This window comes from Emys orbicularis, chromosome 14 (assembly GCF_028017835.1).
Source record: "Emys orbicularis isolate rEmyOrb1 chromosome 14, rEmyOrb1.hap1, whole genome shotgun sequence".
Lineage (NCBI taxonomy): Eukaryota > Metazoa > Chordata > Testudines > Emydidae > Emys > Emys orbicularis.
In genome coordinates this window covers 27,692,306-27,813,953 of record NC_088696.1, presented here as the reverse complement: position 1 = coordinate 27,813,953, position 121,648 = coordinate 27,692,306, and the positions used below count along the sequence as shown (strand labels likewise).

The 121,648-nt window shown below is 41.6% G+C and overlaps 1 protein-coding gene across 1 annotated transcript; it reads right to left on the bottom strand.

The window, feature by feature from the left end:
- Positions 1 to 2,032: 2,032 nt before the first annotated feature.
- On the bottom strand, positions 2,033 to 117,239 carry ADCY7 (adenylate cyclase 7). The gene is made up of 28 exons (XM_065416347.1): positions 117,197 to 117,239; positions 60,913 to 61,463; positions 59,519 to 59,728; positions 57,281 to 57,442; positions 47,592 to 47,741; positions 42,342 to 42,490; positions 41,680 to 41,791; positions 37,290 to 37,417; positions 35,361 to 35,519; positions 30,830 to 30,962; positions 25,648 to 25,833; positions 24,455 to 24,498; positions 23,170 to 23,223; positions 22,523 to 22,603; positions 21,210 to 21,282; positions 19,606 to 19,703; positions 17,923 to 18,007; positions 15,718 to 15,855; positions 14,661 to 14,723; positions 13,786 to 13,860; positions 10,970 to 11,142; positions 9,433 to 9,514; positions 6,212 to 6,367; positions 5,314 to 5,460; positions 4,675 to 4,782; positions 3,286 to 3,400; positions 2,299 to 2,423; positions 2,033 to 2,179 (listed from the first exon to the last, which is right to left on the bottom strand). The coding sequence occupies exons 2-28, from the start codon at positions 61,081 to 61,083 to the stop codon at positions 2,033 to 2,035; spliced, it is 3,324 nt and encodes a 1,107-aa protein (XP_065272419.1). The 5' UTR covers positions 61,084 to 61,463; positions 117,197 to 117,239.
- Between the last annotated feature and the right edge of the window lie 4,409 nt (positions 117,240 to 121,648).

The window sequence follows — 121,648 nt, the reverse complement described above, 5'->3', positions numbered from 1 at the left end:
AAATATGTATTGAGAACATTGACAAACTTCTGAAGATATCAGACATGTCAAATGTTTAGAAACATGCACAACTCTGAGAACAGAGGCATAGGTGATTAGTTTGGAAGGGTTGTCAAAGGGGTAAGTGCCATCTAGGTTCATGTTTGCCTCAGGTCACAAATTGGAAAAATAAATAAATTTGGTCTTGTATTTGCCTTTATCACAAAAACACTACACATTGGGCTATCCTGATTATCACTACAAAAGTTGTTTTTTTTTCTCCTGCTGATAATAGCCCCCCTTCATTGATTAGTCTCGTTAGAGTTGGTATGGCAATACCCATTTTTTCATGTTCTCTGTGTATATATATCTTCCTACTGTATTTTCCACTGCATGCATCCGATGAAGTGGGTCTTAGCCCATGAAAGCTTATGCCCAAATAAATTTGTTAGTCTTTAAGGTGCCACAAGTACTCCTCGTTCTTTTTGCTGATACAGACTAACACTGCTACCGCTCTGAAACCGACACAATTTGAGTGGCTGTTTCTTGTCAAGAGAAAGTCCGAGCAGGAGATAGCTGGCAGGTCAGAATTAAGGTGCATTGAAAGATCTGTTAAGGGAAGTTTGCAGATCAGCTGCTGGTATCCTGCCTGACTGGCCAATGCAGTTTATACTTCACCTTCATAAGCACCAATCCTGACTAACATGTTAAATGCAGATTTTGTTAATGACGAGAAAAAAGTTGGGATAGCAATTCTGTATACTTCAGAAACAAGTCAGCAGTTTGAGGGACTGGCTGGCCTCATCCAGGCAATGGAAACCAAACAAGAGAACCTCACAAAACACAGTATAAATACACACAGTCAAAGGGCATGATTGCAGTGAATGCAATACTCACGTTTCTGTGGTGCTAACATTTACTGTCTCACTACAACATGCACATCCCTAAATGGGCTTTCACTCTCTGGAAATAGTCTGGATTTCTTCAAAGTCAAAAGACTAATTCTGAAGGTCAAAGTGGCTTACTTCCAATACGTACTAAAACAGTTGTTTTCATCTCATCTAAGAAATGAAATATGGTTTGTCCCTTGGTATAGTGAAAAGCAGGGTAAAGAGAGCAACATGGGTTGTATCTATAATGTAGGTATTTTGAACCAACTTCAGACAAAAATCATTTCCTGTACAACTGCTGATCAAGAAAGGCTTTACATAATGTAAGTTATAGGTATGGGGGAGGCATGAGTTTGTAGAAAAGTCATCAAGGGACAGGGGAACGTGAATTATTGCGCAATTACTCTTTCCAAAAGGAACTAGAGTATAATCACCATATAATAAACTGTAGTTCATTTGTGTATTCCCCCCCTCTCTGCATACAGCAGTCTTTTGTCTTGAAAACAGCTTGGCACTAAAGACCATGCATATATGCAGGGTCCAAATGTACTGTCACTTTTTCTTAAGGTCTCTGACAAGTCCCACACTGCTAGCAGATGTAACAAAGAATGAGGCAGTGGAATCATAAGTACAGGATTGGAAGGGACCTCAAGAGGTCATCAAGTCTAATCCCCTGCACTCAAGGCAGGACTACGTAATACCTAGACCATTCCTGACAGGTGTTTGTCTAACCTGTTCTTAAAAACCTCCAATGACAGAGATTCCACAACCTCCCTAGGCAATTTATTCCAGTGCTTAGCCACCCGACAGTCAGGAAGTTTTTCCTAATATCTGTTTTAACTGGGAAATTAGTTCAATAGTGCATCTGCGTGTGCTATTAAGGCCTTTAGTCTCCCAGATTGCATGTAGGAAAGGAAATATTAGGAAATGCTGCAAGACAATTCCAGAAAAATCCTCAAATTATCCCAGAAACAGGTAGTCCAACAATTGCTTCTAGGCACTTTCAGACTTCTTTTAAAGTCACTCTCCTACCTTGAGATGCAGAGGAACCATTAGTACACATACATTTGGAATAATCTCCTTCACATAAAGAGGGAAATTCTAAGACTTCACAGAAGGGAAGTGGTGGCTCAAAATACATTTTGACAAACTTCGTTACAGACTCAGTTCAGTCCAATACCTTGGGATTTGGCTGTATCTGTGCACACAAAGTAAGTCCTTAGTTCTCCCTTTCCTTTGACATTAATGAGTCCCCTACATTCACATGAATATCCCAGTTCCTGTAATATTTTGCTTGTCTCTTCTGTAACCTGAGTGAAACAGAAATAGTGAAATTCTTGTAAGACACCATGGAAATTAACTTTGAGGATTAAGCAATAAAAATGCTAAAAGTAGTTTTCTAGAAACATCTGAATGCCCATCTTTGTACCTGGATTTTTCCAAGTTCACCAGTACTCTCCATCCTGCTGGCGACATTGACAGTGTTTCCCCAGATATCATACTGGGGTTTACGAGCACCAATCACACCTGCTATTACAGGCCCATGGTTTATCCCTACAGAAATAAAAGTACGTGTCATTAGAGTTAATATAATTTTGCACTTCAGTAACTCCTTCCAGCAGAGGACCACTTTCATAGAATCATAGAATAGCAGGGTTGGAAGGGACCTCAGGAGGTCATCTAGTCCAACCCCCTGCACAAAGCAGGACCAATCCCCAGACAGATTTTTACCCCAGTTCCCTAAATGGCCCCCTCAAGGATTGAACTGACAACCCTGGGTTTAGCAGGCCAATGCTCAAACCACTGAGCTATCCCTCCATTTATAACCAGCAATGAATAAAGCCTCACTGCACCCTTTGAGGATAAGGAAGTGACTTGCCCAGGGGAAGTTTGTGGCAGAGCTGAGCATGTCGTCCAGATCTCCTATCTCACCGACCTGTGCTTTAAGCAGAAGTCCACCCTTCCTGCACTTCATGTAGAACATTAACAGTCTAACAACAATCCTAGAATTGCCATGTAACGAGCCAACAGTAGCACACTACCCAGCGCTCTCATCACCCCCATATCCAACCAGCAAACACACCATGCTCTCCCTCTCCTCCCCGTTTGCAGCTGCAGCATTATTTTCCCTTTTCCCACACCCAGCACCAGAAACATCCCTGAATATTGCAGGAATATCAGGATGATGAGACTACAGCCACACTCCAAGGTTAGAGGTGGAAGCTTGGCGCATTTAAAAGCTAGACTAGACAATGTTCTCTCTCAGTATTTATATTATGCTTATTACCATAATATCAGTGTTCAGTGTCAAGAATAATTCAGCATTGACCAGTGGCTTGACCATCTAATAATCCTTTTCCAGCTCTAGTTTTTGCAAAGCTTGTAGCATTCACATCCTGTATGAAACTGAACTTACCAACACGTAGGCGGAAACTGTTAAAGGAATGTCTGTTGATGCCATCCAGTTTACTCATCAAGGCAATTCCATACTCCACCATGATCCCAATTTGAGCATGCTGTCTCTCCTGGTCCTAGGTAATTTATAATGGATATTAATGCCTTAATATGCAAGATCATGTCAAGCTCTCAGTGTAATGAATGGCAACTGTCCATCCCAAAGAACAATGATGTAAACACCAAAGCAGTTCAGTTATTGTGTGTCATGCTACTGCATCCCGAGTGGTCACAGTAATGCTGGTTTCTGATGAAGTCCAGTACTATCAATTAATTATATATCAATTTATCCATGGCAAGCCCCAGGTGAAATAACATACCATTACACAATCACAGCTCAGTTCAGATGAACATGCACAATAATTAAAATGAATATTAAAGTAAATTGGGTCTGGCTGGCAAACGGAGAGCCTGCTCTGCTTAGTATTCATAAACCTGACCCTTTACATCTCCTTCCAGACTTTAGTGCAGATTTAAAATTAAGTGTCCTGTACGTACAGCACATGTATTCTCACTCCTCACACCAAAACCACCTCCTGGTGATGGGCCTGAACCAAAAGCCTGGTTTTAAACACCTCTTAGCTACAGGGTGTTTGAAATTTAGATCTGATTGTTGCTATCTGAGTTTATTGTTCTACCATGTTCTCTGCATAGATAACAATTATATTAATCAATTTGCCATCAAATCCTGAATCCAAATCAGACATGGCTGAGGTTGTTCATTCTTTGGTATCAATAGCCACTTGGTACTCCCACCATTCAAGCTATTCTGTTGTGTATCCAGGAGCGTTCAAGCTCCTGGAGTCAAAGATTTTTGAGAATTTAAAGAAAAACAACGTTGGTTTTGGATTTAATATCTGCTCTTGAGGAACAGAACTACAGATACATGAAAGTTAGTCAAAATCACAGTTTCCCAGTGCTTTGACTCACAGAATAGTGTAGGAACAGTTGTAAACAAGAAAAGAGCAAATTGATTTTAAAGGAAATAAGCTGACACCAGCTTCACTGGTCTGGTATTAAAGAGTGATGAATTCTCTGCTGTATGTAGGGCTGTAATTCCATTACATGCGACATCTTGGTGACAGTTTAAACCACAGTATTTGTTCTTGACACCAGAACCCAAATATTGCAATTATAGCCTTAATTTTGGAACATTTCAGAAATATATTATTTATAATGTGAAAATACAAAATACAGCCCCAGAATATATTTCCTATCCTCCTCTTCCATACCTGAGACTATGACTGCTGATAACTTCCATCTTCCTTTCCATCCCTCTACACTCTGTCACCTACACAGATATGGACAAGTAGAATTCTAAATGTGTTTATGCTTCCAAAGGGTATCATACCTGGTTGTTCTCTTGGCCTGGTGCGACACTGAGGCCTGCTGCTGCCATGTAAGTGCTTCCAATGGTTTTGATTTTTTCAACACCACTAAATTTAGGTTTTAACAACAGCTGATTGGAAGAAAGAAACTGAATTATAATTTGAGACCTTAATGCCTTATATCCCCATGTGTTCTCACCAATGATCTTGTATTCCCTACCACATACATAAGATTTATCTCCAGATACATTATGTCACTTTATCGCAGAAAACATACATTTTAACAAAGTGTGGAAGTTTTCTTTTGCTGCTGTTTCCCTCCACCCACTCCCTTTTTTGGACACACATTATAGAAATGTAGTAAATCCTGCAATCCAGTAATAAAATCTGTGACAGATCGGTATTTGCATCATGAGGAAAAACACTAGGTCTTGTTTATACTGTACTATTAAAGGGTTAGATGGTCTAACCGCATGAGCGCATCAGATGGAAATTATTAGAATTTCACTTTCCAAGGCTGTAAGGCTGAACTAAGAATCCTGGTTCATCTTACTGAATTTTTTTCACTTTTCATGGTTCCTACATTGAAACACCGCTCTAGAAAGACATTTTATATTGTAATCATGTAAATCCAAGCTAGGTTTGCCTGAAACTTGAAATACCTCATCAAAATCAGCAATGATTTCATTCAGCAGCCGCAAGCACTCCAGTCCCTCTTTATTGACATCACATTCGGTATAAAACACCTTAAAATCAGGTACTGATGCAAACATGACACAGACACAGTCATAAGACTGATGGTACCAATCCTGTTGGAAAGCAATAGACATTTCATAGTTACCCTGTAACCCCACAGTGTATAACCAAAATTGCATTCAGCTTTTAGTACCTTTAAAAAATAACTATGACTAGAAATGAACCAAGCTAAGCCACTGGAATTCAGCAAAATTATCAGGACCACCATATTTTCCTATTTTTATTGAATCAGAATTCTAAGTGCTGAGAATGAAATCCAATCAGATACCTCCAACTGCATTCTACACAGTGACTGCTCGCTCTGCTCCAATAGCCCCCATCCTCCCAGCTCAGTCAATCCAGTGACTCACTATGGAGGTGTTGGCAGAGTGAGGTGCAGGGTCTAAGAAGTGCGGCTATCAGTGCCCTTTTATCATCTGCCATCAGGGTGCTGCCAAGTGGATGCTGTCTGCCCCTCAGCTAGCTCCTTATAGGAATTAAATGAATCAGCTCTGTCAAAAGGGGTCTTTGGAGAGGTGAATCCTAACGTCACTAAACCAATGATCATCTCTGATGTGGATTTCCATGCCCCACTCCTGCCAGTGCTAAAAGCAAGTATTCATTTAAACTGAAGTCCTCTTAATGCCAGGGGGTAGCAGCTCCTTGGGCTTGGGAAGACCATGGGATTCTCATATCGTGGGCCAAGAAGAGGGAGGAACAGAGGAAGCAAGCAGTAACTTGTAACCCATTCATGGGCGGTGACGTGGCATTCTCACAGGAGTCTGATTTACCATCCTTCCTATCAGTAGAGTAGAATAAATATACCTCATTTAATTTGTCACCGATGAAATGAGCAGCAACATGTGCCGGAAGGACATTTTCCAGCAAGAGCCTGTTTACGTTCTCCATGGTTTCAAATTGTTCATGTTCTTTTTTAAATTTATTCTTCCACAAGCAATCTAGTCGACAGTAATACTCAATCTGAAAACAAGAATTCATACAGCAAAATAAATCCCCATAGCTCTGATAAGAGTTTACAGGTTTCAAATCAAGTGAAAAGGGGGGCAGTGACAGCCAAGTTTTGTCAGGACACTTCGGACCCAAATGGCCACTGAAATTGTGACTGAAAACCTGCACAAGCATCTGTTTTTGAAAACAGAAGTCACATCTACACAAGCCAACAGCCACTTGTGCATGCGACTCAACTGGCATCAGATGTACACTAGTCCAATTTGCACACAGAATCATAAGACTGGTAGGGACCTTGAGAGATCATCTAGTCCAGTCCCCTGCACTCATGGCAGCACTAAGTATTATCTAGACCAGTGGTTCTCAAACTTGGGCTGCCGCTTGTTCAGGGAAAGCCTCTGGCGGGGCGGGCTGGTTTGTTTACCTGCCACGTCCGCAGGTTCGGCCGATCGTGGCTCCCACTGGCCGCGGTTCGCCTCTCCAGGCCAAAGGGGGCTGCAGAAAGTGGCACGGGCCGAGGGACGTGCTGGCCGCCCTTTCTGCAGCCCCCATTGGCCTGGAGCGGCGAACTGCGGCCAGTGGGAGCTGCGATCAGCCGAACCTGCGGAAGTGGCAGGTAAACAAACCGGCCCGCCCCGCCAGGGGCTTTCCCTGAACAAGCGGCAGCCCAAGTATGAGAACCACTGATCTAGACCATCCCCGACAGGTGTTTGTCCAACCTGCTCTTAAAAATCCCCAATGATGGAGATTCCACAACCTCCCTAGGCAATTTATTCCAGTGCTTAACCACCCTGACAGTTAGAAAGTTTTTCCCAATGTCCAACCTAACCCTCCCTTGCTGCAATTTAACCCCATTGCTTCTTGTCCTTGTGACATTACACTCCATAGCCTTTATGGAAATATCCTTATGATATGGATATGACATAACTGAGATGTATTTTATGCAAGATGGCTCATGTAAGATATCATTGGAAAAGTTATGATTTACTGAATGTGATTATCCAATTTGTATGCACGTATCATTTCTGTATCTAAAGTTAGGAATATGGACTAGGTAACAATTACAACTGGGTGTGTATTGGGAAGACACCCACCAGATGACAGGCCACCAGATTTGATGGGCCATTGGGAAAGGAACAACAAGACTGTGAAGATACTAATCTCTCCCCCTCCTAGGAGGCATTCTGGGACGTAACTGTGACACTACTAGGTCAGGTGGTCTTGTCACCTGATACTAAACATTATTTTGGACTTCTTGTAACTTTCCATTAAAAAAGGGGTCAAGTTTGGGAAACAAAGGATTCCCGCCTTATGTAAACCTTATTTAAGGGTGGGGAGCAAGGCAAACGGGACTTCTCTCCATGACCTGTCTGCCCAAGAAGAAAGACTGCAAAAGACACCTGAAGGGAAGGCAAGGGTGGAGTCCAGTCTGGAAAGAAATATAACTGGAACTCTAAGCTATAGAAACTTTGCAACCTGCCTAAAATAACATTTAGGGTAAGAAGTTACATTTTGTAACCTGTTCCTTAAATATACTGAGCTTAGCTTGCATATTTTGTTTTGTTTGCTCAGTAATCTGCTTTGTTCTGTCTGTTATCTCTTATATTCACTTAACATTCACCTTTTGTAGTTAATAAACTTATTTCTTGTTTATAATATAACACAATTTGTGCAATTCATAATTGGGGGGGGGGGGGTGGAAGAGGCTGTGCCTACCTTCCTCCACATTGAGGGAGGAGGCGGATTTCATAATATACCTTTGGGTCTGCATTCCAAAGGAGGTGGAGTGCTGGGGCAAGTCCCTTAAACTGATCTCAGTGTCTGTGTTGTTCTGCAGTTGGGTGTGGCCCTGCCTGTGTGTGTGCTGGAGGCGGCTTAATAGCCTGCCTCAGCAAGACAGGTTAAAGGGGGCCCAGGCTGGCAGAGCAGGCAGACTCAGTGGTATCTCAGCACATCAGGTGGCAGCTTAACAGGGGGCAACCCGTTACAGTCCTATCCTCAGAGGTTAAGAAAAACAATGTTTCTCCCTCCTTCTTGTAACAACCTTTTACATACTTGAAAACTGTTATCATGTCCTCTCTCAGTCTTCTCTGTTCCAGACTAAACAAACCCAATTTGTTCAGTCTTCCCTCATAGGTCATGTTTTCTAGACCTTTAATCATTTTTGTTGCTCTTCTCTGGACTCTCTCCGATTTGTTCACATCCTTCCTGAAATGTGGTGCCCAGAACTGGACACAATACTCCAGTTGAGGCCTAATCAGTGCAGAGTAGAGCGGAAGCATTACTTCTCGTGTCTTACAACGCTCCTGCTAATACATCCCAGAATGATGTTCGCTTTTTTTCCAACAGCATTACACTGTTGACTCATATTTAGCTTGTGGTCCACTATGACCCCCAGATCCCTTTCCGCAGTACTCCTTCCTAAGCAGTCATTTCCCATTTTGTATCTGTGCAACCGATTGTTCCTTCCTAAGTGGCGTACTTTGCATTTGTCCTTATTGAATTTCATCCTAGTTACTTCAGAGCATTTCTCCAGTTTGTCCAGATCATTTTGAATTTTAATCCTATCTTCCAAAGCACTTGCAACTCCCTCCCCCCCCCCCAAGCTTGGTATCAGCTGCAAACTTTATAAGCGTACTCTTTATGTCATTATCTAAATCATTGTAAAGCAATCTGTATTTTTATTTAATCATTATAATTCAATTTAATAATTATACTTTAATTAGTTTAATAAGTATATTTATTTTGAATATTGCACTGTCCCAAACCACCCTGCCAGAAGGGTGGAAGATGATTTATACATACAATTGAAAGTGACTAGACAATGTAGATTCTGGGTGCCCAATTTTGTGAGTGCAGTATCAGAAGCCACTTTTAAAAGTTTGTCTTCAGAGTTAGAATCCAAAATACTATTGAAAAATGTGTAAAAATCTTTCCCTTCTTTCCCAAACACTATAAAAATGATTTTTCGGTGTCTAGGACAAACTACAGGGATGGAAAACAGGTGGCTTATATTTAACTCAACTATCACTGAATGACAAGGACTGTGGGGTTTTTGTTTTGTTTTTTATCCATACCTGTCTTGAAAATAGGATCAGAGTTACGTAAAACAGAGCCAGGTATAAGTTAGTCATCGATATTGGATCTTTCATGAAAAACCTGGAATACAGAAAAGCAACATACAATCGTTGTTTTGAATCTTTTGGAATCTCTGGATGTTTAGAAACAGAACCCCCTGGCATTCCGAAGAACTGTTTAACAGAAACAACACAAGTGACAGACCCCCAATTTTAACGTAGTCCCTCTGCTTATGGGTCCTGTCTTCATAGCTGTTCGCCTGCATCTTAATGGGGCTTTTCAATCATACTGAGCTAACACATTTGAAAATCACACCCCTTTTTGCCCAGCAAGACATAACCACAGAGGCTTAAAGTAGGAAACAGCTTCCTTGCTTGTGATGGGCAAAGAGACTAAGAGCTTGTCTACAAGACAACTGGAGCTGAAATAAATAAATCTGCTGTAGTTCACACCTTTAGATATTTCGGTATAAGTCTGAGTAGACGCACTTATTCTGGAAGAAGAGTATTCCATGTCACACTTCCAATCCACTCACTGAAATAACTAAAAGTGGGAATTACAACCGGTTTAGTGATTTTGGTTCAGTTCCTGTGTTAGACCAGCCTCAAGTCTCAGCACGCTCACGCTATCTTTTGGCTTGATCCCACAGCTCAGACAACTGCCACGCTATGAAACAACTGTGAGATTGTACCCAGAAGATTTGCAAATGAGCACACCAAGCTTCCCACATGGTACACACGATTTATTTTATGGCTTCTTTGCCCTGTTCAATTAGACTGGAGGAGTTAAATGTTTGGTTTTTAAAAGTATTTGGAATCAGGAAAGTAATTTCACAGTTAACTGTTGTGCTGATAAAAGTGGTATGATTAGAGTTGCTTTGGCAAACACATGTTCTCCACAAATACTCATTCCCCATCAGCTCTGGACAAATATTGGATATACCATGAATATAAATGTCCTACCATTTTCTAAAGATTTAATGTACAATGTAGACAAAGTGCCCTAGACTTTGCCATGCCATTCTTCCCCTATGGAAAGTGGAATACAAAGTACCACACATCTTAGGGTTATTACATTGTGAAGTTTATTTTAAAATACTATTTTAAAATGTGTGAAATGAGCAGCTAAAGTAAGCTCACTTAAGAACCAGCTAAAGCAGATCTATTGACTGAATAACTCAATATTATGGAGAATACTGGAATTTTATGGAGGAGAACAGCCTCCTTCATAGTTTATAGGTTGAGGCCAGGTTCACATTATAGGCTCAGTTTTCAAATTCCCCTCACTAAAATCCCCAAAATGAAACCAGTCTCCCTGAAATTTCACATCCCACATCTCAACCCATGAATGGTACCATTTTTATGGGAAGTCTGGAAAAAGAATTTTTTTTTCTAAGATTATGATATATAAAAAAATGTCCTAATGGTTTCTGGCTCAAAGTGTTGCAGTACTTCAAAATTCCAATGAAAGTGAAGGGACTCTACCAATCCTTTTCATGGAGAATTATTGTCCATTACTGGGGACTTCATAGCATACCTTAGAGTGGTATTGGTGGTGTTGTTGTAGCCTGCACTCACGTTCTTTGAGGGATTAAAGATGAAGATGTACACAGTAACAGCGATGGACAGAAGGAGAACTTTGAGTTCGAAGCTCATCCGAAGGAATACAGAGCAAGCAATAAACCCTAATATGCAGCAATACGTATAATACTGTAACAGAAGAAGTTAATGAGATGCTGAATAATTCACACTCTTAGGACAAAGTCAATTTTACTGCTTGTAAGGCTAGGAATTTCATGGCTATCATAATTTAGATCAAGTAAAGAATTAAAGCAGTTGTCAGATATAATCTGTTTTTTGGAAAATCTACTAACAGACAAAACTTAGGCTTTCACCAATTTATCCTTGGATTTATCCAACATAAAACATCATTATATAAAAAACAGTTAAGCAACACCTTGTACAAATGAAAGTGAAGAGCTTTTGACAAGAGGCTTTTTTTTCTATAACTTCTTAGTTTTAAAAATGGATTTCTATTAATGTTTTGAAGATCAAGACTAATTTAGAGAGACAACATAGTCTAGTGCAGGGGTAGGCAACCTGCGGCATGCAAGCTGATGTTCAGTGGCGCACACACTGCCCGGGTCCTGGCCACCGGTCCGGGGGACTCTGCATTTTAATTTAATTTAAGTGAAGCTTCTTAAACATTTTAAAAACCTTATTTACTTTACCTACAACAATAGTTTAGTTATATATTATACACTTAGAGAAAGAGACCATCTAAAAACGTTAAAATGTATTACTGGCGCGCGAAACCTTAAATCAGAGTGACTAAATGAAGACTCAGCACACCACTTCTGAAAGGTTGCCGACCCCTGGTCTAGTGACTTAAGCACAAGGCTGGGAACCAGGAACTTCAGGATACAACTACACTATAAAAAATACACCACACAGCAGTGACTCTCAGAGCCTGGGTCAACTGACTGTCTTGTGCTTTGGAGCTAAAAGTACCATTGTAGACACTGCCATTCGGGCAGGAGCCTGGGTCCGAAACTGAGCAAGGCGTTGGGCCTCAGAGCACAGGCTCCAGCCTGAGCAGGTACCTCTCCACTGCTATTTCTAGCCCCATAGCAGGAGCCTCACAAACCTGAGTCAGCTGACCCAGGTTCTGAGACTCATTGTGGTGGTGGTTTTTTACTCTGATTTTTGACAGTGACTCCCTTTGCAACCTTGAGCAAGTCACAGCCTCTTTGTGTCTCAGTTTCCTCATCTGTGAAATAAAGATACTACCACTACTTATTTACCTACCAGTGGGGGAGGGAGGGGGGTTCATTAATGTGGTAAAGAATTTTGATGACTTGATCCAAAACCCAGTGAAGTCAATGGAAAAACTCCCATTCACTTCAGTGGGCTTTAGATCAGACTTTAGGCAAATCCTAAGTATTGTTTCAAAATATTTACCAGTTTTACAATCACATTCTTTGTTTCTTTTGAGTATAAAAGAGAAAAATATATACAAGGCACTGAACAAATTACTAAGCTCTTTGTACCATAACAGTGATAACAGATATAGGGCAGATCAATAGAGCTATCACAATTTACAACAACTGAGGATCTGCTCAATAGCATGTGATATACTGTATTGGGCCAAACTTGTCCTCTTAAAAGACCTTGGGCCTGATTTTCATAGATTCAAAGGCCAGAAGGGACCATTGTGATCATCTTGTCTGACCTTCTGTATAACACAGACCACAGAACTAACTCAAAATAATTCCTAAAGCAGATCCTTTAGATCAACATCCAATCCTGATTTAAAAACGGTCAGTGATGGAGAATCCACCACAACGCTTGGTAAATTGTTACAATGGATAATTACACTCACTGACAAAAATTTACACCTTATTTTCAGTCTGGATTTGTCCAGCTTCAATTTCCAGCCATTGGATTGTGTTACACCTCTCTCTCCTGGATTGAAGACCATTATTAAATTATTTGTTCCCCGGGTAGATACGTACAGACTGTAATCAAATCACCTTTCTTTTTGTTAAGCTAAATAGATTGAGCTCTTTGAGAACACAGTATTCCAACAGCAGTGTCAAATACAGAGGTAAAATAACCTTTCTACTCCTCCTTGAGATTCCCCTGTTTACACATCCCAGGATCACATTTTCAAAGGTGCTGAGCACTCAAAGTTTCCATCAGGACTTTAAGAGTGAAATTCACTATAGGTATGTCAACAATGCAGCAGGGAAGGTACTTCTCAGTGCAGGAAGACAGCCCCATGCTAGCTCTGCTTGAGCCAGCATGCTAAGAGTAGCAGCGTAGCTGGGGGTAACATGGGTGGCAGCTTGAGCTAACTGCCCAGTACCAACTGGGGCGCTTGATGGGTTTGTACTCAGGCAGCACCTTTCCAGCTGCAGTGTAGACACACCATATATGCAAGAGGTCAGTGCATATCCATGTACCATTTAAAACCTTTCCCCCCATGCTACCAGTATACCCAAATACACTTTACAGTACAATAAATCATCAATATTTCAGTCATATCCACCATTTGTTTTCTTACTACTTTTCTCAAATTCCAGCTTTGCTTTTTTTAAATCTGAAAATTCCAAAAAGAGAAGCTATAAAAGCATCTTCTTTAGATTCCACCTAATGCAGAAAAATAGTATGAATGACCATAGACAGGACAGCTGGAATTGCAGAGGTGAAGCTTTGTGCACTCCATAATTAAAAAGCTATATTTTTAAAGAGCAAGGGGAAGATACCAAGCGCCTGCCAGCTGTCAATATTAAACCCAGCATTTGAGATGTGTATGTTTTAATCTTGGAAGAAAACTGGTGTTCTACTCACAGGCAAGAAGACATCCTTAATACAGGATTCAGTATAGTCCACAGCTGTACTTTTTTCAGTAGCCTGATTCACAGGCTAGAAAGAATGGAAAAGTTGATTAGCAGCAGAATGGGATGTGCCCCATACGCAAACAGCACATCATTACAGCGATGAGGGCGTGCACAAAAAGGTAATGTCAGAACTTGCAGCATATGTTTCAAAAACCGACCTAGCTCAGAGCTGTGCAATCAAGTGAGAAAACTTGTTCATGACCATTCTGGTGACTCTTCAATAGAATTTCATTTCTGAATATTAAGTGCCGAAATCTGAGTGCAATTCCCCTGAAATCAATGAACAGACTCCCTTTGGATGTCAATGGGAATTGGGTCCTTAAGTAAGTGCTAATTATTCTTTAATTTTAAAATATTTCCTACCTTTAAAGCACATTCTTGTCTGTCTGGGCTATAAATTGAAAAATCTACAAGACTGAACAAAAGACTAAATTGCCCAATAGGATTCTATATAAAGTTTAACAGATAGATAATAGTATACACTCTATTGTACTGTACCAAACTGGTCCCCTAAGTACACCTGAATTTCAAAAGGTGGTGAATGCCCACAACTAACGACTTCATCTGGCATCAGGAGTGCTCAACACTTCTGGAAAATCCAGAAAGATGAACTACAAAACCATCTCTTGGAGAACCCACATAATGCAGGGAATTACAGCTGGAAATGCTTACTGACAGGAGTTAGCCTTTGGGTTATCAATCATTTAAAAGCTCTATTTTCATAAAGAGAAGGGAAGTTACAGAGAACCTGCCAGCTGTCAATATTACACAGAGCATTCCAGGTCTCTGTTTTCATCTAGGAAATGGAAGTGGTGCTGTACTCACCACGCAGGTGACAGCCTCATCACTTGATCCAGTAACGTTTGTGGATCTACTTTTTTCAGCAGGCTGATTCATTGCCAAGAAAGAATATAAAAGCTGATTAGCAGGCGGGGAGAGGGGGGCGAGTGGGGAGACAGTCATTGGTTACATAAATAATAGCACCAGCACCCTGGGGCCCTGCTCTGATTGCCCTCTGGGCCCTACTGTACCATAAACGTTAAATATCAATGATGATGCCCTGTACGCATGCGGCACATCGGCAAAGTGATCTGGGGTTGCAAGAAAAGGTCATGTCAAAACCTGACACATGTTTTTCAAAAGTGAACCTGTTTTCAGAGCTGGGTGACCAAGCGAGAAGAGTTATTAATGAATATTTTGATGACTTCTAAACAGATTTTTGTTTTTCAGTTTTATGGGCCAAAAGTCCAATACAACATGTACATTGAAGTCAATAAAAAGACTCGCTTTGGATTTCAATGAGAATTGAATCAGACCCTAAATCCTGCAGTCCTTATTCAAGTGAACTCCCATAATGGGACTAACAACTGAGTAAAACACTCCTGAATAGGACCATAAATATACCATCATGGCTCTGTTTTAAAACAGGGGTCCAATTCATACTTTCCTTGGTTTTCCCCCTCAGTGACCTTAGCTAGTGCAATGATGAAGTGCTGTATTGCCTATACATCATAAAACTACTACCCACTCACGCCCCAAATAATTTCGTGTTATAAAAAAGCTGCAGTTCTCTTATAGCAATAGTAATTATAACCAGCGGATACTATAAACGGACAGCCTGAAACAAAGAGAATGTGATATTATATATGGATTTCTGGTTCTACAAATTGGGTGTCTTTCCTCTGCATTCTACTTTGCCCAACATACATCATCATCTTTCTGTACATCAGCTCAATGTTAAAAGCAAGTAGTGAAGAGTTAAACATCAGAAAATAGGGCCAAGAACATGGTACTTGAGATGGGAGAGGAGTGGGGTGGTCAAGTCTGCAAAGGTTATAAAATGAAAGAAATGCACAGAATAAAGATAAATGCAAGTACTTACCAAATTAAAAATGGCAATAATCAGCAACGCACCTATAGTGATGACTGCTAAAGGGAGTCTCACTAGAGGCATGGTTTCTACCTTATCCGAAATAGCACAAAGGTGGCGCATAGAAGGCCATTGTTCTGAGCAGCATTTCTGTAAAGGAAACAAGTTTGTCTTAACAAGATGTATTACATGGAGGCTTTAGTGTGCCAAGAGTCATAATTCTAGATACAAGAAAAAACATTTTGTCCATTGCACACACAAAAGTCTCAATACAGTATTAAACAATCACCAGGGCACAAGAAAATGTTATCTCTGTTTTAAACAGAGAAGTGTTGTTCTCTAATGGTCAGAGCAAGAGACTGAGAGCCAAGACACTCGGGTTGTATTCCCAGCTCCAGAACTGACTCACTGAAAGACACTGGACAAATCACAACTATGCCTCAGTTTCCCCATTAATAAAATGGAGATAAATGCTTCCTTATTCCACAGGGGGTGTTTTCTGAGACTCAGTTAATTTATGTTTTCAAAATAGCTTCATGTCACCTAATGAAACATGCTAGAGAAATTATTATTAAATTGTTCACACTAAAATTTGCTAATTTTTCTTTTATGCTTAAAACAAACAACTTAAAGGAGACCAAATAAAATAAACCAATCATACACCAAAAAAACCCCCAAACCGGCACTTCCTATTATGGAAAAAAAATCTCTTTGCTAACACATACATCTATGCAGAATGCAAACATTATGCCAATGGAACAAAAGCTTCTTATTCTGGGATACTGAATCCAAACTGTCCTTTTGTAGTACCCGGTTGGCAAAATCAAGCCTAATGCATTGTTGGTTATGGATTTCTTCCTTTTTCTTCCCTCCTGTGGCTCAGCAGAATATATAATACAACATGTGCAATTCAAGAAGGGTCTGCTACTTAATCCTGTAACAAAATTACCATTCTTATATCAGGGTGCAGTGAATGCAGTCTTTTGGCCTAAGGGTATGTCTACACTGCAATTAGACACTTGTGGCTGGCCTGTGCTAGCTGAGTGGGCCTCCCAGGGCTCAGCTAAGGGGCTGATTAATTGTCATGTAGACGTTCGGGCTCGGGTAGCAGCCCAAGGTCTGGGACTCTCCCACCTCGCACGGTCCTAGATCTCGGACTCCAGCCCAAGTCCAAACGTCTATACACCGTAACTAAACAGCCCTGTAGCCCGAGACCTGCAAACCTGAGTCAGCTGGCACTGGCCAGCCACAGGTTTTTAATTGCAGTGTAGACATACCCTAAATGGCTTAGGCCCTGGCTACCTAAGAGAACCATCTCTTTCCACATCTTTTTTCATGGTAGCTGAGATCTGCAATGCTGAGGACACCACCGCCATGCTGGGAGTGGCTGATGGCAGGAAATTCTCAACAAAGCTTTAAAATTCACTTCCCTCCTTGGTCCACCAGAGCCAAGTTTAGTGACCTTAAGAACACACAGTAACGCTCCCCTGTTCTCCCAGGCATTTTCAAAACAGAGGGCTGATTTGGGGGTGGGCAATGGGGAGGCTGGACTGGAGGATGTTGTCTCTTTTTGTAGGATTGAACTCTGTTTTTGTGCAGCCTGTTTTAATTTTATTTGCATACATTTGGTAATGTACCTGTGCACCACAGCATAGTCAATTCAAATGCAAGTCATTTTACTTTCTAGAATTCTAGGTTTACTTAGGTCCACCTTTAAGAGCGTTACCCTTCTGCCAGCTATGGAATCGCCACCATTACAACATTCATGGATTTGCATTTTTCTTATTGCTTATGAATTCTTGTAGTCAATCTAGTCCTAAAATCAATATGCACTCAAAACTCCCTTTCACTTGAATGCCAGTTTCAACATAGAAAACTACAGGATCCATAACCAGGATTACCACTATATAGGGTAAAAAACCCCAGAAAATACGACTGCAAGAACTAAAGGACTTTTTAAAAATCCAGTTAAAAGTGTGTTTATAGCTGTATAACAACATGTAGGAATTATGATCAGAATTTTCAAATGCGGGTGCTGGACATTCAGTCCCATAATCTATATTTTAGGCACCTAAATACAAATGTCCTGACTGTGGGAAGTGCTGAGCATCAGCAACTCTTATGAAAGCTCAGCACCTCTGAAAAGCAGGTCATTATATGTAGATGCCAAACTTTAGCCATCCACTTTTGAAAATGTTGGCCTATGTTTTTACTTACCAGGCATTTATCAGCAAAACACACACACAAAATAAGCACAATTATGATTGCTACAATTCCAAATGAAAGTCCTAGTTTTGCGGTTCTAAAACAGAGAGAGGAGAACAAAGTTAAACAGAAGTATTATGCATATTGTCATAGTCAAATTGCAACTGACCAAGCAACACTCACTAATGCAGTTTCCCATAACTAAAATAAGTATCCTTGCTATTCTTTTGGCATTAGATGATCATGAGAAAGGGCCTTCCATGGATGTTTATTGCCCTCTCTTGGCAAAGATTCACTTTCAGGTATTCCACTCTCTCATTCAAATCATGTGTAAACCACACAGCCATCATTAGTGTCACAGCAGAGAAAAACAGATATGGCAGAAAATTTAAAAGACCAGGGAAAGTCAGCTGTCTCCGAGCTGTGACAAAGAGCCATTTAACAAACCTTTTTTCAAGTTCCTCTATCATGTCTCCTTTTCCTCTCAAAGAAAAGGGAGCATGAGGCATATACGCCATGTGCTCTCAGTGAAGATATCATTCTTTTATTAGTAATTGTCCACTTAGCAGTTTCTCATCTTTGTATTTTAGGCTCAAATATTCTTCAGTGATGCTTTTTTGTACTTGAGTAACAACCTAGTCTCTGGCCTTAGAGTCATATTAAGCAACTATATTAATAATGGTATCCATGATCGGATAGCAATACTACTAACCTAATTCATAATCCTGACATCATTACAAGAGATGTTTGTGGTGAGAGAGTTTCCTTAGTGCTCCACAGCCAGGTGTCTTGCCCTTCTCCCCAATCATCCAGACTCTCACCAAATCTGGTCTTCCTCCTCCAAGCATCTCTGAAGGTGTCTCCATCCTGACTGCTTAAATCTTTGTCAAAATTTGGGCCATCTCTACTGATCTACTGTGTCTTCTCTCGCCTCTGCAAATCTTATCACCAGTCTATACAAGATGCCACTGCTGCAACTAATTTCCTCTAATGAATACAACACTAAGAACTTCTAGTAGTTTCCCAATATGAATTTATAGTAGATTACACTGTATCGTTGAGCTAGTCACTCACATATTCAAACCCCTTCACTGATTTTCTCTTTCCTTCCCCATCAAATTCAGGCTTCAAACCCTCCTGAACTGCCTAACCCTACTCTCCTTTGTTCATCTTTGGTCATTAAGGTGATGGTCAGAAAAACAATCTAAAATGCACTTCCTTACTTAATAGATCTTCTCCCTGTGTGTAGTGAGCACAGCTAAAACACACTACTAAGGAAACACTGTCCACTTAGATTAATGCAGCTGTCCTGGCTTAGGTGCAAAACTACCTATGAATGCACCATACTAACAAAAAGTATGTCACAATTAAGAATGAATATGTATGTGTGTATGTAACTTGTTAGGTCAATCCAGCCATGTCATGCAGGGATATGAGAAATCCACATCCTGAGCGACGTAGGTAAACCTATCAAACCCGTGGTGTAGACAGTTCTAGGTTTATGGTAGAACCCCTCCTGTCACAGTAGTGCATGTCTACATTGAAGCACTACTATAGCGGTTTAAGTGTAGACAGCCTTAGCTACAGCCCTTCAGGATGATCTGGAAGAGCTAAAGGCGTCGCTCACATGCAAGCAATGTTTTATCCAGAGAATCCATTTAAAATGTAAAGAAGTGCAAAACACCACACACTTACTTTGGCATGACAAACATCTGTATCACAAATATACAGAGCAACACAATACTGGCACAGGCAAAGTAACTCCTCAGTCTGGGGATGGGGATGGTGCGATACTGAAACAAAGATTGTAATCATTTAATAAGGATAATTCTAGAGTTAGTTTTTGTAATCTACCACTTGTATTTTTTAATTCTACCACAAAGTATCTTTGCACCATACTATTAAGCCAAGAATGTGAAGAGAAAGCCAACCAACCAGAGAAAATGTACATTTAGGCATCGTTGAAGAAAAATATTCCAGTCCAAAAGAATCAGTTTCTAACCAGCTGGGACACCTAACGAGGTGCAGTAACTGCACAACAGATTATTACACAACATGTAAATCAGCACAGCTTCCAAACTAACTCTTACTATAAGGGTTGATTATACGACTATTTATATTATCATAGTGATTGGGGGCCCCGTCCTGTGTGAGTAGATTAATACACACACAGTGAAATCTGTTTTAAACTACCACACGAGACACCAGAAGAAAAAGTTTTAGCAGAAATTCATTTAACTGAACGCTACCCAAAACTGAACTGAAACCTTGATGACACTGATGCAGCCTCAAACTGAGAAGGCCCTTTATGAAAGTTTTACTATATATACACACATGTAATATATACATATTCCTCATTAATGTGTCCATATGCATAAATCACTCTGGGTTTAACGAGGGATCTCCTCAGACTGGAATGGTTCAGTGAAGGCTCTTCTTTTTGGGGGGTACGGGGATGGGTTGTGGGTCCTACTGAGTTTGGGAAAGGGTGAGCAATAGAATGGTGAAACACTGTATACATAAGGAGATTTGAAATTCAATCCTGCCTCCATTTAAGCCATGACTCGGGATGTTTTAGTATCAAGGATAACGTTACCATTCATATAGGGTATGTACTGTACCTACCAAATATCATACGGCTATATAAAGAAATGATCATGGAAAGCAGAGTCCTATTTGCTACAATGTATGTAAAGACACATTTTAAATACCTCTTACTGCTTTTTTATAATAAAGATGTTCAGAATAATGCTGGACCCACTGCCAAAACGTCCATTGACTTTAAAGGGCCAAGGTTTAACCCTAGATTATTAACTGGTCCATATTATTAACATTACCAAGAAGCAGGGAATAAGCCAAGTGAACCAAGAGATCTGCATTACATCACATCACCTAAGATGCATTTGGAGCTGCAGTCACCTCAGGAATCCCAATATAGGAACGAACAAACTTTCAGTTTCAATTGTCCTTTCATGTTTCTATGAAGGTACGTCTACACTGCAGCTGGGGGCGAGCCTCCCAGTCCCAGCAGCCAGAGACGAGTGTGATAAAAATAGCCATGTGGACATGGCAGCTCAGGCTAGCTACTCAAGTTCAGACCCAGAGCTTGGGCTTGGACATGGGCAGCTAGCCCAAGCCATCACCTGTGCTACAATGTCCATACTGCTATTTTTAGCGCGCTCAAGCAGAGCTAATGCATGTCTGTCTACCCCAACTGGAAAGCATGCTCCCAGCTCCCATGTAGACCTAGTCCTTTAACTGTAACTTAGGATAACAAAAAAGATTCATCTCTTACTAACCTCTTTTTCCAATCCTGATTCTACAAAAAACAGTGAGCATCCACAGAAGTCATCTGAGTTACTACACCCTGGTCTGCATTAAAATAGAAATAGGTTTTACAAAATGTATGCAATAAACTAATATAACAGAATGCAAAAATCATATGTTTCAGGTTGGATTCCATGGTTCACATAGCCAGTGGCTCGTTTATCACGGCATAATGTTTTTCTGAACAGCTGGCAAAGCACTCTAAAAGCCTTTACATTTCAGCTATTGGCGGTTTTGCACCAGTTTAGTCATCCCTTTGGTAGTATAGTCATCAATACAAAAGGAATCCAGTCTGAAACCTTCTTGGCTGGGTTAGAGATGTTAGAGATGGATTAGAGATACTAGGTCACCCATGCCTTCACCCTGCAAATACCTGCCATCTATTGGGGATGGTTTGAGTACAATTATATCAGCCTTGCCATAACCCAGTAGAAGGGATGGATGGCTCCCTCCCAATTGAAATGATTCTATGTTTGTATAGATCATAGGAATTTCTATGCTAGAATTCATTTTAAAAGATATAAAATACAGCCTTCATCCGACAGATATACTGTGCCAACTGCTGTGCCTGCTATTAGCACTGATACTCCAGGTACCCTCTGTGAACCAGCCATGGGAGTCATATCTGTAGTGCTCCCAGCAGTTACCCATGTGCTCCTGACCTCTGTCGACATGTATGCCCCAGCTGCCTCACCCTCTGACCTTCCCACATTTCCTGTGACCTGGATTCAGCCCACTACTGTGTAATGTGCTGGGAGATGCCTAGAATATTGAATGTGCTGGGACAGTTGAAATGTAACATTGAACATCTGTATTGGACATTATCTGTTTTCAGTTACAATTTCTTGTTTTCTCACAAATGAACATTTTTCTATAACCTGACTGAGAATTTCACAGTGGAACTACACCTCTACCCCGATATAACGCTGTCCTCGGGAGCCAAAAAAAATCTTACGTGTTGGTGAAACCGCATTATATCGAACTTGCTTTGATCCGCCGGACCGCACAGCCCCGGCCCCCCGGAGCACTGCTTTACCGCGTTATATCCGAATTCATGTTATATCGGGTCACGTTATATCACGGTAGAGGTGTATATTATTAAGCTGTACTTTAACGCAAAAGAATTCCCATTGTACTCAAGTTAAAAACAAGCAAAATGGCACACAAGCAAGCAAACAAATTTTTCAAAGATGACGTTTACTTTAAAATTGAGAATGCAGGTTCTCTCTGGAGAAAAGCAGAGCTGCTTTTAAAATCTAGAAAAACAATAAAAAAAATTACATACTTAGTCGAACTGAGACCCTCAATGGTCGACATCATTTCATCATAAGTATCTTCTTCCATCCTTCCCTTCTGGGATGTATTTCTAAATATATAGAGAAAGACACAGACGCTATTAAGCATCAAATCAATTTCTGGCTTATGAATGTGATGCATCTCTACTCAGACTTCCAAAATGTGCTGTAGAATATATGCACAGTGTAGATGTCACATACTGCTATGGTTATTCATCATTGTCACTTAATTACAAATATCCTCAAAAATATATCAAAACAACAACATGATCTCCAAAATAAACCCAAGAAACTATTTAAACAAATATAAATCATTCCAATACTTTATTACACACTGAAGCCAAACTCAGGTCTTATCAAAGCAAAAATACAATTACCTTATGTCAATTTTCTGAAAAATTTCAAACAAAACTTTAAAAAAAAACTATTGGGAACATTCTCAATTACTGCTAATATGAAAATCAAAAAGGAATGGCACACAAAAGTATAAATTTCTCTAAAGTTACCCTCCCTCCATACACAAACAGCATCTCACTTACTTTCCTATAAAAAGAAGGATATGGAGTCAGTGAGGAAATATGGGGCGTCCAGAGTGACAGAACAAGTACAGAAGTAAAAGTAGAAAGGAGGAACTCACTTATAGTTTACAAGTGAAGAGGGACATAACTGTTCTTGTCTAGATCCATGCAGACTAACACAGAGAGAGACACATTTAATGTAATACAACAGCTCTAGCAGATTAATTAACAACAATCAAATTAATCATTCAAGACAAATTATTTTGAAGGCAGTCTTTTGTCAAGATGAAAAATCTCTTCCTAGAGAAGTTTTCATGAGAAGTCTGAAAGACCAAATTTGGTGTGGCTGGTTATTCGTGAGAGACATTAGCTGCAATATCCATCATTCAGAAAGAGTCGGCTCTAACTTAATAAAGCATAAGCGCAGCTAAGAAGCATCTTGTGATTAAATGCAATATTTAAAAACTGGACTTTACAAATTGTTCTACTGAAGATGAATATGAGACCTGTATATGCAACCATGAGATATTTTAAATGTCTCAGACACCAGTTCATCTTGCAATGATGTACTCTGCAGGCTGGAGAACAATACAATAACCAGGGCCGGCCGGCTCCAGGCACCAGCTAAGGAAGCAGGTGCTTGGGGCGGCCAATGCATAGGGACGGCACTCCATCCGGTATTGGAGCGGTCCGTCCGGGTCTTTGGCGGGAATTCGGCGACGGATCCCTCATTCCCTCTCTTCCTCCTTGAGCTGCCGCCGAAGTGCCGCCGAAGAGGAGGAGAGGGAGTGAAGGAGCCGTCGCTGAAGAAGCGGCGCGATTGAGCTGCCGCTGAAGTGCCGCCGCTCATCTTTTTTTTGGCAGCTTTGGGGCGGCAGAAAGCTGGAGCCGGCCCTGACAATAACTTCATCGAACAGAGTATGTATAAAGAAATGGCCAAAGCTTGCTATTGTGAATGAGAATGAAAAGGGGGTGTAGAATAACTACCAGGAAAAATTCTGTCACTGACAATTTGTGGGATGGCTATGTCACACCAGAACACAAGTAGGGCAACCAGTAGGGAACAAGTAAACCTTGCAGAGCTCAAAACTAGTTTTAAGATTTGCAGGCTCATAGAACCACTGTATTTGACTTCATTAAAAACGTCTAATTTACTACCGAAGGTCTTCTTCAACCAAGACCCAATATTCTTCTTGCTAAACAGAAACAGGTGCAGTGTATCTGAAATTGATCTAGAGTGAAAGCTCTCTGGGGCAGGTACTGTTTTATTACTTCTTTGTACAGTGCCTACCACAATAGGTCTTCCTGCCAATCTAGGGTTTTTTGTTTTAATAAAGTCACATCATTACAGTATGTCAAATTGTAATGGGACCACATGGAACAAAACAACGGTGCTGGACTTACCTATCTGAAGTCTTTTGACGACCTGTAGAATTCAAAGGTATCTCCTAAACAAAAGGATTTGTGAGTGAGTTATACATTTTATAAACTAGAAAAAATATTTTACATGGCTGTTAAGAGAAAGCTACTTAGACACAGTGATACAGTGGGAGGAACTCAACTGACAACTCATACTACAGGTCTTTGTTCCCCAGTAGGCAAGCAGACACAGAGGAGCTGCAGAGGTGTTGTGTAGAGCATTACATGGTATTTGATTAGCATATAAGTTTGGGTTAGCTGAGAGCAAGATGCATCTCTTTCATTTACTTTTCAGCGCCAGAAGATCTAAAATTCAAACACCATACCATAACTTGGTGTTATGTAAGCAGTGAGGGGAAACGGAGGATGCTGCAGAGTTAGAGATGCTATCCGTCAGAGGAGACATTACAGTGAGATCTCTTTTGGATCTAGTGGGTCCTCGGGTGAAAGTTAAGATCCAAAAAGGACAGAGAATAACTGTGATGCACTGGAGACAACATCACCTCTCTCAGTAAGATGAGCTTAATGGCTGATTTATTTACTTACAGTCACTGCACTACCATGGCCCAGATTCAGCAAAGCACTTATTAAAATAAAGCTGAACATCAATAGAATTTACATTTGTGCTAAAGTTAGGCATGGGCTTAATTACTTTGCAGAATCAGAGCCTAAACTGATACCTTTAAAATCCTCTCTGAAATTCCAGGAGTATGAAAAGGAGAAGAATAAATCCTGTTTTATTCTTCACGTTAGCACTGTCAAGCTAATTAAGGTTCCCATTGAGAAAAGCAGTTGTGGCCCCCTCCAGACTGGGGCTACGTTTTAAATGGATCCAGAAACTGAAGCTGGTGCAGGATGCAGCAATCCTCTTGTTATGTGATTAACCTTTCCATTCATCCTGTGCTCTGTTATCTGCACTGGCCTGTTCATGTCTGGGTTGATTCTATGGTCTGGTTATATGATCGCTGGTATGTGTGTTGCCTTCCTGCTTCCTACTCCCTATCCCTGTTTTGTTTTCTGGTGCTCTCTCCTTAAACTCGGTGTTTCTGTTCCTGCTTAAAGCTGTGTGTGTGTGCACAGCACTGGGTGTCACTCTCTCTCTCACACACACACACACAAACACACACACACACACACCCATGCTGGAATAAAAAAAAAAGTGCCAATCCAACCATCACCTTTCTTTGTCTCCCACTTGGAGCTGAAGATTCACTGCTGACACTTTCTCTGTGGTTCAGGTGAGCAAAGGGCCTGGCTGCTCCCCAGGACTCCAAATAACGTGTCATACGGACAGAGGCTCGCATCTTCAGCCCATCGTTCACTCGTGTTTTAGGGAGATGATTATTCAACGTACGCTGTTTAGACTAAAAGTAAGAGAGACACATTTACATATTAAAAAAGTACACTGCACTCTGAAGCTCTGTTGGATTTGTACCTGAGAGCCACACAACTATGTAGGACCTTGGTCTCCAGGGACACGGTACTACATATATCAGCCAGAGTGCCATCCTTGATTCCCCATCCCCTGTCTTGTTCGACTCTAGTTTAAGCAAATCATAAACTGAATTGCCTGAGGTTCCCTGCTTGGAAAACTGCTCTGATTCAACCTTCTGGCTTTCTGGACCATGTGTAGCATCATCAGAGATCACAGAGTCTTGCAGACAGATGAAGGGGTTTCCTCACTGTCAGAGGAAAGTCAAAGCAGGACGAGACCATAAGCATGAGGTCTTGGGTACATGATGCAGAGGGATCCACACACTGGTTGGGAGGAAGCTTGACAGAGTTCAACAAAGCTCAGCCCTGGATTGCAACGGAGATTATGTCCTTCTGCCATGGATGTGTAGTAAAGGAACATATAAGCCTCATAATGCCCCTTCATGTGACCAAAAGCAGCTGACACATTAGGGATAACTGGGGTAATAAAAGCATCAGATCTTAGATAGTGCATTGATGAATAATCATATCCTCACATTTTAGGCATCTCCAGGAGCGCAAGAGCCATTTTAATGGAGATATATCAAATCACGCTGATGAGTATACACACAGCATAGTGTGCCAGTAAAAATCTAATCACAGATTAGTGTAAAGCACCCAATCACCTGCATGTCTTCATAGTACCCAGTCTGTAATTTAAAACAGCTAAAGAAGATAATTTGATTTGTTTGCTGCTAATTCTTTTTCTTTCCAGTCTTTGGATACTTGGATTTAAAGGGAATTACGTGGCCTCATAGTTCCTAATTACAGGGAGATAAAAATTTGCATACTGCTTCAAGCTATTATTAATCAATGAGATTGTACAGGAATCACTTGATGATTGCCCTGTTCTGTTCATTCGCTTTGAAGCATCTGGCATTGGCTGCTGTCAGAAGACAGAATACTAGACTAGATGGACCTTTGGTCTGACTCAGTGTGGCCATTCTTATGTTCGTAGGGGTTCTTGTGATTATTTGGAAATTGTAAAAATAAGTAACGCACAAACAACTTCACCTCTCCATAAAACTGGGGGGGAGGGGAATATTACATTCCCTTAGAAATGTTATGTACCTTTTAAAAAAATAGCACATCTGACAACTGTATTGTATTTGTATACAACATGTGTGTAGGGAGGCATAACTAGGTATGGTAATAAGTACTAGACACCAAGCATGCAAGAGAAAAAGCAGGTTGTTACTTAGAAATTCTATGAAATGTTGAATAACTCTCAGTTGTTTGCTGAACATACATTGATATTTTGTTCTCAGTAAAAAAGCCTGATTATGGTCAGAAACGTGATCCGTGAAAAAGGCACCTTTCTTACCCAATAGAGCAGTGATCCAGCTCTGTATATTCACAGTCCTTCCTATCTGCTTGCCTTACTGACCAAGACAAAATTCTGCTCTCAGTTATACGTGTACCACCTTCATAGAAATCAAAGGCACTTACACAAGCAGAACTAAGGATATAATTTAGAGCTATGGAAGAGGGAATTCAATTCTATTCTGGCTGAGGTATTAACTGTAAATTAAATTTTAACTGCAGGATCTTTACTAATGATGACGCATAAGGGAGAAAGGACCCAGCTTGGTTTTAGATCTCAAGTGGAGTTTTCAGGACTAGCAGTTTAGGGGAAAAAAACCAAAAATATACTTTCACTTGGGACTTGTCTACACTGCAAAGTTGTCAACAAAACTTTCACGGGTACTTAAAAAAGCCCCCCCCCGTGAAAGACAAAAGTTTTGCCAACGCAAGTGGCAGTGTGAACGCGGCTTTGTCGGCAGAAGCGCTCTCCTGCCGACAAAGCTAACGCCACTCACGGGGCTGGAAGTATTTTGTCGGCAAAAGTGCCGACAAAGTACTGAAAAAGAGCGTTTACACACTGCATGATGTAGACAAGCCCTTGTGAACTGAGAAAATTTAACCTTGAACATTCTATGGTGCCATTTTTTTTTTCAAAACACTTTTCAGAATACCAGTTTAACTGCACCAGGGGTGGGAAAGATCATATTCTTTAAATTACAAACCGTTTGAATGGCGATATTGCTGAAGAGAAATTTGAAAAACTGCCTGTGACAGTCCATATCCCTATGTTCACCCTTTTTACAAAACTATTTTGTAAAACGATTTTGTACAAAGCATGCCTTATGAGGTATCATTTGAAAACTCAATCTGTTGATCATTCTTGTCCTGGTAAAATATGTGTGGCAACGTTGTATGTAAAGTTGCATGTCTACTGTATGACATTCCTGAGATGTGTTCCCATTTCAAAAGAGCAGGCACAAACCAGCTCCTCAGAGACAAAAGGCAAACTAACGCCTCAGCCAGGTGTCAACAAAATCAAATGGACTATCATCCGGCTAAGCGGCCATTCTTTGGCAGGAAAAAGGGTGTGAGCGAGAAATGTACAGCTTGGCAAAAGAACAGCTGGAAGTTCCCATGCAATCAGATTTTCTATCGCCTGAACCCCAGCTGGCGATGATTTTCAAAGAAGAGAACTGCTATAAGAAAGGGGCAGGGCCACCCAGAGGATTCAGGGGGCCTGGGGCAAAGCAATTTTGGGGGCCCCTTCCATAAAAAAAAGTTGTAATGTTATAGAATACTATATTCTTGTGGGGCTCGGGGCCTGGGGCAAATTGCCCCACTTGCCCTCCCCCTCCCCCCCCGGGCAGCCCTGGAAAGGGGAGCAAACTCCCCAGATCTCTCCCTTCATCTCTACTCACAGCATCGACAACACTTGAAAGATAAAGGAAGCATCATCGGACTGGGGAGAGATCCTGGCTGAAAGATTCAGCCAGTAAGACTGCTAGAACATATGGTGCAAGAGCTCCACCAAATCCACCCTTCCCACACACTCTGCAAACACATTCTGCAGTGACAGGTAGCTCCTTGAAGCTGCCCACGTTCCCTCCCTGCTCCAGTAATAATGCCTAATGTAGCTAGCCACAGTAGTAGCTAATGGGACCTGGCTGGGGACTCGGGCAGCTGCTTCACTCAACAGCATAAATTTCTTGCTCCCAAGGTACTCAGCTCAACCATGAGATACACCATCTGGTAACTCCACCCCAAGGTGCATATAGATTTCAGCTGAGTTGGAGGAATGATGGGAAGAAAAGAGGGGAAGTAACCAGAGTAGAGGGACCTAAAAACAAACAACAGCCGGGGGGGGGAGGGGGGAAGGTGGCTCCTAGCAGGTTTAGAACATTTCTGATGGATGCTCTAAGTATCTGCCTGCTCTGGCTATTCATTTTTCTTACTTCTATCTGTTAAATGGGAATTTAATAGCAAACTGGAGCACCTCAGTATGATCAGTGTTTGAAGAATGGCTTCCAGGGCTATTGACCCAGAATACAGAAATGAGTGAGTTATACATGGAGGTTATATAAAGCATCCTAGATAGGAATCCTAATCAAAACAACAAAGCAGATAACACAAGCTTTTTCAGAGTCTCTACTACCTGAGCCACAGAACTCCTATCAGGGAACATAAGAACAGCAAGAGTTGGGTTTCAACAGGAACAAAACTTTCATATTTCCGAGGGTGTAACAAAGAAGGATCAGTGGTACCAGTCAACAAGGTCTGTGTACAAGAAAACACTACAGAAGCCGAGCTCTAGGCATATTACTTCCATAAGCAAAATGGCAAATGTTCACTCACAGTCATCCAGTTAATTAACAGTTTTGCTATTAATTAACATTTTGCTACCCTAGATGGATGCCTGTTCTGTCTGCAGCCCTGAGCCAGCCCTGACTGCACTAGCATACCCAGGGAAGCTCAGGAACATATAGGCACATAATCCATGCTCAGGGAAACCAATGAAATACAGGAACTGTTGGACTTCATTGCAATAAACTTCACAAGCCAAGCTCTGGATGTGACATAGCAGAGCCCAGCCTCAGATAGTATTTCAGGAGTGCCCCAGAGTCTTTTCTTTTGATTCTTTATTTGCTTTTCATTATAAAACTCTCAAAACTGTTAAACATCCAAGTGGCTTATTTTGCTTGTTTACAGATAGCCAGAGAAGAGCATGAACTATAGGGAGGAGAATTAGAGGCATCCCTTTGTCTCATTTGTAACGCTAGCACTTCATCCTGAAATAGTGTGTATTGGGGTAATAATGAAAGATAGTGAATAGCGTGAACAATTGAGGAAGGGCTGATGGTGATAAAGCCCCAGCTTGGCGCTAATTCAGAGATTAATCACACTAGAGAACCCTTATAGATGTGGATGTATTTTCCACTTCTGACACACAAGAGGAGGATTGAGGAAGGCTTTAAGGAATAAAGAGGATCTCTGTTGGGCAGACAGTCTCAGTAGTTAACAAGTATTCATGTGTGACCGTCACCCTCGAACATCCATTTCTGGGGACAGCAGTAATAAATGAATGTTTAACATTTGGCTACTGAGGTATCTATGGTGAAGCTACTTGTATATCCTACACTGAACGCTATTTAAAACAAGCTTTCCTTCAGAGAGAGTGGGCAGATCAATTTCATAATTATTAGCTTTAGGAGCTTCAGACATTTTTGAGATGGACTTTACCGCAGAGTTTTTCCTTTGAAATTCAGGATCATTATATAGTTTAGCTTTATGCAAAGCCTTTCTCCATAAAGTGCTTTGCATGACACACACTTCAAATAATAGATAAGCATGCATTTTTGTCCCTCTCTAGTGGCTGGACCATGTAAGACGTCTGTAAGTCTGCTATTGCCTTCAAGCTAATGGACCTTTAACTCAGACAGTACAAGCACATGCTTTCAGATCCAGAGGTCCTACATTCAAACCACACAGACAACCCATATAACTCTCTCACACACACACACACACAAATTATATTCCTGAACTAAAACACACATGCATATATATATTTTAAATGTAGACACATACCCTTGGGTCAATCACCAAGTAGGTTTTGATGTTCATTGCTTCAAGGTATGGGTCTCTCAGGTGTCCATTCCCTTCTTCCACTTCGTAAGCTTTGCCTAGGTGATTTAGCGTTGCTTCTGTGATGTGTACACGACTAGAGAGGGGAAAAGGAACAAAAGGCCTAAACATTTACGGAAAGGTCAGTTTAAGCAACTCATTTACATTTCAATGGCCCCCGTTGACATTTCTGTGCTTTTCAACAGCTTTGGCAGACGACTCCAGGATCCTGCCAGCAGTTCAAACAGCATTGCTTATTTGTGATCCTTCATGGTACATTATACAATACAACTTTATTTGTGTTGCGTCTTTCATACCATGCGTATCCCAAAACACTTCCTAGTACTAAGTAATACATGAAAGTAAATAGCAGAGGGATAGTGAAATTAAGAGGTGCAGGCAAGGGTAGAAGAAATATCGTCAATGAAGATTTGGTGACTGACAAGGCAAAGAGACAGAGGAAGGTTGTTCCAGGTGACAGAAGCTTCAGAGAATGCTCTCTCTCTCTCTCTCTCACCCTCCCCGCCCCCTCCACACACACAAGTTAAATTGTGTGGAGGGATGAGTCCTGTGCTAGACAGGCAGAGGGAATATCAGCAAAGTGGGCTGGAGCAAATCCATGGAAGGTTTAACAACAAGGAGGGCAATTCTGAGCATATATATTTTTCTGGAGAGAGCAATCAGAAGCACAGCAGCAACAGTGCAGGTCTCTGAACAGGATCTGCTAATACTCCCATGCATTCATTCTGATCACATGAGCCTTGTCTTGAATATTTTGTTGCACAAGGTAATCACAAGGAATCAGGTGTTTGTGCAACCCCTTTCTATAGAATTGCTCAATAAAAGACATTCCGAATAATTAAATGTGTTAGTATAATAAAATAACAATAATGATCCTTTCACTTACATGCGTCTCTGTAGCTATAGATTTACCCTATTTTATAGATGGAGTAATTTAGGCAGAGAGAGGTTAAATAATCTGCCCAAGGTCACACACTCAAATCAACTACAGAGCTGGGAAGAGAACCCAGTCACTGACTTTAAAATGGAATTTGTGAGAGGGTTCGGATGGCTCACCTGATTACAGCAAGAAATAGGTTAATGGCAGATCCCCACTCCCTTTCCCTGCACATGTGCTCAATGGAAGGGTCGGAGACTGCTGACCAATCAGATTGCCCAGGAGGAAAGGTAGCTCTTTGGGAGTCAATAGGTGAGGATGCCTTGGAGCAGGGAGGGCTGAACCCCCGTCCTGGCTACACTTAGCCTCACAGCGACTGGAGATGTTTCTGTTTTGTTTACTGGCAACTGGCCTATGAGTCTATTTTGTTGCAATTCTTACGTCAGCTTTAAACAGCCTAAGAGGACTTTCTAAAATGAAATTTTATAAGATGCCCTAAATCATTATTATTTGTGTCCAGTCGCAACTGTAAAATGCTAGGTGACACCCCAAAATTAACCAGGGCTTATTTAGAGGCAGTCTCCCATTCAGCTAATTCTTTAGGGATTTCCAATATACTAGAACCATTCAAATGCAACCTCGGTTAGACAGTATCTTGATTCAAGAGTTTACTCGGCTGCATATTATGATTAACAGCAAAAGATGCTTTTTTTAAGCCTACACAATAAATGCAGCACACTTCGGACCTTGATGCAAGCATGTCTTCTCTCCTTCACTTAAACTCCCATTGTAGAGTAAAGGTCAGTACCATAAAGAATATATTGTTTATAAGATTACAATCATCAGGTCACAACAAGAGCTGGTCATAAAAAAAGTTTTTCTAAATATTTAGAAACAAGAAAGGAAATATTTCGACAATTTCTGAAATGATTAAAGGAGCTTTATTTGCTCATGGACGTTACTTGAGCCTCACTGAAAAAAGGGACAGGTATATAATGCCAACTGCTGCCTCAATGCCATTTTTGGTCATTTCTAGAAGAGGGTAAATATACTGTCCCCTCCTCACTCAGCCTTGAAGGCAGAGGCTACTCGCAGTAAGGTTTGCAGGGCTGGGCATAAAGTAGTAAATGTTGCTTAAGTCAGCCTGTTCTTCAGATGAACAAAAAAAGCTATTAAGTGAAATTACAATAAGAGTGACATTTCAAAGGTCACATGCAGAAATGGCCATCAGTAACCAGCTCAGCAACACCAAATGCTTTTAAAAAATTATTCAGAAGCACAGAAAAGAAGTGAGGTCACATTACTATGGTACAAATAACTCTGCTCTAGGTCAGAAGCTCAGCCATTTTTCTATGGAAAGATATTTGGGTGCACATAAATAAAATTTCACCAGTATACTAAAAACCAGTAAACTAAAAACTGAATACACCTGCAGATTATTTGCAATGTCTATTACACTGTAGTGAGAAAAAAATCAGATGGCAAAACAAAAAAGAAACACCACACCTTACAGTAAAATGAGCAAACATGGTCAGTTTTGCATATAATTCTGTTATAGTGTGGGGTTTTCCACAGTGCTCAGTGTCTGCCTAACTGCTCCCAATGAAATAAAACTTCCATTGACTGCAGTGACAGCAAGCTTAGCCAACACTGTGTGCTTATGGGAATCTCACCCACGCTGTATTTTCTTCACAGGAGCTGTGTAACAAGCAGCCTCCCTGTGAGGCCACACCATAACCCCTGTGACACAAAATGTCCCCTTCAGCCAAGCAGTGTAAATTTTGAACCCGATGACGACCCAGTGCTAGGCAGTGTAGAAAGTTCAGTATTACACGGTGCTGTTTCATCACAAGCAGGCCAACCTAAACCAGTCATAATATTTAACAGAGAGTTAAGCATAAGCATGTAGAAGGGAACAGAGCCATCAAAGCTTTATAATGTGGTTATGGTCCTAAAATTGACTGTAAAAATGCACTTTCTGATTCCCTCACTGTATTCAGAGTCATGCTAGCTTGCGTCACAGGCAAAAAAACAAAAACAAAAAACCACTTTACAATTCTGTACTCCTGTTAGCATTGCAGAGTCAACCCAGCACAAGAGCAGTGTGCTCGATTCTTCTGTGGCTGGCAAGTCACCACCACAACTGGTAACCGATCTGTAGTCACTCAGGCAGGAGGTAACAAGGAACCACCCCTCAAGACCGAGCTGAGCTTTAAGGGTTTAAATGGCAATCGTAGATTTATATAATTGCCACTCCACAAAACATTGTTAGATTTGCACAGGCTATGAAAGCCCCCAGAAAATTACAGAATCATTTGGGGTGGAAGAGGGAACAGATAGAATCAACTTCCTTGGTCCTGTACAGGCTGGAGAAAAAAACCAAGTTTCTTCGCTAAATCCTGTCCATAGAGCGCTCGCTCTCTCTCGCTCTCTGAAAGCAGCATCTATAAAGTATCATGTTGTGAGATAGCGCTGTAAATTACAAAACTAAAACCCCATGAGTGTATCTCTAGATTACACATGAGCATCTGACTCAAGGTAATAAAACTGCTGTTCTAATCCATTTTAGACAAAGTTAGCATCGTTCATTGGCTAGGACACTGGCTGAGAGCCAGGAGACCAGGGTTTCATTTCTAGCCCTGCCACTCACCTGCTGTGTAGTTTGGACAGGTCACTGCACTTCCTCATGCCTTTGTTCCCTCTTCAGTATTGGTTTATCTGGTCTGTTTGGACTTCAAACTCTTTTGGGCAGGGCATGTCTCTTATTACACGTACGTACAGAGCCCAGCACAAAGGGGTCCCGCCCTCAGTTGGGGCATTTAGGTACTACTGTAATTCAAATAGTTAATAATACGAGTGTGTGCAAGCCCAGGACATCTTTATTCGTTTTGTTTTTTTTTATTTTTTAAAACAGAATTTCGGGTATTTTATAATCACAATTTCAAATATTACATATACTGCAACACAGAAAAACACTAAGTTGCTATTCTTTCTCAGTTTTCCCACTATAAAAATATATAAACATGCTTACTACCTTCCTTTGTAAAGTGCTATTATTATTATTATTAATATTGACAAATTACACACAAACCTATTGTTTATACATCATAAGGCTGCATTTTTATCTTGGTTTTCTGGATCTCTCTCTAAATAAATGTATCACTCACACTTGATTTAAATCATCAGTAGAAACACTAAGTAAGCATACAGCCTTGTATTGCCTACAGAAGCTGTGTATGTGTTTTCATCTAAATTTACAAATACAGATACAATATATCTTTATGTACAACTTGAATCAAGTCAGTCAGCATATAATAAAACAGTTTCAGAGATGAAAGGAAGGTCAAGAGCTATATAAGAAGCATTCACTCACATAAGATCAGAGTTCTATGGATCAGGTGAGAAATTTTCAAGAGACAAACATTTTTCACAGTAGAAGTGGACAGACATTTTTACCCATTTCAAACCTTCATTGATTAAAATAAGTGCAGCAGCACAGTTATGGATTCCAGGCCCAACACAATATAAAGAAATATTGAAATAATATAAAAACTATCATTGTGGAACTGAAGAAGCAGCCAAAACAAATGTTCTTACCCAGGTATTCCTGAGGATTCCATACGATTAGCTAAGGAAACATCATGAGACCACACATCATACTGCCATTTCCGGAGTCCAATCACGCCACAAAGCACATTCCCAGAATGGATACCAACTCTCATACTGATGTCCACTCCAGTGGCTTCTTTTACTTGTCTTGGGGGGAAGGGGAAGAGGGGAGAAAAATCAGAAGATAAGCTATCTGCCCCACATATATACATTACTTACTAAGGTTAGATTTCCTCCACTCACTAAAAAGCAGATGTGAAACTTAGAATTGCTGAAGGCAGGAGGGGAAAAAATGTGGTGATTTATTAAAAGTATCCAAAGATTTTATGGAGACTTCCTCTGATTTGTGCATCTGAAGCTTTTCTAATTTTATTGCATCGAATAATACCGTTACTATGATCTCCCAAATAAAGGGTAGACAAACAGATTGATTCTCAGCTCACAGCACAGCGATTCAGAGCAGCAATTAAGATTAGAATACACACAAGGCTCAGTTCATAATGAAAAGAAATATGAACTTAGGATGGGACTGTCAAAGCCATAGGAAGTGGTCTAACTCTGCTCCTACTCAAGTCAATGGGTACAAAGTTAGGCCAACTTTTGGCTATCTCTTGGCACTGTCACAGCTAAAATATACAAGAAAGGAGAATTAAATCCTAGGAACTTAAATGTAATTTACACACAAACAAACCATTTTTGTTTTATTTGGATGTTAGGCTGCTGCTAGAGTTTAAATGTTGTGAAGTGTTCTTAAATACATGTCCTTTCCATTCGTGCTGGGATTAATAGAGGTTGTAGGTGGTCTCATGGCAGTATTTGAAAGAGTTGGCAATAACTTCAGTTGTCCTAGCCAACTTTGTTCTCTTTAATATAAGCAACAACATAGCTTAATTACCTTCACCACTGAAATTTAAGCCTGAACATGAGATGATGCTGGAACGTAATAAGCAGTCAATTCATTCACACTGTGTAACCTTAGAATGAAACATTACAGAATCCCACATTATTGGGAGGATGGAACCATACCTTTGCATTATCACCTTGACACCTGACCTTGCACTCCTTGTGCATCCAAATCTGCATTCCTTCTGCACACAAGGAATGCAAGACCAGGCCTGGTACACTACCCTCTTCTCCTCCTCAATACATTTTGTGTTCTAAGCCATAGAAATAATAAAAGGCGGGGATGACTGCCCCTAGATATGAGGAAACAACTTTTTTAAACAAAAACAAAAGGGGGGGAGGGCTTGTCTACACAGCACTGTCAAAGTGCATTAGATGGGTGTGATTTGTAGAGCACAACACATCAGAGTGCTTTAACTGCCCTGTGTAGATCCTGCTGGCATGCTCTAAAAGGTGTCTAGTTCATGTTAATGTACACCCTCCAGCAGGGTCTATATGGGGCAGTTTAAGCACAACATGTCAGAGTGCTTTATAAATTACACCCCTCTGATGCACTTTACTGCACCAGGCAGGCGAGCCCAAAGAAATACTAACACCATCAAGCAGACTTCGCAATTTTTGATTTTATAGATTTATGATAAATCATGTATAACTAAAAATAATAAATTGGCCTCAAAGTATTTCATTCAGCATTTTATTCTCTTCTGATTTCATCTCCTTCCTACATAAGCCATGGAGACCCATGATGTTCTGCTCTCATAATACATAGTTTGTTCACAGAAAAGAGGCTGGAGCCATTCTGACGTGACACATGCAAAATGAAACAGCTTAAGTGATACAATAGTTAGTGAATGCATTCTAGACTGTCCACACAAAAGACTAAGAATGATCTTATCCAATGGCTTCATGACCTTTTTAAAAAAATAAAAAAAAATACCAGCCCTACATTTTTAAGGTGCTTGTTTATTTTCTGAGTGTCTATAGGTTAAAGGGCCCTTTTTACTCAGTACGTACTTTATAGCTTCACACATGTCGAGTCCCATTTTCACACAGTTCCGGGCATGAACCGGTAAGGACACAGGTAGGCCTGAGACACAGTAATAACAGTCTCCCAAAATTTTTATTCTCATGCATTCATTTTCCTGCAAAATAAGGAGAAAGAAACATAACAGGAAAAAAAGCACTGCTTATATTCATCAGTACGTATCCAGAGTACATACACAGGAGACATCACTTGTTAATGTCATTTTGAGAAAAGTTAGGCCCCATTTAATCCTGGTTGAAGCAACAAAACAATTTCCCTCCTTTTACATTCAAAACTCAAAGAGGTTTGTTAGTGACGTTTCTTGTTACCTGCTTAATTCCTGAGTGTTACCGAAACCAAAAATAAAATTAAAACCAGAAAGAAGTCAGTGAGATGGCTTTATTACTTATGGGGCTACTCCAATTACGTAGTCCTGCATAATTGTCATGGAATTTACCACCAGAGGGACAAAATCTGCTTGTCTGCCATTTTACAATAGTGTTTCATAAATTGGAAGCCAACAATAAATTACTTGCCCTGACTGAAGCATTTTGCAAGGCTGCTCTAGTGGATAAAGCACTGTGTGTTGTCACCGGACCTGCCAAAGCTTGGGGAAGGAACCAGGGGTCTGGATATTCAGCCCAACAGTTTACTGAGGATGTTTTCAGTTGCCTGAAGAGAGAGGCCAGCATGAACCACAATTTTGATACTACTAGCAATAGAGCAGCAATGCAATTTCACAAGAGAATGCCCGCCTGCCAACTACAGGATGGAAACTACTCCCTATTATTGGGCCTGGAAGGGCAAAGGTGATTAAATGTAATGTCTTGCTCTAAGACATTTATTTAGGCTAAATACTTTCAATCAATGTCTTGGGAAAGCGAAGGCAAAGGCTGTCCTGTAAGATTAGAACACCCATCGTGCTCAAACATCTTCTCACTATAGCCATGACAGCTGCTAGGCACCTATGTACCAGCTCTATTTATAGGGGAAGTGTGGTCTTACAGTTAAGGTGCTGGACTGAGACTCAAAAGGCTTCAGTTCAATTCCCAGTTATCCCATTTACTTGCTTACTATAGGACTTTGAGCAAGTCACCTAATCTCTCTCTCTGTTTCACTTCTGTAAAATGAGAGTGTTATTACTTCCTTATCTTTGCCTGGTTTGATTCAACTCCCAGAGTCTTTTCAAACCCCACTTTCAGAGTAATTTCTTTACTCTACCCTATGGGAGCTATGCCTCTCTCAAATAAAATAATCTAAATGTAACCCAAATCTATCACCGTTTTCTTTTGCTCAATCATTTTTCTCAAAGCATAACCTTTGCATAGAAGGGGTGAAATAGTCACAACAAAATTAAGGCAGCTCAAATTTTGTGCATTTTTGCATTTCTTTGTGAAATTAAAATCACTCCTATTTTGCTGACATTTCTGCACCAGTTTGTAAGAAAATTGGTTTTGCTTCAAAAATATCAAAACTTGATTTGGGAATGTTTGTGCAGCCATATTACTGGTCTCACAAAATATCACAAAAACATCAGGGTGATTTACTGTGTTAAATGCAAACAGGCAAAACAACATTGGGGAAAGTTTAATTAAAACATTTCCACAATTTTGTGAAGTCCAAAATATGTATGTATTCAGCTGAGCCTTCATATTGACAGATGCCAATCACAGGACATAAGGTAACCTATAAACTATATTAATAAATCAGATGTAGAGTATTTTGAGATTATTTTTATGAAATATTATACAAAAATAAATAATACTGTTTTATAAAGGCAATTCAGATGTTACTTTTTCTCAACCTAAAGAACCGTTACAAAATGCCCATAGTTATCCTTTTAATTCATTTTCATTAAAAAAATCGATTTTTATTTTACTTATTTTTATCCTGTGGCATAAAAAACCCATGCAACTGAAGTAACAGTTATATCAAGCCACGTGTTCATAAGCCATGTGTCATACAAAAATATAGCTCTTATAAGGAGGTTAGTATGACCCTCTTATTCTCCAGAGCTTGCAAAGCCATAATTACAACTCAACTCCTGGAAATACTATATGAACAATTAGAAGTGTGGGAAAAGATAATTTATTATTTACAAAGCTTTAATGTATGCTATTTTAGCACAAGGGATACAGTACATTCAACAATCTAATTTGCCCACATCCATCAAGATTTAATGTAATAACTTTGTTAAGGATTCGTCTCTTTCAATTATTTAGAGCATAATTACACATTTTAACAGCAGCATAATCCCCTATTCTAGAATTTACAACTTCTCCTGCTTACTTCCCGAAAAGCTTTAGAACTTTACAAACTAAATGAGATTTTTCCAACCCCATTAAATTCTTCTAACTATGCTTCAGTTAGTTACCTGTACCCAAATATACTCAGTTTATAAATCAAACCACAATCTCTAAAAAAAATCAAGGATTGGGAGTTCTGAAAGCCAGGCTTTGTTCTTTCCTTATTCTTCATCAACAATAAATTTCTAGAACCAGAACTTGGCTGGCATTTACTTCTTGTACATTACAGCAGTGTTTTTCAACCTTTTTTGGGGCAAAGGCACACTTGTTTCATGAAAAAAATCACGAGGCACACCACCATTAGAAAATGTTAAAAAATTTAACTCTGTGCCTATATTGACTATATATAAAGTAATTCTCTTGAATAGGAATCAAATAAACACAAAGAAAGTATTTTATAATTACTTTATTATGAAATAGTAAGTAAACAGAAATATGAAAAATTATAAAATACTTTATTCAGTGCGCAACCTGGGCCTGTTTGGCTGAACACAAAGCTGATATTCTGGCTGGAATCGAAGAAAGACACACACGTAGCTCTTTGTCAACAGCTCTCAGTCTCTCTCTGTATTTAGTTTTTATAGCAATCATGCTTGAAAAGCTCATCTCACACAGATATGTAGTGGAAAATGGGAGCAATGTCATTCAAGCATGGTTTAATATTTTTTTCCCACGGCACACCAGGCAACATCTCGCGGCACACTAGTGTGCCGCGGAACAGTGGTTGAAAAACACTGCATTACAGGACAAAATAAAATGCAGCTTTACTCTTTTGAAGCTCTATAACACTGGCAATAGGAAAATCATTAGATAGGACTCAACAGCTTTCCACCCAGTCCAGGACAAGGAGGTGCAAGTGGCCCAGCTTTAAAGGAGTTGCCAGAGTTACCCGAATAGCAGACCAGGGAGATACCAGAGCTAGCCAGGAACACAGCAGTTCCTAGGCACGTCAAGCTCTTTCTATGCTACAGTTTTAAGTTCTGATCATCAGGACGTTTGATAAACACCTCTTTATTTACAGACGTGATTATCAACTATGCAAGTTAGGGCAAGAAGTCATTTGCATACATACTCCCGATTTCTGAGCCTTCAGTTTTAATAGGTGTGTTCTTGATGGACACTGCAATCCACATTTTATAATTTGTTCCATATCTATCATAGGTACAGACAGAAAGTAATTTTGAGAACACTGGCAGACAGCCCATACCATCACAAGCAGTATTTTTACCAACATCGTTTCCCCTTTAGCTATATTAATTTGACGTTTTTGGCACAATATTCAAAGATAGATTGTTCTGAAATTCTTTACCCATTTGCTTCATAAAAGTGTATCAAAAGCAGATGTTACAATGATTCATTCTGCCAGCCTAAGGTCAAATTGTATATACGCAAATGACTAATTACAGAGAAAACAGGACAAAATATTCTATAATGTAACTCAATCACTACATTATACTGCAAATATAATTCCACTCTAAAAAAAATTAATCAAATAGCGCAAACCCCTTTTTCATGCTACATGGTCTCTGGCATGGTTTTATATTGTACAGTTCCCAATGTTTACATTTTATTGCTGTATTACATAACTAAAATATCCCAATAGTTTGCACTTCATACAGTGCTCTTTAGAGGACTTCAAAGCATTTTTAAAATGTTAAGGAATTCAGCATCGCAACACCCTGTGAGGTATTGCAGATAAGTATTACTGCTCCCATTTTCCCGGTGGGTAAACCGAAACACAAAGAGTTAGGGAACTCACCCAGAGACCCACAGTGATTCAGTAGAAGAGCTGAAAGTAAAATCCCAGAGAACCAGCCTGGTTTTATACCACAAACCCTCCTCCTGCCACTCAAATAGCTTTCCTGGTTCTTTTAGAGATTTTTAAATCAATTTTGCCTTTTGCTGGGATTTTTACTAGCAGGTCAGGCAGAATCTCCAGTGGATACTTCCTACCCTGTGTTTTGCATCAGCCAGACTTCCCAAATGCAGGAGAACTGACTCCCAGGAGCTTGGAGCTAGTTGTTTTCTAACAGTGGCATTTACCCACCTTCACATAATGAAGAGCAACACCTACCTTTGCAATTTGATCAAACTTCCCAAAGAGCTCATTCAGCATCACTACCAGCTCCTTCGGAGAGCAGTCGCTAGCCAGACGAGTGAATCCTACAATGTCTGCATACAGGATGCTGGACAAGGACACACTATTTAGTCACATTTTAATTATCTTTGTTTTCTAATACAAATATGGACATTTAATTGCACTGTGGTTCAATACTTAAGATCTCTAACAGAGCACCTCTCTCTCTCTTTGGAAATCAACTACAGAAGTGACCTAACGGCAATGTGTTTGGGTTTGTTTTTATTTAAGTTTAAAATACAACATGCTAGTCTAGGGCCGACAGTCTTCAAACAAGCTCATTTTTGCGTGAAAACACATTAAAAAAACTTGACTTTAAACAGCCCAGTATGTGGATTTGGACAAGTAAAGAGGGTAATCAATTGGGGGCTTTTACCATTGCAATGAAAAAAAGAAATCCCAAATCTGGCAAAATAACTTCAATCCAGTTCTCTTCTCTCCTCTCACCTTGGCAGATGTGCTCAGAGCATCTGAACATAAACTCTTCATTCAGCCTGTCCGATCCCAACCATGACACTTCTTACCATCAGTAAACAGACCAAGTATTAAAAGACAGAAGCATGTCTTAATGTAACCATTTGTCAAGTTTCTTTACTTACCTAACATTCTGATGCCTTTTCACATACAGACTATGGAAGTTGTTATCATGCATTTGCCTATCGTCATTGGTTTCCTTCAGTCGCTCTATGATGGCTAGTTTCATTCCCATTGAGATATGAGCTGGCAGTATAGATAAAAGCAAGTTTTCCTAAGAAGAAAAAAAGATTTAATAATGTAAAGTTATTTGAAATGCCATGTTAGGAATCTCAGTGTTTTAGAAAATGATTGGGGGAAGATAAAAAAGAAGTCTCCTTATTCAGCAGTTTCTGATTGTTGCAGCTCCAGCTTTTGATAAAGGATTCTTTTTTCTGCTCTCAAAATGAGAGTTATGAGTGTATGCATTATTTTTTAAAATATTACATGCACCTCAGTTTACCAGTTTGATATTATCCTGTCCGAAGGCAACAAAGGAGGCTGTTCAGGGGAAGCAAACAGCAACTAAAACAATGACAAAGGTAAAGCCTTAAGGGAAAAATGTGTGCAGCTATTAATTGGAGAATGCCCCTGCTTGGCTCCCTTCAGGTTAGCAAAGTTTACTCTTCCATCAACGGGTATTCTAAAACCTTAAAGATGCTGGCCTACACAGGAAGGAGGGTTGAGTGAGCCATCAACATGCTGACAGAGACACATACTGACAGAAAGAGACACAAACAGCAGCAAGCTGTCTGTTTTTCCTAACTCAGAGATGGAGGTAACTGGACTAAATGGAGCTTACCAAAGCTAGCAAGGAAAAATTCAGGGTAAGTAAGGGGATATGCATGTATAGGTCTTTTTTGTTTTATACATTTGTTCTGTATGCTTTGTACCTTTGGGTGAACAAATGCTTTGTTTTGAGGAAGCTGTTTCTGTGTCACTGCAAACTTATTCTGTCACAGGCTGTAGCGGGGTGGTCACCCACTCCTGCCCTGAGGGGTTTAAAACAGCCCTGGAGGAGGGCTGTGGAAGGACAAGATGCCTGGGCTGATTGGGAGGAAACCGGCTCAGCTGGGGCCACGCCCCAATCAGGGCCCAGCTGGCCCTATAAAGGCTTGAGCCAGGAGCTCAAGCAGACAGAGTCTCTCTCTGACTGGAGAGGGATACAGGCCTGGCTGCTGGGGAACTCACCTGGGGACCTAGAGTGAGGCAGGGCTGGAGAAAGGCCTTAGGAGCTGGGAAGCCCTAGGCCAGCAACTCCACAGGCTGCAGGGCCTAGTCTTAGGCCCACCTAGGTATTGGGCTTGCAGAGGGGCAGCCTGAGGGTGGGTAAAGGCAGCCAGTCCAACCCCTTTGCCTATGATGAGTGGCTGAAACTGCAGTCTGCCCCAGTGAACGGGGGCTAGATGGAGACTGGGCAGTAGCCAAAACTGAGGCGAAGTGGGGATAGTGGGTGGTGAAACCCAGAGAAAGTGGGGTACTGCCAGTGGGGCAGCACCCAAGACAAGGGCACCGGGGTCCTGGGAGGGACATGGGGGCCAACGGCAAGCGGATCACTGGCCTGCAGAGGGCGCTCCTGGGTCAAAGAGCTAATTCCTGAGGACGACCAATAGGAGGCGCCGCAGGGGTGAGTCTGCGCTGTGCTTCACAGGCTTCTGGAGGAAGATGTCTTACAGGTACCGCTCACAGTTGGGCTTGTTTGGTGGCTGACCCAGTAGCGTCCACTGGGCCAGAGTCGAGACTAGTTACCAAGCTGAGTCAGGAAATGGGTACTGACTTTCAAAGCAGTATGGGGTCCAAAGCAGGAGTCCGACTAGTTACCAAGCTGAGTCAGGTGCTAAGGTCAAGCTGGGCCAGGGTAAAAGGCAGGAGTTGGGAGCACAATGGGGCAAAAGGAGAGGTCTTTAGCAGTAGGAAGCCGGAGTCTGCATTGTTGCTCAGATGGTTCCCTAGGGCAGATTTCTTGTTTAAATAGTTGGTGTTGACCAATCAGGCAGCTGCAGGGTTCTGTCGCTCTTGTCTCTTTAGGCAGTACTTCCTGCTGTGCCTAACCTTGCAGTAATTTTTGGATGCTGCTCTGCCTGGCTCTCCAGTGGAGTCATCAGTTGCCCAGGACCCCACAACCCTGGAGTCTAGACCCGCAAATCCTTACAGTGTTGGGTTAATACAGTTGGGAAGTGGGGCATAGGGGCTGCAGCCCAGAGATCCAGTCCCAGAGTGGTGGAACCACATGGCTCCGCCCAGAGTGAGATGCAGGAAGCCAGGCCTATCACATGAGGCATACACTCGAGACAGACTAAATAGGGTCTAAAGCAGAGTCAGTGTGAAACAAACATTCTTCTCTCCATTTCTTTGCAGTCTCCCTCTTCTCAGCAGGCTTCCAGCATCGTTTGATAGAAGGTCAGACTCAAAAGCTCACTCTGTAGAGGTAATAGACTTTAAAATATTCAAACCACCTGAATTCTCAGCGCATGATGTGAAGAATTTAATTGCCTTCCTTGCTAGAGGAAGCATTTGATTAATTCAAATACTGGATAGGAGACTTTAAATAGAAAACTCTATTGCCAAAATGCTAATGTAACTTAAAAGAGCCAAGTTACTCAAGGCTATTGAGGTAGAGCCTTTTAATTTTGGCAAGGATGGAATCCTTTCCTCAGAAATTACTAATGTTGCTCGGCTAATCGGAGATCAATAAAGCTTTGTCTCATGTGCCCAAACAAACACATGGTAATGAAATTACACCTCTGACCAGGGAAGAAGTGTCCATGGACAAGAATAAAAGAAAAGCAGGAGTATCCGTGCTTTCGAGTCATCTGCTGCTCCCCTCAGAGGAATGAAACCAACAATACTCTGAAGAACTTACCTGGAATAAAAAGGATCATAAGATCCTTCAAAGAATGAGCACACTCAGAACTGATCCAACATTCTTCTCCACAGACTGCAGAAATCCCTTTGCTGAAGCAATTAAAGGATGGATTTAAGTTAGCCTCCTTGGCCTGGTAGACTACGGTCGATAGCCAGGAATTCTTACCACACCCCATCACTTTGAAAATATAGTCGAATTTCAATAAAATATTGATTTCCTTTTAAAAATGAGAAAATACAGCAGACGATGGAAAGCCACAGCAGCGTGAGTTTAGGAGGCTGACAAATGGTTCTAGGTACCAATCTGTAGCCTGTGCAGGGAGCAGGATTTTCTCTCTCTCACGTACAACATTGCATAATTAGTTATGTATATGTCGTGAGTATGGGTGGGGGGGAAAGGTCGCCTTATTTCTGAAGCATCAAGAACTCCTCTTCCTCCTGCTGTGCAGGAGGATTAGACAGAAATATGGTTTGATCTTGTTATGGAGAAACCTACATTCCACTGCCTCCCCAAGGAAAAAGAAGTCAGTCTCCCTCCCCTTCCCTGGTATTTTAAGAGCCTTGAGGTTAATGAACAATTAGGGTGACAACAGAGCCCTGCTGAACATGACAGAATAGTTCTTTAGTGTGAGATAATGTGACTTTACTGGTCGGTGTTATTTGTTCAGAAATTAAATTGCCCTTCTCACATCTTCCTGGTTGGTGGGGAAAGGAAAATGGAAAGCTGGGAGTCTGACAAACAATGTAGGTGGCAAGGAAAACTATATGTAGGCTGCAAGACAGCTGGCTTTCAAGTAGGGCGCCAGGACAAAAAAAAAAAGAAGAAAAATGCAAGTTACTATAGGAGGATCAGTCAAGGGGGTTACGGAAAGCTTGATACTAGTGCAAGCTGATTAGATGCTTCCCTAGCGGCTATCTGTGAAAAAAATTAGCATTCATATCAAGATTTTTTTATTTTTTTTTTAGGGCTTTGTTATCTCATCTGGTAAGACAGGCAATAGAGGGCAGACTGGACACTAGTAATGTGGTGTCATCTTCTTTCCAATTCAGCCAACTCAGTCTTTTCAGCCTTCTCCTTTTAGCTCACAATTTATGAGCTGAGATACACATGCAGCATTCTAGATCAGCAGTTCTCAATCTTTTCCATACTGGGACATTCCCTTCCACTTAGCAATATGGGAAAGGCAGGATAGTTGTGACCTCAAGATAACTGTCTGCAACTCCCAGGAGGAAAACCCATGTTTCTAGATCATTTGTTCCCACAAGCATTTAAAGAAATACCCCTACAATCCAACCATTGCTATAAAATTTCAAAGGGTTTTCTTCTTCTTCCCCCATCTGCAATTTCCAAACCCTCATTTTATCATGAAACACTGTTTGCAAAAATACCACTCGGGTGTGTTTTGTTAAAAATGAGACAGCAGTGAGCCCTCTTTGGATCAATGTTTTCAGGATTGGCCTCACTGTATATGCAACAAACACAAAAACATTGTTAAGCAGCCTACAAGAGGGGAAAAGAAAGTGCACTATGTATAAGACTAACAGTCTGGCAATAATGGTCTTTGCTTGGTGAAGCAGCCAGAGGAGACTGCAACAGCTGAATCTGGGTAAGTAAAATGGGCATGCAGAGGTAGGAACAGAAGAGCCTTTATAGCAGCTGATCAAGGTAGAAAAACACCAAACCCAGGTAGAAAAATTTTTCTCTGCCTACCATGAGGGGTTGCTCCTGCTATTAGATCTTTACAGTAACTAGCCATCAATGCTAGCTTACGACTGAACTATACAAAATTACATCTTACATCAGTATGAATGTCAAGGTTTCAGAGTGTTTAACGTTATTCACTTCTAACTATCAATGCCAAACCAAGTAATTATTTGGCACTTACAAAATGTTGTCAGTGTATTTATTTTATATAATACTGCAAACATTTTATTTACTTGGTTGGCTACTTTAAAAATATATTTCTATCTGTCTCTGCATTAGCAGAAGATGAACATCTTGCAAGTGCTCTTCCAGGAAAGAATAAGATTACAGAATTTCAAACATCCAACATGTGCATAAAGAAGGCAGGATTGTTGCTGAATTTAATTAAAAAGATTTCTCATCAATACAAATCTGAAGACTAAGAATTACTTTTTTTCTGAAATTCCTGAGATTATTTTACATTTTACTATTTTAGGAAAATAGGTAAATGATTGATAATCAACTTCTGGTTTCCAATACTATGTCTAGTACTGTACAGATTTGTCATTTTTTCTAAGTTTTTTACTAAGACAAACCACACATAAAGAAGCTTTCTCCCTTTAATTTCTCCTCTCTATTGTCAATAGCACAGTTGTTTTTGACATTAGGTGGTTTTCATAGGAATTAGATCAAGCCTTTCAGTGTGCATTAGTCACAAACTTAGAAAAAAAGACACACATCGCCCAAAAGAAAACACATAACTCATGTAATAGAGGCTTTTACTCACTTGTTGCCTCTTTTCAATCTTCAGTTTCATTCGGACTTGAATGCACTTTAAAGTGTATCTGTACAAATCCCATGAAGCATCTTGCATCCGATGCTTGTGAAATGCACCCATCAGGTTACCACAAAGAAAAATTACAGCATTGGCAAGTAACTGCAAGAGAAGAAAAATATTCAAGTGCTGCAGAAGAGTTTGATTCATATTCTATACTGAAGTCACTTAAAATGTTTTTTGTCCAGAACATAAGAAAAAGCTCAAGTTTTCCCCATCCTTTCACACAAGCAAACCACCACCAAACTTTGGGTTAGCCAACTTGTGTGTGTGTTAAACAGACGCTAACTCAATAACATGCGTGCTTCTATTTAACTCACTCATGTTAGTCCATTAAAACACAAGAGGGATTCAGTCACATAAGTTAAGGCCCATGTTTGCAGACATGTGCCTGCCATTGGGGCACGTGTTCCCAATATGATGAAGCTGTGAAAAGGGCATATCTGATCCTAGGATGTGCCAGGCAAGGCATTTCCAGTAGAGAGAGAGGTATTTAATGCCATTATACAAGGCACTGATAAGACTTCATTTAGAATACTAGAATGTGTACAATTCTGATCACCCATGTTAAAGACTCGACAAATGCAGAGAAGAACTCCTAAGATGGTCAGGGGAATGGAGGGCCTATTTTATCAAAGGAGACTGGAAGACTATAGCTTCTTTAACTTCACAAAAAAGATGGCTAACAGGCGGATATGATTACTCTCTCTAAGTCCATCACAGGGGTAACCACCAGGGAGGGCGAAGAGCTATTTAAGCCAAAGGGCAAAGTTAGCAGAGAAGCAAACAAGTATAAACTGACCAGGAACAAATTCAGGCTGGAAATAGAAGGTTTCTAATCATCAGAGGTGAGAGGTTCTGGAACAGCTTGGGAGCTAACTTCATTAGTTGTGAGAGAGCTGGACAAATTTTTGAGTGCAACTGTAGGGCAGGGTTGCTCAGAATAGTAGGGGTCAGGCAGCCCTAGGGATCACTTCCAGGTTATATCTTATATTCCTAAAAGCTCATGCTTCAAATTTTCAGCTAACCACTGCAAGGATCAGGCACGGATTTCCCTATACCCACAATGCACTCTGGCGGGGGGGGGGGGGGAAGGGTTTGTCTCTTTCCTCTAAAGCATCAACAATGGCCCTGACTGGGGATGGGATATCAGGCAGAGCGAGCCCGGGCTCCAGGGTGGCACTGGGCATTCTCTCTCTCAGCTGCGTGGCTGGCTGGTTCTTGCTCACATGCTCACAGTTCACCACATGTGGGGTTGGGAAGGAATTTCCCCGAGGTCGGACGGGCAGTAGTAACCTTGCAGCATCTTGGTCTTCCCCTGTAGTGTGGGGGTGCAGGTCACTTGCCAGCATGATCTGGGTGTATCTCAATCATTTCCCTGGCATTGCAGGGCTCTCAGTGCACCTCAGTCACTCCTATTCTCTCCCTGTGGCACATACTAGTTTAGTCTCCTGCGGGCTGTAATACTTTGGTCTCATTTCAGTTGCTGGGTTTAGTGTGCAAATGCTGGGTAGTGCTTGTGACCTGTGATATACAAGAGGTCAGACTAGATCGGGGTGGGCAAACTGCGGCCTGCGAGCCATTTTAAGCCGGCCTGTGAGCTCCTGCTGGGTCGGGGGCCGCACCACACGGCTCGGCCCCACTCCGATGCTCCATCCGGGGCGCAGAGTCGAGGCCGCACCACGCGGCTCCTGGAAGCCGCAGCATGGCCCCGCTCCGGCTCCCACGCACTCCAATGGGAGCTGCAGGGGCGGTGCCTGCGGATGGGGCAGCGTGCAGAGCCGCCTGGCCACGTAGGAGCCGGAGAAGGGACATGACACTGCTTCCGGGAGCCGCTTGAGGTAAGCGACGTTCGGAGCCTGCACCCTTGAGCCTCTCCCCACGCCCAACCCCCTGCCCCAGCCCTGATCCCCCTCCTGCTCTCTCCCTTCAGTCCCAGCCCAGAGCACCTTCCTGCACCCCAAACACTCCTCATCCCCAGCCCCACCTCAGAGCCCGCACCCCCAACCAGAGACCTCACCCCCTCCCACATCGCAGCCCCAATTTTGTGAGCATTCATGGCCCACCATAAAATTTCTATTCCCCGATGTGGCCCTCAGGCCAAAAAGTTTGCCCACCCCTGGACTAGATGATCTGATGGTCCCTTCTGGCTGTCAACTATGACTCTACGATTTAGGCATAGAAAACTCCATGGGCACATACCTATGCCAGAAGTACATGCATGTATGCACATGCAAGTTACCACAGTACACATGTATGTATTCATCAGACATGGACACACCTGAAACTGTTCAGAGTAGCTGGGTCCTTCTGTGAATGCACCTGATAAGTGTTCAAACAAGGAGTGACTAATGCTGCTGACTCATTGTGACAGCCGTGGCTCATTAGCTCCACCTTTGATTGACGAGAAGTGGAAGTCGCCCTTTTGAGAGAGGACTCTAGGGTCTGGGTCTGAAAGGAACCCTTGGAAAAACAGCCAAGTTTCGGGGGAGGGATTGGGCTGGAGTTTGTTTTTATATTTTGAGTTACCCCAGAGGTGGCGCCAACCACTTCCTGATGCGGGGCCTCAGGTGGACCAGACACAAAATGGAGTGGGCTTCTCCCCTCCTTGCCATGAGGCCCCTCCCTTCTCCATGGCCCTGCCCCCTGGCCTGGCTGGTTGGGGCACTAGCTGCTCGCAGCCAGCAAGAGCCGCCCAGGCTGGGGGACCAAAGCCCTCAGGGAGCAGCAACCTCTGGGGGCAGGGCCCAGGAGTCCGGGCTGGAGCAGGTCAGTCTGGGCCATTATGGGGAACCCTAGACCCTCCACCTGCCCAGGGCAGAGACATGGGCCGGGGGTGCTTTCAGGTACCCCAGCCCCCCGCCCAGGCTTTCTTCTCCTCTGCTGCTGGAGCTGGGCGCCAGGCCAGCAGCCACCTCTCTCCGCTCTGCCTTCAGAGCTGGGCAGCGGGAGAGCGGGAGCTGCTACAGGGTGGCTACAGGGGATCTAAGCACATTTTGAGGTGGCTATACCCCTCGCAGCCCCCCCCCCCCACCGAGTTACCTGGTTAATAAAGCCAAACCTCAGGAGGTAGGCAAGTTTTGATCCAACACAGCATGTTTGTTCACAGTGTTTAGGAGGGAGAGATATGGGGGGGAAGGGCAAGAAAGTGCTACTGGCTCTCTTGTCAGTCACACTTCGGTGTACATGTCTGAAAATGCGTGCCTTGATTTCTTCATCTCAAATGAATCAGTCTCACAATACCAGGATATGCCTTCACCTACGTCTACACTACAACTTATGTCGGCATAACTTATGTCGCTCAGGGAGGAGAATAAATCACCCCCCTGAGCTACATAAGTTACGCCGACATCACCGCCGATGTGGACAGCGCTATGCCAGTGGGAGAGCGTCTCCCACCAACATAGCTACTGGCGCTTGCGGGGGCTGGAGTAGTTAAGCCGACGGGAAAGCTCTCTCCTGTCAGTTTAGAGCAGCTACATCAGACAGCTTACAACTCTCTAGTGTAGCTGCGCCCTAAGTAACCACAGCTCATGTGACAGGTTATAGCGGGTTTAATCCTTTCAGTATATGTACTCATCTAATTTTGTATCCTACTCCAAACGATAAACGAAGAGCACTTCACAGTCTCCCAGCATGAACTTTATTTGCATGTCAACGAGCCCTTTCTAGGACAGGTGTTACCTGAACTCATTTAGCAATACCAGAGTGGTAGTAATTTAAAATTATGTGTTTACCTGAATGGAGCTACTAGGAAAAAAATAAAGGAAATCATAGGTAAGTTTATTTTGGCAAAACATCTGAAGGTCAAGAGACCCTGTTTGAAAGGGGCAGGATTTAATAACTGATAAAAGAAAATTAACCATGTCAAGTGGATGCATTTTGAAGAAGAATTAATAGGTACCATGACTCAAGAAAACGGCAATTACACCTTTCAATTGTAACATCTAAAGATCAAAGAGGAACTGGCCTATCTAGGAGGATATTGAACTAACAGGAGCTAATAGACGAATCCATTTGATGGCAAGCTATAAGGTTGAAACTGGACCACATTTGCCTCTTGGACAGGTGCAATCCAACTGATCGGGCTTGAAAAAAATCCATTAACCAAGGACAAGTGGGAAATGTTCTCCCCAAACTCCATGCTTGCAATAGAAAGATAGGGCTACAGCAATCATTTTTGCAGAATGCAAGCATCTTTGGTTTTTTTAAAATTGTCTAGCCTTTAAGGTTGTGAAATTAACCAAAGTTTGGTCAATTTCCACTGCTGCTATTCAGAAAAGTGTGAGCAGCAGCCACACTATCAATCATGTCTATTTTATTTTGCTACAACATGGGAAAGCTACAGGCTGCAGCCGATGCTGGCCATGGAATTATTCAAGGGTGGGATCACCCAAAAAACCCAGAGAGGCCTTGTAAGGGCGGTGAAGCAGCAGTAACTTTTTTCCTCATGTCTCCTTGTAGGGGAGAGGTAGAGCAGCAGAGGCCTCCACTTCATAGAAAACAGGGCGCTGGGATAAGTAGCAAAGATCCCAAACATGAGACTTCTCAGGTCTATCCAGTGTCATCCACGCCAGCTAATATTTCTGGAAGAGTACCTTCCAACTTCTGCTTCTTTCTAGCAGGTCTGTTTTTAATACTGATATATCGAGTATGGAGTAGGGCAATACCCACAGGTTATTATGGCAAGATTTTTTTCCTTGGAGCTAATTTTAAAATCTGAACATCCATCTATAAAGCCAAAACCTGAATTAGGTGTTTTTTTGTTTTGGCTTTGGCAGTTGTATCAGGACCATATATATATATTCTCCCTCTTTGCCCCTCCCCCAAATGTTGCAGCTCTGAAGTATTCTCTCTCTCTTTCTCTCAAATCATTTTAAAATCACAAAAAGGCCAAGTTTTATATGCTTTCCAAATAGGATTATACTATGGGGCCTGATCCTGCAAATCTCTGGGAGCAGCCCTTACTCATACAAGCAATCCCATGAAGTCACTTACTTCAATAGGAAGCTCTTCGGGGCAGGGATCGTAATTTTGTACTTTGTACATTGCCTAGCACAACTGGGTTCTGGTCCGTGACTGGGGCTTCCTAGGTGCTACCACAGTGCATATAATAAATACTAACTGTGTAAGAACATGCAGGATCTGGCCCACAGATAGGAACAAAGGAAGAGTAACTTTCAGAGACTATAAGAGAATTGTATTAATAAGGATGCTCTGTACTATGATAACCCAGTATTTCCAATTTATAACAACAATTTTACAAACATTTCAATACTAAAATAGGCTAAAAGCTACAGCCCCAGCCGCCGCCCCCCCCCCCCCCCCCGACACACACACACATACACATAAAGGGGCAATGTTAAGAGAATTAAAGCTCCAGTTGCTGTGAAGTCACTTTGTGGTTACTTGCACTGGAAATGAAAATATTGTATTTGGTGTTTGTTTGCTTTCATCCTAAAACGATTAGAAATGTTGGGTTCAAAATGTTTGATATATCGAGTATGGGTAGGGCATCATGTTAGAAATGTTTTAAACAAGTGCTTGGGTTTTAGTACATCAGTCTCAAAATCTGAAATCTAGCCCAAAGTAAAACACCAATTAAGCTACATTATTTCACTCCCCAGTCCATTATAAGTAGGATTTTCAAAAGCACGCAGCATGACTTAACACTGCTCCCATTAGGCCAACACTGAGCCCACCCTCCATGTATACAACCTCCCCCCTTCCCCAAAGATATTCTTCCTACTTAAAGAAAAAACAAAACATGAACATGTAATTACTGTTCCACTTCAGTGTAAACCTCCTGACCTGCCTGAGAGATCCTCTCTCTCCCTATGAACATTGCCACAGTTGCAGTCTGCAGGGCCACTAAACTCCCCTTGAAATAATAGAGAAGAGGTTGCTGGAAGGCTGTTCTCCATAAGAGTTCTGGGCCTCTCAAATGCCTTTCGATCCCTGCTCTGAAACAGCCTGGATTTACAGAGTTCCGGGCAGCACTGCAGTGCCGCTGTAGCATTTCAAGTGTAGACAAGGCCTGAGACACCTGAAATCACTAGCCACTTCTGAAAACGTATGCCAAGTACAGTTAGTGAAGTCATTTAGATTAGACTCTGATTCCATTCCTATGGGAGCTTTTAATACACAGGAGCTGCCCTGGACTGTGATTAGTGTATTGAAAACAGATCTGCTGCTAACAATGGAATGAGTATCAAATGTTAGAAAGAGCAGTGACCTCACTCTACCACAAGCATTTGTCTGGGAAGGAAAAAAGGTTGTCATGAGTTACCTCATTTACTGAGACATGACATGCATGTATAAAATATGCAGAGAGCCTCAATCACAGCGCTTGCCCTCCTTATTCTAGCTATTTATCTTTTTTTCAAAGTGGAAGGATAGACTGGTGGCGGCGCCTGCAAATGATTGTGGAAACTCACTGACAAGGTGGGGCTGGTACATACCATATGCTGTTAGGAACTGTCAGATTGCTACCTCTCCCCTCCACCACCACCCCCACACCAACCCAGCAGTTTAGGGAACACACATCTTTTCCCTCACCTTCCAAGACACATGCACACCCTCTCTCTTTTATTCTGACACTTAATCAAAAATACACTATAAAAGATTTCTCTTCCTCCTGGTAAGTGAAAGGAGTAGTGCTAAGCGCTTGCTTTCTCCTGAGTAAGTTGAAACAAATTCAGGTTTGTGTTTTGCATTCTCTTTAATTACAGTAGAGTGATCATGTGCAGCTGCAGGGCTACATTTCAGTACCTTTGTTCCAAAACTGTGACAGGACAGTAGATTCATGGCTTTGAAATGGAAAGAAAGTGGCCAGGAAGGAGTGCACTAATAGGTGTTTTCACTGTTTGATAAGGGTGCGCCCAAATTAGTTATATTCACTTCAAGTCCTTGAATGAAGGCCACTAGTATTACTGACATAGTGATTTAACCATACAAAGTACAAATGGAAAGAAATATATTTGTATCATCAATTCAGTTTCATAATGCGTGATGCATGTTCTTGTAAACAAGCTTGATATCTAAAGCACACATCATTCACAAGGCAAATAATTTGAAGGAAACTGTAGTAAGTGTTTTCCCATATTGTTCCCAAAGACATGTAAAATGACTGTTAGCTCTAAGCGAAAAGAGCTCATCAATTTCCAAAATGCCTTTGCCTGACCTACACTCCCCGTCACTCATGCAAAATCCCCACCAGGCTCGCGTGTTTCAGGAGGGGGAGAAAATACAGTAAATACCAATCAAAAAACTTTTCCTTTAGAAGTAACAGACCATCCCTTCCCTTAGTAACTGAAAATATCCTCAATGGCAGCGCCATAAAGACTTAATTTATTTTTCAATAGAGGATGGCCGTGCTGAACTTAAATGGTGATGTCCCTTTGACAATAAAATAGTCAAAAGGCTACAGCATTAGGTCATTCCACCAATAATTAATGTTTCCCCCTGCTGTGAGAGGCAATAGACGATCTAATTATTTTTAAATGCAATAATGAAACAAGGATGATGTGCTTAGAATCCTAACAAAGCTGCTAGTATTGAACTGTGCTAATCAAGTTTAAATTAAATTAAATTAAAAGGGGCAAAAAGAAAATTTGCATAAAGTAGCAATGGAGGGTGGGGGGGGGAGAGACTATAATCTAACAATGTTTGTTTGTGAAAATTAAAACATAATCAAAACACATGATACATGAAAACATATTGCAGCTGTAAGAGACAAGATCACAGGGAAAAACTGATAAGCATAGCCAAGGCAGACTGCAAACAAAAAGATTGTTCTTAAAAGAAGATCTCCAAAAGGACAGCTGCAAATCACAGATGTCCATGGTATAACTACGTTAGATTACCTGAGGATAATTTGATATCTTGTTTATATTTACTACTACATACTTATTTCATCTAGTAATTTACTGCTTCTCATATTAATTTGTTATATGAGTTAGCTCTCTCATGGAAAATATCTCAGGAAATTCTAGAATTTCACGAGTTATCTTTATAAAAAACACAAAAAAGTTATTTGCAGGATGAAACTTACCATAATATTATCAGTTTTTGAAATCACGGTTCTACCTTTTGGCTACAGGTCTATTTTTTGTCTTATAGTCAAATGGGGCCACTTACTATACTATAGTATTCTATACTATACAGCCAATCACATGTAGTCTTGAGTGCTAATATTCTATTCTACTGTTCTTATACTGCATTCATCACCATGGTATCAGAGTGACTTCCAGTAGTTTAAGTATATTAAGTAATGTGACTAATATATGTCACACGTTTATTCAACAAATTGCAATTCCTTTTTGGAGAAGCATGCAACATGAGGACACGAATACAGTGATTCATGAACTCCACATTTTTGCAGAGTGATCTAGACCAGGGGTTCTCAAACTTCATTGCTCCGCGACCCCTTTCTGACAACAAAAATTACTACACGACCTCAGGATGGGGGAATGAAGCCAGAGCCCGCCCATGCCCTGCCACCCGGGGGGCAGCGTCAAAGCCCAAGCCCCACCACCTCGGGCAGGGGGACAAAGCCAACACCCAAGAGCTTCAGCCCCAGGCAGGAGGGCCTGTAACCTGAGCCCCATCACCCAGGGCTGAAGTCCTTGGGCTTCGGCCCTAAGCAGTGGGGCTCAGGCTTCAGCTTCCGCCCCAGCAAGTCTAAAGCCACCCCTGGCGACCCCACTAAAACAGGGTCGTGACCGACTTTGGGGTCTCGACCCACAGTTTGAGAACCACTGACCTAGATACAATTTTATCACAAAAAGGTATAGCATTCAGTTTTAGGGGACGCCAGTGCATTTGTTCCAGTCACTAATAAAAACATTTCATTCATTCAAAAAGGGAATTTCATTTGATAGACTTATTCTGCTACTAAATATGCTCCAGTAACTAGGAGTTTTTTAATGTAAAATCCTCCATGAAGGCTGCAGCATAGTTTCTAAAATCATGGAATGAATGCAACTAAACTGCACATAAAGTTACACTTTTCCTATCTCCGAGGGTCTATGATCAAAGACACCTTAAACATTAAGCTTTTTCTTAATAGTCTGGAAAGCATAATGCTAACAGAAATACCTTTCATTATTTTTTAAAATTATATTCTTAATGTTGTCCCAAGATTTTTTTTTTAAATTTGTTGTCCCTTTCGTTTTCTGTCTCCTCATCTGTGTTGAAAACAGATATGTATCATACATAAAAAGTAAGTAGTTACCAATGGGTGTCATTTGCGTGCAAAGGAAGGCATGTCTACATTTAAAATGATACAGCGCCACTGCTGTAGCTCTACAGTATAGGCACAACCTACCCCATCAGGCGGGCTTCTCCCAGTGCCGAAGGTAATCCACCGCCCTGAGAGGCGACAGCTAGGTAATGGAAGAATTCTTCTGTCAACCTAGCGCTGTCTACACCAGGGGTTACATCAGTATAGCTCTGTCTCTGAGGGGTGTGGATTTTTTCACATAGCTATACCGAAGTTAATTCCTTGTGTACGAGGTGGACCCAAACCCTTGAACTATGTGGAAGCTTGCATCCATATCTGAACTTTGCAGTTTGTTCCCATCTCTAATGGAAATGCTGCCTAAGACATTTGAATATTCTAACAAATAGCATTTCCTTACCTGAAACGTGATTTTTTGGCCTGGTACAGGATATAGTGTCACTGCAATGCTTAGGGCTACAATATGGGACACTGCAGAAAGGATGCTGATGATGACAGCATCTCTCATCCCAAAGGGTAACATGGTATAAACTGTGAAGATTATGAACAGGAAGAATGGCACCTTCAAAAAGAAAAAGGGAAAAATCTGTTATTAGGTGCCAGCCAAAAATCACTGCAGAGCAAGGGGGAAAACAAGCATTCTGACTTTTCTTCAGGCTGCATCCTCTAGCATTGACATTTCAATGGAACAATTAAAATCACAAGGAGTGTAGTGTTCATAAAAGCTTTGAGGAAACTGGATAAAATTATAATACGAATGTAGCCAAACCAGTAGCTTAAAGAGGACATTTGACCCTTAATTTGTCTCATTCTCCTTTGGTAAAGTAGCAGATATACTGCAGACATTATAACCACAGACATGACATGACACAACTTGCATCTGAATTATGTACCAAGAACAGTCCAAAGCAAGGATGGAGCTATGTCCTTTAATTTCAAATTTCGCAAGTGCTTTAAGTTCTTATTATAATGTTAATATCAACAGCTTGCATGTGTTTATTTGCTTGATATTTTATTGACCCTAAAACCAAATAATCCTTCATGGAGTTGATACAACAGAGTAATCACTACTGCATATAAACATACATTTGAAGGCACAGTTAAAGAGTTTACAAATGTCCATTGGCCTGCTAAAGCATAATGGTTCAGGAAGCGCTATTAAAGTCTACCATTAAATCCATATTTATGGACTTCTGTGGTAGCCTATGGTACCCATATATGGGGCCTGATAATACTTGAGTCAAGTACTGTGACAGACACACTGCAAGACTGCCCACTCAGCTCTCCCGCTTCATTTCAACCCCAGCTTCCTGCTGTTTCCAGACATCAGCCTTCTTTGGGGAGATTCTCACTCATGGCAAATTCTAAATACCATATGACGGTTTTGTAACATGGACAAACGGAGACCAGATAAGGAAACACACAAGCTTCACTTGTGACCAAAGTCACATCGGAAGGTTAAAGGCAGAAAAATCCTGTTCCAGCTGACCTCCTATAATATGGTCTTCACATTAAAAAAAAAAAAAAAGTCAAAGGTATCAGCCCACATTATGTCTTGCAACATTTAAAGAAGCAAAGCCAGGGAAAAAACAACCACCCTGAACAACTAACATCATTTTCCCTATGTCTAAGGTGAGATTTCCCCCCCACCCCCACCCCCCATAAATTTTGTATTAAAATGTCACTACTAAGTAGAATGATTTTGAAGGCAAAGTCTCACCAGAGGAAATTGAAGCAATAAACCTGGGGATCTATGGCTTTATAGTATACATGCTGCTACCTTTAACTGTTGTATAGCTGCAATAGCTGAAGTCTGCAGTCAACATATCACTGTGCTGGACAGCATTCATAGTGGAAATCCATTCTGATTGTCTAGTAGATAATTTCTAATTTTCATTATTCAGAAAAGGATGGACAGAATGGGAAGGGTCAGTATAATTAGATAAAAAGTAATTTTTCTTTTCTTAAAAACTGTTCTGCTTATGTTATCAGAGCTTAGGAGGAGTTTCCTACAGGCTTCATAATGACTTTTTGGCTTCATTAAACTGTCAGTTTTCTGGTCAGAGATACCAAGTAATCAACTCCAGCCGTACCCAGCAATGCCAGGATGTGTCATTAGTTCTTATTGTTCACTTCACCCTCTCTACTTGATTTGAAAACACTTTCACTAGGCACACCCAGCTATAGAGTTCTTTAAAAAATTACTTGAACACCACTTTGTAATCAGGATCCTAATCAGCACCTATCAAAACACTGAGAATTATGAAAGAAATAATTTACTTTTAAGGTACATTCATGACAAGTAATACATTTTCATTTGTGTAATTTAAATTAAAAGCATAAGGCCAAGATCTTACAAAGACTTCGGCACATGCTTAATTTTACACACTGTGTGGAGTAGTCCCAGTGAAGTCAATGCGACTATGCTGAACTTTAAGCAGTGTATGCACATAAGTCTTTGCAGGATCAGGGACAGACAGAGTTAACAAAAAGTGTTATCCTATAATCCAATATAACTGGTTTGGGGAAGAAGTAACCTAAAACTAATGGAATAAATATTATATCATTACAATTTTAAGAACAAATATATACTGATTACCACTTCTAAATGTAAGTGCATCAAACAGGAAATACATACCTGTTCCCATGCATAGAATGAAAGGGTATCTGCCCTTCCAAAAACTGACACATATCCTATGGTCAGGAAGCAGATCCAAATCAAAATCCCAAATAATTTCAGCCATCTCCGAAATAAGGATTCAATGCACACAAGCAAGTACATGACTGCAAATATTACAAGAGCAGTACATACTGTAATAATGAAAGCAAGATGAGGACGTGTTTCCGTCTAAAAGCAGAACAAAAGTGTTACATTAGTACTGAACTTTCCTTTTAATAAGCGCAAAACCTAATGGTGTGTCTAATGTCACCCATGCAGCTATGATGTCACCATATTACATTAGAGATAAAAAGCTATTCCTACAGCAATGTCTATGCAGATGTACTTTCTGTCATGTTATATGTGGGACCATGCATGTTTTCAGAATCCCAGGTACAGGAAATTCCCTATTAAAACTAAAAGAAAAAACACCCCAACTTATTTATGCAATTTCACCTGCTAATATTGGGGAATGCCATCCATTACACTAACATTTTTTATTAATATCTAATACTTGCAGAGCATAGTTTTTCTATTAAATTATGTTAAAAGTAAAGAAAATTGTTAAGTCATTATTACTGTTCTTTGTAAGAACAACAAGGGAGGGAGAGTGTGATTAGCAAAATTCAGGATCAACTTCCCTCCAGAAGTACCACAAATCATGGGTACACGGTCTAGGTCCTCGGTTCTGAACACCTGATTCAACCTGCACTTGAAGAGGAGTGTAAAAAAGTGACAGGGAGGATTTACCAGCCCTTCTATCACCATCTTTACAACCAGCTCCTTTTCCCTTTTACCACCTGTGAATTTGACTCTTTGGTTCTATTTAAGAAAAGCAGACACTCCTTCCAAACCCTACGTCTATTTCCTTAATTAGCCAACAAATGATTCTGGTAGCCTGTTCACATATAGATTTTGGCACAATATATTTTTCCTAACCCCCACAAGCAGTAATTCCCTAAACCTGGATCTGTCACATAGCAAAGTGATCCCACTCCTGGCTAACTTAACAATTTTACTGTTTCCATCCCAAAGGAGTTTCCATAATAGTTTTTTCCAAACAATTAAACTCTAAAAACTGCCGCCTACAAAATCAATAACAAGAATTCATAACCAAGGAACCCATATGTTATTTCACCTTTTAGTTTGCTGTACTTTTAAAAACATTCATATTCTTGAATCTGAAGTTAGAATTTACACACACACAAAATGCTGGTAACTCCCATGGACACAACTACCACTAACCTGAAGTAAGGGTTACACTATTCTAGCCCAATGAAACTTTTGCCCAGTGAGTTTCGTGAGCTTTGATACAAGTTCTTTCTTACCTCACACAATGTACTGTACAAACCGAGAACCCTGGTTATACTCACATGCATGACAAAGAATAGTATAATTAGCGTAATACAGAAAGTAATTGCAATGAAGAGCAGCAGGAGAAGAAGCGGGTGCTGCTGGCTCGTGTAGCGATACTTCTCATAAAGTGGATCTGTTATCTTGCAGTCTTCATTTTCATTAAAGAAGTATTTTCCCTTAGCTGGCATTTTATTCCAGTTTGGCTTTGACTTCTCTCTCAGTTCCCAGTGATGACAACAAAGCAAAGATAAATCTATCCTTCTTTGAAGAGCACTTCTGTCTTCTAAGGTAGCCCTTGGTTCTGACTTGCTTGATCACACTGAGTGACTCACATTCTGCACTTGCGCTTCTCCTCATGAGCATAAAGTTCAGATCTCAATATAAATGAAAGGGAAGAGCCCTCCTCTGCAGAGCCACATCCTACTCTTCAACAGCTCCATGCAAGTTTTTTCTAGATTGATTGATACTTGTGCTGCTGCTGTCGAGGTTTTATTTTGCTACAATCACTTTAACTCCGTTCCACAAGCTGTCAGCAATTCCCTTCGAGTGCTGTTTCATGGGATAAACTCTGTGGAGAGAAAGCATGATTAAAAATAAGGCTTCAGTTAAGTGGATGCATTTTTGTCTGAGAAAAGTATATTCTTTAACCTCACTGTAAATAACCTTTAACAAGGGAACTAAAAATATTCCTTGGCCATGAGAATTAGGCATAACAGTACTTTCTGTTTAACATAACATATAAACTCTAAAGCAGTGGTTCTCAAACGGTGATCCATGGAGCACTTGCTAAAGCTGGACATATTGTGCTGGCTCACCTTTTTCTAGCCATTGAAACACTTAAAAGAGCTAAAAAATATATTAAATACTTTTCTAATGTTACATTCCCACATGAGCAATTGCTGCAGTTGCCACAGGCACATTAAACAGTTGCGAATGGTAGGGGGAGATGGTCCAAGCAATCAAAAATGGCAAGAGAGGTGACCAACGCTATGTAAAAGTTTGCTACCTCCCTCCCCCACCTCTAATAAAAGCTTAATTCCAGCCTAATCTTGAAACTGACTGTACATATAGACATGCAGAATCCTTCTGAGATTGAAACAGGCAGAATAAATTGAGCAGTGCAGTGGAATACTACTCATGCATATTTAATATTTTGATAGGCTAACAGATTTGACTTTGATATTCAGTTACAGAAGGATTTTAACTATATAACAGAATCATGTATTGGTCATACTAAAAATGAGAAACATAATATACTCATGTTTAAAAACTTGCTGTTTAAAGCCAAAACAATGTCTGAATTCTCCTCTGTACCCCAAATTATTATTCCCCACCCAAAACTAACAAAACAGGTCCTTCCAAGGATCAGATTACTAATTTTCCCAAAACACTTTCATGATTTCTTTGCAGAGAGTTGCCCTATTTTACAAGTCTGCATAACATGTACTTAAAGATGTGGGCATAAATCACGGTACCGTCACTTAAATAGCAGAAAGAGCACAAATAAGTAAAACACACAATCCCTTTGGGCTGGATTTTGCCACCCTTACAATAAGTGATATCTTACTCCTCTAGCAGTCCCAGTGAAATAGATTTAACAGCTCGTGGAGGAAGCAACTACATATAACAGTGGTGGTTATTTGAAATCAGTACTTTAAAATTTTCCTAATCAGTGCTAAGAACTGATTTCAGTTCTTGCTAATTAAAGGATCCAATCCTGCATTCCTACTCAGGCAAAATTCCCTGGAACCTTAAATATGTAATAGTTTGCTCAGACTGAAGAAGCTTTGTTTCTTCTTGTTAAAAGCAACAGGCCATACTAGATTATCAGTTTTTAAGAAGAACTCCCCTGAATCAATTGAAATTTCTGCCTAAAACTGACAGTACAATATGGCCCAACACATACAGACAATTTCATTTTTATTCACAATATCTTGTTGGCATTCCATTGATTTTGCAACATAATTAAAAAAAACCCTAATTTAAATTTTCTTTAAATTAAATTTACCTCCTTAAAAATATGAAACAAAAAATAAAATAGGAAAATAAAGTACAGACTGTCAAAACCAAAACCTACTACATTAATATTTAAAGCACAGGGGAGAGGGATAGCTCAGTGGTTTGAGCATTGGCCTGCTAAACCGAGGGTTGTGAATTCAATCCTTGAGGGGGCCACTTAGGAATCTGGGGCAAAATCAGTACACGGTTCTACTAGTGACAGCAGGGGGCTGGACTCAATGACCTTTCAAGGTCCCTTCCAGTTCTAGAAGATAGGATATCTCCATTAAAAACAGAAACCAAAAAACTATAGCTCCTAGTTCTTTCAAATCTAATTTATACTATTTCTATGGCAACCGCCATGTTAAGGTAACAATGAACATTAAGGGATAAGTTACACTGTTAACTAGTAATGACTGATGATTTTCAAATAGCAGCTTGAATATAGTTCATTCAATGACAGGGGAGACTTTTTTTAAAAGAGCCAGTGAAGTGTGAAAAACAGGATTTCAAAAAATGTTTTATTAGGACTTGATAAAATAATTACAGCTTCCTTACTGTTAGATTACCATCACCATGGAGTTCTAATCATGGCTTTTCTCCCAAAAGGTATGGCCTGATACAAGAAAACTTGCCGAAAAGCCAATTTAAATCAGTTACTCTCAAGTGACAAACTGTTTAACCACATGCAGACACAGTGGACACATGACAACTGGAGATGGTGCTGGGGCTTTTTTTTTAAACCATACCAAATGATTTAGACGACACTAATATAAGCAAATTCTAGAACACTACCCATTGGAAAATTAACAAGTGAATTTTCCAGACATTAGCCTCAGGTGAAAGCAGAAGGCCCAATCCTGCAATTGTAGCAAGTATGAAACTCCCATTGACAAACACGTTGAGCACCTGCCCACAAAGTTCTGTAAATCTGCATTACTTACAAAACAAGAGGACAAGGTAGAAGAACAGAATATATTGGATTGTGAATTGTTGCTGAATAATAAAAAAAGTGATTCCTATCAAACGTCATAAAACAACAACAACGTTTATACACACACTTTGCAAACGAAAGGAAGTCATTTTTAGGAAAAAACAAATTACATTTATTAACTGTAATTGTCAAAACCTGGTTTACCATAAGGGACAAGTTTTAAAAAGCCTCCTACACTTTACCTGTGAAATTAGTAACCTCACAGATACCCATTTGCATATACACGTTGGTCCTTTGCAAGTTCTGTGGATGTAGTTTAGAAGGCATCTTTCAAAATCAAACTGAAGGGGGGCAGGGAAGAGATATTTTATATATGCACATGATGCCACATTTCACTTTCTCATAGTAGTAATATAAATCTGTAAATGCATGTCTACTTTTTGTTGAGCTACCAAATAAATGATAGCACAACTACTTTTGAGACTAAACTGATATGGGTAATTCAACACTGAGTCTTGTGCCTTGCCCCTTCCCTCCTTTGGTATTGTCAAAGAATGACAATTTATCAGGCCAAATATTTTGAAATATGGTAACAGATTTTTCTCAACACAAGAGAGTAGATACAAGTACATTTGTGATTCACGCAATTGTTAGAAGAGATGCAATATACATTTACTCCAATATGCCTTCTCCAACAATAGCTTATACCGGGGGTCGGCAACGTTCGGCACGCGGCTCGCCAGGGTAAGCACCCTAGCGGGCCGGGCCAGTTTATTTACCTGCTGACACAGCAGGTTCGGCCGATCGCGGCCCCCATTCGCCGCGGTTCGCCGTCCCGGGCCAATGGGGGCGGCGGGAAGCGGCGCGGGCCGAGAGATGTGCTGGCCGCGGCTTCCCGCCGCCCCCATTGGCCCGGGACGGCGAACCGCGGCAAGTGGGGGCCGCGATCGGCCGAACCTGCCACGTCAGCAGGTAAATAAACTGGCCCGACCCGCTAGGGTGCTTACTCTGCCGAGCCACGTGCCAAACGTTGCCGACCCCTGGTTATACTGTATTTCTCAGTGGAAAGTGACAATTCCTATAATGGAGCTGACAGAAATTTCCCACACAATGTGTTCTGAACTGCTAGTGATCAGTTTATGATCTGAAGCTTGAGTACAGATAGCCCTGGTTGTTTTTAATGCCTGCTAGCATACTGCAGATACTATTTAAATTCATGTGCATCTAAACCCCACCCCACCCCCCTTTTTTTAAAAAAAAAATCTGCTAGGTTACATGCTTTGATAAAATGCGCTCTGAACAGTGAACGTGACTGAGAGATTGTACACACTGTGAAAAAGTTCTATCACTTTTACATTTTTTTCTCTCTTCTAATGTTAAGCAGCTAATGTCAACTTTTCTACAAACAGAGATCTGTTAAAATTTCCAGTATAAGTCTGATAATTCAGGACACTACAGTTGGCGTGGAATGAACAATATTATTAATACACACTCACTACAAGTACATGCGATAAATGAGTTTTACTGAACAGCCAGATTGTGGAATTGGAGCTGTAAAGTACTATCAAAATAAGCAGTTTTATTGTACAATAATTACAGTAATTACTGCAGTGTCTGAGGAAATACAACACAAACACTGCTGTAATGACCCATACATAATCCTTTATAGGTACCACTCTAGTCAGAGTGGTTTGTATTTCACACTAAATTATGAGGGAGGTTTCTCCCATTCACAGATGTGGAATTTGTGCAGATAATTACAGTGAACACTAAGATTCTACTCAACAAAAATAAAAGTCATGAGTTGTTGATCTAGCATTATTCATCCCAATTTCAGCCCTGACACTAGGAAATTACCTACATATCATGTCATGGCTACTTACAATAATCCCTCTTAAAGCCCATAAAAAAATCCACCTGGATGCTCCACATTTTCAAAGTTCTGGTTATGTTTCTTTGCTGTGCAATTCATCAGTCTTCCTATATTTTCAGTTTATGATTCTTTTCTCGAACTTACTGAGCCAGGAAATAACATGGACAACAGCTTTTCCCACTCAATGGGACTTCAGCATAAGCTTGAAGTTAAGCACATGCTTAAGTGCTTTGCTGATCAAAGGCCTAATTGCCACCTTTGCGCATCCTCCTGTCACATACGCGCATACACACACACAATTATCTAGTAAATTATACTTATAGATTCATAGACTTTAAAGGCCAGAAGGGACCATCAGATCATCTAGTCTGACCTCCTGTATACGGTATCACAGGGCTTTAAATCTCACCCCGTTATCACTCTATTGAGCCCAATAACTAGTGTTTGGCTAAAGTATAACTTCTAGAAAGGCATCCAGTCTTTATTTGAAGGCACCCAGGTCAACTATCCAACACTTCCCCGGGTAGTTTGTTCCAATGGTTCATCACCCCTCACTGTTAAAAATCTGCCTTATGAATTTCCCTGGCTTCAGCTTCCAGCTAGTCATTCTTGTTCTGTCTTTCTCCACTAGATTAAAGAGCCATTTAGTACCGGGAATTTTCTCCCTGTGAAAGTACTTATACACACTGTTATCGAGTCAACTAAACTGCTTGAACTCTTTAAACCCCTCACTGTAAGACATTTTCTCCAGTTCTTGAATCATTTTGTGGCTCTTTTCTTTATCCTCTCCAATTTTTCAATCCTCTTTTTAAGAACACGCAGTATTCCTTTATTGGTCTCACCAATGGCACTACACCCTGGTTTATACATCCAAAGATGTTTGTGTATTAGCCCTTTTGCCACAGCATCAATTTGAGAACTTGTGTTACAAACTTTCATTTTTCCAGCCGTGGTTCCTGCAGGACTTGAACCTAGGACCTGTGTCACAGTAAAATATTCACATATAACCAACCTCTCAACAGCACCCCTGGCTGTTTGACTGGTAATCAAACCCAAGCTCCACTGCAGTTGAAGTGCCAAATCCTGACCACCAGACCATCGAGGAGAAGCCATGTTGCAGTGGGTGTCCCATAACTCCATTACAAGAGCAGCAGCTGATAGAAAAGCTGTATTTAAATGGGTTAGACAGGAGCAGGAATAATTTGTTACTAACCTCTAGGTTAATACATATCTATAAAAAGCAGAGTAGGGAGGGTTAGGAGTCACACCACAAAACAGTGCAAGAGAGTCTTTACAGTACCAGCAACTTGGCCAAGACCTGTGTGTGCTCTGTAGTCAACTGTATACACCAGTTAGTGTAGTGGCTATTTAGGCCAAGTAAAGAAACTAGACCACTGAGATTATAGCACATAACGGTTGCCCAGATAGTGAAAGGAAAAGAAAGACTCCCTTTACAAAAAGACAAGATGCTTTCCAGTCCAGAACAGAAGAGTAAAGCTTGCTACATCCATAGAACCTGCTCCCATTTAAGTTAGTGGGGGAAGGATTGGGCCCAGAGTCTACAATGGGAACCAATACAAGTAGCATCAGACTAAATTTTTAATGGAAATCAGTTTGCTTCAACTAGCACCATACTAGAGAGACAATGTAGATGAGGTTATATCTTTTATTGGACCAACTTCTGATGGTGAGAGAGACAAGTTTTCGAGCCACACAGAGCTCTTCTTCAAGTCTGGGAAAGGTACTCTGGGCATCACAGCTAACATGCAAAATAGCACAGATTGTTTAGCATAAGTAGGCAGCACATAGTCTAAGGGCCCTGTGCGGCTCAAAAACTTCTCTCTCTCACCAACAGAAGTTTGTCCAATAAAAGATATCACCCACCTTGTCTCTCTAAGATCCTGGGATTGACACAGCAACAAGTACACTGAATAGAGCCACAGTAAACATATACAGGAGGAACCTTGTGTGTGTAGTTCCCCTGATTTTTTTTAAGGTTCCATTTGTAGGATGCTCACCTAAGTTCTTAAAAGGAAACTCTTTTCCTCTCTTTTTATATTTTAAAACATCAGTCTTCGTAATCTGTAAATCTCACTCAGTATGAAGGTTTAATTATTCCTGACTGGCATACATTTTCACTCACAGGGCAGGTCTACACTACCACTTACATCGATCTAACTCATGTCGCTCAGGGTGTGAAAAGCCACCCCTTCTCTTCCCCCCGCCCCCCGAGCAAGGCAAGTTGCAGTGACCTAAGCACTGTTGACACCAGGGCTATGTCGGTGGGAGACGCTTTCCCGCCAACATCACTTCCGCCGCTTGCAGAGGTGGAGTAATTATGCCGCTCTCCCATCATCATAGAGGGTCTTCACCAGACGCACAATAGCTGCGCCACTGTAACGCTTCTAGCGTAGACCTGCCCATAAAGTCAGAATAACCAACACAAACTCTGTAGTGTCTCCATGTTACAAAGACAGAGGGGTGTGTTGCAACAAATGGAAAGGTAAAACTATAATCAGGCTGCTGGGTACAGATTGAATCCCACTTGTTCTCAGATTTATTAAAACCATCTATAGTGCTTCATGTCACCACACAATTTTTCTAAGACCGGGCCTGGACTCACCAGTCACAGAATGGACTGACTACACTGCAGAATGCCTCGTAGAGCATGAGTAGAAAAAGTTATGGACAGACCAACAGAAATGTGAAATTGAGGACAATACTCAGCAAGTCATTTTCTGAAATGAAAAGAGGCCTCTTTACTCATCTTAAATGAGCTGCAAGAAATATATGAAAATGTGAGCCACTTCACAGGGAAAATTGGCATGGGACACATACCACGCAGATCAATTCGTTTATCAATGCAAAAGCAGAAAGTTTGGCTGAGACAAGAGGAGAGTCAATTTATGGTGTGATAACATGATTCAGGAGCTTGACTGATGTGCTTCCAAAGCAGCAAGAACTCTTACTCCTTGTCTCTCTTCAGCCTGGCGAAAATCAGAGGTGAACAAAATGCTCAGTATATAACCAATTAACAGCTAACAATTTATTACTGAACGATACTTGTACTGCACGTAGCAGCCACCTCTCATAATACTGCTGAGCTACTGAACAGAGTGCTTTTTCCCTCCTGAAGCCTTATTTTCCAAGACAGTCTAATATTTCATTAAGTGGATCAGTACAGTGTTTCAGATAGATTCAGATGTGTGCTGAGCTGATCATCAATTTGTGCACCAAATTTCGCACACCAAACATTCTTCCCAGCTAGCGTGACTAACCTCGAAAGGACTCATGTGGTTCTTGACCCTCTCTGCCCCCTTATTCATTCTAGCAAGAAAACATTTAGGGTGGGTTTCAGCCACCTCCGACAGTGAACTGCCCTATCTTGCGTGTATATAATATGGTCGGCGTAAATGAAGCAGACTATACAAAGTGGATGAAACCCTGGCCTTACTGAAATCAATGAAATTAGGATTCCATTTGTAGGATGCTCACCTAAATTCTTAAAAGGAATGTCTTCATATTTTAAAACATCAGTCTTTGTAATCTGTAATCCAGGGGTAGGCAACCTATGGCACGTGTGCCGAAGGCGGCACGTGAGCTGATTTTCAGTGGCACTCACACTGCCTGGGTCCTGGCCACCAGTCCGGGGGGGCTCTGCATTTTAATTTAATTTTAAATGAAGCTTCTTAAACATTTTAAAAACCTTATTTACTTTACATACAACAATAGTTTAGTTATATATTATAGACTTATAGAAAGAGACCTTCTAAAAACGTTAAAATGTATTACTGGCACGCGAAACCTTAAATCAGAGTGAATAAACGAAGACCCGGCACACCACTTCTGAAAGGTTGCCGACCCCTGCTGTAATCTTTGTATCTCACTCAGTATGGAGGTTGGATTATTCCTGACTGGCATACAGCCATCCTGAGCTCTCTCTAGTTTCCTCTGACCCTAGAATTATTACTTTCCTCACACAACATCAAGGGAGAACTCCCTGGGATTTGAGGTTTTTCAAGGAGCCTCTCGAGCTATTGTTTTGAGACTAACAAAGATGAGTTCACATTTTGTGCAAGCCAATATTCTAAAACAATAACTGAATAGGCTCAATCCAAGTCCCCTGGCTATTTCCACAAGGGAACAGGAGAGGATGTCCATCCACCAATTTCCCCTTTGTCCTTTTCTACTCCCTAGATGCCTGCCTGACCCCAAAAGGGCTTGGGCTCCCCACCTTATCAGACATATCTGAGGTCAGGAGCAGTGGCTGGTGGTCTACTCTCACCAGCCTCCCATTATCTTCTTGGGGCAGGCAAGCTATCCACTTCTCGTTTGGGAGTGAGTGGGAGGCCCACCATCCCCCCCCCCACACACACACACACCCAAATCCAGCAGCAGAAGGCCCATTGAAAACCTTCTTCCCAGTCTCCCTGCACTGTCACTTTAAGCACTATATACATACATACTCCACAGGGCACTAAGCTAAGGGAAAACTCCAGAATCTCTGCCTTCACATAGTGTCCAAAAAGGGACAGCAGGAATGGAAGGAGTAGTTAAGGTGCTGTCACATCAGGAGATGGGTGGCTCCCTACCCCAGAAGAGCCTACCCTTGGATTGTGGCAGCAATAAGGATCCTCACAAGCAACTCCCAAAACAAAACATGCAGGGCAGGCCAAGACAGACAGCGCGGTTTGGTGGGGTGGAAAATCAGAGTAAGAACAGGCAAGAGCAGAATGCTCTTAGGGACAGGGACCCTGACTTCCTTCCTTGTGTCTGTAGAGCATGTGGCATTTTCCAGGTGCTACCTCCAACTCTATAATAAATGATAGTGAAGAGATCTGGTGGTCAGGGGCACCATCACATTACCTCTCCTCCCCTGGCGATGAAGCACAGTGTGCAGGTGGGTCAAGAATCCCATCCACCCCTTCTCAGAGGAGCTGGGCATGAGGGGGTATTTCTTCTCTCCCTCCATGAGGCAGTTCTCTCCACAGACAAGGGGAGGGTTAAGAGCTCCCTACCTGAGCTGTACGCACAGGACAGGTATTGGCCAAACTAACTCCCTTCAGAGTGGCAGACTGAAAAGGCTTCCGTTTTGTTCTTTGTTTTGAAGTCATTGAATGGTTTGTGTGCATACTCACAGTAACTGCCTGGGTAATCACACATGTACTTCTGTGCACACATTATTTCATCTTGGCCTGGGCCTTTACCTGCTGAGAATTTGTTCTCACTCACCCAAAGCTATTCTGTTTGTGTTCTAAAAGCTACTCTGTGAAATCTCATCTTTGAAAGATGAAAACAAATCCAGATTACAAGAACCAAAGTAAAGCAGGATTCACTGCCCTATCTTTTTCAATAGCTACAAGACAAAAGAAAGCAGAACCAGTTTGTCCATTTTTAGCTGCCATAGTTTCAAAAGGTAGACACAGTATGGTTTTAAATTTCCATTCCTCCTTTCTTTTGTTTTGTCCAAATGTAATGACTACAATGTTTCTGAAACGTCTTTAGTAATTTCTATTTATTTCCTTAATAAAGGTTATCATCTACTATAATTACTCACAAGCAGATGTTAAAGCAAAAGAAATCCAGGAACCCATACAGGCAGTAATAAAATTACTTGAAAAGGAACATCAATACACCTCTACCCCGATATAACGCGACCCGATATAACACGAATTCTGATATAATGCGGTAAAGCAGTGCTCCCGGGGGGGGGGGGGGGGGGGGCTGCGTACGCCGGCGGATCAAAGCAAGTTCGATATAACGCGGTTTCACCTATAACGCGGTAAGATTTTTTGGCTCCCGAGGACAGCGTTATATCGAGGTAGAGGTGTACATGAACTGTGAACCTCAGGAAAAAGTAACCATCTACAAGCTATCAAAACCCACAACTGAATCAGTTTATGAAAATTTATTTTTGCAATACAGAATTTGTTTTAGTAGCAGCTCACCACAGAATGCGACAATTGTGTTAAAAAGACTTCACATCAGGATGTGCTCCTTCTTTTAGAGTTAGCATTTGCACCCCATCCTGCAGTTACCTCAACCCTTAGTAATCATATCCAAAATTGCATAGTGAGGAATACCTATTTTGTATTTAGTGGCTTACCTGCTATCAGGAGTGCAGACAAGAAGCTTTGTTAAAAAAAGTTAACCTGCTTCATGGTTACCTACGTGACACTTCACGATCACATATGAAACAAACCTAATTACTCATTAGAGAAGGCAATCCTAGGGAACTCAGTATTTATTTCTATTTACCTTCCATTTTCCTACACATTAAGAACATATTCATCTCCTCGTACCACCTTTTAAAATAAATACCTTACAAAAGTCCAAGTACTAAAAAATATTTGTGTGTCTTATAATTAAACTTAATATTTCACAAGTAGGCAGAAGTGTAGACAAAACACGTGTAGTTGAGACCACCATTGCCTGTGAGCTAAAGGACAGGATGAAACATCATGTGACACTTTCCAGATTCTTAGGAAATGTGTTTAAATTTTAAGAACCACAACTGTGAGACTACTAAACACTTTACAAGTAAACATTCAAACTTAATATAACTTGGTTTTGTAGATATTCACAGTTGTAATTCTAAAAATTGTTTAGCTCAAGACCCTTTTCACCATATACCTCTTAAAACTGGAAGTATTCAAATTACATACAGTGTTAATTGAAAATTGCTCCTTTAGCAACTAGCAGAAACAGATGACTACAAGCTGTAGAAATAAAATTAAAAATAGCTAAGAAAAAAAAATACTGTACTCTGTCCTATGAAGTTTTTGTAAGCATTTACACAGCAAATCTAAAGCATTCATGAGTTTGTAGTACTCAAATAGATAAAAGATATTGGTTTTTATTCACTTCCTTACCCTGTTAGGTGCTATTAACATCTACTGCTTTACATACCAGAGGTTCAATAATGAGTGAAATGATTTTTTGTATACATATACACAGCAGTTTATACAAAATGTTGTAATCATTCCAGATGACAGCAGCTATATAAATATATATTATGGTCATTAACCCAAAAATGGTCCGTTTCTCTATTGCATACGATCTTTACTTAAAAACCACTTCCTATTTTTTGTATTTACCATCATAGGCTTTAAATAAACTGATAATTATGAATAAGGGACAAAAATATAATATGGGGGTTCCTTGGTGGAAGTAGATATAAATTATTTTCAGACAGGCTAAAGGAAAGTGATTTCTAAAAAGCAACCACAATATTGAAGTCAATGGGCTTTTCACCCCTGAGCAATGTAGTTATAGCAACGTAAGTTGCTAGTGTAGACCAAGCTAATAAGGCCCACTGGTCTGACTCAATTTTTACACAGTGATCTTGGGAAACGTTACATCCAATGCCCCACAAGGATTTTCCAGGACATCACAAATCCAAGTTTGTGTGTTCTAGTGTTCCCCTCCCCACACCCACAAAGGGGAAGGGGAGGAGAAGGGACTATGCGCCTGTACTGGACCTAAACTTGATCGTCGTCTTAGGGTGAGCAGTGGGGGCGGTGGGGGGCCAAAAACAGTGCCTTTATGTGGCGAATATTTTCCAATGAGAGAAGAAAAATTGGGGGATTTGCAGCTCCCTTTAGGGACATTTTAGTTAAGGAAGGCAGAATTCAATCTCAATTTCAACAGGAATCTGCCGCCAAGGGCCTCAGTGGCAATTCCCTCATTACTACCATGTTGGAAAGCTTCTTAAGTAATATAGAGGGGAACCATGGCATGGCTGCATTACAGACAAAGCTGGTGATGTGCTTGGGGTGGGAGGTGAACCAAACAGTCATGACAAAATTTCTAAAGTACAAGCAGGATAGAATAGTAGTTAGAGGGTGGGTCAGGAAACTGCCAAGAAAACCTGTAATCTACAACTAGTTCATAAACCGAACTGGAATGGATTACTAGAACAACCCATGTAATCCAAAGCAAACGGTTGGGCATAAACTTCACAATTCAAATGATAAGTCTGTTCAACCTTATAATTAATTTCAGTTTTTATCCCAGCAGAAAAATACCCCTTTCATAATACTGATTTTGATAAGAAGCAAACTCTAGGGTGCCATGAAACTTCACACCAAAGGGGAAATTCAGCTATGCTTTTTGTCTTTCAAAGCCCATGGGTGCGATTATTTCATGATTATCAGACTTCCCATCACGCCTTATGGATAGATTTTTCTGTCCACAGCTAGTTTGAAACTGATCTTACCACTGTACAAATCAATATCCCATTTATTCTTTTAAGCTTTGAGTGACCTATTTAAAATTCTCTTCTTCAAACACTGTGTCCTGAATAGTTAGCCAACTTTTCATTGTATAGATTTTTCCAAATCTAGTCATAGTTTAATTTATCCAAAGCAGAATGCCTGAGAGAGAATCGCTGGATTTGTTTGACTAGCTGGGCGTAAAGAGAGCAACTAAGGTATACAAGTATATGGCAGAGAAGGCAAATGAGTTGTTGCATCAGTTCATACAACAGAGGATGTTGGGAAAATATCCACCTCGGTTCCATTCTTTTCAAGTAATGAAGATGAGACGCTGTCAGAAACTGAGATCAACTCACAAAGTTGAAATATACTGTTGCCCCTTCCTGCTTACTCTCCCATTGGTCCAATATTCTAGAACGCTTGGGCCCAAAGACGCAAGTCTTCCATGGCTGAACACTGTGCCCTCAATCATTGCCTATATAAGTCAATAGTTACTGCTGTCAAAGAGACTCTCTTCACAAGTTTGCTTGCTGGTTTTAATGCCGCTTTGGCCAATTATAGTAAATCAGCCTTATATTGATGATCAACCAATCTAATAAAAAAAACATAATTACTCCCTTCATTAAACTCTGAAATACAGAACTCACTGAAGTGGAATGATATGAAAAAAGTCTCTTACTTCCACAGGGTGGGGGGGAGGGGAGAGAAATATGTGCTGTGGCGCCAAGATTCAATTAGAAAGTTCTTGGTTTAAAAAAAAAAAAAAAAAACTTAATCCCTGACTTTTTCCAGGAGGTTGACAGAGATGTGTTTCATTTTCTCTAGGAAAAACTGGATTCGTTAGGAGAAAACTGCCAACATTTCCTCCTAAATTAGAAACATTAAATTAGTAAAAATTACTTTGGGACAGGAATATTCAACAAGACAAAAAAAAATGGTGGTTTTGCAAATTGCACACTGAGGGTTTGTCTGTATTTAAAAGGCTGCAGCAGCACAGCTGCATTGGTGCAGCACTGACACTAACACTTCAGAGAAGATGCTGCCTATACTGACAGAAGGGCTTCTGCCATCCGCACAGGCACTCCACCTCCCCGAGAGGCGGTAGCTAGGTTGGGGGAGAAGCCCTCCTGTCAACGTAGCCCTGTCTTCACCAGGAGTTAGATCCAACTAGCTGCATTGCTCAGGGTGACGTAGTTATACTGACGTAAGTTGCTGGCATAGACCAAGCCTTAGGCTATGTCTACACTGCACTTTCGTCACTAAAACTTTTGGCACTCAAGGGTGTGAAAAAACACACCCCTGACCAACAAAAGTTTTACTAATGAAAAGCACTGGTGTGAGGACAGTGCCTTGTCGGCGGGAGACCACACCCTCGTCGGGGGTGGTTTTATTTCGTCAGTGGGAGAGCTCTCTCCTGCCGACAAAGAGCAGCTACACTGCATGCCTTACAGTGGCAAGGCTTTAGCAGTATAGCTGTGTACACATAGCCTTAGGGATACAGCAAACCAGAAAATTATTAAGACTAACATAATACAATACCCCCAAATGCATCTGGAATAAATTTCTCTCTCTCTCTCTCTCGTGATACTGCTCCAGTAAATCCCACCCCCATTCTGATTTCTAAGCAGGCTTTAGGATTCCCTCTCTCAGCAATGAAAACAGGAAGCACAACCTTCTACCACAGAGGTCCCCAATCTGTGGGGCGCACCCCCCTAGGGGGTCACGGAGGAAGGTTTGGGGAGGGCAGGGAGGGGACGGCACCCAGCTCCACTCCTGGCTGCCGGGTCCACACCTGGGCCCCAGCCCCACTCCCGCCCCCAGCTACGGCCCCAGCCTCAGCCCCCCCTCCTGTCCGCTTCTCCCCCTCCTGGAGCCGTGGCCCCTGCTCCTAGCTAGGGTTGCCAATTTGGCTTGGATGTATTCCTGGAGGTTTCATCACATTAAAGATTACTCTAATTCCTGGAGACTCCCGGACACTCCTGGAGGGTTGGCAACCCTACTCCTGGCCCTGGCTTCTGGGGGCGGGGAGGGGGCGCGGACAGGAGTCGTGGAGGCATGAGATAAAAAGTTTGGGGACCACTGTTCTACCATAAGAGACCCGGACAAACTGGAAGTAACCTGACTCTTCCTCCTGTGGCCAGAGGATGAGAGCATGGCTGAGAAGTTAAAAGTCTCCATGAGCAAGAGTGCAGCACATCCCACACACCAATCTCTCATTACATTTCAGCTATTTTTGGAGAACCATTGCAGCTTCAGGTGAGACTGAATACGCATTTACTTAGTGAAGTGCGGTTGTAATGTGGGAGAGGAATAGGGGTACATATGAGGGATTGAGAAGATAAATCTTATCCTGAGGCAAATTAGAAATCATTTGGTGTTTGTTGTTGGTCTGGCTGAAAAAAGCAAGAGATCAGGGAAGTGCTCAAATGCAAAACCTCCTCTCACTATCTACAATACCTCCAGACTATCAAAATAAATAAATAGCAATATATTCCACAACTGAGCACCCACAACTCAATGACTTCAGAGGGCAGTTGCTTGGCACCTCTGAAGATCTGTCCCCAAATTTCCACAGGGTGGACTTTTATTATTATTAACGACCAAGTTTATTAGAGGAGTAATACTGTAGTATTGGCCTAAGGACCAACCAAAAACGGGGCCCCATTGTGCTAGGCACGATAAAAACACAGAGTAGTTGATAGTCCCTGCCCTGAATAGCTTACGAGCGAAAACAGACAAGACAGACAGAGAGCAGGGGTAGAACACACAAGCCCAGCGAACAATGTGATGGAAACAAACGTCATGTTAGTGCCAAGATTCTTTTTTAAAAGGTGCCTTTAGTTAGGAGGGGATAAGATAATTTGAAAGAAAAATGAAGGGAGAAGGCACACTGAAAGGAAGGGGACTCAGAGGAAGGGGAGGTGATATGGACATTGAAAAGCAGGCATTTTGACCACTGAAGCTGTAATACAAAGGGCATGTTTACATGGGGATGCTCAGGAAAGTTAAGGTGAATCAACTAAAGATGTGAAGTCAGTGCACCACTTCCCTGCCCACATGGACCCTCTCATTCAGGAGTAAAGTGGCCTAATCTGGCCACTACTCCAGGGTGTAAAACAGCACCGTATCTTATCTCTGCAGCTGCACCAACTGCTAACGCAGAACCAAGCATTTTTACAAGTCATTTTTCAGGCACAATAAATTAATTTAACTAGCAAAACAAAAAGGAACAAAGCTGAACAATAAGCCAAGTCTACTGCCAAAGGCAAAAAATTTTCTTTCCATTTAAATTTCTGTTTAGGCTATACTATCACAGTATCTGTAGTACAGCAAAGCATCCTCTTTCACCAGTGGCTGAGCTAGAGGAACCTGGTGAGACAAGTTATGCTGGGAGTTTCACGAATGGAAATCAGCCATAGCCAAGGGTCAATACGGTAGACAACAGAAAGGGGACAGTCCCACAGCTGCTGCAATGTCTACATTAGCTATTCTTTATCCAACAGAGCCAATTTCTGGGTTGTCCAGATCCTGGCCTCTTGTACTGAAAAACTGTTGCCAATTCTCACTTTTTAATCACAGGTATCAGGATATTTGGTGTTTTTCATAAAGCCTCAGCTCCCAGACTCGTGTGAATGCATGAAAATCTTTTTCAAATGAAAAGTAAGGTAAATTTCATGGTTGCAAAGAAAATCATGACCATGCACACCCTAAAGTTTCAAAAACCAGTAGGTAAATAAAAAGAATCCAACATGTATTTATTTTTTAAATTCCATGATTTTTTTAGTCAATCTCATAATTTGTGGAGGCCTGACCCCACAATTTGATTTTTGAATGGTTGGTGTTGGCAATAATGTGTTTATGCAGCACAAAACATGAGTCAGCTGCAAGATGAATCAACAACTCCCATAAATCATAAAGGGTATGTCCTGCACTGATGGAGAGAGCAAGTCTCCCTGCGCATGTAGACAGATTCGCACTAGCAGGACTCAAGTTAGTGCGCTAAAAATAACAAAATGTGGACATTCAGGCTTGAGTGGAAGATCAGACTGTCAAGTCCATCCGACCTCATAGCTTGAGCCCTCAAGCTCCAGCCCAAACTGGAACAGCTACATTGCTATTTTTAACATGCTAGCTCCAGCCCTGCTGGTGCTAGTCTGTCTACTTGGGCTGGGAGACTTGCTCCCTGCTGCGGTGAAGACATCCCCAAAAGAGACATCATGGTAAATCAATATAACATGATTTTATTGTGTCTGCAAGAAGTGCCACTTTGCTGAGAAAGGAGACTGATGGGGATAACTTTTCGCCTTTAAAAGTAGTTTTGAATTATCTGAAGCCATCACATTGAGTGGTGAATAACCTATGAAGTCCCGTAAGCACATCATCGTTATCTGTGCCCTCCATTGCTTGTTCACTCCTACTGCCAGACACACTCACTTGTTGCATCTTATCTCAAATCAGATTGGAAGCTTTTTGGGGCAGGGACCAAAAAGCTTCCTAGCATAAGGAGGCCCTCAGATACATATTTTGTATCATCAAGGTATTAAATACCTTCCAATTCCAGATAGAAAAAAGCCTGATCGCTATTTATACAGTCCTAAAACAAGAAAGAAAAAGATACTCTAATATAAGAAAAGAATCCCTCAATCACCATGTGTCATAACTATAAAGGGAAGGGTGACAGCTCTCCTGTGTACAGTGCTATGGAATCCCTCCTAGCCAGAGACTCCAAATCCTTTTACCTGTAAAGGGTTAAGAAGCTCGGGTAACCTGGCTGACACCTGACCCCAAGGACCAATAAGGGGACAAGATACTTTCAAATCTTGGGGGGGGAAAGGCTTTTGTGTGTGTCCTTTGTTTAAGGGGTTGTTCGCTCTTGGGACTGAGAGGGACCAGACATCAATCCAGGTTCTCCCCATCTTTCTAAACAAGTCTCTCTTATTTCAAAATTGTAAGTAAAAGCCAGGCAAGGCGTCTTAGATTTACTTTGTTTTCTCAACTTGTAAATGTACCTTTGACCAGAGTGTTTATTTTTGTTTGCTGTACTTTGAACCTAAGACAGAAGAGGGGGGTCCTCTGAGCTCTTTAAGTTTGATTACCCTGTAAAGTTATTTTCCATACTGATTTTACAGAGATGATTTTTACCTTTTTCTTTAATTAAAAGCCTTCTTTTTAAGAACCTGATTGATTTCTCCTTGTTTTAAGATCCAAAAGGGGTTTGGATGAAGGTGAAAGGAAGGAGGGGGGAAGGGTCAATTTCTCCTTATTTAAGATCCAAGGAGTTTGGATCTGTATTCACCAGGGAATTGGTGAAGGTCTCTCAAGGCTACCCAGGAAAGGGAATTAGCTTTGGGATGGTGGCAGCGGACCAGAACTAAGCTGGTGGTTAAGCTTAGAAGTCTTCATGCAGGCCCCTACATTTGTATCCTAAAGTTCAAAGTAGGGATACAGCCTTGACACCATGGAACACAATCACCTCTGAGGTAAACTGTTACAAACACCAAAAAATGAAGTAAATGTCTTTGAAGTGTGGTTTTAATATGCTTTGTAAAGGAGTAGCATTTATTTAGAGGGACATTTTAATTCCCCCCCCCCTCAAGCTCCTTTATCAAAGCACAACCATGCAATATATGTTACACCACAACATCTGTACTCTACAGTCAAAACTAAAAAGTGAAACTAAAACTATAACCTCCGCTTAAGCAAGTATTTCTCTTCTCTTAGGTGAAGGGGAAAAAAATCAAGTGGCACAAGAGCACGCTTTCCTGAGTGAGCCATTCTGCTAACGAGCAGAAGTTTTGCAGTTCGACATAATTTCACAACATAACATAACAGCCAAACCAGCATGATCGATTTTAAAATTTTACATAATGTGTTTTTGGAAGGCTACTTTCCCCCCAGTAGGTGCAAACAAACCCAGTGGCCACAGGACGCAAAGCTCTGTGCACTTCCCACTTTCTCAGTCAAACTTAATAGCTGTGAAGATTTACAGTAAAACATTAAATTTAGTGTTATTTCAAAATACTTCCTAACTTTACATACTAATGTTAATTTGGGAACTGGAAGAACTTGGTATTGACAACACTTAGTCTTTCTGGCAACAAGAATATTCTCGCTGAAGGATTAGATTCCCAAACTTAGTTACTCGGAAGGTAGCATAAATATAGCATGTAAGTAAGTATTCAAAAGTATTTACCAACAGTTACCAGGACGGGTATCTGAGACACTACATTTCCTATACTTAAAGAAAGAACAAACAGTGGTATCTCACTGTAGCCAAGGACTGGCTTTGTATATGACTTATTCACTGGTCATATCACAATTCTTACATGGCAGCACATCACTAGTGTTAGTTTAACACAGAGGGGTACATAAGTGCCAGTTAAAGTGAGAAATGCTAGAATTAGCACCAAAGAAACGTTAAAAGTATATATAATTGCTAAGGGTGGGTATTCACACATCCACCACAATGTAACTCATGCACCCGCTCTCTTCTTTTCTAACTCTAGGTTTTCTTCATTTTAAATGACATTGTTTTAACAAGACACCGAGTGTTAAAAATTGCCCTGCGCCCATCCCGATTCCACAAAAACTGAATACACTCTCTCTTTGGCACCATTCTTTTAATGGCACTGTTATTTTAGGCTCAGTGGCCATAACAAAACTACCTTCTGCCTCTCCTCGCTCCTTCTTCTTCTTGTAACTGTATAGTAAACCCAGTATATGGCCGCCTCTCCTGCATAGATACTGAATGCAAGATGATGAGGTGACCTTACATCTTTTAGATTTATTTAAACACCCAGGCAGTTCAAGAATCTCTGGAGCCCTCACTGAATCCATTTGCTTGGGCCACCCACTAAAAAACCCAGATATAATGTACAATTTGCTTTGCCCCACTGCCAGCTACAAACTCCTATGCCAGCTGGGGAAGCATGACTGAAGCCCACAAGAGGCAACAAAGAACGTGCCTAAAACTGGCAGGTATATTTACAAAGAGAGCTAGTGAAACAGAAGATGGAACCCCGGTTTCTTCTTCAATAGGAGAGAACCAGCAACATGCTCAGGCAAGGCCAAGATTAAGGTGGAGAGAACCTCACCAAGAAGTTGTCAGTTCCCAGTTCCAGAGCAGCGTCTCACGCTAAACTCCGTAGAGCGCTGGAACACAAGCAGTACGTAGCACACCAACATTTCCATTTCCCCTTTGGGGTTGTGGTCTCTGTGGCTCCTCCAGCTACAGTTTAGTAGGATCGGTCAAGGCAATGCTGCCAAATATTATCCTCCCTGCAATTTTACACTTAACACTGAACAAGTTAGACAGACCCTTCTACCAAAGATTAACTCTCACCATTCCCCACGTTTGGCTTTTTCCCATAGGGATTTATTCTAAATCTCAAAATACTGCGCTGCTAAGCTACTTGATAGTGTGTAAAAGCCAATTCCACCTATGCAGCCAAAGAACTCACATGCTAATTATACCCATAGACTAGATGCTTGGCTCTCAGACTTTGGTTAGCTATTCAGACACTTTGAATATGCATCTGAATGGTAACTATTGTTGTATGCAGTGTTGTTGCAGCTGTTTGGTTTCCAAGATATTAGAGAGACAAGGCGGATGAGGTAAATCTTTTACTGGACCAACTTCTGTGGGTGGGAGAGAAGCTTTCAAATTTACACCTGTGTAAGCTCGAAAGCTTGTCTCTCCCACCCAGAGAAGTTGGCCCAATAAAAGATATTACTTCAAACCTCCCCTTGTCTCTCTACTTAACTATTGTGGCATTCCCCCGTGTTTCCAGTAACTCATAATATCAAGTCCCATGATACCCAAGGTCTGCTTGAGATGTTTTATTCAGATTTACCTTCTCAGGTTGCTCTCCACAGCAGAGCCACTCTGCTTCGTGTTGTGGCAGCGAAGTTACTAAATTTACTAAAACCCCATGTTCTACATTCCTAGGTTCTGCCTCTTCAGGCAGGAGGATTTCAGTAAAGGTAAATTCCCTGCCAGCACATATAGCATGGCTTACATGCTGCAAAAGAGGGTGAATATCATATGAACAGGAGGAGTAGGGAAAACGCAAAACAGTAGTGAGATGAGCATGGTAATGGATGAAGAAATCTAAAGCCTACCTAAGTGCATTGTCCTATAGACTCTAAATGTAAAATCAGACAGAATGTCAGCAGTATACACAACAGACTAAATCTTGATCTCACTAAATTCAACAGGAAAACTCCCACTAACATCAGTGGAACGAAGATTTGGTGAAAAGGCTGTAGATTCTCCACTGCTAAAATCTGCCATGGTATAACAGACACTGTGGCATCCTAAGCAGAGTATACAAGATGTACTGACATTCAAGGTATAAGAATCCGGATGAATAGAATAGCAGCCAGGTATCTATAAGGAACTTGATTTTTTTTTTTTTTTTTAAATGGGACTTCTGAAATTAGACTTTATGGGACTAACCTTTTTCCCTAGTGGAAAATTATTTCTGCGTTCTGTTACTGCAAAAGGATTCACCGAGCCGTGCTAAGAACGTTTATTTGGCTAACTGCTTGCAGTGTTGTAGCCGAGTCGGTCCCAGGATATTAGAGAGACAAGGTTGGTGAGGTAATATCTTTTATTGGCCCAACTTCTGCTGGTGAGAGACACAAGTGGTTGAGCTTACACAGAGCTCTTCTTCAGGTCTGGGGAACTTACACAGAATGTCACAGTGAAATACAAGATAGAACAGATTGTTTAGCGTAAGTAGTTAACACATATTTCAACTGACCATTCAAAGTGAAGTGGCCCATTATTTGGCTAACCACATTTCAGGCATTTTGTTAAAGCTTCAGTGATAGATTTCTCTGTCACTCCAGGAACAAGAAATCTTTCCAAATCAATGTAACACTTCAGTGTGGGCTCTCCAAAACATCCTAAAAGAGCTGGGTGTCTAAGGATTTGTCTATGCTTACAGCACCCCAGCTTGGTGCTGCTGTAGCGCTTAGTGAAGACGCTATCTGCACCAACGGGAGAGCTTCTCCCATCAGCACTCCCGTTGACGTAGCACTGTCTACACCAGGGGTTAGGTCGGTACAACTACGTCACTCGGGATGGGGATTTTCCACACCTCTGAGCTACGTAATTATACCAATGTAACGTACGTTGGTAGTGTAGACCAAGCCCGAGGTTGAGAAATTCAAAGTTTCCTAAGGGAGCTAATGCAGCAACCTCTACTTGTAACATTAAATTACCTCTAGGAAAAGGATATTATTGGGTGAAATCCTGGCCCCATTAAAATAAATGGCAAAACTCTCAACAATATTAGTAGGGCCAAGATTCCGTCCAGTTTCATTACAGTACATTGAATTTTTATGATGAACTGAAAATACAATATTCACTGGCTCCTCTGATCTAGCAAACACTTATGCATGTGAACAACTTTATGTTCAAATGGGGAAGTTGCTCATGTGCGTAAAAGCGTTTGCAGGATCAGAACCAACAAGTATTTAACAGCATATAAAGACACTGAAAAGAAAAAGGTAGCAAGTGTGAGCAGTATACACAAAGTATTTTAGTTTACAGGACAGAACAGAAAAAAAGGTTTTATGTATGTTTGTGAAGAACAGCTTCAAGACTCAAAGAAACGTTAGCATTTTGTCTCTTGCTGCTCATCAAGAGAGGTGAGTTTCAGGAAATAAAGTGACATGCAGCCTGTGTACTTTAAACCACTTTCTGATCTGCAAGTCACACAAACCCCTCTGCATTCAGCACTAACCACAGGCACCTATTTCCCTAGCAACAGTTTGCAGGCCAATTTCATTTTGACTGAAGAACATTTAACAAGTTACATAAGGAGCACTGCATGTTGGTGCTGTAACAGCAGCTGCTTTTCACACTTACCCAAATGTTATTTACATAGTATTGAATGGGCCAATACAGAACCTAAGACAAAAAATTACAAGTAAAAGTGACTAATCCATATTAAACAATAACGCTAAAAGACAAACTTTGTTTAGCCAAGTTTTAATATAAAGCAGATTTCTCTTTATTCTTCAACAGCACATTTAGTCTGTTACTTATTAGAGCAAACCTTTCCTTTGTCCATCGAGATTTGAGACTTTGAGAATCAGACTAGATAGCAAAAGAACAAGACAACACAGCAATTACATGTTAACTTTAGGGATATTTTACTAGCTACAAAAATTAACAAATTTTACATAACTATTAATATTCAAAATCTGTAGAAATCCCAAACTGTGCAGATGATCTGAAGAAGAGCTCTGTGTAAACTCAAAAGCTCATCTCTTTCACCAACAGCAGTTGGTCCAATAAAAGATATTACGTCGCCTATCTTGTCTCTCTAATATTCTGGGACCAATACAGCTACAATACTGAATACAGGATAGATATTGTCTGTTTTAAGAAACCCTAGGCTTATACTGGACCAATTATAACATCTGTCTGATTCACAATACACATTTCCAAACTTATTTGATCCTTACCAGACCTAATCAAGACATCAGGTCATTGACTGAACTTTCACTGGCATGGTATTAACTAAATTTTGGAAACACAAATTTCATTATATGGTATTTATGTCAATAGTGTTAACAATACATTGGAGGAGAAGAAAAAGGGAATAGGAAATGGTAAAAAAGGAAAGAGTAAAGTCAAACAAAACCAGTTATGAGATATATTTGCTATCCTGACCTGTAAGTTCATTTTTTATTCAAAACACGAATGATACTTTAAAGATACTTGCTGTAATAACTGTTTGAAAATATAAAAAAAATACAAATAGGATTACTCAAGTACTGCATGGTTACTAGCTGTGGAATCTTCCCATTAGTTCAAAGCATGCTCCCCACAAGCCTACTTCAGAACTGATCTCAGTTCTACAAGTGTTTTGGTTTTTTTTAAAACCAGTATATACAAAAGTTGGGATGGACTCACGAAGAAAGTATGTATGGGAGGTTTACATAGCACTGGCATAATACAATAACAGGACTCCCATTCCAAACACCATCTTCAGTATTCCTGAGAGGCAGCTGCCCCTGTATAGTTGTGGTTTCAGCCAACTTCTGTGATAAATCCCTATTTTAGCACCCCCATAATTTTGGCTTGAGACTTGTTACGTTTACACTGAGTTCAAAGAAGGATGATTTTCTTTAGTCTTTGCAGAAACAGTCGCTTTTGAACTAGAGCTCATTAAAAAATTACTCTGAGTAGAAATGTTGATATTTACCTTATGTCTGTCACTATCATGATAAAACATTGTTTTTCATTTGGTTTATCAGGAACAGCACTGGGCATATAGTTCTTATCAAGTGTAAATGTGTGTGCATGCACGTGTGTATATGTAGTATATTTGACCATAACAAGCTTAACGCTGAACAAAAATAAATGCTATTCTTTCAGCAGTATTTTCAAAATATATACATCACAAAACATTTTGGAAAACAAAAAAAATTAAATATGCACATTAATGACACACATTGGTCAGCATCCAAAGCAGGCTCTCAAACACATACTTTTCCCATATCCTGATAAAGTTATACACTTTCCCATTCAACTATCTATACAAAATTAGTCTCAGCAACAGTAATTGTAAATACTTGACAAAAGAATTCTCCATGAAACAAAATGAACCAATTTCAGATTGCCATGCTGGAGCAGAGCTTCGCAGGAATAGGTATGGAGAGGGTAGGAGAACAAGGTACCCGACACCCTGTCCAGAAAAGAGGGGACAGAGGTGAAGCTTACGTCATGGCCAATGAACAAAACTCCAGCAACAAACTCACAAGAGGAGGTATGACAGTCAAGGTCCAGTCACCCCGATGGGAGAACAGGGTGGTCTGAATCCCAAAAATAAACAATTGAATCAACCAATTGTAGACAATGTTATGGTGTATAAAAATATGCCAAATAAGATCTTTTATGAAAGCTTGTAATGCCCTGAACTTGATGGTCATTAAGAGACATGTATATAGGTTATGGTTATGAATGAACGCATGTATATAGGCGTAGAAAATTGTAACTGTAGTGCAACCGCAGCATCACCTCACAGCAGCATGGTGAGTCAATTAGGCAGGGAAGGCACCTCCCAGGCCAGGTGTTTACACAAAACCAGCTCCAAGAACTTACCATTGTCCAGCCAGGTAGAGACAATGGTTGACCATTAAAGGTAATGGGAAAACATTGAAACAACTTGAAACTGAAAAGAAAAACCCAGGGCTCGTCTACACTGGCATTTTACAGCGAGGCAACTTTCTTGCTCTGGGGCAGAGGGCTCTAGGGTGGGGCCAGGAATGAGGGGTTTGGGGTGTAGGCAGCTCCAGGGCTGGGGCCTGGGGAGAGGTGCCTCTCCCCACCGCAGCCCTGCACACCCCAACTTGCTCCCCGCCCACCCCACTACCTCTCTCCTCTCCAGGCCCGTGGCTGCACGTCTGTGTGGCCCTTGACAGCCTGCTGCGTGGTTGCGCAGCTTAGAGGGAACTTAGTGCGGTGCCCCATATATAGATTCAGAGCTGAAATGGACGATAGCCACGTCACAGAGGTGGCCTTGAAATGGCTTTTGGACCTACAACTGCATCTATAGACGGTTGCTCTGTACACGCCACACGCACACAATAGAGAACAAGAGAAGTCAAATGACCATCACATTCTACAATTTAAGCTATTTTTAAAAGGATCAAAGCACAGTATTACGGAGCAACCCTACTCCCGCTTCTTGTAACTCATTGAGCCTTCAATACCTCCCTTTCTTCATTTCAATTTTTTGTTCCATTTGAACTCCTTGAGCTATTTATTTTCTTGCCCAAAAATGTAATATATTATACGCTCATCTCCTAGATACATCTGCATCACCTGACTCCCTGAACAGAGTACAGGTCACTTGGGAGCAATATTTTGTTTATCCATTCCCTTAAACACAGGAAGTTTAAATTTGAATGTGTTTTTTCCTTTACAGTCAACCTCAGAGTGACACCAGGAACAGTCTGTGATTTTCTCATATTCTCTCCAGTCCACTGGTAGGTTTCAGTTTATCCAGCACTGCTGACATGCTTTTGAATCTCAATGATTACTGCTTTTCCACATGGCACCAGAACTGAAATCAGAGCTTTGTTTACACTCAACCTACTGTTTGCAATTTCATGTCTAAGGTTAGATACTGGAGAGTTCATTTTTAATCCTTTAGTGAGCAAAACTTAGCTCACATTCCAAAGGTTATGAACTGCTATGCTTTTATTTAAGAAACACCAACAATTAACCCAGTCTAGGCTATTTTAAGAAATAAACACATGACTTACCCTCACAGATTTCATGGCAGCATTTCGTATAAACTTAGTGTGAGAATTACTGAAGCCCAACCCTTCCTCACCTAACATAGTGTTGTTAATTATTTGTATTACTATAGGGCACAGAGACTGCAAGTGAGATCAGGGACACATTGTGCGAGACGCTGTATAGATACATACCAAAAAACATTAAGTGGAGAGGACCACACAATTGAATCTGTACAGATTGTAACAGGGTGCTTGGAGGGCCTAGTGGTTGGTTCGCCTGACTTCTGGCCCCTTGTTTTCCTGGTCAAGGTGCCTCAGTCTTTCAGGCAGTGGGGGTATATATTCAAGAATTCTGAAAGACTTCAGATATGAAGTATTTGAGCTGCTAACAATATAGCCTCTCATTAAAATCAGCTGCTGTTCTACAGGATTGGAAGGTTGCATATGTTGTCCCTGTATTTAAAAGAAGACATAAGGGGTGACCCGGGGAATTACAGACTAGCCAGCCTTACATCTGTACCTGACAAACTGGTTGAAATAATAATTAAAAATAGAATAATGAAGCACCTGGAAGATTATGATAAGATCTAACCAGCATGGCTTCTGCAAATAAAAAAAAAAAATCTCACTAATCTATTAGAGTTGTTTTGAATACATCAATAGAGTAATAGATAAAGTAACTTGTTGACATAATTTATTTAGACTTTCAAAAGGCCTTTGATAAGGTCTCTCACATGATGCTAAGAAACTAAGCAGTCATGGGGTGGGAGGCAAAGTATTGTCATGGATCAAAAACCAGCTCAGAGATAAAATAAAGAGTAGGATTAAATGGTCAATTTTTACCATGGCAAAAGGTTACCAATAGGGTACCTCAAAGTTCCATACCAAGTCTAATGTTGTTTAATACATTTATTAGTAATTTAGAAATGGGAGTGAGTAATGAGTTAGCAAAATTTGGAGATGATACAGACTTATTTATGTTGTCCAAAACCAGAGAGGACTGTGAAGAACTTCAGAGAGACCTAACCAAGATAGGTCACTGGGTAATATGGTGGCAAATGAAGTTAAATGTTGATATATGAGCATATATATATGATATGGAAGGAAAAATTAAAGTAGTCATACTCCTTACAAAACTCTAGATTAACTGTATTATAATATCAACCAATGCTCTGCCCTCATTTTGAGTACTGTGTTATGTACTCCCCACCCCCACCATCTCAAAAAGGATACCGCAGAATCAGATGAAGGGCAACAAGAATTATTAGAACTAAGGAAAAAAATCTATCATCTGAAAATTAAAAAGATCAGGATTGTTTACCAAACAACAGTGGTCCTGATTCAAGAATTTAAAATAAGAAGGGTATAACAGAAGGCAGATAAGGAGTTTTGGCCTCCTGTCTCACAACACAAGAACAAGGGAACATTCAATTAAATTAAAAGATGGCAAATTCAAAATTGATAAACGGAAACACTTTATCACATGGTATGTAATTAGACTCTGGGACTCATTGTCACAGGAAGTAGTTAAGACTTCATAGTACATTCTTAGCAAGTTTCAAAAACAGATTGGATATTATTGTGGATAACAAGAATACCCAGAGTTATAGTTGTTATTGCTTGACAAACATTCTGGAAGGGATATTAAATCTCAAACTTCAGGCTTAAATCATTCTGTTATTATTAAAAGATTAGGATGTGGCCTAATGATTATGGCAGATTATTCCACATCTGACTACTGCAAGATTCTTATTGCTTTTTCTGAAATATCTGTCAGAAACAGGATACTGGACTACATGGACCTCAGATCTGAACGAGTGTGGTAATTCCTATGTTCCGAAAAGACAAGCTATGATCCAAATATTTTACAATCTAAAACAGACAACACAAAGAGTGGGATAACAGAGGTACAAAGAGGTGAAGTGACTTGACAAAGGTCATACATAAGATCAGTTGCAGAGCTAGGAACAGAACCCACTCTCATAACTCTTAGTCCATTGCCTTATCCACTACACCATACACCCTCTCATGGAAGGGGACTCTGTTTAAGTACACAATTTAATGTCCAACTTGAAACTGCTCAGCACCATGCAGGACCAAACCACCACCCTTCCCAAAAACAAGCACGCACACACACACCCCTCAAGAAATTATTAAAGCACTACATCCTGTGGTTAGAGTGTAACTGATTCCCAAATGAACTTCTTGGTAATCCAATCTTTCCATTCTGGGCACACATATGAGGTCTAACAACCTCAGAAGCCACCACACCAGATGGAGCAGGAATGGTCCATGTGGTTAAAGCAAAGGACTCAAGAGAGCTATGTTCTAATTCCTGCCAGTGCCACAGACTTCAAGTGTGGCCTTGGGCATGTCCCTGCTTCAGTGTCCCTTTCCCCCAGCTGTAAAATGGAGATAACACCACTTTTTCCATAATGGTGTTGATAGGCGAGCTTAATATTCATAAGACAATTCTGAGGGGTATAGAAGTTCAAATAATTATCTATTATGCACAGATAATTAGATTGTTCTTAACACAACAGTAAACGTCATTTTTGGCATTTCCATAATTCCATTGGACTGTATTTCAATTTCTCTTACTTTGGCTCATGCAAATTATCCCTTGGGAAAATTCATGAAAAAACAATTCTGGCCTTTAAAATACCATGTGAAATAACAATTAAAACATTCTACACATAGGCTGTTGACTGATATTCTGCTATCCCTACTGTGCATGCAGCTCTCCTGTTGACATCAAGAGCTGGGGAGTTTACGTATGGAACAGCAGTATGTCAGAGCCTACATCAAAAATGCTATTACAGGACATCCAAGTTCTTTCACTTGGAGTTTGTTACGTAGTGCTTCGGAAAATAAAGTTTGGTTTTGCAATAGCAAAGCAAATCAGTACAACTTAATAGGACGTGTAGGTAGCTTGAGGTGAGGGATACAATTAGGACTTTCCTTCCAACCTTATGACAAGGGAGCCACAACTTCTCTAGATACCAGGCCCACCAATGGGGGCGGGCAGGCGGGAGCGCAAAGGGGGCAACTGCCCAGGGGCCCAAGTGATTTAAAAGGGCCCAGGGGCACCCGGCCGCCACCGGCAGCGCAGCAGGGCTAAGGCAGGCTTCCTGTCCGCCCTCGCTCCATACCGCTCCCAAAAGCGGCCGGCACGTCCCTGCGGCCCCAGGGAGGAGGTCTCCGCGCGCTGCCCCCAACCCGAGCACCGACTTTGCTGCTCCCATTGGTCGCTTTCAGGAGCCACCAGAGGTAAGCGCTGACCCCCTGGCCCCCTCCTGCACCCCAACCCCCTGCCCCAGCCTAGAGCCCACACCTTAACTCCCTCCCAGTGCCCACACTCCTCACCCCCTCCCGCACCCCTCACCCCCTCCCAGTGCCCGCACCCCCTCCCGCAACCTGCATCCCTCCCACACCCCAACCCCCTGCCCCAGCCTGGTGAAAGTGAGTGAGGGTGCGGAAGAGCGAGTGACGGGGGGGGGTGGAGTGAGCAGGGGCGGGGCCTCAGAGAAGGGGCGGGACAGGGCATGGGCTCAGGGATAGGGCAGGAGGTGGGGCAAGGGTCTTTGGGTTTGTGCGATTAGACAGTTGGCAACCCCACTGGGCAGGCAAGTGGAAGCCCTGGCCGGGCCGGAAGAGCGCACCCAGCAACGCAGGCAGTGCAGGCGCAGCACCGCCCAAATGTCAAGCAGACAGCATCAGTGCGGGCATGGCTTGTGCGTGCGGGGGGGCCCATTGACTGTTCTGCCCTGGGGCCCGGAATTGCTGTCAGCGGGCCTGCTAGGTACAATTCTGGCCACCACATGAATCATCATCAATCATTCATCCCTTTATATTGCTCAAATTTACACTAAAAGCAGCCTTCTAATGAAGTGAGAGACAGTTTCATTTGTATGGACATTCAATTAAAGAAGTATTCAAACTGTGGTGAATGCATGTTGATTCAGTGATAAGGTGGGAAATGAAGCTTGTGTGATTTGAACTTTTTAATTTAACAGAAATCTAAAGAGGAAACCCTTGTCACCTCCCCATCAGTTGCTTTTCTCCCAGAGAATCTGTCTACCAGTTCCTCAGGCCTCGTTTGTCCTGTGAGACCAGATACTGTTCAAAAAGCTGCTGGACAAAGACCAGCAACAAGGACCAACCCCCCTCCCACCTCCCTGAGACAACTCCAGTATTATGGATTTGCCAAGCATGCAGTCAGGGTAGTTCTGCAATTCCCTATTTTAACTCAGAACAAAAATAGTTACTCAATGGCTCAGACAGAAGCGACCGCTCTGCCAAAGAAAGGAAAAGAAAAAGTAATTTAAATGAGGAGAGATGATGGGAAAGGGATGGGGAAAAAAACAGTCAGAGATCAGCAGAGTCAAATGAAAAGTCCCTGCATACAGCCTTGAAAACAAGCTAGAGTCTGATGGATATACGCAGCGCAGAAAGGGGAGTGAACAGAGGGAGCTCCTGAATGGGGAATAACTTGTCCTCAGTTTGTGAAAGCTGGGGCAGTGAATGAGGATAATCCACAGTCTGGGATGCAGAATCAGAATTAGGTCACCTTTCTACACTGAGTGGTCTCCGTGATTCTGGGAGTAGCTCTCTCCCCTCTGAATGGGAACTAAATCAGTGCCTTAGAGCACAGGCACTGTGCTGCTGTAGGTGGTGACTTTCACATGGCACATAAAGCTGAGACTTCACCTGACCACTTGACCTTATTAAAAAACCCACATTACTTTTCACAAAGAATAAGGACACGATGCCAGAACCCTAGACAAATTCCACCTCCGGCAAATTATAATATTTTCATTTCTATAACACCGGTCTCCATCCAGGGATCCCAAAGTTCAGTGAATAAAGACTCATAAGACTCCTTTGACACAAGGAGAATTACTGTCCCCGTTTTTTAGATAAGGAAACATGAGCACAAAGAGGTTGATTTGCCTTAAGTCACACCAGGAACTGAATTTAAGTCTCCTGACTGCCAGGTTTACACTTTAACCTCTACATAATGCTTCCTCTCTTTTGCCTACCAGAGGTGAAAGTAAGCCGGTACGATCCGATCCGGTGTACCAGCAAGAGCCAGTATGCCGTGCCGGACCGGCTTCCCCAGGCTGGCGATTTAAAGGGCCCGGAGCTCCCTGCAGCAGCCGGAGCCCCTGGCCCTTTAAATCGCCACCGGAGCCTGGCTGCCAGAGCCCTGGGGTAGCGGCGGCAGGGCTCCGGTGGTGATTCAAAGGGCCTGGGGCTCCGCTGTGGTAGCAGCAGCCGGAGGCCCGGGCCCTTTAAATCACCCCTGAGCCCCGGGGCTCCCAGCCACCTCTGCAGCTGGTAGCTCCGGGGGTGATTTAAAGGCCGCGGGGCTCCCAGACGCAGCCGGAGCCCCTGGGCCTTTAAATCTTGATTTAAAGGGCCCGGGTATTTAAAGCCCCCCCCCCCTCTTCCGGTTGAGCCCCCGCCTCTTCCGGTTTAGGCCCCGCCCCCTGCTCAGGACTCCGGCGTACCTGTAAGTTCATCCCTGCTGCCTACCTGAAATTATACTTGCAATTCCAAGTAGAGCGTGTTTTTCACTTCCAGCCCTAAACTGCAGTATGATGGTATGACCTGTTAAATTGTCCATGTGTTGCATCCCAGAAGTATCTGCATTTCAGTGCGGGGGGAGATAGAGATCCCTGTTTAGTTTGTAAAATTTCTTTGGGATCCTTTGAGCTAAACAGTGCTATTCAACTCAGGGATTCTCAGGACAAATCTTTTGGTGGCCTCAGAGTGTGGCCATCAACTCTTGTTGGTGGACGCTCTTACAATACTTAATAAGCTTTAGGAAAAACAAAAATGTGCATATAAACACGTCCAAATCATTCTAATTTATTTATTGCTAGCTAGTAAGTCGGTTATTAAAAGTGATATTACCAAACATACAAGTATCACTTTTCACAGCAGATTTACTCACCCCTGGCAAGCCTGGAGACAAATTAAGCCCTGGATTGGGGGGGGGAGAAGAAGGGGAAGGCAGCGTGGGCCGGGACGGAGGCAAAGGGAGGCAGCAGGGGGCTGGAGCCCAAAGCCCTGTGGCCAGAGCCCGAAGCCCTGCAGCTGGGGAACAGGGCCTGGACCATGAAGCTGCACGGCCAGAGCCTGGAGCCTGCCACCGCCGGAGCTGGAGCCCAACCCCCAACCGCCCCAGGGCTGGAGCCCAAGCCTGGGTCTCAACACTCCTGGGAAGGTGGGGAACTCACCAACTGCCTGCTCCTCCAGCGTGGTGTCTCCAGAGGGGGGGCAGGGCCCTCCCTGCTGGTGGCCCCAGCAACCAACACCAAGGCAGTGCATCCAGAAGCAACAGGGAAGGGGGGGGGGCACACTACTTTGCCCCTCACCCTCCATCACAGCCCATGAGGTTGTGGCTACAAGAAAAGCCCCTGGTGGTCGCATGCAGCCACGGTGGCAGCATTTGAGAAATGCTGGTCTACGTCATGCTCTCATTTAAGTTAATGGAAGTTTCCCCAGAAACAAAGTGGAAGTTATCAACAGTTTTTAACATGATTTCAAAACTTACCGCATTTATTTTGCATATAGCTTCCCTAGGTAAGCATCAAGTTACAAGAATTTTACATTTACTTCACAGCCTAGCATGAGATGTCATGTATAGTTCCATCAAATTGAAATTTCATTTGTTTTGAAGTCTCTCTCTCACACACACACACACAAATGTAAAAGAGGAAAATGCAATATTCAAATTGATGGTGTCCCTTGAATGTTTTCCTATCTTAAGTTAGACAATTTAACCATAACCTATGACAAAGTTAAATTAGGAAATTCAGCAGTACCCATAAGAAAAGTGATGACTCAAAGACAAACATTTACAATTCAAGCAGAAACCACTGTATTCAGTATGACAAATCCTATGCTCATAGGTGTATCAGACAATCCTGCTTCCGCCAGAAGCCAAATACCCAGTGCTCTAGAGGAAGGACAAAAGTAATCCGTAAGCAATCCTCAATTACCTAACTCATTACACCAAACAGGTAAAAACTACCTTCTTAACTATACATACTAAAGAAAACTGAAAACACTTCAACGAACTTAACGTCTCAGGAGTTTGGTAATGGGACACTCAGCCTTTTATTTCTTGAACACCATTTTAAAACCAGCCTAGCATAAAGCAGATCAGAAAATGGGGGGGGACGACCCATAAACAACTAGGGACATTTTCATTTCCATTGTTTGTTTATTTTGTCACCAATTTCTGACCAGCTCTTCAAGTGACTGAAAGTGGGTTACCATTTGCTATACGTACATAGACACAAATGTTGCTATTACCTCATGAAGGTTTGTTTAAGAATCCATTTAAGCATATTGAGGCACAAGAAACATTTGAAAAAATAAATGGAAATTAAATCCAACTAGACTTTCAAAACCTGTTTTATTAGATATAAAAATTACAAAGAACTCAATGCTTTTAAAACTAGGTGTTAATTTTAAAGCAAAACACTCAAATGTCTGAATGTGCTCAATGACAACCAAAGATTGATATTTTCTTTCACACACGACTTTCAGATGGAGATGGAAGCCAAAAACAAGTTGCAGGAGATCTGAAAGAATTACTCTACTAAAAACAATGGCAATATTACAGAAACCAGTAGAGTAAAATTGGTATGTTGAAAAGAGAAAAACTCCCTGTACTACATCAGCACAAGATAGTAAATGCAAAGGAAGCTATTTGAAGTAAAAACTTAATTTTTATACAACCAATAATGGTACCATATTTTAGAGAGAGAGAGAGAGTGGAGATCCCAGTTTGATTCTAGTTTTTATATATATATATATATATATAAACTAGAATTGGTATTGGTTATATATATAAACTAGAATCAAACTGGGATCTCCACTCTAAAAATAGATTTATGCAACCCTACTTACTAGAGAGCATGATAGTAAAAGCTGTATTGCAACCTTCTAATCTCCAAGCACAAAAGATAAAGATATATTTCCACACAGATATTTGCATGTATTGTGGACACTAGATAGTGATGACACACTACAGTTGTCATGGTTAAAAGTTAATCATGATGGATCATGATGAATACAAATCAACATGTTTAATGATCCAGACCAAATACAGAATTACTAAAGATTTACAGATATAACCTTTACAGTAGCAAATGTTATAGTTAAGGGAGCAAATCAACTTTCATCTTAATTTTTGTTTGCTCATATGTTTGGAGGGGGGTGGTGTTGTGTTTTTTGTTTAAGAAAACCCCCTCTCCTTGTGTTTTGGTGTTTCCATGCTTAATCTCAGCCCAGAGGGAAATATTTTTGAAAATATGAGAAATCTGTTCTCTTTCAGTGAGGTGAGCAGAAAACAAAATGATATATCATTTATTATTAAATACAATATATACCCAAACTTTTTTAAAAAAAGGCATTTTTACTCACAGCTATAAACACCTGTAGAAAACTTTATAACTCCAGTCTCTGCATGTGGTTTGTGCCATGAGGAATGGACATTTAGGCTCTGATCTAGCAACTGTTACTACTGAACCCCTCCAGAGTCCCACTGACTTCAACAGGGCTCCTCGTAGTATGGGTAACATCTAACCTCACACTATCCAATGCAAGTTCCAGGTCTTAGGTTCTGATCCTCCTAGCTTTATGCAGAAGCTTGCTCCGTGACCAGGAGCGGCGCCAGGGTTTCTGGCGCCCTAGGCGGGGGTCCTGCCGCGCTGCCGGTCGTCGTCGGCAATTCTGCAGCGGCGGGGGTCCTTCCGCGATCCCGGTCTTCGGGGCACTTCGGCGGCGGGTCCCGGAGCGAGTGAAGGACCCGCCACAGAATTGCCGCCGAAGTCCCGGAGCGCGGAAGGACCCCCCGCCGCCGAATTGCCACCAAGGGCGGCAAAATGCCGCCCCCCCAAATCCTGGCGCGCGGTCGCCTAAATGCAAGCGCCGGCCCTGTCCGTGACCAGCCCCACTGCAAACAATGGAACTATTTCCCATTTTACCTTTTCATTATCACTCTGTGTGGGCTTCTGGGTCTTGAAGTAGGCCTGATCTACCATAGTACAAACTGAAAGAACTTCTGCAATTATCTTTGATACAAGCACAATGAGGCTGGAGAGGATTCAGTAAAAGCCACATTAAAGAAAACAGTGCATGGAAATCTTTTTGAGTCCAGAATAACTTCACTGTTTCAGGCTGGTAAATCCAGAATAAAAGAACAGCACTGCTCTGGGAGGAACTACTGCAAAATGCTAGGCATGAAATTCACTGATACAAACGGATGTTTGTTTCTGCACCACAACCCATGACAAGCCACAGCCCCAGTTCCTGTTAAGAGCTCAGATACACTCATAAAAGACTCCCACTATGAGCTATGTTACAAGTACAAAAGAGTAGCAGTATCAATACCAAGACATCTCACATGCTACAGAAAATAGAGTATATGGCCCTTCCCAGATATTTCTATTTCATGCGCCACTCAAGTTGTATACATTTGCATAGATATTTTCATATGCTAAAAGATGTAGCAGTGTTGTGTCACACCAACATGTCTTGCAAATCAGTTGACTTCTCTGTGATGAAAGGAAAGAGCCTACACAAATACATTAACATTGTTCACAAGGTCAGTGCTGGAGACTCAAATGATTTTTATAGTGCGTCTTGCAATATGTGGCAGTTTTCTTACAGGACAAGCTCCTGGAGTGATTATTTAAAGATGAAATTTTTACTTTAAAAAAAGCTAAGTTTCAAGTTCTCAGAGCAGTGGAGAAAACCTTGAATGGGGTCAAGTGTTCCCTAAAGGCTCAAAAAATCAGAAGGTAAATAAGTACCAACATTATTTTTTTCTAAAATCTCATGGATTTTAAGACAATCTCATGATTTTGGGGTCTTGGCTCATGATTTTTTCAACACAGTAATTCAACTCTCTCTTCTCCCAGGTCACTGCTTTGTAAAAAGTTTCCCTCATTATAAAAAAACATATAAATAACCAATACTAAATTACTGTTGCCTAATTTTCTGCCCTGAAATCTGCAAGGCTATATTTTCACAGTGCAGGGACTTTGCAGTAGCTACTCATCTATACAAGACTATGGGAGCACAATGAAATACCCCTGGCACCTTGGAAAAACATGACTTCAAAAATGTAATCTGGTTCCAAAAATTTAGTTTTACATACAGGGGGACTGGCATGATCTCAAGCTAGAAGGACGTACCAGAGCAATATGTTAGATGCACAAAGGAACCGGTCCAAGATATCCAGATGTTAGAGTTATTTTTTAAGAATGTCACTGGAAAGAGAACATAGGTTAACGCCTGAATGAGTTTCTATCCAAATATTGTGTCAATATTACTATTTCCTTAATTGTCTAATTGTTCTGCTGTTCTAAGCTCATTTGGTTGGGGTTAGACATTAGTTAATAACCAGTTTATAAAATGGTTTGGCCAGCCTGTGTGGATGGAGACCAAACTAGGTTAATCCCATACTCAAAAACAGTATTTAGGGCTAGTCTGAGAAACCAGTTTGGCTGCAACCACATTTGAACTCTGTCTGAACATGGTTTGTAAACGCTCCTCGCAAGTGAAAACAAGGCCAGTGTAAATCAATCCACAAATGTGTTTTAAATCTACCAAGAGCTTTGCAACACTAGCATGAGGAAACACAGGATTTCCCCAACCATCCTTTTCAGTACAGTAGAACCTCAGAGTTACTATCACCAGAGTTACGAACTGACCAGTCAACCACATACCTCATTTGGAAACGGAAGTACACAATCAAGCAGCAGCAGGGAAACACACACACACACAAAAAGGCAAATACAGTACAGTACTGTGTTAAATATAAACTACTAAAAAATAAAGGGAAAACAGCATTTTACTTCTACATAATAAAGTTTCAAATCTATATTAAAGTCAATGTTCAGTTGTAAACTTTTGAAAGAACAACCATAATATTTTGTTCAGAGTTACGAACAATTTCCATTCCTGAGGTGTTCGTAACTCTGAGGTTCTACTGTACATTATCTGTGAATTCCAGTATAAGTCAATTTACATACCACCATGGAAACTGTCTCACTGGTCATCGTCATACCAGAATCATCCAGCTAATCCCCTCAGCCAGTTCTGTTGGAGGTATCTACCCATACTGCCATGGGGTGTTCTAAAAACCTGAGTGAGTTCTGAATACATAAATAATTTAACAGTGTGTAAGCTCTCTGGGGAATGGACCTTTTGTCTGTCCAGCACTATGCACGTCTGTGGGACTATAAATAAAAATATTCCATTGAATCTCATTTTGATTTTTCAGATAATTGCATTGTTTTCCACTTCCCTTAGAAGTTGAAGTGGTGTTTGCACCAAAGTAAAGTTAAAAATATATATATATATATATTTTAAATCACAATCTCAGAGTAACTCCTAAATTTAATTACTTTCCAAAATGTAGAAATCTCAAATGCATGCAGGCAAAGAACATTGAAAAAGTGAATGTTACATCCAAACAATGCATTTCATTAACCTGCATCACAATATGAACCAACACGTTTGTCACTGCAGTGGGACAAAGATGGGGGGGTTTTTGTTTGTATTATCCTTAGGGGTTGGTTTGGGGTTTTTTTTTTTTTTTTTTTTTTTTGCAGCTGTTACTGTGAAAATGCTAAGCAGAGCGCAGTCTAAAAATAAAAAATAAAAATGACTAAATCTGAAACAGGATGCTCATCAGGAACTTGTAAAAAAAGTACAGATCATTTTAAAAAGGCTACACTGAAATATGTTTTACATTTAGTTTCCTGCTGTACAGGCAGAGTTAAATACACAAATCCTTTTATCTGTGAAAAGAACTGGAATTTTGCTGACAATTCTGTTGATGATACTTGAGCCAGAATACAATCCAATTCACTTTCACTTGCTCAGAGTAGTATTTCTGCAGTGCCAACAGACATAAAACCTTACTTTCGTCACTAAAACATGCAGGTGTGGCTCTGCATACAAAACCTGAGTAAAAAAGGTGTCATTTTACATAGTCACTTCTCACAACAAAGCCACATTTATGCTTCTAGGCTATTCCAAAGAGAACCAGTTCTGCCCTTTCATACATATGCACGACTCCTGTTGACTTCAGTGAGACTGAGGCCATGTCGACAACTAGCGAGCTTACAGCAGCACAGCTGTACCGATGCGCCGCTGTAAGATAGAGGGGCTACACAAGCAATGTCAGAAGGAGAGAGCTCTCCCGTCGACATAATAAAGCCACTGCCATGAGCGGCAGTAGCTATTTCACAGTGGCGCTTCTGTCTGTGTAACTTATGTCACTCAGGGGGGTGTTTTTTTCACACTCCTGAGAGACATAAATTATACGGACAAAAGTGGTAGTGTAGACATGGCCTGACATCAGATGTATAAAAGAGCAGACTTGGGCCCCAAGAGGCCAAACTTAAACAAGTTCGTGAACATCTGAAATTACTTTTAGATCTTGCTGATTTCTGGGGAAAAACTGAATTTCTTCACATCTAGGTTCCACTTTCAGAGAGGAAGAGACAGTGCTCAGAAATAGCCTCAATTCAGTCATCAGTGGGGGTAGCTGTACCAGTGCTGATCCCAAGATGTAGAGCTAAGCATTTACATAGATTAAAGTAAAAAGTACCTGAATCAATCCATGTGATTTTCCTCTTTTAAAGCTGTTTTAAAGAAGAGCTTTCACACTGGAACAAAATTTTCAAATCTATCAAAATTAAACAAATATATGCACCTGTCACATGTTTTTCAACATTTCTCTTTGCATATTTGCTAAATATTAAAGCTGTTGGTATAAACAAAGCTTTATTGCCAAGAGATCGTTGCTCCTATCTGACCAGCAGTGAAATTTCACTCACTTTCATGGCAATAGACTGAAGCCATTATAAAATAAGGCTAAAGTGCAAAACCAAGCAGGCATTTTATTAGGCTAGAAACAAGCTTGTAAACCAAATCCCAGATCCAAACTCTCCCTCAACCTGAGGAAATTCAGGCTGGATCCGTGTTTTGCTGTTAGGACACATTTCTTATTAAACCCCATCTAACTTCAACTGCAGCAATGGATGGTGGGAGAGAGAGACACACACACACACAACTCGCCAACTATTCTCTCTGTATAAATGTTTTTCTCTTCTCACTGCCTCCAACTCAAGTTTGCTTCAGCATGAAAGTCCTCCTTTAGGGCCTGATCCTGTGAGCTGTTAGGCTCACTCTCTACAAGGTGCTGAGTGCCCTCCACTCCAATTGACTGCAGAAGGAGTTAACTATGTTTGGCGCCTTGCATGAAGCATTCAACACCTTGAAGAATCAGGACCATAAGGCCTCACCAGAGCCAACTGAAGTCAATGGAAAGGCTCTCCTTGTCTTCAGTGAGCTTTGGATCCAGCCCTCCGACTTCTGCATACCTGTATCCACTATCCAGTCTTTTGTGGTTTACTTTGCCATTGTATTGGAATTATTTTTTTCTTCATCATGTAGGTTATATGGATGGGAAACTGTATGTCTGAGTTAAAGTGAGTCATCACTAGGTGGGGTCTGATCATTCTCCAAAGTTCTTTGAAAATAAGCCTCCAGCATCACTAAAATGAATTCCATATAAAAGCAAAACTAACAATAATTTGGACACGATAAACTCCCAGCATCCAGCAAATACAGTGCAAAGGAAGACCATGAGTTGCAAAATACCATTACAATAAACCCTTGAACTGGTTTAAAAAAAAAAACAGATTAAAATCACTACCAATATAGTCATCAGTCACATGTAGTCTCCTTCCAAGTTTATCTGCCTATCTTAGGCATTTATGATAAGGCTACTCCTGATACACGACATGTACTTTAAGACCTCCCAGCTTAATCAAAGTCGCTTTTACAAAACCCTCTTTACATTACTTCTATTGCTATTAGATGCAAAGCCCTTGGCTCTGAACACCAGCCTTTTATAAAGGGAGTATTATAAACAGGAATTTATTACTTTATTAACTAAGGGTCTCAGAGAAATACAGAGTGTTTTATGGTGCATTGGATGATTCCTTCACTCTTGGTAAATTCTTGACTGTTCTGTGGTGACTCACACACCTGCAAAAGGCTGTTGATACATGTCTGTCTCATTAGCACTTTCTGCTATTCCAATGATGCCACAACGTATTGCCAAGAGACATCTGGCAGGTTTCCTGACAATACAATGTCGCTGAGGAAACGCTAACAACGTGCCTCGTTTAGTCAGCAGCCTTTCAGTTTATTTACACTTCCAATGAGTGGAAAAAAGTCTGACGTTTTGGTGTGCATGAAAGTGTTCTTGTTCTTATGTGGCTGCTGATTCAGTTTGCTATGCTGTTTGACCCTTTGTACTCTTTCACACACTTAAGCCCTGTTTCTGACCCCAACACACACACTTCTTTTGGCCTGTCATTTGTCCCAGGAGACTTTTTCTGTAAAGTCTTAAGAAACTTAGGCAAGCCATTTTAGGGGATATTTTTTCAGTAAATTTGTAACAAGTACACTGTATGGTAGATATTTCAAGCCACATCCCAGAGGGACCAGGCTTTCCACTGGCCTTCTGCACAGTAGCATGAAAAAATCCTTCCTTCACCCACCACTTTGGCTGAGGAGCAGAAGTGGAGGTACTTTAAAGCCAATTCTTCAGTCCTAGGCATGCAACAGCCCCCTGCTGTTGGTATGCTCCCACTCCACAGGAATGAATCTCCAGTGGATTCATGACGGAATAGATCCATCAAGGCAGATGTCCCTACACACCACCACCAGATGCCCTTAATTTCCAGGCACACCCTCTGCCAGTTCCTGCCCACTCTTCCTGCAGTAGAACGACACGGGTTTGGCTGGGTTATACAGCAGGGTAACAAGACTTGGTGCCTTGACGTGTTCAATATATCTAGATGCATAGGAAAAGATTCAATGTTGTCCTATTCAATTACTGACAAAGCCATGATCTGATTCCCTAGCAGAAAGTGTTATAATCTTGCAAATTAGAAAACTCTGGCTTGTACAATTCACATGCTAACTGGCAGTTATCTACATTGCTCTTGTAACAGAAAATGATACAAGGCCCTGTATTACTTTTTAGCAAAAAGGCATACATAGATTAGTGAGAATGAATACATAGCAAGGTCAACTTCAGATGCAGCTTCAGCAACTCGTTAGTAGAAGGTAGTAGTAGGTTAGTAGAAAGCTGCTTAACTATGACCAGCAAATATACCCTATAAACCTCCAGCGTATGGAAACTTCAGTGCAATATTGATTCTTCATTGCCAGGAGTATGTTCAGTCAGGTTCACAGGAACAACTAGTTCCTATCTGTTATTTAACTGTTTCATTATAATTTTGGTGGCCTTTGTTATTTTTACCCAGAATCTGCCATTTATTCATGTAAGAAAAGAAAGTGGGCTAAATGCAACAAAGTGTGTTTGATCCTCATTTCTAGTTACAGAATAATAATTACATTTATCCTGAAATGCCTTACAGCTACTCATACATACACATAGTAGTAATGAAACAGCCATCTCTTGACTCGGGGGACAGCAGCCAGTGCACGGTAGCATGAGGAGGGAAGAGTTTTTGCCATTGATCCTGAAGGAAACAGTACCTTGAATCAGGTTGCTTTTTGTTTGTTTGAAAGCACTGAAAAACCCACGCACAGTAAACTATTAGGATTCCAACATAATCCAGTGATACTGCAATCCAATTGTCATAGGCTAACTATTATGGAAGAGAATGTTTGGTTTATATTAAAACTATTGAAAACAAAGGAGATTTCTGTTTGAAGGATACCCTGCAACATAAACACACATCTTAACTCCATTACCAAGCTATGAGACAGAGCAATCCCTGTGGACAGGGCACGAACTGAGGGTTGGGAGATCCAAGTTCTAATCCTGACTTTGCCATTCATCACTGCATGAGTGTGGGCAAGTTACTTAACTTTTTATGCCTGAAATGGAGATGATACTTGCCTTGGTAATCATCTACACATGAAAAGTGTTAGAACAATTATACCAATCACACATCTGTGTGTTCATCAGGCACATTAGTATATATTCAATGTGCCTATAACATCGCCCAGAGGCCCCAATCAGTGCTCTTACAACCATATACTTAGAGCCCTACCAAATTCATGGACCATTTTGGACAATTTCATGGTCATCGGATTTTGAAAATCGTAAATTTCATTATTTCAGCTATTTAAATCTGAAAATTCACAGTGTTTTAAATTTTAGGGATCCTGACCCATAGAGGAACTGTGTGTGTGTGGGGGGGGGTTTGCAAGGTTATTGTAGGGGGGGCTTGCGGTACTGCTACCCTTACTTCTGCGCTGCTGCTGGTGGCGATGTAGCCTTCAGAGCTGGGCAGCTGGAGAATGGTGGCTGCTGGCCAGAAGCCCAGCTCTGAAGGCAGAACCGCAGTCAGCAGCAGCGCAGAAGTAAGGGTGGGAATACCATACCATGCCATCCTTACTTCTGCACTGCTGCCTGCAGAGCTGGTCCCTCAGTCAGTAGCCGCCACTCTCCGGCTGCCCAGCTCTGAAGGCAGCAGCACAGAAGTAAGGGTGGCATGGTATGGTATTACCACCCTTACTTTTGCGCTGCTGCTGGCAGGGCGCTGCCTTCAGAGTTCGGTGCCTGGACAAAAGCCGCTGCTCTCCAGCCACCCAGATCTGAAGGTAGCACAGAAGTAAAGGTGGCAATACTGTGACCCCCCTAAATTAACCTTGTGACCCCCTGAAACTCCCTTTTGGGTCAGGACCCCCAATTTGAGAAACATTGGTCGCTCCTGTGAAATCTGTATAGTATAGGGTAAAATCACACAGAAGACCAGATTTCACAGTCTGTGACCTGTTTTTCATGGCCGAGAATTTGGTAAGGCCCTACACATAATAAGAGAGTCTATATTCTGAAGAGCTTTCTGTCCAATTTAAGGCAATGCAACAAGTGGGCTTAGTAAGGCCAGGTCTACACTACAAACTTATATCAGTATAACTACGTCATTCAGGCATGTGAAAAATCCATGCCTCGGAGCGATGCAGTTATACCAACCTAACCCCTGGTGCGGACACAAGCTCTCCCATTGGCATAGCAGAATCTTCACTAACGCACTACAGAGGTGCAGCTGCAGCTTTTTATGTGTAGACCTGCCCAAAAAGATAGGAGCTAGAAGAAAGGCCACAGTAATGTGTACATAGCCACAGGTTCCTAAGTTATCTGCACGGTTTGTAGTTTTGAGTCCATTTTTTTAAAGGTGTAAACAAACAAAAATATTAATCATAACAGTAATGCCTACTTGCCACATGCATCTAACCAGTATCAGTTGGTTATTTTCTATAATTCTACTGTGATACATATGGTAACACTGCTATTATTTTCCATTTACGTTTCATATGTTCCAAAAACATAGGAAACATGCCCCTCTCCAAACGTTTTGGGAAGTACCTCTTTTGGAACTCTTCAATCAGGGCCGGCTCTAACTTTTTTGCTGCCCCAAGCAGCAAAAAAAAGCGCCGCCCCCCGAGCGCCGTGCCGCCGGAACCCCCCCCCCCGAGCGCCGCACCCCGCGCCGCCCCCCCACCGAGCGCCGCGCCGCCGGAGCCCGCCCCCCCACCCCACGGAATGCCGTGCCGCGCTGCCCCCCTGCCACCCGAAGATTGGCCGCCCCTTACCAGATGCCGCCCCAAGCATGTGCTTGTTTGCCTGGTGCCGGCCCTGTCTTCAATGACAGAAAAGTACAAGTTCCCACATGGAACTTTAACAATGAACTTCCAAACTGATCAAGAAATTAACCACAATGACCCAGTAAGCATGGGGGGAAGCTCTTTTCTTTTAGCTAAACCACCAAGAGACTGAAAATCAACTAAGAACTGCCGCAAGCACCAAGCCAGATCACAAAGACTTTCACAGCATTTTATCAATCAGAAGAGAGTTTATTTTTGTACTTTATTTACCGATAAAGGCCCTGATCCTCCAATATACTCCCCAGTGATTTCAATGGGGCTCTGCATAGGCAGAGGTTTCTGTCTATGCACAGGTCACTGCAGAATCAGGACTACAGTTTCATATTTTCATTTATACCTCAGGTATGTTAAACCACTTACATTTTAAATATCAATAAAGGAAATTTACTCCTCAAATTCAACAAAACAACTGATAACACTAAAGTCAACCCTAATAAAATTTCAATCAAAAAGCCACTCACCTAAATTGTACGGTTCAACAGCTCAACCTTTAATGTTACGTAAGAGAAAATATGCACAATATTTTGAAATATCAGTTTTAGTGTACACTGCACAGACAAGTTGAAGTTGTGCCACTTTAAAAAAAAATTGAATACTTAGGATAATACTAATAAATTGTGAAACTCACCAAGAACTTTCACTGGACTGTGACTGAAAATTAGTTTTTTTAAACAATTTAACTTTGAAGTTAAATTCCATCTGAATACAGTCCATCAGCATAAGTCATAACTTGCCCTGGCAGCTGCCTGGATCTGCAAAACATTGCATAAAGGATTCTGACATTCAATAGATGAGTGCTTGTAATGTCTGTACGTCAATTCCCCACATACTTCAAAGTCAGCGTACATCAAATTGTTCACCTGGCTACTTAAAGCTCCATTCTTCGCAAGTTGACAGTTGGAAAGAAGATAAGCAATATATCTGAAGATGAAGTTCAAAATACAGATATATTCCTAATAAAGTCCCCAATCACACAGAGACTTGCATGCATGCTTAGTTTGGACACATCAAGTCAATGAGACTATTCACTGAGCGCAAAGTGAAGCAGTACATAAGTCTTCACAGTATTGGATCTAAAATCTACAAAAATATCCAAACTTAATACAGATTTTTAACGCTTTCCTGAAGAAGAAGAAAAAAGACTCCTACAATATGGTTACTAAGCAATAAGATCAGTAAATTCAAGTATGATAAAGATTTAATATCTTCAGTATCACTTGTATGCACAGGAAAAGCTACAACGGTGCATTTTTAAAAGTATGTTGCTACATATCTTCCATTAAGAACCCTATTGAGTAGTTTTGAAATACTCAAAATGTTTCCTCTTTTTTCCTATTTCAAACAGTAAAATGTATGTATCAGTGAACACTAGATTTTGTGGTTTCATGGAGGTATTACTTACAAATTACTCTGTTTCTGAAAATGTATTAAGCTGAGGATGAAAATGCACTTCCTGATTTTAATATATTATGATCTGATTTGACTAACAGGCAAAAATACAAGCTTATCAGCTGTAATATCCTGTCAACCTACCAAATAATCATCTTGAATCTTTGCAGCTTTTATCTCTTTTAAAAAACAGAACCTTTGTTTCTTTTATTAATATTTACTGTCCACCGCTTATAATCCCTAAAAGAAATACTCAGTTTTTTAAATGAAATATACTGTAGATCAGAAGTTTAAAGAGACTTTCCTGAAGAACTTTAGTAATGACTGGGCACCTTCTCCAGGAAGGAGAGGAGGATAGTAAAGCTGGTTTAGATCAATGAGAGTCCAGTCCTCATGTGACTTCAAATGGGACTACTCATTAAGGGGCAGATTCTAATATCTTAACCCATGTTAAAAAGTGTACCACACTGAAGTCCATGGAACAATTCATGAAGTAAGGTGCAACTGAGTGATAGTACAGGTATCAAAATCTTGTTCTAAATAATAGTAGCAGTATTAAGCATTATGCGTGGAAGTAAAGGTGTGCTGAATCAGAACCATAAACTGGGATTTTCAGAAGAAGCCTCAAGGAATTGCACCTCTGAAAATCCTAACCATTGCATCTCTACTCATGTTCTCTCCCTTGGATCCACATCCCCATGTGGATAGAAAAATAACCCACCTTTGGAAAACCTTGCTCCATGTCAACCCAGAATGAAGCATCAGGTGTTACGTCTCCACAATAACCAAACCATTTTCAATACTAGTTAAGGAGAGCCAGAAAATACCCATAGCTGGTATGCAGTGCTTCTCATATACACCTTTACCCCGATATAACGCGACCCGATATAACACGAATTCGGATATAACGCGGTAAAGCAGCGCTCCAGAGGGCAGGGCTGCGCACTCTGGCGGATCAAAACAAGTTCGATATAACACGGTTTCACCTATAACACGGTAAGATTTTTTGGCTCCTGAGGACAGCATTTTATCAGGGTAGAGGTGTATAGGACCCTTCATTTTCAGTTTTAATTTTATTTATTTTTTCCCAGGGATTTATCAGTGTTTATTACCACCACAACAAACACAGGTAAAAATCAGTGCAAAAAACTTTTAATAATTTTTCTGGATCAATATTAGGATTTATTTTGGTGGACGGAAAGACGGGGAGGGGAAGTATTCAATAGATTAATGCTCTGAATTCTGTTAATCAATATGGTTTGCAGCAGAACTAAAACAGAACTCAAAACACAATGCCACCTCTGAGTTTAAGAAAACGATATCTCTCTAATCCCCAAATAAAACTTTTCATTTGAATAAACAGTTTAGACACAGAACTATTAGCCTATAAATATTTACATGTAATAATTGGGTCACACCATTTGTAGTGCATACACTCAAATTCATCCTTTTCTCCTGTTTTTTTTTTTTTTTTTTTTAACTTTTGAATACTTCCTTGAGTTCTGAAACGTATTCTGATATAGATTTTCATTTTCTTCCCATTTTAGTGTGTCAAATCTTTAAATCTTTATCTGCTAACAGCTTGAAATGTGCACATGGTGGGTGTGAGATTCATCAGTACATTCAGATGCACACGCACTTCAGAGTTTGCGTGCGTGCCTGTTTGTTCATTATGTGTATCTTCTAGACTAATACATAGCCTTACTTCAACAGGCAGCTTTGCATATACACACACAGCCTAATGTATTATCGTAATACATATATCTAGGGCCTTACCAAACGCAAAGTCCATTTGGGTCAATTTCACAGTCCTAGAATTTTAAAAATCGTAAATTTTAGCTCTTTAAATCTGAAGTTTCACGGTGTTGTAATTGTAGGGGTCCTGACCCATAAAGGAGTTGGGGGGGTGTGTCGCAAGGTTATTATAGGGGGGGTTGCGATACTGCTACCCTTACTTCTGAGCTGCTGCTGGTGGTGCTGCCTTCAGAGCTGGGCAGCTGGAGAGTGGCAGCTGCTGGCCGGGATCCCAGCTCTGAAGGCAGAGCTGCCGCCAGCAGCAGCGCAGAAGTAAGGGTGGCCTGGTATGGTATTGCCACCCTTACTTCTGTGCTGCTGCCTGCAGAGCTGGGCCTTCAATCAGCAGCCACCGCTCTTTGGCCCCCCAGCTCTGAAGGCAGTGCAGAAGTAAGGGCGGCAATACTGCAATCCCCCTAAAATAACCTTGTGACCCCCCCCCCTGCAACTCCCTTTTGGGTCAGGACCCCCCAATTTGAGAAACTGGTCTCCCCAGTGAAATCTATATAGCATAGGGTAAAAGCACACAAAAGACCAGATTTGATTGGGGGCGGGGGGAGGGAGGGTTAACAGATTTCACGGTCCGTGACGCGTTTTTCATGGTCATGAATTTGGTAGGGCCCTACATTATCTCATGCAATGTACTGTAATTTCCTAATAAAACAAGGTTTTTGCATATATTTGAATGATACAAAAGTGAAGTGAAAAACTAATAATACTTTTTGTAAAACCCAGGAATTTTTTTTTTTATTTAATCTGCAAACGCAGAGGCTTACTTCTATACCCCTGTCACTCTTTAATCAGTCTACATGCTTGTGCAGCACAGACAGCCCTTGCTATTCTGAAAAGCAAATGACAAGAAAAGAAACCTGTCTCTCCAGTATTGGTTTATTTATAATTTTATATCCCTGCCCAGTGGCAGGTACCTGAGCACCTATAATCAATAAAACAATCTTTTTAAAAATAAAATCAGAGTAAAAATACAAGCATTTACATCTAAAAGCTCCACAACAGACTTTCAACATAAAAGTTCCCTAGGTGCTTAGTGAAGTCTGACATGCATTATATAGATATACATATGTTATATACATATATGTTATATTATATAAATCCAAAACACCAAAGCGAGCAAACAACAACAACAACAAAAACACATTCCCAACTACAAAAGGGACTGGCTGGCTTTCTAAAAGAAATGTTGCAGCCAGGAGTATGCAACTGACAAAGGAATAACGGAGTGAAATTCCATGGCCTGTGTTATATAGCTCAGACCAGATGATCATAATAGTCCTATCTATTATATTATTCCTCAATCAAAGATGTAACTCAAGAAATAAATCTGTAGCCAGGCAGAGTGGGAGGCCCCAGGATTTTCTGTAATTCCCAAAGATATAGTATCTTTTTTGATGAACGTACAACTCCCAGTCACACAAACATATGTATTAAGTGGAGACACTGCTGTCTGTTTTCTATTTAGGCTAGCATCTAAACTAATTATCTCCAAATTATCACCTGCTCTTTCACTTAGCACAAGCCATGTGGGTGTCGATATGCCCATAATTCAGTCCCGAAGTATCTTTCTTGTTTTCTTTTAATCCCATTGTCGTTAGCGTCACTAGAAACTAGGGCTCTCAAGCGATTAAACAAATTAATCATGTGATTAATCATGCTATTAAACAATAATAGAATACCATTTATTTAAATATTTTTGAATGTTTTCCACATTTTCAAATATATTGATTTCAATTATAACACAGAATACAAAGTGTATAATGCTCACTATTTTTTTATTACAAATATTTGCATTGTAAAAAAGAAACAGTATTTCAATTCACTTAATACAAGTACTGTAGTGCAACTTCTTTATCATGAAAGTTGAACTTACAAATGTAGAATTATGTAAAAATAATTGCATTCAAAAATAAAACAATGTAAAACTTTAGAGTCTGCAAGTCCACTCAGTCCTACTTTCTGTGCAGCCAATCGCTCAGACAAACAAGTTTGTTTACATTTGCAGTAGACAATGCTGCCTGCCTCTTATTTACAATGTCACCTGAAAGTGAGAATAGGCGTTCACATGGCACTGTTTTAACTGGCGTTGGAAGATATTTATGTGCCAGATGCGCAAAAGATTCATATGTCCCATCATGCTTCAACCGCCAATCCAGAGGACATGCTGGTGATCGGTTCTGCTCGATGACGATCCAAAGCAGTGCATACCGACGCATGTTCATTTTCATCATCTGAGTCAGATGCCACCAGCAAAAGGTTGATTTTCTTTTTTGGTGGTTAGTTTTCATAGTTTCCACATCGGAGTGTTGCTCTTTTAAGACTTCTGAAAGGATGCTCGACAGGGAGAGTAGCAACATACGGACCCTGGACTTCAGAAAAGCAGACTTAGACTCCCTTAGGGAACTGATGGGCAGGATCCCCTGGGAGGCTAATATGAGGGGGCAAGGAGTCCAGGAGAGCTGGCTGTATTTTAAAGAAGCCTTATTGAGGGCGCAGGAACAAACCATCCTGATGTGCAGAAAGAAGAGCAAATATGGCAGGCGACCAGCTTGGCTTAACAGTGAAATCTTCGGTGAGCTTAAACTCAAAAAGGAAGTTTACAAGAAGTGGAAATTTGGACAGATGACTAGGGAGGAGTATAAAAATATTACTAGAGCAGACAGGGGTATAATCAGGAAGGCCAAAGCACAATTGGAGCTAGCAAGGGATGTAAAGGGTAACAAGAAGAGTTTCTACAGGTATGTTAGCAATAAGGAGGAGGACAGGGAAAGTATGGGCCCCTTACTGAATGCAGGAGGCAACATAGTGACAGATGATGTGGAAAAAGCTGAAGTACTCAATGCTTTTTTTGCCTCAGTCTTCACAGACTAGGTCAGCTCCCAGACTGCTGCGTTGGGCAACACAGTCCATGGGTCCAGATCTAATGCATCCAAGGGTGCTGAGGGAGTTGGCTGATGTGATTGCAGAGCCATTGGCCATTATCTCTGAAAATTCGTGGTGATCGGGGGGAGGTCCAGGACAATTGGAAAAAGGCAAATACAGTCCCCATATTTTAAAAAGGGAAGAAAGAGAACCCAAGGAACTACAGCCCAGTCAGCCTCACTTCGGTCCCTGGCAAAATCATGGAGCAGGTGCTCAAGGAATCCATTTTGAAGCACTTGGAGGAAAGGAAGTTGATCAGAAACAGTCAACATGGATTCACCAAGGGGAAGTCATGCCTGACCAACCTGACTGCCTTCTATGATGAGATAACTGGCTCTGTGGATATGGGGAAAGCGGTGGATGTGATATATCTTGACTTTAGGAAAGCTTGTGATACGGTCTCCCAAAGTATTCTTGCCAGCAAGTTAAAAAAGTATGGATTGGATGAATGGACTGTAAGGTGGACAGAAAGCTGGCTAGATTGTCGGGCTTAACAGGTAGTGATCAATGGCTCGATGTCTAATTGGCAGCCGGTATCAAGCGGAGTGCCCCAGGGGTCAGTCCTGGGGCCGGTTTTGTTCAACATCTTTATTAATGATCTGGATGATGGGATTAATTGCAACCTCAGCAAGTTCGCAGATGACACTAAACTGGGGGGAGAGGTAGATACGCTGAAAAGTAGGGATAGGATTCAGAGTGACCTAGACAAATTGGAGGATTGGGCCAAAAGAAATCTGACAAGGTTCAACAAGGACAAGTGCAGAGTCCTGCACTTAGGAAGGAAGAATCCCATGCACCGCTACAGGCTGGGGACCGACTGGCTAAGCAGCAATTCTGCAGAAAAGGACCTGATGATTACAGTGGATGAGAAGCTGGATATGAGTCAGCAGTGTGCCAAGAAGGCCAACGGCATATTGGTCTGTATTAGTAGCAGCACTGCCAGCAGATTGAGGGAAGTGATTATTCCCCTCTATTCGGCACTGGTGAGGCCACAACTGGAGTATTGCATCGTTTTGGTCCCCCCCACTACAGAAGGGATGTGGGCAAATGGGAGAGAGTCCAGCGGAGGGCAATGAAAATTATTAGGGGGCTAGGGCACATGACTTATGAGGAGAGGCTGAGGGAACTGGGGTTATTTAGTCTGAAGAAGAGAAGAGTGAGGGAGAGATTGATAGCAGCCTTTAACTACCTGAAGGGGGGTTCCAAAGAGGATGGAGCTAGGCTGTTCTCAGTGGTGGCAGATGACAGAACAAGAAGCAATGGTCTCAAGTTTCAGTGGGGGAGGTCTAGGTTGGATATTAGGAAACACTATTTCACTAGGAGGGTGGTGAAGTACTGGAATGGGTTACCTAGAGAGGTGGTGGAATCTCCATCCTTAGAGGTTTTTAAGGCCCAGCTTAACAAAGCCCTGGCTGGGATGATTTAGTTGGTGTTGGTCCTGCTTTGAGCAGGGGATTGGATAAATGACCTCCTGAGGTCTCTTCCAACCCTAATATTCTATGATTCTATGACACCTCATCCCTCTCAGATTTTGGAAGGCACTTCAGATTCTTAAACCTTGGGTCGAGTGCTGTAGCTATCTTTAGAAATCTCACATTGGTACCTTTTTTTGCGTTTTGTCAAATCTGCAGTGAAAGTGTTCTTAAATCTCATCTGAGACTGCTATAACATGAAATATATGGCAGAATTGGGGTAAAACAGAGCAGGAGGCATACAATTCTCCCCCAAGGAGTTCAAGCACAAATTTAATTAACTTTTTTTTTTTTAAATGAGCGTCATCAGCATGGAAGCATGTCCTCTGGAATGGTGCCGAAACATGAAGGGGCATACGAATGTTTAGCATATCTGGCACATAAATACCTTGCAATGCTGGCTACAAAAGTGCCATGTGAATGTCTGTTCTCACTTTCAGGTGACATTGTAAATAAGATGAAGGCAGCATTATCTCCTGCAAATGTAAACAAACTTGTTTGTCTTAGCAACTGGCTGCACAGGAAGTAGGACTGAGTGGACTGGTAGGCTCTAAAGTTTTACATTGTTTTGTTTTTGAGTGCAGTTATGTAACAAAAAAATCCTACATTTGTAAATTGCACTTTCACGACAAAGAAATTGCACTACAGTACTTGTATGAGATGAATTGAAAAATACTATTTCTTTTATCATTTTTACAGTGGAAATATTTGTAATAAGAATAATATAAAGTGAGCACTGTGCACTTTGTATTTTGTATTGTAATTGAAATCAATATATTTGAAAATGTAGAAAAACATCCAAAATATTTAATAAATGTCAATTGGTATTCTATTGTTTAACAGTGCGATTAAAACTGCTAATAATCACAAATAATTTTTTTGAGTTAATCGCGTGAGTTAACTGTGATTAATCAACGGCCCTACTAGGAACAATTTTAAAAATGCAATGGCTGTTTTACAAGAATGCCCACGGATCCTGATTTCTGTTATCAGTAGCCTCTGGCATCCTACATGACATACAGTGGTAACCATTAAAAGTCAACTTTAACTTACTATAACCAGACAGTCGCATTCTGGACATCACTATTATTTTCTATTCTGAGTACAATGGAAAATTGCAGTATCACACATGGTGATTGTTGGCCCCTGTTGACTTTAATGGCAACCATTGCAAAGTAAATAACTTCAAAACCTAAGCACTTGTGTCACCACACACACAAAGTGTAATCCATCATGGGTTTTAACAGAAGACATAATACCAATCTAATCTTTTGATTAAAGGAGATGGAAAGTGCAAATAAAAAGTTCATAAGCCAATACTCTTAAACTAGGATGCCTTAAATAAAAGGCACTTTGATTTCGGACATAATTAAAGCCTTTTAGAAAGTTTCTTTTCTCTTTCTCAGTACTTACGTTATTAAAACATAAATAAGAATATTACAATATTGTCAGTGTCTACCTATCTTCAAAAGATATTTTATTATAATAGCTGTAGGTCTTCTAAATTTGTATTTTGGTGCTGGCCTTAAGTGCATATACCCTCTTTAGAGTTGACTTCAGTATTTTGAAATACAGAACAGGGTATTAAGACTGCTAGTCTGTGTGTGTATACACAATAAGACTTTGGTTATTTCTCTTTCTAATCAATGATCTTCAAAATGCTTGCTCGTCTTCCAGCATCCCTGTTACAAGACAGGACACTTTTTTCCTGTAACGAATCATAATCACAAAACACTGTCTAAATGTTTTTAGTATTTACATCTGACTACAAAACAGCAGATTCTTCCTTACTGAGCCAAATTCAAATACTGTAGTTAGTATTTACTTTAAAACAGTTCAAAACTGCTTTCAAGTGTATTTTCCAATGGTCAGCACTCCTGTTGACCAAGTCCTGGTTTCTTCAGTAGATTCTAAATTACTTCCAAAGACCATAGAGTTGTAGAGAGACTTACTTATGAAATAAGCATTAGGCTCGATAGATTTTGGAGAGATCCCTGTCTTCAGTGTTAACGATGTGACATTACAAAATGTTGTACTTGATTTATTTCAAACAAATAAAAAGTACCAATAATAGAGTTTGATTGCCATGGTAACCTTTTGGAATGTTTTTATCCTGTTATTAAGCTAAAGTTGTCATATAAGTCTCCATAGTGTAAAACTTTCCCACTGAAATTAGAAGTGAATCACAGATATATGATTCTTTTGGCCTACCAATCATTGACCAATCTCTTTAGAAATGTTTGCAAGTTTTCTCTCTGATTTCCTAATACCCCTTTCAGTGATGTGTCAGGCCACATTATGAAGAAATATTAGAAAAAGGCATCCAAAACACTCCAGTACTGTTAAGACAACTTCCTGACTTTATGTTGTTTTGCGGTGCAAAAGACAAGGCCAGTAAGTTATGTTTTCAATCATCTGGCCTGTGTAAACAAGGAACAATCATCAACCCCTGAGTTTACCAGATCTCCTCACATTTACAAAAGCAAGGCATTTTTATTATCAGAAGCATGTAGGCTTTTTGATTGCTATAGCTTGTAAAATGTAATTAGTGGTATCTCCTTTCAAGAAGACTACTTTTAATGGAAAGTCATTTATACCTTAAATGAGTCATCATTAACTAAGGCCCTGATCCTGCAAAGATTTACACAGCTGTTTAGCTTCACACACTGCAAGCAGTTTCAATAGGACTACTCACAATACAATCAAGTTAAGCACATGTGTAAGTCTTTGCAGAAAGTAGTTTGTAGAACTACCTGCCATAGATTTCAATATCTCCATTCAGTTAACAAACACACATTGATCAGGACCAAAAGGTTCTATATCTTCAGTGTTTTATTAGAACTTCCTGACCCAAGTAAGATTTACCAGCTAAACCATAACTTCCACTCTCAGATGCTGATAATATTGTTTGTCTGCTGCTGTCCTCTTCTACAGAGAAAGGCCCATCAATCACTGATTATGGATTGAGAATTTCTACCCTTAATACTTAAACACACAGGACAACTTCTGCTCTCCAGTACACACATAAAACTCCCACTGACGTCAATGGGAGTTTTGCACGCATATTGGAACGTATGATCTGGATCACTCAGTTTTTCTGTTCTCAATCATACTTGGCCACATATTTTTGTCACAATTGATTTTACTATAATTTGCTAACATCAAGTGCATCAACTTCAGAAACAGGTTCTGGCAAGTCTTACATCATCTCTATTCAGCTTCCTTGGGTGCAGTTTGTCTGCTATTTGTCATACAGTGAGACATCTTGACTCACTAACTTCCATGTATGCCTGGGTTACTGTAAAGCTATAAGTTGTTTTAAAATATTTTACATGTTGGTCATTACCACTTTTAGAGCTTTAAACTGTATGAAATTTAAAGGGATTCTGACATAGGTCAGCTAAAAGTCTTATTTCTAGGGCCTTGATGCTACAAACACTTACACACTTGCTTAACTTTACTCCCATTGAGGGACTACTCAGCATAGTAAAATTAGGCCTGGGTGCGTTTGGAGAACCAGGGCCTAGAACTGGAAGACTTGTCTTTAACATTTGGGGAACAGGATAATGGAAGACACTAGACAAATACACACACAGCTGTCTCAAATTGAACTTGCTTTAGACAGAAGCTGACTTTCAGTCCAACTAGCAACTGGCCCTATGACCCAAAATTAACTTCTATTCCCCAGGATGAGTTTAATAGAAAATATGACAGGGGTAGGAGGGCCGGTAAAGCAGAGGAAACACACAGCTCCACACTGAACAGATCAGAGCACCGGTTAGCTCTGGCAAATGTTAAAAAAAGACCCTTTCGCCTTCCCTTTCAGCGGCTCCAGCCCGACAACCGCCTTTCCATGGGCTGGCCCAACCTAGGGATCAGTGGCCAGGAGCCGGCTTGCGGGACCAGCAGCGGGGCGTTGTGAAAGGGCAGGGTCCGGTCCGGTCCCCTCCCCGGAGCAGCTCACGCCCCAAGGCGCGCCAGGGGAGCGGAGCAGGGGCCGGTTTGCGGCACCAGCAGCGGGGCTCAGCGGGGCGCTGTGAAAGGGCAGGGTCCCCCGGGGGAGCTCACGCGCCAGGGGAGCGGGGCAGGGGCCGGCTTGCGGGACCAGCAGCGGGGCTCAGCGGGGCGCTGTGAAAGGGCAGGGTCCCCCGGGGGAGCTCACGCGCCAGGGGAGCGGAGCAGGGGCCGGTTTGCGGGACCAGCAGCAGGGCGCTGTGAAAGGGCAGGGTCCCCCGGGGGAGCTCACGCGCCAGGGGAGCGGGGCAGGGGCCGGCTTGCGGGACCAGCAGCGGGGCTCAGCGGGGCGCTGTGAAAGGGCAGGGTCCCCCGGGGGAGCTCACGCGCCAGGGGAGCGGGGCAGGGGCCGGCTTGCGGGACCAGCAGCGGGGCTCAGCGGGGCGCTGTGAAAGGGCAGGGTCCCCCGGGGGAGCTCACGCGCCAGGGGAGCGGGGCAGGGGCCGGCTGCCCCGGGCTGAGCGGAGCCAGGCGCTTGAGAGAGGAAGCGAGTGTGGCGGGCTGCTCCGGAGCCTGCCCTTCGCTCTCCTGCCCGCGCCCACGAAAGCGGCGGGGCGCTGCCGCCCGGCGAGCCCGCGTCCGCCCTGCCGGCCCGCGCGGAGCCCCGGGGCCGGGCAGCAGCGCGGCTGGGGACCCGGGAGCCCCTTCCCGCCGGCCACTCACCTGCGGCGGGTCGCGCCTCCCGTCTCGCACCGGGGAGTCTCCTGGGTGAGCCGCGGCTCCCCGGGGCGGAAAGGCGCCGCGAGCTCCCTGCCCCCTAGCGGCGCCGCCTCCAGCCAGGTGAGCGCGGCGCGGGGCGGCCCTGGGCCGGGCTGGGCGAGGGGGCTCGTTGCTCCCGGGGGCGGCCCCGGGCTGGGCGGGGGGCTCGCTGCTCCCGGGGGCGGGCCGGAGCGGGGTACGGGGGAGGCGGGCGCCCGGTGCCGTGCGAAGAGCAGCAGGCGTCCCTGGGTGGGCGAGGGGGGCGCAGGACCCCTGGGAACCTGCCCGGGGGGCTGGAGGAGAGAGAGGAACAGGTGGCGCCAGCAGGGGTGCGGGGAACGGCAAAAGCCCCAGGAGCTGGCTGGGAGCTGCTGAGAGGAGAGATTGAAGACCCTGAAGCGGCCTCTTTCGAGGCATTGCTCATGGCAACCTGGGACTCGGCAGCACCCTGGATCAGATCCCAGAGCCAGCCTGTCCAGTGCTCCCGGGCCAGCACCAGATGCTTCAGCAAGTGCAATCACAAGAGCGCCAGAAGCCTGACATTCACAAATGGCCTGCCCGCAAGGGACGTGCCGTCCCAACAGTCTGGGTTAGAAGTTGGTTTATGGGTAGAGATTTCTCTCTCTTCCAAAACAGGCACTCGCTCTGGCTGTGCCCTGCCTGTCTCTCCCCTGCCCCCCGGATTGCCTTGTTATCCATGGCAGTGGCCTAGTGTTGAAGCCTGCTACATTCTTGGTCTCAGTGATGCCGTGTTGCTAGGCATTCCACAGGCTAGCTGTGCATTGTGTAAAAGAACTATTTCTTCTTCGGCTCCCTTTTAAATTTGCTGCTTTTAAATGACCTTATTCATGTGGTATGGAGGGAACAGGACACGCAATTCATCACCTCCATGCCATTCCCTTTTCTGTATACCTTTATCATATCTTCCTTTTATTAACTGCCTTCTAATGGCATTTGTGTAAGCTAGAGCACTTTCCTCTGAACTGATGAAAACTGAACAGCAATTCTACACTGATACTTGTCTCCCTATCAGAGGGGTCATTGTCTCTTTTTCTGTTTCCATGTTGGGAAAAATAAATATTTCCTGTCTTTAAAAAAAAAATAGCTGCCTTCTGAATTAAACAATCCAAGGCCTTTTCATATGTTGTTTTTCCAGGCTTCTAATCGCTTTTGTTGCTCGTATTTGAATCCCCCCCCTGGTTCTGCTAGGTCCTTTTTGACATAGGGTTACCAGAACTGAGCACAGTGTTCCCTGGATTTATATGGGGTATTATATTTCAGCATTATTTACTATCCCATTCCTTATGCATCCAAATGCTTTGTTTTCTGTTTTAATTTGCTGCACTTCTAAAAACACATAAAACTAGAAGTGCCTGAATGCTGTTTTGTGCTGCCTCCCCTCCACTCTGTTCCCCTGCTGCCCCCCAGGGCTGGAGGGTATTAAACACAGGCTCCTTTATCTACTGACCTTTGCAACCTGCTCTCCCTCTCCTGTTTCTGCAGACTCTTCTACTGGGGCTGATAAGATATATAATGTCATCAACTTGGGCTTCTCAAAAACTGCTTTGTTATTACAGAAGTCAGCTGGCTCAGGAAACATGCCCAGAGTCACAGAAATTAGAGATGGAAACAGTAAAACACGGCCCCTTTCTAGCGATATCCAGCTAAGGGTCTCAAGGCATTTTACCAATAAATTAGATGACACCCTTGTGAAAACATTGAATATTTTGTTCCCCCCTTTTACAGCTGGGAAAACAAAGGACTAATCCTGTCCAGGGCTGGGCACATTCACTCCCACTGAATACAGGATCACACCCTGAAAGCACAGAGACTTTACAGCCAATGTTTTCATAACTGGACACTGATTGTGCGTGCTCAGACTCCGTGGCTCTTACTTTTTCAGCAGTGCTAAGCACCCACGGCTCCCATTGATTTCAGCTGGAGGAAGATACACAGCGTCTGTGAAATAGGCTCAAGTAGAATAATTAACTTTAGAGAGGAGTGAAAATGCCGCCCTTAGAGATTTGCTCAAGTCCCGCACAGCGAGTCTGTGTGGGAGCAGGGAGCAGAACCCCAAAAAAGGACATATTAATTTGATCCCATACCAATTTAGTGTTGCTCCACAAGCTGTAAATGTTTCTGGATTTCTTTTAAATTAACAAACGCCCTGCACCTAGACATCATAGCAGTCCAGGGAAGATTCCTCAAAGGAAAGGTATGTATTTTACAGTGAAAATAAAAAAGGGGATGGCACCATGAAGTGCCATGTGGTCGCAAAATAACAAATGTGACTCTTTATGTACCACCTTCCTCTGTATAGTTTGGGGGTATTGGGCTTGCAAAAGTGACAGGTAGGTTACTGCTCATGTTAGCCTCTGGGGCGACCAGATATCCTGATATTAGGGGCTTTGTCTCAGAGAGGCAACTATAACCCACCAAAAAAAAAAAAAAGTGTCCAGATTTTTCATACTTGCTATCTGGTCACCCTACCCTTGTGCAATGCAATGCTTCCTTACTTTTGAAAGATCATAGAAATAAGCCTTTCTAAATTGGGCTTTTTATTTCTTGTAATGAATTATTTTCCCCTTTTTTTGAAACAATATTGATTTACAGGGACTCTTTTCATTTTGTCTTGCATAGGGCCAATCGTGTTGCCTGTGCTTTACTAATAATAAAATAATAGTTACACTGAGTTGTTAATCTCCAGTATAGGGCCTGATCCAAAGCCCATTGAAATCAATGGGCCACCTCCCTGGAAACCGACAGGCAGCCAGTGCAGACAATTGATGCACTGACATCATGTGCTCTGTAATATATACCTCCTATCAGTGACTGCCACATTCTGCAACAGCTTTCAATTGATTTAAGGAGTAGCCCTCTGGACTACATTGTAGCAACCTAAACTTGAAGTGACAGAGCATGAATGGCTGTAAGTGAGGTCAGCAGTTGAGAGAAAGGGTTGCAACACCCTGACTAGATGCAGAAGGAAAAAAGCAGCTTTAGTAACTACTGCTGTGCTATAGGCTCCAATCTGCTGTTAGACAAACTAGGTGCCTAAAATGCAAACTCAACTGAATAATTGTGGACAGACATTCTTGCTAAGAGGGAGTGACAATCTTTGCCATGTCCCCTATTTGCTTCTCTTCATCTACCATCACCTCAGTCTTTGGACTGAGCCTCAGCCAGTGTGCTCTTGCCAACTTTCTCAAGTTTCCTCCAGACACTTGAGAAAGGTGTTCACATGCACTCTCTGAATCAGACAAAATGAAGAAATAGAGAAGAGTATCATCAGTATACTGAAAGCACTTTAAACCAGGCCTCCTCCCTCACCATTCTAGTAGCTCCATATATAAACTTGGAAGAGCAGGGGTGAAAGGTGGAACCCTTTGTGAGACTCTCCCGATGAGAGCCATCCATGTGGAACAGCAATTTACCTAAACCTATCCTCTGGGATCTCTCTGAGAGATAAGAATGATGTCATCGGGATAGGTTGTGATGTAATCAGAGCCTGCTTTTCTATTCCAGTAGCCAAAGGAGTGCTTGTTCACTCACAAGGCTCTTTTGCAAGTGTCCAGTCAGTGGGCATTAGTTTGGTGCTCCAGTGGATTTTGCAGCTCTAATTAGATAGACTTTGGACATCTGGTAACTGACTCAGACCAAGGCTGGCTCTGCCATAATGGGAGTCTTTCCACTGATTTCACTGGGCATTGGATCAGACCCTTGGGGGCATACAGAGTAGCAAAATATTAGCTATCGCAAAATGTTTACTAGTCAGGACTGATTGCTCTCAGACTGTGAAAAGTGGATATTTGCGAGTTTGCCTAAGGCAGCAGAAATGCTATAGACAACCCCCCCGGCCCTCCCACCAGAGAGAAGAAAACCACAAAAGACAGTGGGACTTGTTAAACCATGTTAGTAAGGTAAAATTGTACTTTTAGTGCATAATAAGGTATCTTTGCTGTTTATGCCTCCCAAGCTGCAGAAATTGGGCTACTCAATAGTGCATTCTTGAAGAGTACACTTGATGTTAGCCAGCAGATAAAAGTACTGTAGGCCAGTATCATGTATCTGAGCTTATCATCAAAAGAATGAATCTGTTAATACAGAACTCACATACCACACACACAACATTTTGGCTGAATTCTCTGAGTCTCATTGAAGAGTTGGTGGGCAAATAAAGTCATGGATTTTCTGAGGCTGCCCAATGATTAAAATATTTCTAGAATTAAATTAGTTTTGGAAAGAAATTATGATCCACTTTTACCTATTTAGGGGAATATTAAAAAGGATATAGAGGAAAAAGAGTGATCTTGTGGCATCAATAAGCTTGGTTATATTCCCAGCTCTGCTACAGTTTTCATTTGCAAGCTGGGGTAAGTTACTTAACCTTGCTGTATCTTGCTTCCCCATTGTTAA

Excerpts from the sequence above, each read along its gene's own strand:
- ADCY7 (XM_065416347.1), bottom strand. The coding sequence starts at position 61,083 with ATGCCAGCTAAGGGAAAATACTTCTTTAATGAAAATGAAGACTGCAAG. Across the intron at positions 19,704-21,209 it reads AATCAGGATTGGAAAAAGAG|TATCGCACCATCCCCATCCC; the intron begins GTTAGTAAGAGA and ends TCTTTGTTTCAG. Across the intron at positions 14,724-15,717 it reads TTATTGCCATTTTTAATTTG|CCTGCTGAAAAAAGTAGATC; the intron begins GTAAGTACTTGC and ends GCAATGAATCAG.